At 37.3% G+C, this 144,179-nt stretch overlaps 8 protein-coding genes, 2 long non-coding RNA genes and 2 pseudogenes across 11 annotated transcripts; 7 read left to right on the top strand and 5 right to left on the bottom strand.

Moving 5' to 3' along the window:
* The first annotated feature begins 5,603 nt into the window (after nucleotides 1-5,603).
* Nucleotides 5,604-13,977, top strand: LOC123879852 (serine/threonine-protein kinase ULK3-like). Its single transcript, XM_045927743.1, has 9 exons — nucleotides 5,604-5,690; nucleotides 6,390-6,470; nucleotides 7,227-7,311; nucleotides 8,154-8,208; nucleotides 8,927-9,042; nucleotides 9,778-9,875; nucleotides 10,619-10,771; nucleotides 11,940-12,032; nucleotides 12,688-13,977. The coding sequence occupies exons 1-9, from the start codon at nucleotides 5,604-5,606 to the stop codon at nucleotides 12,979-12,981; spliced, it is 1,062 nt and encodes a 353-aa protein (XP_045783699.1). The 3' UTR covers nucleotides 12,982-13,977.
* A 4,820-nt stretch (nucleotides 13,978-18,797) lies between these two features.
* LOC123879987 lies at nucleotides 18,798-39,327 on the bottom strand (annotated as a pseudogene).
* A 738-nt stretch (nucleotides 39,328-40,065) lies between these two features.
* Nucleotides 40,066-41,412, top strand: LOC123879988. The gene is made up of 2 exons (XR_006799133.1): nucleotides 40,066-40,542; nucleotides 41,283-41,412. It is a non-coding gene; the product is annotated as an uncharacterized LOC123879988 (long non-coding RNA).
* Nucleotides 41,413-45,999: 4,587 nt separating this feature from the next.
* Nucleotides 46,000-65,128, bottom strand: LOC123879989. The gene is made up of 3 exons (XR_006799134.1): nucleotides 65,066-65,128; nucleotides 61,746-61,747; nucleotides 46,000-46,011 (listed from the first exon to the last, which is right to left on the bottom strand). It is a non-coding gene; the product is annotated as an uncharacterized LOC123879989 (long non-coding RNA).
* Nucleotides 47,094-51,090, bottom strand: LOC123879983. Its single transcript, XM_045927835.1, has one exon. It carries the CDS (start codon nucleotides 50,396-50,398, stop codon nucleotides 47,330-47,332), a length of 3,069 nt encoding a protein of 1,022 aa, XP_045783791.1. The 5' UTR covers nucleotides 50,399-51,090; the 3' UTR covers nucleotides 47,094-47,329.
* LOC123879986 lies at nucleotides 51,665-53,562 on the bottom strand. Its single transcript, XM_045927838.1, has 5 exons — nucleotides 53,336-53,562; nucleotides 52,934-52,981; nucleotides 52,617-52,686; nucleotides 52,174-52,289; nucleotides 51,665-51,939 (listed from the first exon to the last, which is right to left on the bottom strand). Coding segments are annotated over exons 1-5 (327 nt in total). The 5' UTR covers nucleotides 53,338-53,562; the 3' UTR covers nucleotides 51,665-51,848.
* On the top strand, nucleotides 53,964-58,162 carry LOC123879984 (piggyBac transposable element-derived protein 4-like). The gene is made up of 2 exons (XM_045927836.1): nucleotides 53,964-54,621; nucleotides 55,697-58,162. The coding sequence occupies exons 1-2, from the start codon at nucleotides 54,485-54,487 to the stop codon at nucleotides 57,240-57,242; spliced, it is 1,683 nt and encodes a 560-aa protein (XP_045783792.1). The 5' UTR covers nucleotides 53,964-54,484; the 3' UTR covers nucleotides 57,243-58,162.
* On the top strand, nucleotides 58,281-60,586 carry LOC123879985. Its single transcript, XM_045927837.1, has 2 exons — nucleotides 58,281-59,544; nucleotides 59,901-60,586. The coding sequence occupies exons 1-2, from the start codon at nucleotides 59,539-59,541 to the stop codon at nucleotides 60,354-60,356; spliced, it is 462 nt and encodes a 153-aa protein (XP_045783793.1). The 5' UTR covers nucleotides 58,281-59,538; the 3' UTR covers nucleotides 60,357-60,586.
* A 12,676-nt stretch (nucleotides 65,129-77,804) lies between the features above and the next one.
* Nucleotides 77,805-78,116, top strand: LOC123879851. The gene has a single exon (XM_045927742.1). It carries the CDS (start codon nucleotides 77,805-77,807, stop codon nucleotides 78,114-78,116), a length of 312 nt encoding a protein of 103 aa, XP_045783698.1.
* Nucleotides 78,117-81,604: 3,488 nt separating this feature from the next.
* Nucleotides 81,605-100,931, bottom strand: LOC123879850 (annotated as a pseudogene).
* LOC123879981 lies at nucleotides 87,126-93,251 on the top strand. Its single transcript, XM_045927831.1, has 2 exons — nucleotides 87,126-87,949; nucleotides 89,015-93,251. The coding sequence occupies exons 1-2, from the start codon at nucleotides 87,787-87,789 to the stop codon at nucleotides 93,016-93,018; spliced, it is 4,167 nt and encodes a 1,388-aa protein (XP_045783787.1). The 5' UTR covers nucleotides 87,126-87,786; the 3' UTR covers nucleotides 93,019-93,251.
* Nucleotides 100,932-102,982: 2,051 nt separating the features above from the next.
* Nucleotides 102,983-107,160, top strand: LOC123879982. Of its 2 annotated transcripts, XM_045927834.1 has the most exons (2): nucleotides 102,983-105,408; nucleotides 105,667-107,160. In XM_045927834.1, exons 1-2 carry the CDS (start codon nucleotides 103,437-103,439, stop codon nucleotides 107,130-107,132), a joined length of 3,438 nt encoding a protein of 1,145 aa, XP_045783790.1. In that variant the 5' UTR covers nucleotides 102,983-103,436; the 3' UTR covers nucleotides 107,133-107,160. The 2 variants fall into 2 exon arrangements, with proteins under 2 accessions (XP_045783790.1, XP_045783789.1); XM_045927833.1 differs by having other exon boundaries at nucleotides 102,983-107,160.
* The last annotated feature ends 37,019 nt before the right edge of the window (nucleotides 107,161-144,179 follow it).

Raw genomic sequence — 144,179 nt, 5'->3', positions numbered from 1 at the left:
ACTATTTTTCTCTGGAAGAACAGTTTTAATTCTAGCACAATTATGTTTGCATAATTTTTCTTCTGAATTGAAATAAATGAAGCACTCCTCACATAAAAAAATTTTAGACTTATTTTTAGTAAGTTGACTATGAACCAACCGTTCAAAGTTTCTTATCAAACAAAAATGTCTTTTATTGTTTTTAGTAATGTAAAGCAAATTAACATGAACAAGTTTACGCTTGCTGGTTTTGTACAGAGGTCCGTTAATATCACCATTTTTTTCTAAACTGTATATATTAACACTTATGTCAGAATTATTTTTTTCAAATAATGTGATATCCTCAAAAGATGGTGGAAACGACATACCATCTGTTTTTAAAACTTTTGAATAATGAGGATATGAAGATACTCTATTACAGTTTTTATCGGTGGGATACATATGTGCTAATATACTCCACAGAAAACACTTATCATCACTATTTTTAATATTTACACAAGATCTAGTTTTCAGAATTTTTATTGGTAGTGGAATATAGGAGCCTGTCCTTAAAGGATTATATTTATTAATGTTTACTTCTAAATTATTCAAAGAGTCAAAAGACCAGCCTGATTCTGAATGTTCAAACTCTGATAATTTGTTAAGCAGGCTTTTTACACACTCTAAATATATATTTTTTATGTTTGTGGATTGAAAAATTTGTACATATTTAGTATTAAACGACTTCAAAGATTTTTCATTATTTTTTGGCAAAGTAAAAGTCGCAAATAGTTCAAAATTTATTTTAAGAGCATTATGTTTCTCAAGACTTCTTTTTACTAAATTACATATCGTATTTACAACTTCAGATAAAAATTGCTCAGGTAACAAAATTTTTTTTGATGGACATACACGATAGCTTAGTATTCTGTTCTTAAAAGCAGTTCCAATTATTTGAACATTATCGAATTCTGTGCGAAGTAAACAATTAGACTTATGTATATAACTTTTCTTATGTGAAAAGTATTTTGGCACTGTTATATTACAAATATCACAAAAAGTCATTATGAGATTATACTAAGTAAGAGTACTTATTATTTGAAGTTAGTAAAATGCAGTTAAAATTTTCATGCTGGGTATAGTGTAGGTTTAACCCCTTTAAAATCTTCCTTAGCAGCAGCGACCAAGCGATTCGTTGCCTGCCAAATTTCTGAGTTGGTATCCATACATGACTTATAAGTAAAAAGGGCGTGACGCCATCGATTACCCGGGCTTATCTTTGATGCTTCAGCAGCGTTATAGATGCGGAGTTCTAAGTAATAATCGCCTTCCGTTATTAATTTCTCTGGTTTTCGCTGGGTAGAATACCCAGATGCTATTTTTTTGGTGATAAAATTTTTAAGTGGTTCAAGCTTTTGCACCACTTCTTCTTCGTACTGAAAAGACAAAAATAATATTTTTAGTTATTAAAAAATATTAACTCAGTTAATAAAATGTTTATTAATAAATAGGTTTCCATCAATAAATTCAACAACCCAGAGTTGAGTTGCGAAACCTCCCCTAAAGCTAACAATTTATTTGATCCAGCTCAAGAATCGAACTTGAGACCTTAGGCTCCATATTCAAACGTGCTAAGCTAATATTAACTAATAATTAAATAATTAAATATAATGATGTAAAAAAACCATTAATATCTTCTTAAAGGGTTTAGTTGATGCTTATATTCAGTCAGAATTCTAATATTTCTTGAAAACAATTGTAATAATATTATATTTACAGTAAAAATAAAGTGTAATAACTCACCTCAGACTCCCATGAAGGACGTGCAGCCTTGACAGGCTTTTTTTGAAGCGCTTTCTTACGCTTTACAGGTGGTTCCGGTTCAGATTCTGAATCTGACTGCCGCTTTTTTGATTTCTTCAATTTATTGAGTGATTTACTCTTTGAAGTTGAATTTGAAGTTATAGGTAATTCGTCATCCGAATTAAAAGGATTATTACTAAAGTTCGAAGCCCTGTTATAGAAAAAACATTTTTTTAATGTTGTTACATCATACTATTAACTAGTTCTGAAACAATTAAAGATTTTTTGGTGAAATGAAATTTAAACATGTATGTACTTAATGTAACTTTTTAAAATACTATTAGGTAAGAAGTTAATATTAAAAAAAATATTATTTCTCTGTAGATGCAACAACTCTTTCATTAAAATATGTAAAAAATAAAAAATAAAAAAATACATACATACTGAAGCTAAACAACTGCTTTTTGAAATTTAAAAAATGATTTTTTAAGTGAATTAAGTAAACGTTTGCTCGTTGAAGTGCTCACAAAAGAAATGCGTAGTGAAAACAGTGCTTACAGAATTTAGGTTCTTCTAATAGTCAATCAATAAAGTCAAAAGTTCATAGTATTTGCATAGAATAATGACTCTTAAACATAAAAGTAATTAGAATGACATTCAAAGATCTCATTATTACACACATACATAAGATGCCGCATGCATGTTTAGGATTCCCTATTAGGAAGCAAACTGCAAATATGCAATCCTGCAATACGAGTCATTAGACACCGAAAAAGAATCACTTTTAGTTAACACATGATGTATCCCGACTATACCTACTTTGATATTATTTTTTAACACTCATGGCGTCTGTTCTGTATTTCTACATTAGATAAGTATGCATATTATGCACTATGTAGGTAATGTTTACAGCAATTGAAATAGTGTAATGCCAAAATACAGTATAATATTTCATTAGTTACTTACCAAAAGCGGATCGATTAATAATAATTTTATAAAAATTATCGCCCATTTAGAGAATAAAAAGTACTTATACTTACTTAAATGAAATATGATTTTATCGGCAAAAATAGTTAGGTAGAAAAGTGTTAATGTAAGTATTTTATGGAATAGTAGGTCTATCAACCGAACTCGATCTACTCTATGAGTCATGATAGCATAGTGATTAAGACGTCCGCTGCCTCCGGTTATAAGTCGGGCAGGGGTTCGATCCCGGGCATGCACCTCTGACTCGGACACTTGCTTTAGTGGGATACCATAACACTAGAATGAATGAATGAATTGGATGAACCTTAATACTACAACACTTGAATTTTAACCTTCTATTATAAGAGTGTGGTTAGTAATTATTATTGATACTTATATACCGACATACTTACCTGTTCCGGCATAGCATGCTTTCCATCCTAAACTGACACACCACTTACCATGTTTTGAATACTTGAATAAATGAATGAATGAATGATTGAACGATCGTCTTTGAACCTTTATACCGCAACACTTGAATTTTCGATAAGGGAGTGTGGTTACTAATTATACTTATATTAATAAACTGACAAACGTACCTGTTCCGGTTTAGTATGCTTCCATCTTAAACTGACACACCACTTACCATGAGTTGAATACTTGAATAAATGAATGAATGAATGATTGAATGATTGATCGATTGTCTTTGAACCTTTATACCGCAACACTTGAATGTTCGGTAAGGGAGTGTGGTCACTAATTATACTTATATTAATAAACTGACAAACGTACCTGTTCTGGTTTAGTATGCTTCCATCTTAAACTGACACACCACTTACCATGAGTTGAATACTTGAATAAATGAATAAATGAATGATTGAATAATTGAACGATCGTGGTTGAACCTTTATACCGCAACACTTGAATTTTTACTTTACGATAAAGGAGTGTGGTTACTAATTACTTATATTAATAAACTGACATACCTGTTCCGCTTTAACTTGCTCCCATCATAAACTGAACCTCCGCTTAACATAAATTTGAGATGAGTGCTACATTAATTGCATTAGGTAGGTTCTTGAGGGTTCCAGTACAAAATATAAATTATTCTAAATCTAAATAATCTAATCGATGCTTAAGAATAGAATTTGTATAAAATATTCCAACTCAGTATCGTAAGTAGTTGCATCAGTTGAGAATGTGCTAAATCAACCATTGAATCATCTTTCTACATGAGTTAGTAACAATAACCTGATCATTCTCTTGTAACTGATATCTATTGTGAAAATATTGTGTGTTCTAGCTTAAGTCTTATAGATCCGGCGCGCGCTGGCGCGCCGCGTCATCTAGAGACTTGAGCTAGAACACACAATATTACCCTACTTCTAGTTACTTGGAGAATGTCGTAGGTTACTATTTGTTCTATTTGTTGGAAAATCAGGAAGGTTCCCACGGGATTTTTAAAAACCTAAATCAACCCGGACGAAATCATTGGCATCAGCCAATACTGCTACGAATTAAAATTACAGTCAACCCTATCTATAGCTCCTTGACCTCATCTGTGTATTTGTCTGTGGCATCGTAGCTCCTAAACTAATTAACCGATTTTAATTTTGGTTTTTTTTTTGTTTGGAAGGTGGCTTTATCGAGAGTGTTCTTAGCTATAATCCAAGAAAATCGGTTCAGCCGTTTGAAAGTTATCAGCTCTTTTTTTACTGTAACCTTCACATGTCGGGGGTGTTATAAATTTTTAATTTACAGGCACTTGTTATAGAATATGATGATTTTTGAATACAAGATTTTTTTTATAGTGACGTCTTTTACGATAAAGTTATTTAACCAAGCATAAAATGCATTTACATAACAATATGACAAAAGATAACTGATAAATATATTTTGCAAGTTTCATGATATTATGATATTATTATGCATCGAGTAAATAAGTAGCTCTGATAACTACATAGTTTGTTAGGAACATGCGAAGTTCGTGAACACAATAGTAGCGCTATGCATGACTTTATACACTTGTCCAACGAGTTTATAATAAGCTTGACATCTTAACTTTATAGTATTAGGTACTTATTATATGAAAAGTTAAAGTTCAGTCTTCGATAAAAAATAAAATATAAGGAGTGGTATATTTTTCTTTACTTATAAAAGCTCACGTTATCTGATTGTGGGTAAATACTAAATATAGTACTTTGAATGAAGCTGTATTTTCGGCACCAATTTTGATAATAGTGATACTTCGTTAGATTCGTCTTGATAGCGTGTCATTGTATAAAATTGTGCTGGGTAGTTACAAACTCTTAAAAAATCAAGATGGCGGATTTTAGGCAACAGCAGTTGGGTTTTTTGAAAACTTTTTAATTGACTTGTTATCCACGAGAAATTAGAAGTTTTTATTATTATACCTACTAGAGGATGCCCGCGTCTTCACCCGCATGGATTTCATTTTTTTTAAATCCCGTAGGAACTCTTCAATTTTCCGAGATAAACCGTAGCCTATGTCCTTCCCCGGGTTGTATCCTAAGTCGGTACCTTTCATTAAAATCGGTTCAGTAGTTGGGCCGTGAAAACGTAGCAGACAGACAGACACACTTTCGCATTTATAATATTAGTATGGATATCATAACTCAGACGTTACGGATGAAGTCCTTTATAGGACGAGCCAATTACTATTAGTTTTGCATTTAATTTTCTACCAAAATGTGTGATTTTGGCAACTAACTGGCAATACTTAATATCACAACAGCTGTCAGCTGTCATAACATAACAAACATTTGACGTTTCCACTTTCTTAATTACGTTGAAATTCGTGATTTTATCGCAAAAATAATAAATTCCTGCCAATGAAGCAACATTATATGTAAAATATGTCGTTTCCAAAGATCGAAGGATATGTAGTAACTGAGAAACTCGGTTCGGGCAGCTATTCAACAGTCTATAAAGCCTATACTAAGGTAAACAAGTGTAAATTAAAAAAGAACACCCCCGACAAGTGAAGGTTACAGTAACTAAAAAAGAGCTGATAACTTTCAAACAGCTGAACTGATTTTCTTGGATTTTAGCTAAGAACACTCTCGATCAAGCCACCTTTCAAAAAAAAAAAACTTAATTACAATCGGTTCATTAGTTTAGGAGCTACGATGCCACTTTGGGTCGGGGGTTAACAAAGACACACATTATTACACCTTTAACAAGCGATTTTAAGTGTATTTAAAAAAAAAAACTATAGTTAGTAGTTCAATTATGAACTACTAACTATATAGTATAAATTTAATTTCATTAATCGCATATTCAATCATAAATAAGGTCATAGGTGTATTTAAAGTCCTTGAAATAAATGTGAGGATAATTTCCTAATTTTAGCTATTAAAATAATGTTTTATTTACTAAAACAAACTAGAATAAGTATTTTATTTGATAGTGTAAAATATATTTATATTTATTTAGCAGAACTTAAGTTATAATTGTAAAAGCATTAAGTTAAACAATGTGAGACTCAGTAAATCAAACTATAATAGTGATTTTCATTGAAACATAGCCAAACATATTGTTGCTTATATGAGTGAGAGAGACAGAGGACAGCTTTGCTTCTCCTGTGCCCCACAATAGGTAATAGCTTTTTTTTAATGCTTATTCTTCTTTATTATCTTCAGGTGGGTGCCAGAACGACCGTAGCTGTAAAATGCATAGACAAGTCCTGCATCAAGCACTCTGGCACTGCCATAGACAACCTGGTGACAGAGATAAGATTGTTGAAGACTCTCACACACCCACACATAGTCCACATGAAGGAATTCACTTGGGATGACAGGTACTATTTATACTTATGTGTATCTGTGTTCTGTGTGATAGCCAAGCGGTTAAGATGTTGGTTTCCTATTTTGAGGTCCCGGGTAATCACCATGGAACCCCTTAAAAGGTCAAATAATCACCTGATGCCCAGTATAATGAAATTTAAATTCTTAAACCTCATCTTGACAACTTAGATCTTTACTGAAACTGTACCTAAATTGGGATGATGTGTAGGTCAAAAATGAATTGTTTCTTTGGAATTATTAACTAGAGGGTTTCCTAAAATTCGTAAAATCCACTTCCACTGTTAGTTTCAAGTTTGCTAAGCGTTTTAAATTATTGATTTAACTGAAAGAGTACAATGAGATGAAGAGATGGATGAGCCTTTAAGAATCTTGTGGGAACACTTTGATTTTCCAGGATAAAAAGTAGCCTATGTCCATTCCAGCCCGGCTAGCATGGGCAGTAGATAAAAATTATATCCCCGATTATATCCACTGATTTCTATGACATCAGTGGATATAATCGGCGGATATAATTTTTATCTACTGCCCATGTTAGCCGAGCTGGGATGTAAGCTAACTCTGTATACCATATTTTATCAAAATTGGTTAAATGGTTGGGCAGTGAAAAGGTGGCAGACAGACAGACAGACACACTTTCGCATTTATTATTATTTATGGATATGGATGTTGCAGAAACATCTATATAATAATGGAGTACTGCTGTGGAGGAGATTTGTCCAAGTACATACACAGATACGGGAGAGTGCCAGAGAAACAAGTAAGTGGCTTATACTTCTTCTTTCTGTTTCTCATTTGGCCTAAGTTTTGATAGAGAAAAATGATAATGAATAAAAAAATCTTAAATATTCCTTACTCTTATCCATTTAAAAGTTCTGTTCTCTATCTCCAAAGATATTCATTTAGATAGAGAACCTCCTTCTTTTTTTGAAGTCTGTTAAAAATAGTGAATGTTTTTGCAATTTTTCTCTATGAAATACTACTAATCCATACTAATATTATAAATGCGAAAGTGTTTCTGTCTGTCTGCTACCTTTTCACGGCCCAACAGTTCAACCGATTCTAACGAAATTTGTTACAGGGTTAGCTTATATCCTGAGGACGGACATAGGCTACTTTTTATCCCGGAAAATCAAAGAGTTCCCACGGGATTCCTAAAAACCCATCCGCTTAACCGATTTGTATGAAATTTGGTACCGAGGTAGCTTGCATCCCTGTATGTATGTTGACATAGGCGTTTTATCCCGGAAAATCAAACAGTTTCCACAGGATCTTTAAAAACCTAGATCCACGCGGACGAAGTCGCGGGCATCCTCTAGTATTATTACAATAAAAATTAGTCTAAAATGAATGCAATTTTATTGTTACAACTTGGCTGAGTCACATTTGTTAAAAGTGTACTGATTTTTTCACAATCATTGAAAATATTATAGTGTGAGAGAAGGTAATGGGTGACCACCGGACCTTAAAGTAATTTTCCATAATCATAATCATAATTTGTTTTGAAAACCAGTATCCTTTAGTGGTTTTCAAAATAAATTAAGATTATGATATATATATATTGAATATTCAAAAAAATTTTAACTAAGTTATTTCTTGCAGGTGCTGTATTTCCTTTAGCAATTGGCATCAGCATTAAAGTTTTTAAGAGAAAAAGGTAATCCCACCAAAAACATTTCATGTTTTGGATGCCAGGACTAACAAGTTCATAATGTTTTCACTGTTAAAAAGTCATGAGATCTCTAGTAGAGCCAAGCCCCTAGCTGAGCTTAGATTTGTGCTGCCCATGGGACCTATCCCAAGTCCAAAGTATATAGCTCTTAAGTGCCCTTCACTGTATCACATTTATAACAATAAATAACAAATAACTCTACTAACAAGCTCTGGTCTTACAAGCCCTAAATCTTAGTAAAAAAAAAATATGGCTTGGCCGTTTAATGTTTGTGAAACTATTACATAACATAACATATTTTAAGTTCAAAAGGATCCAATCCAATTCTCCCTTTGCTAACGTGGTAGATTAAAGCCGTTCTCATTCTGAGAGAAGACCCGTTCTCAGTAGTGAGCTGGTAACGGATTAGTGTATTGTGTATATTAGTGATTAATCCTTATGAAGTACGGAACCCTCAATGCGCGAATCCGACTCGCACTTGGTCATAATCACAGTCATTTATTTGGAAGACTTTATTGCACACACAAACATATATACAGAAAGCATTAGAAGAAACTATACTAAATGGTGCAAAGGCGGCCTTATTGCTATAGAGATCTCTTACAGGCAACCCTTGGTGACCAGAGTGTGGGATGGTTGCACAAAGTTAAATTGCATAGAAGTAATAAATTGGCAAAGTAATGCCTGCTTGTATGCAACACAGGTTCGCTCAGCACATGTCAGAGGAGTCGTCTCGTCACGTGCGCGGGTCGCCGCTGTACATGGCGCCGGAGATGTTACTGGGGGAACACGACGCCAGGGTCGACCTGTGGAGTGTAGGTGAGCTTCTATCCCACACCTTATCCACCCAAGGGTACCTTCCCTCACCTCCCCTCTCATCTACCTCACCCCTTCTCCCCTTATTTATTCACTAGAGGATACCCACGACTTCGTCAGCGTGGATTTAGGTTTTTGAAGATCCCGTGGGAACTGTTTGATTTTCTGAGATAAAAAGTTGCCTATTTCAATTACAGGGACGCAAGCTACTTCGGTACCAAATTTCATACAAATCGGTTAGATGGATGGGTCTTTGGGAATCCCGTGGGAACTCTTTAATTTTCCGGGATAAAAAGTAGCCTATGTCCGTCCCTGGGATATAAGCTAACCCTGTACCCGTCAGAATCCGTTACACTGTTGGGCCGTGAAAAGGTAGCAGACAGACAGACAGAAACGCTTTCGCATTTATAATATTAGTATAGATTAATTTTATTGAAAAAGGCACACAAAACAGGTTGTAACTCTAAAAAGTCTAAATATCAAAATAATAGATCGGGATCCAAGCAACGACCCCTAATAAGTGTACACAGCAATTCATAAATAAATATCCTCATCTCAACAGTGCGTCACGTTCGAATTTCAATTCGTACTTTGCAAGCTAGCGAGCAAAATAACCACTTTCCACGCAGATTTCAAAGGGTAAAAGGAATCTTTTCCGAGCGAGTGAATTGAAAGGGTTGTTTTATTTGCCACAGCTTTAAATGCGAGCCATTAATGTATACTTATGTTTGGTTGCAGGAGTCATCGTGTATGAGTGTCTGTTCGGGCGCGCGCCATACTCCTCCGCCACCTTCAACGAGCTCATCGACAAGATCCAGCGTCGCGCCCCCATACAGGTCATCATCACCAACCAGCCACCAAGCTAGCCACCAAGCAATTACCTATTATAGACCTAACAAAGTGCAACTTTAACTAAGTGTAACTTTGCAATAGAGCATTGTAATGTCTACATCTCCTGAGGATGCTCCGGTGTCGGAGCGAAACGTGTGTCGAGTGTGTTCTGGTGGATTTGTGTGGTGTTGCGTGGTGATGCTCGGGGCTTTCTTACTGGCTATCTTTTCCTGAATGTTTAGCAGTGGGCGGGCGGTGTATGTTGCTTGCTGCATGTTGTACCATACAAATTTGCCGTTTTCAGTGGATTATAGCAAATTAGGCTTGTGTTTCTTTGTATATCATGGACTTCCGTAAAGTAACGCCTGCTTCTATCCATACTATAATATTATATATGCTGTCTGTCTGTCTGTCTGTCTGCTACCTTTTCACGGCCCAACAGTTTAACCGATTCTGATGAAATTTGGTACAGTGCTAGCTTATATTATCCCGGGGACGGATATCGGTAGGTTTTATCCCGGAAAATCAAACAGTTCCCACGGGATCTTTATAAACCTAAATACACGCGGACGAAGTCGCGGGCATCCCCTAGTACAAAATATATTCTACTATCTGCCAAACCACACTTGACCAGCGTGGTAGACTATGGTCAAAATACTTCTCATTCTGATAGGAGACCCGTGCTCCGTAGTGAGCCGGCGATGGGTTGATCGTGATGATGATGATGGTTCTATTGTATTGTACGTAGATTCCAGCCAACGCGTCCATATCGCCCGGTTGTCGCGACCTGCTGACGAGGCTGCTCCGACACGACCCGGACCAGCGGATATCGTACGACGACTTCTTCAACCACGAATACCTAGATCTAGAGCACATGCCTTCCAAGGAGAACTACAATAAGGTACAGTTTACACCTACCATTTAAATGTCGTTTAGCTCCTGTTCAAAAGCCTCAATAGCTCAACCGGTAAAGGAGGTAACCGGAAAACCGAAAGGTCGACGGTTCAAACCCCGCCCGTTGCGCTATTGTCGCACCTACTCCTAGCACAAGCCTGACGCTTAGTTGGAGAGGAAAGGGGAATATTAGTCATTTAACATGGCTAATATTCTTTTTTGACGTGACAACGTCTTATAATTCGATAGAGCCGGCTGCACGCACGAAAAAACATGACTCATGCGGCGTTACCTCGCTCTGAGGCGTTCCATGTAAGGCTTGAAGTGCAAGCGAGAGCGCGGAACGAGCGACAAAGAAGCACAATCGGTCATTGTTGTCACGTTCAACTATCGTCAGTAAACCGACTTTACAGACAACCAATTTTTTATTTAAAAAAAAAAAAATATTTAAAGACTGATGATTTGGACGCGACCAAAAGACATGGCCAATTGTAGCAACTTTGAGACACTCTCCCATTTTTAACAGACTTCAAAAAGGAGGATTTTCTCAATTAGTCTATATGTTTTTATTGTATGTTTGTCACGTTACGTAAGCGGCAACCAGAAGGATTATGGAAGGAAACGAAGATAACTTTTGACTAAAGTAATTCTAGGATTCTTACATTTTACCCTAACCTGACGTCTGCATCAATGTTAGATGCAGACTTACATAATGACGACCTAAAGCTAATCTAACTTTTTTTATCGCTGGTGAATGCGTTTAACAGGGCTCTCTCCGTCACTCGTTTCATACAATCGTAGTTCCAATTTCATTTGAATATTAAGCAACCAAAGTCCATGAAATTTTGCAGACATATTCTAGAAACTAATATCTGTGTCTGTGGTGTTTTAGATTTTTCTAAAAATATGTAGTTTTAAAATTACAGGGGCTCAAAGATTTGTATGTAAATTTTTAAGACCGCGTAACTTTGAAACCGAATATTTTAACAGAAATCTGGAAAACCACAGACATAGATATTAGTTTCTAGTCTAGAATATATGTACAAAATTTCATGGACTTTGGTTGCTTAATATTCAAATGAAATTGGAACTACGATTGTATGAAACGAGTGGAAACGAGTGACGGAGAGAGCCCTCTTAAGTGCGATACAAGTTAACAGGTTAACCTGTTGCAGGCGAAGGCGCTGATGGCGCTGGCCATCGACCTGGAGTGCGCTGGAAGGTTGCCTGAAGCACTGGCCGCTTACAGCGACAGCTTGCGGTACTTGGTGAGAACACTGTACTTTACACTAGCGTCCCGCCCTGACTTTATCCGGGTTATAACTTTTTGAGTAAGCTCCTGAACAACGTGCCCCTACATCCCTAAGGTGCCCACGGATTAACTTTTGGCATCCCATACTGTTTTGTATGGCACCGAGCAAGACAAAACATGCTACTAACACATTTATAAGAAGAAGTTGCAACCAATTTTATCAGTTATTTTACATTTTAAATACTAAAACAATTTACTTATAAAGTTATATCCATTTTACTTTTAGTAATTAAGTCTTTAAACATAGAACATAAAGTATTTTGCTTTTCTTAACTTATATTATGTTAATAATATATCTTACTAAAATTAACAGACAACAAAAGCAGCGCCGCCGAATGATTACTAGTTTTTGTAAGGTTTAGTTTCAATTTTCTTTTCTTTATGAAAACGATTACTTAAGCTATAACCTTTAAAATAGATTGAAAAAAAATAGCTAATACTATCTATTTATTACTTTTTAGCAAATGTAAAAAGATAACAATGAAAAAATTACAATAAAGTCGATTATCTAGTAAAAAGTGTTTTTTTCTTATTTACTCTTTTTATAATATCAATAAACAATAATTATATAAACAAAAAGTCATTTTATTAAAAATTTTTTTCTTTTCCAGGATCCTGGGTATAGTCTTCCTCATATTCGGCTTCATCACCTCTTCATCATCGGCAGCCTCATCTACTGCGTGGTTCTCTGCCGGGAGAACCCCTACCCTCGACATCCCGAGGACTTCTACTGGTCCAAGACCATCGGCCCTTCGGAAATGCACTACAGTGCTAGTGGGAAACCGTATCGCCAAAATGGACATAATGGACATAGATACGACAAATACAATGGAAACGGAAAGTATTCCGATAGAGAAAGTGCTAAGGGTTACTCGGATAGAGAGAGTAAGTTAAGTAGGTACTGAATGTTTGATTAATAAAGCTGCAGACACATTGTTGTGGTACCTACGTCGGGTTACGGGATAGTACAAGGCGATCAGAATCGAACATTTTAAGTATACTTACCTATAATTATTCTTATAATTGAGGTGTAACCAGAATGCTAGCAAAAACTTAGCGTGTCCTATTTACGGACCGGTCATTGATCTCTAGCGACAGTTAGATGTTTTATTTGCAATATACTGTGAACTATTAAATAATACAGAATTTTCCAAAAAAAAAATCGTGGTTTTTTTATATCTTATCAGTAGGTAGGTTACTATTACCTGTCTTTTGCTAACGTTCTCGTTACAGTCTGTATGTAGAAGTGCACACTAGTCTTCGTGACGTTGATCATCACGCCCGATTACATTACAACAACAAAGTAATGTGTTGCGGCTTTTAGGGTGCGTTTCCACTGAAGCGTAGCGGAGCGATTCACTAATCTGATTGGTCGAAACCTCACATCATTATTACCTAGGACTAAGTTCTTCTTCTAGAAACCTCCGCCTTTTCTGGATACTAATTTACCAAATTACATTAGATCCTATTTATAACGATTTTTATGGGCCATTTATTCCCAGACTTCGAAAGAAATATTGATAAAATACTTATTTAAATTCGTTAAGTCTTTAAAAAACGTGTATCACCAGATGAGATTGCAGTCAAGGGCTAACTTGTATCTGAAAAAAAAAAGTAAAAATCTTTTCCTAACTCCATATTTCCACTTTATCGGATACTAGGTCTTTTACAAGTAGTTAGCTATTCTATATACATGATGAGTTTATATATTTTAACAGAATTACCAATGTATAATAATACAAATTTGTACATGTTTTATCTGATTTATAGTTAGGAAAATAAAATAAATGTTTACTAACTTTCAATTAATATTAAAACAATTGTATTGTTTAGTAAGTTTAATTTATAACATTTATTGTAAATAATTTATACATTGATGTTTCGAAAATTCCATATTAATTTACCTGTTATATTAAAATGTAAGTAATAAAGAAATGTCATAATTATAATAAAATGACGTAGTTGGATGAATTCCGGAAAAGTAAATTCAGAGTTTATTTTATTAACTTAAAAATAATAATATTAATAAATGTAATAAATAAAATAAATAAATGACAAAGTATTTTTAATATTTATGATTTTCATTTCATATTTACTTGTACCTACCTACTAACTAGGTCTACGCAGACGATGGCCTACTAAATTATAACGATTATTAGGACAAAAGTTCCTAAAAATAAAAAATAAATTTAATTTCTTGGTTGATGGTACGGAACCCTTCATGTGCGAGTTGGGCTCGCACTTGGCCCATTTTTTTATTTTTCCAGTGCGTGGTAAAACTTTTCATACACGAATTGTGATATTGTGTATCGACTGCGACCACATTATAACCATACTCGAGATGCCTAAAAATCAGTTAAGTGTGAGTCCGAATCACACAGAAAGGGTTCCGTACCATAATACAAGAAATAAAGCTTTTATATTTTTTCATGGCGGCCATTTTGAATTTTTTTATTATTTGTTGTTATAACGGCAATATTAATACATATTCTGTGAAAATTTCAACTCTCTACCTATTACGGTCCACGATATACAGCCCGCTGACAGACAGACGGACGGACGCATGACAGAGGAGGCTTAGTAATAAGGTTCCGTTGGCATCATTCGAGTTCGAAACTCAAAAAGAGTACCATTATGCAAATGAGATTAAAACTGCAAATCAGAATATTTACTTTTATCTTTAGAAGAGTTCAGAAGAGTGCTAGTTTTCTCTGGACGAAGTGATGGCTAAAAACCGCGGCACTCACACTACCACATGGTGGTGTGGAAATGAGTTATTTGGCCAAAACGAGTGTTAGAGTGGGCTTTGTGGCGCTCGTACGCTAAAACTATTGAGTGTAGAACAAAAAAGTTACTTCATAAATTGTTTCTAGTTTAATTCATCCCCAACCATTTTCATCGTAAAATGAGTCTTAAAGAAGTTATCGTCTAAAAACTGTTTTTGGACGCCATTTTTCCATCATTTTGCACGATAAATCAAAAACTATTTATACATAAAAATAAATAAAAATCTGTTTTAGGATGTACAGGTAAAGCCCTTTCATAATACCCCATATACCCCACTTGATATAGTTATCTTATTTTGAAAATTGAAACATTTTAATTTTTTTAAATGATGTAATCACAAATTCGCGGTTTTCAGATTTATTCCTGTACTTGTGCTATAAGACCTACCTAACTACCTTTCATGATTGTAGGTCAACGGGAAGTACCCTATAGGTTGACAGACAGACAGACAGACAGACGACAAAGTGATCCTATAAGGGTTCCGTTTTTCCTTTTGAGGCGTATCTCAAAAGCGTTGATGTGCTGCGTCTTTTTTTAGGGTCCCGCAGGACCCTAAAAAAAGACGCAGCACATCAGCTCCATTCCACTCAATCTAACGTCTTCTATCGCTAGCCTACTTTTAGGTATGGTAAGTATGTAGTAAAATAATAAATAAAACATTCACATTTACAAAAAAACTTATTTATTGGTTTATTTACAAATTACATTAAATATAAACAGATCTGGATTTGTATTTGCTATCATATTCAAATAGTACCTAGAAGGAGATATCTTGCTGATTTTATGTGCGACGTAAAAATGACAATTTTCGTATGAAGTTTTGAACATTGTCTTTATAAAATCCATTTCATTGTAGCATAGTTACAATTTCAATATCATAGGGAATCTAGACCCAGAACTGGAAAAGATGTCGTACAAAATAATAAATATGTTTTTACACGTAGGCGTAGTTCACTCACACAGGGTGAAATAACGCGGCAAGTCACAGAGTAAAAAACAGACAGAGAGAGACAGAAGGACAACGACGTGATCCCTTTTTTTCTTTTGAGGTACGGAACCATAAAAAATCTTTAATAAGTACTATTAAAAAATATAGATAGGGCAGTGACCAGGTACACGACAACGAAGTATAAAAATAAACTTCAGTTGCGCTATTTTGACCTGCATGTGAAAAAATGGCTTTTTAGTAAATATGAAAGTTGCATTACGCTTTTATATTGGTATTTTTGATTGATTTCAATAATTTTAATGACAAACGCCGCGTCACTTCCCTTCATATATGTACAATATGATGCACCTCATAATAATATTATATTGATCAATATAATATTATTATTATAATACATTATCACTATGATATCTCTATGGCGCACCGACACGAAGTTTACTACACACCTGTCTTTTCGACATTCTAGTAATTGACAACATAAATAATATATTATCGTTTTTGAATATTTTTACTAACATGGAATGAGATTTCTTACATTGAATTTATCATAAAAAGTAATATTTTATAAATACTGCCGTTGGTGGAATTCCCACGCAGTTGTAAGCGCAAAATTCTTCGACTATAGAAAAATAAGAGGAAATGAAGTGTATAACGCATACATTTTGAGAAAGGACTCGCTATATTTGCTCTGTTTTAACTGTCATGTCAAAAGTATGGTTTACCCTTAGATTAAGGTGATTACTCGAAAGATTCCTATTTAAACACTAAACTTGTGACAACTTTGTGCGTAAATAGATAAGATTAGACAGATTAGAACAATTTACCTTTAGACATTATTAACTACAAGTGTAAATTAAAAATTTATAACACCCCCGACAATTGCAGGTTACAGTAACTAGAAAAAGAGCTGATAACTTTCAAACGGCTGAACCGATTTTCTTGGATTATGGCTAAGAACACTCTCGATCAAGCCACCTTTCAAACAAAAAAAAAAAACTAAATTAAAATCGGTTCATTAGTTTAGGCGCTACGGTGCCACAGACAGATACACAGACACACAGATACACACGTCAAACTTATAACACCCCTCTTTTGGGTCGGGGGTTAAAAAGACATAATTAAAAATATTTCCTACAATCGACGTGTTTACGAGGCCCTAGAGCTCGCAGCATTTGACCGTTCGTGTCCGGTATCGCCTGGGCTGAAGGAAGGACACAAAGCAAACATGGAGAGTCTTTTCTCAAAAACTATGCACTTTTTGTACTTTGATCGTGCCAAAATTGAAACAAACATGGCGCTAACTCCGCCCATCGGACATTTACAAATAAAATCCTATCCACAAAACGACATTTCACAACAACAAGCGCAAGTGATGTTTTATGAGCTAGAGTAGACGCACTGGCAACCTCTTTAGGCTCTTAAGACTTAAATCCAATTGAATCGGTCATTTCCAAAAACCGCTTAAGTCACTAAATTATATTTTTAAGCACTCAATAAAAACTGTTTCATTCAAAAGTAAACGAATTTCGAAGGACTTTTAGGCTGAATACAGTATTCGGACTTCATAAGGAATGTACAGAATAACATTGCTTTTCCAGGTTTTACGTCTATCTTTGAGGAAACATTCAAAGCATAAAAAGCATGTTTGAGAAAAACTTGACTTATGCTGCTTTTGAAATGACCGATTCAATTCTTATATCACGTATCCTATATAAATAAAATTTTACTAGCTATCACCTGTGACTTCATCCGCATGAAAAGTATGTGTCTAATTTCATTGTACATTTTTTGTTTTAAATTTTCTAACAAGACAGATACTTTTTGGAAAAGTAGCCTATATGCATCCCCAGGATGTAAATAGTTTGCTCTGCGAAAAATTTCACGGTTTAGACTTTAGCTGATATAACAGACCAGATATCAAAGATGTCAATGTCTGTCTGTTCGTGCGAGAAATCTTCAAAACGGCTGAACCGGCTTTAACGCGACTTTTGCAAACAACTGCGCAAGGAATATACAGAGTATCTATTATTACGAGATACAGTAATTATTCTATTTTTTCAAAAAAATCTTTAGAAAAAACTAAGGTTCCTACAGGATATATACAAAACACTAAAACCTGCCCGATGAAGTCATGGAAAAACAAATAATAAACTTTACACATTTGCTAGGCAAAAAATGTTTGCCAAAAACCTAGCAGCCGCAAACATTTCTCTTAGTCCGGTGTTAGAACTTAAAAATCAGATACAAAACTATTATTACATTCTTAATTTATGCGTAATCTGAGTACGAGTTTTATAGTATTCACACAGCGAAAATATTGTAATGAACTATCAAAACTCACAAAAACCGTCCAAGTTTTCGTGTAAACTCATACTAGGAGTACAGGTTTTAAATTAATCAATCAATCGAGTCAATCGATTTTTTATTATTATATAACTAATTTTATTTACTTAGAACAAAACTATGTTTAAATTAGGTTTAGTCTTGTTATTATAAAATAAATACTAACTAGTAAACACAATTAAAACAAAGTGAATTAGATCAACAGAGAAAACAAAACAACTATAATATTACTGAATGAAAAAAAATTAATTAATTAATTAAGAGAACACAAAATATAATTATATAAATATATAAAAAAAGAGAAAAATCAATAACTTGCGGAATGAAAAAGAAATATATAATAATCAATAATGAAAATAATTGTAGAAAAATATTCGAAGTAACTATTTTTAAGTAAATATTTTTTTTAAACCGTAACTTACGCGGACGAAGTCGCGGGCATCATCTTTTTAATAATTAATTTAATTTAATTATAGTAAGTATCTTACTAAATTGTCCGTAAAGGATAAAAAATCACTCTTCATAATATGAGGATCCGGCAAACAAAATAGTGTAATCAAATGTTTCACAGGAGGAGTGAAATCACAGAAGTAATCAAATCACACAACACTATGTCACTTTCATATATTGACCTAGCTAGTGTACCGCCTGGAGGTGCTATCGGGCTGCTGTGGGTATTTTAGACCCTTGTATGACTTTACTAGGTTCACTTTCAGAACACTCACCCCGGCAGCTTCACTCGGAGTCAGAGCCGTCGCTGAAGTGGTATTTCTTCTGCGGCCGCGGTCGCGCGCCGGCGCCGGCTCGAGGCGCTACCGGGCTGGCGGGGATCTCTTCCACCTCACTGTCGCTGCTCACTTTTTTCACTTTCTTATTAGGGATAAGCGTTTTTTTGTCCTGTAAAAGTGACAGCTTACTAATATTACAACCACTATGGAGCTTAAAATCCACCATATTGCTCCTGAATGATAAATCCATACTAATTATAAATTCGAAAGCGTGCCTGTTTGTCTGTAAGTACCATTTAATGGCCCATTGTATTTAACCGATTTTGACGGTTGTTAGCGATACATTGCATTCCGAAAAACGGACTCCACAGATGACCTACTCAAACTGCCTCAAACGATTCTACGAGAGACGACGCTATACGAAGCCGAAGCTGTCGTTTATTTTTTTTTAAAGCCCACTGTGTAATATTTAGTGGAGAGTAATTATACACGTACCTTTTTACTATCAAATATGCTATCATCGTCATCGCTATCTTGACTAAGAACAGTCTTCACGGGCCTCTTCTTGGGCTTTTCTCTCTCTTTCTTCTCCTTGTCAACGTTTATAATGTAAGGTTATTTTTAAAAATTGATTTGAGTTGTCAAAAATAATATAAAATTATTAATTTATCTAATGCAGGTAGATTGATAAAATCGATATTTGGCTCATTCGATGTCATACAATCTGTTGCTAGGAGGCCAACAAGATTGAACTTGCATAAAATACGGGTGTTTCGAAGGTTTTAGTTCAGTCTCCTTCTGAGATTCGGAGCGATATCGCATATTTTCGGTTTTTGTATTGTGAACTGGATAATTAGATGTTGTGATAGCAATCACGCTCTAATTAAATTATTTATTTTGGCATTAGTTTTTTTAGATTCAAACTCTCGGATAACCTTTACACATTGAACCTGGTGTTTTTTGTGTTGGTTTTGAGAGGACATTCCAATTATTCGATAAAAATATTTAAATAATACCTGCTTTTCTGAGTGACGCTAGTAATAAGTTTCCTCTTGGGCGCGGATTTCTTCTTCGGCGAGGGCGGCGGCGACGGCGGAGGTTCTTCGTCGCACGATATAGTATTGTTGTGGGAGATTCGTTATTGAATTTTTCTTTTGGTTTGACTACCTCTTCTTTTTTTGTTTCTTCTATTAAGGAGTCGAAGAGACAATCTAGAAAGAAATATATTATAATTTTTATCCAAGTCTGATTGTTTTGCGTATGCGTGAAAATTCGCATGTGGTTGTACGTGTGTGTGGGAGTGTGTGCAGAGGTGCTTGCATAGGATCGTGCATACGTTGAACAAAGAACCTTAGACTGTGATCACCACATAAGACTATAATAGTCTGCGATTCACTCACCAGTCCATTTCAGCGGGCTTCTTGTGAGCGTTATTTTTGACGAAGTCAACGTCGTCGTCGCTCACGGATATTGCAGTGTGCGTACGTGCAGGCATGGTTGCGGATGTGCGGACGAGCGTGCGTGTGCGTGAATGTTTGCGTGTGTTTATTTATGCATGTGGAAGTGTGTACGGATGTGCTTACTAATTCGTGCATGGGTTGAATGCAGAACCCTAGACCATACATAGACTACTTCGTGATTCACTCACCAGAGTCCATCTCGGCGGGTTTCTTGTGCGCGTTCTTCTTGACGAAGTCATCGCTCGCGGACATGGCGCGGGGAGCCTCGCCTTCCGAATCTATTTTGTTGTCGTGTAACTCTACGTCTGAGTCCGAGGACGTATCGTCTGATCCGTCTTTATATTTCTGGACCTGGGGAGTGATTGTGACGTATATAGTTTTAGATCTGAGAAAAATCGGACTCGCACACGAAGGGTTCCGTACCATCGTATACGAAATAACACTTTTTTTTTTAATGGCGGCCATTTTCAAAATTTTCATCGGCAGTAGAATACACATTCTCTGAAAATTTTAACTCTCTTCCCTACAAATGGCCACAAACAAAACGCGTTGGGCAGTCTCCAAGTTTATAAAATACACATAGTACAAAGTTTACGCACCTTAGTGGCCGCTCGCCTGACGATGGCTCGCTCTCTGGGCGCGGGAGGCTCCACCATCTCCACGTCTGAGTTGGACAGCTCGCCCGAACTGCTGCCACTCACTGCCGTCTTCTTCTGCTAAACAAAATAATAAATAATGTAAATAACTTACACTTTATGTACCTGGGCAGAAATCTTATTTTTGAATGGCACGAAAATATTTCAGCCAATCATACCGCGCGTCGGTCTGCTATTGGTTGTTGCCTACGCGCCATGTTTTATGCGCGCGAATTATGAAGTGTCGCTTAAACAGATGGTCGTGAAAAGGAGACAGACAAACTTTCACATTTACAATATAAGTATGGATTAGTCCGTCGGATTTGTCCAGTTTGTCGGGTTTATCTGCTTTGTCCTTCTTCACACGCCCCTTGGGTTTCTTTTCCGCGCTAGAGGAACTAGTGCCTGTGGGATCATCCTGCATGAAACAAATCATTGGTTATTGATATGGTTTCCAATGGTTTGCCATTGCCTAAAAAACACTAATAACATTAAACACCATTTCATAAGTCACATTTTTATACACTATTAGAAATGGCACTATTTAATTTTTTTTTAAGTTTCATAGTGGTTATTTTTAAATTGTTTATTTTTTATTTAATTATTTTATTTAATTTAATTAGTTATTTGTTAATATAGCAGAAATAGAAATACTCATTCTGCGAAAATTTCAACTCTCTATCTATCAGGGGGCACGGTAGTGCCCCCGCCAAGACGAGCCAAACGGCGGCCGGGGCGCTACGTACCTTTTTCTCGAAGTGTTTCGCCGTATTTTCGACCCGTCATAACTTCGGTCTGGATGACGCTAGAAAGCTGAAATTTTCAGTATAAGGTGTCCTCAGCAAATTTACCAAATATACTAAGTATCAAATATCTAGCTTTTATGGTTACAGATTTATTGATACCTAAAATACGCCGTTTTCGTCCCTCACTGATGATCATCAAAACCTCTAAGGTACTTCCCGAAGTCCTAGAAGGCTGAAATTTGGTATGTAGACTAGAAATTGCATACAAACTACAGAAAAATTGAGAAATTGGATTTTCCCCCCCTCTACGCCTCTTATGAGAAAAGCAAATCTGTAAATTCTGTCGCTAGAATGCTGATATTTTCAGGATAAGATGTCCTTGGCAGATTTATTAAGCGCATTGAGTATCGATTGTCTAGCTTTTATAGTTTCAGATTTATTGACAGTCAAAACTTCTAGTCTGTAATTTTAGGGTACTTCCCGAAGTCCTAGAAGACTGAAATTTGGTATGTAGACTAGAAATTGCATATAAACTACAGAAAAATTGAGAAATTGGAATTTCCCCCCTCTACGCCTCTTATGAGAAAAGCAAATCTGTAAATTCTGTCGCTAGAATGCTGATATTTTCAGAATAAGATGTCCTTGGCAGATTTATTAAACGCATTGAATATCGATTGTCTAGCTTTTATAGTTTCAGATTTATTGACAGTCAAAACTTTTAGTCTGTAATTTTAGGGTACTTCCCGAAGTCCTAGAAGACTGAAATTTGGTATGTAGACTAGAAATTGCATACAAACTACAGGAAAATTAAGAAATTGGAAATTTCACCCCTCTACGCCTCTGTATGGGGGAAGCAAATCTGTAAATTCTATCGCTAGAATGCTGATATTTTCAGGATAAGATGTCCTTGGCAGATTCATTAAACGCACTGAGTATCAATTGTCTAGCTTTTATAGTTTCAGATTTATCGACATTCAAAACCTCTAGTCACAAATTCTAGGGTACTTTCTGAAGTCCTAGAAGACTGAAATTTGGCATTAAGTAGGAATTTCAAGAATTATGAACAACAGATAAATTAAGAAATCGGGTCCCTCTTCATCCTCTTGTATATGAGATGCATATCTGTAAAATAGCCAAGCCGTCCTTTTTTTACCAAGATATAGGGTTTGTAGAATCAGAGCTTGTAAGTAGAGTGATTTGTTATTTATTGTTATAAATGTGATACAGTCAAGAACATTTAAGAGCTATATTACTTTGGACTTCGGATAGGTTCCATGGCCAGCACAAATCTAAGCTCAGCTAGGGGCTTGGCTCTATTAGAGATCTCATAACTTTTTAACAGTGAAAACATTATGAACTTGTGAGTCTTGGCTATCTTTTTACATGAAATGTTTTTGGTGGGATCTATTATGATTCACATACAGCTAACTGAGAGAGAGAGAGATTTTTCTATACGCTGCGGAGACGTGGACTTTGCGAACAGTCGAGAAGAAGAAGATTGATGCTCTGGAGATGTGGTGCTGGAGGCGAATGCTAGGAGTCTCATGGACTGAATTTCGCACCAACGTCTCTATACTCCAAGAACTCGGCATTAAACAACGTCTTTCGGCGTTAGTACAGGGTCGCATACTAAAGTTCTTCGGACATGTCTCCCGGCGTGAGAGTGACTCCATTGAGCGTCTTGTGGTGCAGGGCAGGGTGGAGGGTACCAGAGGGCGAGGAAGGTCGCCTACGCGATGGACCGACCAAATTAAGTCCGCTGTGGGCGGTGCCGTGCACGAGTGTACCAGAATGTCGACCAGCAGGGAGAAGTGGCGAATGCTCGTGAGGCGTGTAACATCTGCCCCCCAAAACGTCACTTCATGATGACCACGACCGCTCTGCCAAGAGTGTAACGACAAAGAAGAAGAACTGAGAGATGGGTAGCAGAGGTTTAGTAATAGGGTCCAAAATCAAAATAATTTATTCAAAGTAGGTACTATTGTACGCCTTTTGATCGTCTGAATTGTTAGATCTGTAAAATAGCGGTGATAATTAATTACGGAAACTGAAAACTAAAGCTACAAGGGTTCCAAACGCACCCAGGTCTGAGAAGAGCGCACAACAAAATCGGGGTCCTATAGGCACCTTTCGGGTACAGAACCCTAATAAGTAGAGGGCCTCTTTTTTTTACTAAATATTCTATGTTTTTAAAATAATATTGATTTCACTATTTGATACTCACAGGATCATACTCCTTCTTGACTTCCTTCTTGATCTTGGCTTTCTCAGCGGCCTGTATCCTCTTGATGAGGTCATCTGAAATCTTGGGCTCGATGCGTCGCCCGTTCTCAGAGGGCATGATGTCCATCAATGACTTGCGACTCTTCTTGTTGGCCGCCTGAAAGTGATGACTTGGTAAATAAAAACTATACATTTTGAAAAATCTTTTTTCATCTATCTCATCTATTTTTTACCTTTATCCTCTCCATCTTATGAGAATGCAATGTAAACAGAAAAAAATGCATTATTGATTTATATATTAGGCTTGCTCTAGCAAAATCCACTAACATCTGCACGTGTAAGCTAAATTTACCTAAGATAGCGGCGTGTGTTCTGCCGTGTTATTAGGCCTCCTAATGTCGTCAGTAGCTTTTTCTTCTTCACCGTAAGACTCCTGGCAGAGCGGTCGTGGTAATCATGAAGTGACGTTTTGGGGGCAGATGTTAAACGCCTCACGAGCATTCGCCATTTCTCCCTGCTAGCTGATAGTCTGGTACACTCGTGCACGGCACCACCCACAGCGGATTTAATTTGGTCGGTCCATCGCGTAGGCAACCTTCCTCGCCCTTTGGTACCCTCCACCTTACTCTGCACTACAAGACGCTCAAGGGAGTAACTCTCTCCTGGAGCTCTTTTTACGTGACCCCAACTGTACACGCATACACCCATTCACCCCGTAGTGGGGTATAAAGCAAAATAATAACTCACCAACGCCTTGGATCCTTTCTTGTTAACGCTCGCCTCGTCCTGTCGCTCCTTCTCTTCCACCTCGTCCAGTTTCAGCATTAACGCGTCCAGGTCCTCGCGCCACAACATCGCGGGAGTTTTCGCTCTAAACAATAAAGAGTCACACTCAAAATCCATTTTCACTATTATAATATAAGTAGTACTAACACCTTTATAAGTCGTATTGGCAAAATTAGTTTGAAACCTTTGAACTTCTGAAACACTCAGCCATGAGGAATATGTGGAAAAGAGACTCACTTGAGAGCAGTGAGCTCAGACAGCTTCTGGTCTCTCTGCTTGAGCAACTCATCTTTCTTCTCCTTGGTGAGCATCCACATGGACATGCCCAGTAGATAGTTGTACTTCTTCACTTCTTTTAGCTGCTGGAACGCTTCTCTGTTAAGGGGAAACAATTAGTATTAGTTGTCTGTAATAATTTTGATAACCATATACTACTATAGGATATATATACGAGATATAGAGGTCAAGTATGGGCGCACCCTCACTCTCATAGTCCGATTTGAATGCAATCCAACATGGCTGGAGACATCAGACGGCTTTGTGTTCTGCGAGGCACTGCGACCTTTCCAGGCAAAAACCCAAAAACTTTTTGGCCCAACCCAAGGCTCCATGCCAAGCTGCCAAATAAGCTTACCACTTATAGGCAGTCATATGTACATACATGAATATTAATATTGTAACGTGGTGAAGCAGTCGATGGTTCGTCGGCTACTCCGCCACGTACATTGATTAGGATTTACCCTATCGAGGTTTCGGGGAACGGGGGTGTCGAGGAATAAAACCCGGATTACTATCTAACGTGCTTATTTATTTACAACCTTAACCTATCTTGATACAGGCTAGTTTTATCTACACTAGTTATCGAACACGCGGGTATATCGGCGCGGCGATCCGAAATGCTACAGTACGGAACCTACCACCCTTCTAGCGGTGCGGAACTCTAACGTGTCGCGGGACTCTAATCAACGGACGACCGAGGGTGGGTGTCGCGCGCGCGAGGGGAGAGACGGCGGAGCTGGTTACGGGGCAACGGGTTGCCGCGTACTCCAACACCTCCAGCGTCTATCCTGTGGTTGCGTCTGCCCGAGTTCCCGCGAGCCGACACAGTGTCCACAGAACGACTGACTGCAGTCGGCGGCCGCGGGCGTTATATACCCGCCCGCGGGTGTCGGTCGGCGGGAGGGCGGCGCGGTGGCGTCGACGGATCACGCATTCGCGGCGTGACTGGAATTTTCCATCATATCTCATCGGTGCGGGTACTTCGTGCTTGCTTCGCTACATCCTCCTCCCGGGAATGGAGACTTTTACCTGGAAAAGTCACAGCTATAAAAACAGAATTTGTGCCTGCAGCCCCTCAACCGTTAAACTAGTTTTACTGATATATTTATAGGTTAATTTTACTTTTCGCCTAGTTGAGGGTATTCTGAATTTAATTTGTACTATCTCTCTTCCCCTTGTACGCTTTGTATTGTTTGAATGTGACATATATTTTTTTCGGTACGGGTAGTTTCTGATTTACTTTTTGTGGCCAGTGATCCACTTTTCCACTGGACGGGTTGTTTCGGTTATGATCCCTGTTTTTTGTTCTTTTCGCGTTCACTATTCTTCATATTTTCGGTTTTTCGGTGTGTGGGTGTTTTCTACCCTTTTATAGTGGACGGATCTTAGCGTATATCACGGTGTTTTCCCCCTTTCTTATGATGTATTCGGTGTCCATTTTGATTATCGGTGTGGTAGTTCCATTGTACTGATTTATTTTGTTGCATATCATGCGTCGAACGGTTAATAAAGTTTTCATTCCCCGATATCTTGTTAAAATGCATTCTTTTAGGGCGTTGACTACCACGCTCATCGTTGCCGTCCTCAAGGCTTTTACTTCTGACCTTTTTGTGAATTTGTCGTGAAAAACGATGATCCATTGGTGTCCCTTTGAGGAACATGGTAGTGGGCCGATGAGGTTTGTTGTGACTACCTCCCACGGCTCTTCTGCGTTTTTTTATGTACCTTAGTCCCGGTGTTTTGTTTTGTGTACTTTTGTGTTTCTGACATGTTTCACAACGGTTTACGTATTTCTTTACGTCTCTAAAAATCCCGGGCCAATAATAGCGTTGTGCTATTTTCTTAAACGTCTTTGACGTTCCTAAGTGTTCGGTATTTCTTTCGTTATGGTTATATTTTAAAATGTTTTCTTTATCGGAATGTTTTATGCATAACTTCCATTCGGTTGATGGATCTAGGTACCCTCCGTATCGTGGGTTTCTTATTCTCCTATATAGCTTGCCGTTACGTATGCAGTAATCGGTTTGTGACTCGGGTGTCTTCGTAACCTTTGCTAGCTTTTTTGTGTACCAATCCTTCTCTTCTATTGTCGTTGTGCATACGTGATTTCTTGACACTTCGTCGGGTTTTGTGTTTTTTCTTTTTGACCTAGTTCTCTGTGCTTGTTCGCACGACGTCTTCCATCCTATTGTGAGTCCTAGCCTTTTCAGTAGGTCCATACCCATGATCATGACCGTCGTCGATGGCAAATATACAACCTGATGTGACAAGACTTTTCCGTTTACCTCTAAATCTAAGTTTATGGCTTTGTCTGTCGTTATTTGGGATCCGTCTGCCAACTTTATCGTTGTCTTCTTTTTGACTGTTCCCTGGCTGTATTCTTTAGTCTGGTCCATAATTTCCTTATTGATGTATGTATTTGTCGAACCTGTGTCCACGAGAGCTTTAAATAATTTTCCCTTTATCTTTACTTCGGTGAATATTCTGTTGTCTTTTTCTGTTTGCGTGTGTGTTGTATATGCTTGAGATTTTACTTTGCTGGATTTGTCGGTTTTTTCTTCGGAATTTGAGCTTGGCTGGTTATGTCTACGTTTCGGTAGGCACGTCGGTTTTTCATAATCTCCTCTGTCCCGGTTTGCGTTTATATTTTCATAATCCCCTGCCAGTTGTATGAGCTCTGTGATCGTCTTGAAATCCTTTCTTCTAATGTAATACTTGTAGTTAAACCTCATATTGTCATATATACGATCTAGTTTTTGCTCTGTGGTCAGTTTTCCATATCTCCTTATAAGAGTCTGTATATCGGTCAAGTACTGCACGAAACTTTCCTTGGCTTCTTGATGCCTATTAATGATTGTTTCCAGAAGGTTCTTTTCGTAGTTCCTTGGGTAGTAGTATAATTTGAAACATTCTATGAAATCCTGCCACGATTTCCAATCATGTTTATTGTTTCTATACCACAGTGATGCTTGGCCTTGTAGGCATCTTGGCATGACGTGCATTATCTTGTCTTTGTTTACTTTCAGAGTATCGGCTAATTCTTCTACCCTTTCTAGGAATTCTACCGGATCTTCTGTCGTATCGAACGTTATATCCCAGCGGGATATCGCCTTATCGAACTCTTTTGTTACGTTTTCGCTCGTCATTGTGCAGTCTTGGAATGCGTCTTAATATATTTACTTCTATTTATTTATTTATTTACACGGTATCGGATTATCTATTTATTTATTTTATACGGTACGGAGATTATTTATTATTTGTTTATGTTATCGGGTACGGACTTTATTTTCTTTTTATTTATTATACACGGTGTGGAACTTATTTTATATTTATTTATCTCAATTACACGGTACGGGGTTCTTTTATCTCCCGACTATTGTGTATCTGTGTTTTTGTGTCTGTCTCCCCTTTCTGCGTGTTATCCCTTCGGTAGGATGCTTGTTCTTGATTCTATCTGCCCGAATTGCCACGTGACCGACCGACCAAGAACTCGCATCCGATTCGCGCTAACTTTTGTTAAGATAGTGTCCTATGTTTTCCGGTCGGATATTCACCCTTGTCGTCTGCCCGAATTTCCGCGAGCCGACATTTGCAAGAGTTTGTATCCGTATTTCTTTTCAAATTCCCGGTTGCTATTAATTTCCCCGTGTTACTAATGTTACTGTTTCAATTTATTTAAAATTATATATATAATTTTATACGGAACCCGGACGGCTGATATTTTAAATTTTTAAATTTTTATACGGAACCTTGACGCGCGATACTTCGCGACGCGGAACCCGGACGGCCAGGTGGGTTATTTACGTGGGCGCCAAATGTAACGTGGTGAAGCAGTCGATGGTTCGTCGGCTACTCCGCCACGTACATTGATTAGGATTTACCTTATCGAGGTTTCGGGGAACGGGGGTGTCGAGGAATAAAACCCGGATTACTATCTAACGTGCTTATTTATTTACAACCTTAACCTATCTTGATACAGGCTAGTTTTATCTACACTAGTTATCGAACACGCGGGTATATCGGCGCGGCGATCCGAAATGCTACAGTACGGAACCTACCACCCTTCTAGCGGTGCGGAACTCTAACGTGTCGCGGGACTCTAATCAACGGACGACCGAGGGTGGGTGTCGCGCGCGCGAGGGGAGAGACGGCGGAGCTGGTTACGGGGCAACGGGTTGCCGCGTACTCCAACACCTCCAGCGTCTATCCTGTGGTTGCGTCTGCCCGAGTTCCCGCGAGCCGACACAGTGTCCACAGAACGACTGACTGCAGTCGGCGGCCGCGGGCGTTATATACCCGCCCGCGGGTGTCGGTCGGCGGGAGGGCGGCGCGGTGGCGTCGACGGATCACGCATTCGCGGCGTGACTGGAATTTTCCATCATATCTCATCGGTGCGGGTACTTCGTGCTTGCTTCGCTACAATATTATTAATGCAAAAATGTGCCTGTCCGTAACATTTTCATGGTCCAATCTTGACAAAATTTGGCAAAGAGATTACTTGCCTGAAAATGGATATTGGTCCCAGAAAATCGAACAGTTTCGAAGGAATTATTAAAATACATAGCAAACAATTCAGATTTACCTGGATCGAGAGGCTTGCCCTTGCTGTCCTGTTCAAGCTCAGGCTCCTCTTCGGACTCCGGCTCCTCGTCCAAAACGTCGAGTCCCTGCATTTTGCTCGCGCGCTTTTTCCAGTCAGCGATAGGGTCCGGAGCGTAGCCTGGAGAAAAACGCAAAAATCTATACTAATATTATAAATGCGAAATATATGTATAATATAAGCGTCTGTCTGCTTGCTTTTCACGGCCTGTTTAAGCGATTTTGGTAAAGATAGAAATTTGCATCCCTCGGATGGACAATAATAATAAAAAAAAAAATGTCCTTCCAACCGAATTTCGGCCACAGCGGCCAGTCTTCCCCATAAACGTAGATGTAGCCACGATCAACATACAACGGCATTCACAATGCCGTTTGGCGTTAGACTATCTTAGCCACAATTCAATTGGCATAAGTCGTAAACCGTTCAAGTGTGCCCACTCAGTTTAACGCGATGATTATCGCGATAATTATGGCGTTGTTGGGCATTGACGTTAACCTTAATGTAGCCGCAACATTACAAATATTTTGGCCTGGCCCTGGAATCGAACTTAAACGTCGAATAATATTGTCTTGGCCTACCTCTCTTTATGAGTTCCTCCACCATCACCTTCCTCTTCTTGTTCTCTACCACCAGCCCTTTGTCGCACTTCTCCACAGTGAAACGCGCCTGGTTAGTCAGTTTGTCCGCCTCGGCTTGCAACTGGCCCTCTAAGTAGTCCTTTCTTCTCATGTAGTACTTGAGCCGGACATCGTAGAATGTTCGGAGCAACTCTTCAACTTTGTCATATCTACAAAATAATGATAGTAATATAGTTTCTTTAAGCTAGCAGTCATGCTAAAGGTATGCAGTTTCACTAGGATGGCCTTGACCCTAGCAATAGTAGACATAAGTTGCAGAAACTTGTTTTTGAAGCCAAAATACTATTGCCATATAAAATAATTAAGTATATTAATTATTCTAGGGTCAAAAATTGATTCATCTCTATATTTATTTCGCACTCCGTTGCGTTTGGGATTGCATCAGCAATGAAGTTGTTGTAAAACTTTTTTCTACATTTCATAATAGGAATCAGAGACAAATTATGTGCAAACCTGGCCACTAGAGCGATGTCATTTTGTTTGTTATCTGTCATCTATGTAACCTAATTTCTATATCAATAGATTAATTTATTTATGGCATTTGTACTTGGAATAGATTGCTCACTTCTTAAGACAGTTCATGTGGTCGAAGGCATTCATGCAGGTCATAGAGATGGTGGTCTGCAGTTTGAACACTTTGTGGATGCCCTCCGCCTCCACTTCCGCCAGTTTCCCCGGCAGCAAGCTCACTATGAATCGCACTGTTGTTTCTGTATTGTATTCCTGAAATAAAATATCACAGTTTACGACAGCTAGGCGACATGTAACAAAAGTTGAGGCTTCGACGTTTTGCATCATTGGCAGGCATCATGTTACCTACATTTGAAGCTAGGTAGGCTATGAAACTATTTTTCTTTGATTTCACGTCACCAATAGTCTAATATTTGACAGACATTGATTCAGGGTCAAAACCGACTGCTTCATCACTCTAGTTCCCTCTGTAAAATAGAACCTATAATTGACCCAAATTGGATATGAAACGTTTACGAACGAAATTTGCCTAGCAATCTATGGCAGGTGTGCAGGTGTGCAGGTGTCTTGCAGGATGAAATGCAGTAAAAGCCATTTTGTTTTCGCTTAGGTTTTTGACTCTTTATCCTAAGTACAATAGTCGAAACTCATTTTCGACTCTATTGAATCACAGTGTCAAATAACAGTGTGTATGGGTTTTTACCATGTGAGTGAAGAATGGGCTTAAGATGCTATGTAATTAATAATTATATAAACATATATGTCATAACTTTAAAAACTTACTCTATACTCCGATATCACTGGCTTCACTTTCTCCGTCCCGAGCAAAGGTTCTAGAACATTCTCTTTGTAATTCTGCGTCCACGTGCCGACCGGAAGCTCGGTAATCTCGATCTTTTCATTGGGCAAGATGGCCGCCTCGCCGGAAATGACGTATTTATCGCCGAAGCCCTCGATTGTGCCACGGAAGTTCTTGTACCACGGGTGCATTGGTACTGGATCTTCGCCATCGAGCATGCGTCTAAAAAAAAAAGTTTGAAGTTAGAAGGGGTATGGCAGTTTTATTAAACCCATACCCCTTTGGTTTCTATACGACATCGTACCAGAACGCTAAAACGCTTAGCGGCACGGCTTTGCCAGTAGGATGGTAACCAGCCACGGCCGAAGCCTCCCACAAAACACAAGACACGTGTGTTCGTTACGACAGTAATCTTACTACCTGGATGGCCTAGTCACCTAGTGGTCAGCATGTTGGATTTTGCTGTTGAGAAATTCTCTGTACCTACCAGCCCAGAGTTTGGAAGTTGGTGTTTCACCCCAGTGTCTCGAAAAGCACGCAACGGTCCTGCAGCTGATCTCTCTCCGGCCGCGTCGGATTTCTGTCCCATCGGGCTACGAGAGTGAAGGAATAGCGAGTGTGTTTGCCCACACAATGGTGCTTTATAAATAATATCTCACGCGCCGATGGCCGATTCTCTGGAGATTTGATGCGTTACTGAAATTCGGTCGGGAGAACATTTTTTTTAAGCTTACCGCAAGTTGGCCACGATGTCACGTGGGTTGTAGTTGGGTATCTTGGTGGACCAGCCAGTGCCGATACCCTCTGCCCCATTCACCAGCACCATTGGAATGATGGGGATGTAGTGGACTGGCTCGATCTTCTGGCTGTCTTCAAACTCGTGCTAAACAGAATAAATAGTGTGGATGTTTGGATGTTTGTTACTCAATCACGCAAAATCTACAGCACAGATTTGGCTGAAATTTGGAATGCAGATAGATTATACCCTGGATTAACACATAGGCTACTTTTTATGCCGGAAAATCAAAGAGTTCCCGCGGGCATCAGCTAGTATAATAGAAATATTTATGTATAGTCTAATGTGCGATTTTTTTGAAAGGAACAGAACAGTGCAATTTTTTCCCAAGATTAACATCTTGGTATTCTATAATACTAGACAACATTGGGTCTTGTAACTTATTACTTACCACAAGCAGCGGGTCATCGTGCGGGTGGAAGATGAGCCTGGTGAGAGGCGACATGAGCGTGAAGATGTAACGCGGGCTGGCCGAGTCCTTGCCGCCGCAGAGGCGTGTGCCGAATTGACCGCGCGGCTCCAGCAGGTTAATGTTGTTGGAGCCTACGTAGTTTTGTGCGAGGTTCACAATCGTCAGCATTAAGGACTGTTCACCTGTGGAGGGTAGGAGCAGAATTCATATTAAAGTTCTATTTAGTGCCTTTGCACTAAGCCAGCCCTTGCTAATCGAAGATTATGTAAATGATAAAATAGATCGATAGATGAAATCTTTATTGCACACAATAACATGAAAAGGAACACAACACAAAAGGAAAAAAAAAGAAAAAAACAATTGTGTGCAAAGGCGGCCTTATTACTTAGAGCACTCTATCAGGCAACCTTAAAAAGTGCAGGATTGCAGTTACCTACTTGTATTCATAGGATAATATTGTAAATCGAATCTATAAAATAGAGTAATCGCCGAGTTTCATGCCTTCTCAGCAAGAAAGGCATTCCAAACCAGTGGTAGATGCGTTTGACGATTCAAAAGTACTTGTACAAGTTTATTTGAGTATGAATATTTATATTCTATTCTATTCTATACTGATATTGCAAACGAGATATCCCAACTCTGTTAGAACACTCGTTTGAATTAACGACTTAAAAACTAGATGTTAAGGTTGATTTTGGTCCGTTTGGGGCCAGAACAAAACATGACTTTAAAACAAGGTCAAAGGATTGATTTTAGTGCATTTTACAGTAGACAATTGGTACAGTATCATAGCTAGAACACTTACCGTGATGGTATGCAGAGTGTTCTGCAACGGAACCAGCTAACTGGGCGACCTTGACCTCTCGCTTGTCATTACGCTTTATGCACGTGAAGATCACTTTACGCTGGCCGGGCTTCAGACCATCAATCATTGATGGTATGGACCTAAAAACATTGAAGTAAATCTTCTGTAGGCACAACTTGAGAGTAACTCGGATACTTTATATGACGTATTTAAAATAGCTGCCAAATAGAACAACTGTTTTGAGCCTGCAATCTTTTATCAAGGTGTTTTAAAGTAAGTATAGTTCCAAGGATTAGGCAGAAGCTGTATTTTTTATTTACTTAGAATGTCCTATTTTAAAAACTACACACACTAATGTTTTTACTTTGCAATGCAATCAATGTTACATTTGCAATATTTCTTTTTGACTCAGATTGTTAAGGTTCAGCAAACTAAAGACTCATTTACGGAAATATAAAATCAGTAGCTAATAGGTTATTTTATAATGTAATTCTCACCTAACATTATCACCATTGGAAAACAAAACCAGTTCCAAGTTCACGAAATCCGAATATGTGACCTGTTTAGTTTCTTTTGTATACAAATATCTCTCTGACAGACCAATCTCCTTCCTCCGTTTCACCTCTTCCATGTGACTGGTCAACCATTCCTTACGCTGATCTGCACCTTTCTTCGAAAAGGCTAATTCTATGTGATGATCATCTGTAGGGCCACTTTAACGGAATCGTATTCTATGCCTGTCCATATTCTGGAAATATTCTTTAGCCTCCTTAGATGTCGAGGTACCCAAACCTTTGTAGTATTTGATGTTATATGTATGGTAATTTTCCGTATCTTTCTTCCATTCTTCAAATTCAGGTAATGAGAAAAATGATAACTCCTTATCTTTCTTTGTCGCTTTAACAATAGGTGTAATAAATTCTTCTAAAAATGGCAGTTTTAAAAGTTCTGGCCAGTTGTGATGTATGAAATTTATGATCAGTCCTTTTATATGAGATCCATCTTGATCCTGATCGGCCATGATCATAACTTTTCCATATCTCAACGACTTTAGGTCATCAACAGTGTTGTATTTCTTTTTGTATTGCAGACCCATTATTTTGATCAAGTTATTTATTTCGACGTTTTCTAAAACCTGTTTATGTGACGCGTCCCTAGCGTTTAGAGGTTTACCCTTTAGTGGGAATACGCCATAATAATCCCTGCCAACTACACTCAATCCAGACACAACTAATGTCTTGGCTGAGTCTCCCTCAGTAAGGATTAGTGTGCAAAGATGCGCATTTTTTGTCCCCGCGTCGTTTGCATCTTCTAGTTTGGGTACGCCTTTAAGCTTGCTCTGTTTTTTGCCAGATGCCTTTACAAGTTCCGTTTGAGCTTTAAACTTCGCCCATGTCAGTACCATTTCAACTAACCCAGACTTTGTGACTGCAGTAATAAATTTTTCAGACAAAGCACATTTCGAACCAAAGCTTTTAGCTTGAAGTGTCATGTTTTCTTTAGTTTGTGAATCAAAGGTTGGGTTGACAATGAGACAGTTAATAAACACCCACATATGATTTTTGACTTGGAATGGTCTGATGTTTAGACCACCCTTATTCTTCTTCTTTAATACTTCTAGAACATTCTTAACAATATTATCTGTAACAGAGTCCACATGTTTGCCTCCTTTTGTTGTAGCGATCGAGTTTACAAATGAAACTTGTTGGAAACCTTTATCAGAGAGAGTCAAAGCAACTTCCCAACGATCATTTACTTTTTCGTAAACAACCTTCAAAGGCTGTCCGTTCTCATCTTCTTTGCCTTTTATGTATAAATCAACATAGTCCTTGAACTTGTTTATCTTTATTCTCTCTCCGTTGAGATAGACTTTTACGCCTTGAGACGACGCGGCCACGTCGTAAGCTCGCCGCGACATTAGTGCCACAATGTCATCTTCTAGTTTATCCATTTTAAACTTAGCCAAATCTGGGCTAAATGTCACTTTAGTAAAATCATCATCTTTGCCCGCTTCCTTAACTTTGGGTTCGGAAGCCTTTGTCATGTTGGCGCCCCAAGTTTGTTTAAAATGTTTCTTGTACTGCTTAGACGCGGTTTCCACTGTGAATTTTGTAGAGAAAATGTTACACAACTTTGCACCATAACCATTTCTCCCACCTGTCACTTTTTCCTCTTCATCATTATAATTTGATGATGTCAAAAGATGTCCAAAAATCATGGTTGGGACATACATTTTCTCATCCTTGTGCATTACTACGGGAATACCGCAACCATTGTTGTATACAGATATTGTATTTGTTTCTTGGTTTATATCAATTTTGATAACATCCATTTTGGCATCTCTTTGCTTGTTGTCAGCTGCGTTAACTAATATTTCATCATATATTTTGTACAGACCTGCAAAATTTCATAACAATAATTATGTTTTAACAATTAGTCACCCACTAAAGAATAATGAAATTTAGATTAAATGGTTTTAATTTGAAATTCTTTAAGAAATGGAAACCAAAGCATACGTTTTGAGAGCCAATTTGAGAATATTTAATTTAATTATAAACTAACCAAGCTGAGACATTAGTTGGCAGATATTTTCAGAGTTGGTAAAAAAATAAAATTAACTTAAAATAATTTGATTATTCGTTTTCAAAGAAAAATAATATTAAATAAAAATTTACCAGGTACATATGTAAGTTCTCGCTGCACCATACACTCCTTGGCCTTGTCAAACACCCACATAGTTTCAGTGGCACGTTCAACCGACCCAATGTATGTGTCAGGACGGAGAAGAATGTGCTCAAGTTGAGACTTCTTCTGATACATCTTCTCTATGGTACCTTTCTGCGCCTTGGTGGGCGCCTTGGCAGGTGCAGCCTCTGCTGTACCATTCTGAGTTCCATTACTCATTTTCCAAAACATAGACTGGAAATTAGAATGTATTTAGAATATTGCATGTAAGTATTGAGGGCCTTGCTGCCTAGTTGTGACAGTGTATATGAAACAATCACGCTGGTAAATCAATGTTAACTCAGGTCAGTAACTGGATGTGTGACCAACTTTGCATGTTGTGATTTAACTTTTTTGTTTTTTCTGTGCCTCAAAGACCATGTTAAGCCATCAGTCTCAGTTGTTATCATTAAAATCTGATAAATGTTAAATCTTAGGATCAAAATCTCATTCTCGTTGAGTTGTATATGGAAGGATTTAGGAACTAAATGCATCAATATCCTAATGTGCCATGCACTATGTAATACACAATATATTATAAACATTGACAGATCTAAACCTAGTGCTATCCTTTTCGACAGGGAGCATTACGAAAAGGATAGCAATCAATCAATTTAGACCTGTAATTTTAGTTTAATTTAGAGATTAAGCAAGGGTGGCAACACTGAAGCTGACATGTCTGAAAATCAGCTATTTAATTTTAATTACAATTTTAAGTAAATTTACATTTAAATAAGACTACAATTATTGTAAAACAACTGTAATCAAAGTGTATTTTGTGATAAATCATAATTTCAATACCGATCTACTGCCAACCAGCACCAGTAAGAACAACAGAAACTGAAAAATGCTTTACGCGAAATAAAATCACTGAAACAATTAAATACCCAATTACTGAAGGAACAAGATGAAAGTGAAGCTGAGATGAGAATCATTATTGCTAGGAACTCACAGTTAAAGTCTGAACTTGCAAACCTGCACAACGCTCATACTTTGTTATCAGAGGAGCGCGACCAACTTCAGTTGGCAGTAGGGTCGTTCAATCAGTGCATACAAACTTATGAAGAGGCTCTGGGAAAGATATCTATGTTAGAGGATGAATTAAGCCAATCTCAACAGTTAATTTGTGACCTTCAGTCACAAATAGCAAGTTATGAAACACAAAAAACAAATAACTTGTATGATGAGCTGCTTGCTTCATCCTCAACAGCACCAGTGTTGACAATTGACCTGACCTGTGACACCTTGTGCTGCTAATAATAAGCCACATTCAGAAACTATCCATTTAAATAGTCACAAAAAAGTTAAAAAATACATCAAAATTGGTAAATTAATTAAAAAAACGAAAAAATTAATAAAATTTCAGAAATTATGTAATAAAAACATTAGGCTTAGAAAAGAACGTTCAGATTTATTAAATAAGCTCAATACATATTGTTCCTCACTGCAAGAGATGAGAGTTCAATATGAAACTGACGTTCGGAGTCTTAATGAGGAGATTCTAAAACTGGAAAACTCCTTGAAAACAGTTACTTCCCAGTACGAGCTGTCACAGAAACAGGTCGGTGAGCATATACTGGCCGCTGATGAGCTGTTAGCCTTAAGTAATTATAATATAGATCGTCTTGACTCTCTGATTAATAGATGTGAGTGCTCAAATAAGGTTCCGGACGAAATGCCAGTGGACAGTCAGTGTATAGGACAACAAAAAGGCTGTGAAAACAATGGTTCCTCGTTACATTGCCCTCAGCGGAAAACATTTGTTGTTTCAGATGGATTGGGAAAAGACTTTGGTCATTTAATAAGTAATAAATTACATCAAACAGTGATCAACATAATTATGTAACCCAGGGGCACCATATGAATATATAATTGAAAATGTAAAAGGCTGCTGTTTAGATAAATATAGTACAGTTGTCTTGTTGATAGGTGACAGCATGCAAATAACAAAAAAACAAATTTTAAGAAGTTTTGCATACCTATTGGACCTACAAGAAAATACGGGTTGTAAATTCATATTGTGCACTTTTCCTTACTCTTGCACTTTAACCCCAGCACAAAATAGGTATGTCTATAAACTCAACATGCTTATTAATAATTTAAGTTTTGGCCATAGGGATTATATTCACATAATAGACACGAATAATTTTATAAAAAAATTTTCACTGACAAAGGATACAATGTACTTGCCCCTTAGTTATAAGAAACAAATAGCTACCTTGGTAGCTTGTAATATACAAGACTTTTGACGAATACGAAGATTTTTGGTGTTTAATAGTTAGGAAGGTATTACATGAAACTCTTCAATTTGAGGTATACGTTTTTGATGTAGTAAATGTTTTTTCCACCAGTTATATTTGAAACTAGCTGATGCCCGCAGCTTCGCCCGCGTGGATTGGTCAGATCCCCTGCAGCATCAGGATTGAGGAGTTGGACTCCAAATTTTTTATGAAACAATGTCGCAAAGTTCCTCTATCGATTAAAAAAGAAATGACGCAAATCGGTTCAGAAATCTCGGAGATTTCGGTGTACATAGGTAGAAAAACACAACTCCCTTTTTGAAAGTCGGTTAAAAAAGTAGCCTATTTTACGCCCTGGTCAATCCTCTACTTGCCTGTGAAAGTCCCGTCAAAATCGGTTCAGCCGTTCCAAAGATTAGCCTTTTCAAACAGACAGACAGACAGACAAAAATTTTAAAAACGTGTGATTCAGTTATGGTATCGTTCAAATAACCATATGAGCTTAATATGAGGTAGTTATTTCGAAATTACAGACAGACACTCCAATTTTATTTATTAGTATAGATATTAGGTATAGAAATCAAAATGATCAAAAAATACATTTTTCGCGGCATCTTTTTAACACCCAATAAGGTTGAATTACTCATTCCGAAAAAGTTGAAATGCTACTCCCATTATTTCACCAAGCAGCCAAACCTTTGTTTTCAATAATAAAATAGTTGAATTTGATATAGAACACAACATATGGACAAAACAAACAATCTTATTTTTGACCGTTACCTATCAATACAAATGCCGCCAAGATGAGCCCTTACCATTATATCAGCCATCTTTGAGTGCTTATTAGACGTACGCGATCAACGCTACTTAGAATTTGTCTTGAAAACAAGACGGCTAGTAGTTTACTGCTATTAGCTTTTGCAAAACAACATTTTTCTTGATGTAATTTACTATAATTACGATTTGCAAAGAAATAACGAACTTGCCAAACAAAAGCAGGGCCGGCTATCCTACGGTATTTCAAATATGCTTAGGTACATTGCAAGTACATGTCTTCTATCTCACATAATTAGTATGGGTAGACATTAAGCTTCTCGCTTCACTACCACAGCTATATTTACGCATACGTTTGAAATTTTTTATTACTATATGTATTATAGTTATATGGAATGGTCGCACGAGGAGTGTGACCAGCTAAGGGTTTTACCCTAAAGGTGGAAGAAAAACGAGCTTAGATTTTTATAGAAAAAAGTATAATATTTTATTGGATTTAACTTTAAATTTCATGTTGCCAAAATTAAAGGTTTTTAAGAATCATATAGCAAATTTAAGTAAAATAATATATTTAGGTTTGAAATTACAGTTATATAACATGATAACCATTTTTTGAATAAAGTAATATAAAACAGAGTAGCAGTAACATACAAAATATAAAAATGTTCAATGTCGTTCATTGGATTTCTCATTTCAATAGGTACGATTAAAAATCTGAATTTGGGGGAAATAAAATCAAATGTCGACAACACTGTTGATAAAACAAAAATGAAAAATGGCGTAACGTAGAAATCAATAAAAAATACGAAAACTTTTTAGCCAATTTAAATCACTGTTTCATATGTTTTTCTTAGAAATTTATCGTCTTTTTTTCTTAAATTGAGTATACTTGTTTTGTATACGAGTGTAAAGAATCAGTGAGCGCTAATAACCATAACCGCGATTGAGAAATGTATTCCTTGGTTTGGACTTGCATTTTGCGTTTTCACGAAGATCAAAGGAAAGGTGGCCCACATCTAGCGAATGCCGAAGATGCACCAAACATCTTCTGGGGGTTCTGGGGACTTCTGGGGGTGTTCTTACTGTGAAGGCGATAAGGGCATGTAAAACAACCTCCAAGTGCAAGCTGCTGGAAAAACTACCTCAGGAGAGTGGCTGGACGAGAACGACTGGATGGAAAAGGCTAAAGGGACTCTCATACATGCATGCAGTATGATAACTATATAAGACTGCAATTACGGAGGTGGAAAGCATAGTTTTGTCATCACAGAGTAAGTATTACTAGATGATGCCCGCGACTTTGTTCGCGTGACTTAGATTTTTTAAATCCCATGGGAACTCTTTCATTTTCTGGGATGAAAATTAGTATCCTATGTCTCCTCCAGGATGCAAGCTATTTCAGTGCCAAATAGATGATGCCTGTGACTTCATCCACGTGGAATTAGATTTTTAAGAACTCTTTCATTTCATGGAACAAGAAATAGCCTGCATCCATCTCCGAGATGCAAGCTATCACCACAAAATATCGTCAAAATTGGTTAAATGGATAGGCTGTGAAAAGTTACAGTTACACTTTCACGTTCATAATATTGGTATGGATTAATTTCAGATGAATTTCTTCATTAAACATGCCAAATCCAAATATATCCATTATACCAAATAAACAGGGATATTCTCACTGATGAGTGGCTAAAAATGTTCATTATGTTGTTCATTGTGAAGTGTGAACTCTTTAATACACTTCAAAGCTTCCTATAAAATAAACACTTTGATACTCAGTACTTTGTTTCGGTTTTTCAAAATTCCTATCTATGAGATGGATACTCTTTAATTTTCTAGGATGAAAAGCATGGCTCTTAAAATGCCTATCTGTGTCTCCAGATGCAACCTGTTTCTCTGTGGGATTTCTCCAAATCTGGTTCTTTTGTTGAGCTAAAAAAGAAAATTTACTCTATTAATGAATGATAATATAATTTACCATTTACTTTATGTTTCTGCCTTAACTTTCCAGAATAAGGAGTTGGTCATCTGAATTGGTGTTTACACAGGGAAATCCTGCACCTGAGGTGCTGTGTGAGAAGCTACAAAACTGAAAAAGAAACATGTTGGAACTATACCTGCATTCCTATGAACAAATTGAGGCAAGTAAAACAGTGGTTTATTAAATATCATACCATATATCTATACATATAAAAATCACTGACTGACTGACTTACCAATGCACAGCTCAAACTACTTGACGGATGGGGCTGAAATTTGGTATGCAAATAGTCATTATGGTAGACGTAGCTAAGAAGGGATTTTTGAAAATTCAACCCATAAGGGGGTAAAATAGGGGTTTGAAATTTGTATAGTCCACACGGAAGGTGGAGAACCGTGTTTGGTGGCCCACTCTTGGAAAGGCCTATGTCCAGCAGTGAACGCATACAGGCTGATGGAATTGAATGTCATAGACTAAGGATTAAATACGCAAACTTGGCTGATTTCTGTTTTTATACAATGTGCAGACTATTGTCATACACCTCATATTAAGAATCTGTACTACTTATTTTACATTCACTATACAAGCTTACACCCATCATTTTGTCTGTAGTAAAACAATAATGGCTTTATTTAGACTTTATTTAATTTTCCAGTATATATAGTATGGTATCCATCTTCAGGATGCAAGCTATCTTTCTGATAAACATCTAAATTGGTTTTATTGTTAAGCTATGAAAAAGTGACATGCACAGGTAGCTAATTACAATTTTAGTAAAGATCTCTAACTTTTTGAAAATAAAATACAGCCTATGTCACTCATGAATTGCTCAGCTTTCTACTGGTCTAAGAATTTTAAAAATCGGTTCAGCAGTTTCAGATGTCAGATGCACATGAAGATCTTTTTTATTTATTTGTTTTTTATAGCAATTCCATAAATACTTTCCTTAAATCTAACACCCATACTAATATTATAATTGCGAAAGTGTGTCTGTCTGCCGTCTATCTGTCTGTCTGTCTGTCTGTCTGCTACTTTTTCACGGCCCAACAGTTTAACCGATTCTGACGAAATTTGGTATAGGGTTAGCTTATATCCCGGGGACGGACACAGGCTACTTTTTATCCCGGAAAATCAAAGGGTTCCCACGGGATTCTTAAAAACCTATCCGCTTTACGATTTGTGTGAAAGGTACAAAGGTAGCTTGCGTCCCTGTAATTGACATAGGCAACTTTTTATCCCGGAAAATCAACCAGTTCCCACGGGATCTTTAAAAACCTAAATCCACGCGGACGAAGTCGCGGGCATCCTCTAGTTTGGAACAAAATACTATGATTGTACATGGTAGTATTATAGATACCCAGTTTTGGGTGTTGCAATTTGGTCTGTGCAGCGGGCCCTATCAGGGAGACCCATATTTTTATTTATATTATATTTAAGTCGTTAAGAAGATCATTTATGCCATAATAGCACTTTTTCTAAAAAAAAGTTTACCAATCTCCTTCGCAGTGGCAAAGATGGGTTGAATGTTTATTATTATATTATGAATGGCAAAAACGACACGCCACTACACCGAAGACATACCAGAAATTGACATTGGCGAGATGCGAATAGCCCTCAAACAACTCAACAACAACAAGGCGCCGGGTGATGACGGCATCACATCAGAACTCCTACGTGCAGGAGGTACCCCTGTACTCACAGAGCTTAAGGAGTTATTTAATGACGTCATCATGAATGGAATAACGCCGAAAGCATGGAGCAAGAGTGTAGTAATCCTCTTCTTTAAAAAAGGAGACAAGGAGCTGTTGAAGAACTACCGGCCGATTTCTCTCTTGAGCCATGTTTATAAGTTGTTTTCGAGGGTTCTTACAAATCGCCTCGCCCGAAGACTTGACGAGTTCCAACCTCCAGAACAGGCTGGGTTTCGAAAAGGCTATAGTACCGTAGACCACATACACACCTTAAGGCAGATTATACAGAAGACAGAGGAATATAATCTCCCACTCTGTCTTGCCTTTGTGGACTATGAGAAAGCCTTCGACTCTATCGAAACTTGGGCTGTTTTGGAATCATTGCAAAGATGCCAGGTCGATTGGCGGTATATCGAGGTGCTGCGATGTATTTACGATTCTGCGTCAATGACCGTCCAAATACAGTCTCAGCAGACAAAACCTATCAGCTTGCGAAGGGGTGTTAGACAGGGGGACGTAATATCTCCAAAACTGTTTAACAGTGCACTGGAAGACCTCTTCAAAACGCTGGACTGGAAAGGACGAGGACTTAACATAAATGGCGAGTACATCTCACACCTACGGTTCGCTGACGACGTGGTTATCTTAGCAGAATCTCCGCAAGATCTCGAGGAGATGCTGTGTAGCCTAAGCCGCTCTTCCAGACGTGTCGGTCTCGAGATAAACATGGATAAAACAAAGATAATGCTCAATCAGCACGTTGTCCCGACACCGGTTCGCGTCGAAAATGTTGGCATCGAAATTGTTTCACAATACAACTACCTTGGCCAAATAATTCAACTAGGCAGAAGCAATTTCGATGAGGAAGCCAACAGAAGAATTCGGCTAGGCTGGGCAGCTTTTGGAAAATTAAGTCAAGTCTTCTCATCGTCAATTCCTCAATGCCTGAAAACAAAAGTCTTCAACCAGTGTGTCCTTCCCGTCCTCACCTATGGTGCTGAAACGTGGACAATGACAAATGGCCTTGTTCACAAATTCAAAGTTGCTCAGCGAGCTATGGAGAGGGCTATGTTAGGAGTTTCCCTGAGGGATAAGATCCGAAATGAGGAGATCCGCAGGAGAACCAAGGTCACTGACATAGCCCAAACTATTAGCAAGCTGAAGTGGCAGTGGGCAGGCCATGCCTGTCGTAGAGGCGATGGCCGTTGGAGCCGGAAAGTCCTTGAGTGGAGACCGCGTTTAAGCAAACGTAGTGTGGGACGCCCTCCAGCACGATGGACCGACGATATAAAGCGGCTGGCGGGAAGTGGCTGGATGAGGAAGGCTGAGGACCGGGTGTGGTGGCGCTCTATAGGGAAGGCCTATGTCCAACAGTGGACGTCCACAGGCTGATGATGATGAATGGCAAAAAAGTATATCATAATATTATGTGTGATGTTCCACATCTACTAAAATGTCATTTAAACAATTTCAGAAAAAGGACCTAATCATCGGTAATCGCCGTGCTATTTGGGTGTCAGATCATTGAAAAAATATATGCGGTAGGTGGGATTAGTGGCACTGTAAGGAATACTCGACTAACAGATAGACATTGGAAACCAAATTCTGTCGATAATATGAAGGCAAGTAAAGACATCTTACCATACCAAACTGAAGTTTTACAAACATTTTATGAAGAAACAGGTGTGAGCACCCAAAAGTATTTAGCATTGCTACGACTCGTATCAATTTTTAGGGTTACGTGAAGGGTGCCAATGAGACTCTATTACTAAGGCTCCGCTGTCCGTCCGCTTACACGTCCACCTGTCCGTCCGTCTGTCTGTATGTCTGTTTTTCAGCGTGCTAAATAGTGTTATATCTTGTGCGATGGTACGGAACCTTTTGTGTGCGAGTCCAACTCACACTCGACCGATTTTTATTTTGGCTTATTACACATTGCCCCTCCAAGTAGGACAAAGTAGAATGTATAACATTTTAAAGTTCAATTTGTCCCACTAATTATTGGTTTGACCAATTGGTGCATAAAATAGCGGCACCAGTGGCACTATTTTTAAGGCCCAGCCCAAAAATTTCTTGAATTATGTATTAGCATTTATTTTAATTCATTTAGGTCTTCTATTTTTAGGGTTCCGTATCTCCAAAGAAAAAAGGAATCCTTATACTTCGTTTTCTGTCTGTCTATCTGTGTCTCTATCAAGACAAGGGAATCAAAGCTCTTGAGATACTTCCCGTATATAATCCATGACATTTGGTAGCTAGCAATGTCCTAATAGCACAATAATTAATAAAGGGAAAAATCCGAAACCATGAATTTGTGGTTACATCACATATATAATCAAAGTCAAAGATTATCATGAAACGTTGTGATTCATGTCTCATAATATTATAACTAACAATTTGCTCGAATTTGTGTAATTCATTGATAATTCATTTTACATTTCAGGTCAAGCTTGCTGTAAGTCTTTAGCAGAGAGGTGGCCCTCACTGCGTCAGTGCGGATGAAGACATACACGGACATTTTAACAATTGACCATTATTGTACGATACCTGTAAACATCGATGATGGCATTTTCATTACAGAGATAATTTTATTTATAAATAATTTATTCGATAGCTTAAACAGTTGTGGTCATTTTAAAAGTGGTTTTAAGAACGCATTGTCCGGAAAATTGCAACCATTTAGCGTTTTGGAATGATGACGAATTTAGTTAGTCAGGCTTTAGGTATAAAAAATCCGGTCAAGTGCGAGTCGGACTCACCCACGAAGGTTTCCATATCATTATACAAGATATTTTAACCAGTGTGCATTGTGGCACAGTTGCCACAATGCAAGTTAATGACAACAGCGCCATCTATATCTGATTTAGTAAACTTAATTTTTTTGTGAATTTGTAAACTGATCATGATTTTCTAAATCCACATAAATTTATTTTGGAAATTTTTGTTTCATACATTTTACTAGAATATATTTTGGTTAATGGAGTTTAATGGAAAAGATTTACATTTGTCGAGGGTTTCATACCTCAAAAGGAAAACGGGACCCTATAAAGGATCACTTCGTTGTCTGTCTGTCTGCCCGCCGTGTCTGCCATTTTGGGGGAATCAAAATAGGAATCATGACATTTGGCTGGTGGCAATGTCTTATAGCACAATTGAACGAAAAAATTTGAAAACCGTGAACTTATGGTTACATCACAAAAAAATTAAAGATTTGTGTTCCCAATCAAATAATTAGTTTAACTAAATCACATTCGTCATTAATTTGCACATTTTTATTACACTGGTTTGAGATTTCTTGTACGATCGTGCGGAACCCTTCTGTGCGAATCCGACTCTCACTTGAATGGTATTTTTAGAATCAAGTACAATTATTATTGTTGAAAACATGACTATATCTATACTATCTATACTAATAAATAAAATTAGAGTGTCTGTCTGTAATTTCGAAATAACTACCACATATTAAGGTCATATGGTTATTTGAACGATACCATAACTGAATCACACGTTTTTAAAATTTTTGTCTGTCTGTCTGTCTGTTTGAAAAGGCTAATCTTCGGAACGGCTGAACCGATTTTAACGGGATTTTCACATACAAGTAGAGAATTGACCAGGGTGTAACATAGGCTACTTTTTTAACCGACTTTCAAGAAGAGAGTTGTGTTTTTTACCTATGTACACCAAAATCTCCGAGATTTCTGAACCGATTTGCGTCATTTCTTTTTTAATCGATAGAGGAACTTTGCAACATTATTTCATAAAAAATTTGGATTCCAACTCCTCAATCCTGATGCTGCAAGGGATCTGACCAATCCACGCGGGCGAAGCTGCGGGCATCAGCTAGTAACTGAATAATAATGACATACTTTTGTGTCTTATGACACAAAAGTATGTCATAAGTATGAGATAAGTCATGTTGTTATGCAAAATTCTTGTTGCATTATCTGGTTTTGTATTGTATTTCCTGACAATGTAAATTTTATTACTTAAATCGGTTGATACTTGACCTCAGTAACTTTAAATGAATAATATCTTTATGAAGACTACGACAATTTGGCATTTGCGTCTTGTATAATTCGTCCAAGACGTTCGATTGTCGTTGTTTGATTGTTGTTGGTATTTGGTCTTTTCGACTTTAGTAGTAAAACTGTTTTGCGAATACGTATAATAACGTTTATTTTAACAATAATTGCTACATTGATGCAAAATTAACAATTCCTTTTTCGAATATATAAAAATCAAAGTGACAAACGTCAGACGTGACATTTGTCATTCGCCACAGACTATTTCAGTTTTTGTAAGGCCATAAGCACAATAAGTTTTTAACGTCTGGTACACACGAACACTCCCCCGGCCTTGAAAGGCATCACTTTCAAAGGTTCTCAATCACTTGGTACCGGTTGGACTGGTTGGAGCAGTTGAATTCGGACCACACGTCACTGGTAAGGGGCAGATCTTCGAGAACGCTCGCCGTACCACGTTGCCATTAGCCATGCGTATGGATGCTACCCTAGAGACTCCGTCCTTTCCGGGGAAGATGGCGACGATGCGGCCCATACTCCACTTCAGAGGGGGATTGTTGTCTTCCTTTATGAGCACAAGTGTGTCTTCTTTTAAACTGTCACCGGCCTTGTTCCATTTGGTTCTCACTTGGAGCTCGGAGACATACTCTTTGGACCACCGGCTCCAGAAGTGCTGTCGGGCTTGCTCGACTCGCTGATAGCGCGTGAGTCGATGCGCTGGTACTTGCTCGTAGTCTTCACAGGCAGGCGACGTCAGCGGACGGCCAACCAAGAAGTGTGCGGGTGTGAGAGGGGTGAAATCGTTCGGATCAGTCGACATAGGAGATAGGGGACGGGAGTTAAGGACGGCTTCTACCTGTGCCAACACCGTGCTAAACTCCTCAAATGTAAAATTTGCATTGCCTACAACCCGTCTAATATGGTGCTTGCATGACTTTACCCCTGCTTCCCACAGCCCTCCAAAATGCGGGGAATATGGAGGGATAAACTTAAACTTAATGTTATTGTTTATAGCGAATTCTTTAATCTCATCTGCGCAATTAGCTAAAAATTTTGAAAATTCTGTCATTAGACCAGTAAAATTCCTTCCATTATCAGAGAAGATCTCGGCTGGCTTGCCACGCCGCGAGACGAAACGCTTTAGCGCCAGCAGATACGCATCAGTCGATAAATCTCCGACTAACTCGAGATGAATAGCTCGTGTTGCAAAGCAAACGAACAGGCTAACGTACGCCTTTATTAATTTAGCGCCTCTTCCTTTGCGATTCAGTACGAATACTGGCCCAAAATAGTCAACTCCACTAACTGCAAATGGAAAACTTGGAGCTAGACGCTCGGCTGGGAGGTTGCCCATTATTGGCGTTAGAGTTTTACCGCTTAACCGTGTGCAAATTATACACTCGTGCACAACCTTTTTTGCGAGGTTCCTACCACCGATAGGCCACCACGACTCTCGAATGGTAAATAGCAGCAACTGTGGAGCTGCATGTAGTTGCCGTAAATGTTCATATCGGAATAACAAATAGGTGAAAGGATGCTTTGCTGATAAAAGAATGGGGTGTTTCTTATTATAATTGAATTCGGAAGCATTGTATAAACGACCGCCCACTCTAATTAAATCATTTTCATCAATGAATACGCTTAACTTCATTAACTGGCTCCGTTTTGCTAATGGTTTATTATTGCGCAAAGTATTATATTCCGGAAATGATTCCTGTTGCGATAACCGAGCAAGAGTATTTACCGCTTCTCTCAGCTCATCCACATTCAGCGCACCGGACAGTTTGTTGCTCGGTGATTGCGCATTGTGTATGAAACGCTTAACATACGCCATAGCGCGCTGAATGCGACTGAACTGGGAGAATCTGGAAAACGCGATAACAGGATCAATGCAATGACCTTCCTGAGGATTAACATTTTGGGTGTGTAAAACTTTAACCTCGGGTAGGTCAGCAACCTTACTAGTCGTAGGAGTCTCAATCGCGCGCGGCTTGAAATTAGGATCACGAAAAAACTGTGGGCCTTCCCACCACAGGTTTGATTTTTCGAGTGATTTGAGATCAACACCCCTCGATACTAAATCTGCTGGGTTATCCTGAGTCGCTACATGATACCACGCATAATTACGCGTCATCTCTTGCACTTCAACTACTCTATTTTGTACGTAAGTTTTAAGTTGATAGGGCGCCATACGTAGCCACCCTAGTACAATGGTCGAATCGGTCCACAGAGTGACGTCATCAAACTCACAACGCAATGATTCTATTATTTTAACGCAAAGTTTAGCACCTGTTACGGCACCACACAATTCCAACCTCGGAACGGTTAAAGGTTTCAAAGGAGCTACCTTCCCTTTTGCGCATAATAACCTTACCGATACGCTGCCGTTTTGTGTTAATGTGCGTATATATGCACATGCCCCATATGCCTTTTGCGAGGCGTCGGTAAATATGTGCAATTCCGCGCGTATGTGGTGCTTAGTAAACGTATGACGCGGTATTCTTAAACAGCTAAGCACGTCTAAATTACTAAGAAACCTTTTAAATTCGTCAGCTACCTCTTCTGGCAATTGCGTATCCCAGTCAGTTTTAAGTAGCCACAGTTTTTGTAACAGAATTTTGACGGTCATGATAGTAGGGCTTAATAGACCTAAAGGGTCAAAAATCTGTGAAATCGTAGACAAAATCACGCGTTTAGTAATTTTAGTTGAAGGTAATCGAACTTTAGATTGATAGTTAAGTTGGTCGGATTGGCTTATCCAGCTCAATCCCAGCGTCTTTGATTGAGGAGGATAAGTCAATCCGATTCCTGGTTCTCCTAAAGACAAATCTTTTAACGTATGAGACGACGGTAAAGAATCGTTTTTGAAATTAAAGACCCACTTTCGAAGTGGAAAACATCCTGTAGATAAAACATTCGCTGTCTTTTCGCATAACTTTAACAATTCATCTTTATCGTCCGACCCTGTTATCATGTCATCAACATAGAAATCATGTGTAATAATTCGCTTTACATCCACATCATTGCATTCCATAGCCAACTGCCGTAAGCATCGAACGCTAAGAAAAGGTGCCGATGCCGTCCCGTACGTCACCGTGTTCAGCCTATAAATTTCCAATGGAGCCGCAGGATTAGAACGCCATAGGATAAGTTGAAGGTCACGCTGACTGACATCTATTAAGACCTGCCTGTACATTTTTTCTATATCGGCGCAAGCTATGTAGGCATTTTCACGAAACCGCAGTAAAATTGCAAATAAGTCACCTTGAATAGGTGGGCCAACCATTTGTAAGTCATTTAGGGATTTATCACTGGTGGATTTGGCGCTTGCATCGAAAACGACGCGTAATTTGGTTGTGGTACTATTTTCGTTAAACACACAGAAGTGTGGCATGAAGTAATGTGGAGTTGGAAAATCGTGTATACGATCCATGTGCCCCAGGCTAATATATTCGTCAATAAAAGCCTTGTATAGCTGCGCGCAATTCGTTGAACGAGAAAGTCGTTTTTCCAGAGCGACTAAACGCCTGTATGCTTGTGTATACGAGTCACCTAGTAAGGTGGGAGACTCGCTGAATGGTATTTTAACAATAAATCGTCCCTGAGGATCGCGCCTAGTATTTAGGACAAAGTCTTCTTCGCAAGCGCGCTCCACCTCAGACTGCACATGAAAGCCAGGGGAAACTTCTTCAAGCTCCCAGAATTTGCGTAACTGGGAGTCGATTGAATGTAATTGTGTGTAGTTACAAAGGATAGTATTAGAAATAACCGGTAAGTTATTTATCGGTCCTGAAATGACCCAACCTAGTTTTGTATTTTGTAAGAAGGGGCCACTCGCAAGGGGAATTTTCCCTTCGCTTAACAGGTCCCAAAAGTGATCAGCACCTATTAAGATGTCTATGTCAAAACCGTCCAGGTATGAGGGATCAGCTAGCGTTATGTGATGCGGAATTTTAATTTGATTGAAATTAATAGGTATAGATGGCGCTGGTGGTGTTATTTGCGGTAACACCAAACATTGTACATGGGTAGAATAATCGTCATTTAATGATCGAATGTTAATTTTGCACGATTGAAAACATTGTGTGACGGAATTTCCTATTCCTTGTATTTTTCGTGTGGACTGTATTAACACATTGCCTGCCACTGACACTTATATGTGATTTCAATTTATCTCCCAGTGCCCCTAATCGCGCATATGTGCCAATACATTTTTAAGCTCAGTGCCTGCGTCGCAAATATGTGTCTTTTGTTTAATTTGCCGCAGACCGTTTTTATTGCACCCATTGTTTACTGTTAAACAAAAGAACCCACAATACTGCAGCGGTTCCCAACCTTTTCCAGTTACAAATGCATAGGACTTGTTTTTTATTATTGGAAAAATAAAACAATTATTAATTCAATATTTTTTATCTTTATTATAATACTAATAATCATCAGTAGAAAAAAACCAGCCCAGTGCTAGTCAAACTCGCGCACCCAGGGTTCCGTACTCAGGTATTTTTTGAAAATTGAAACACATTTTAGTTTTTTTTTGTGTGATGTAACCAGAAATTCACGGCTCTCGGATTTTTTCCTTTACTTATGCTATAAGACCTTCCTACCTGCCAAATTTCATTATTCTAGGTAAACGGGAAGTTCCCTACAGGTTTTCTTGACAGACAGACAGACCGACAGCAATGTGATCCTATAAAGGTTCCTTTTGAGGTACGGAACCCTAAAAAAGTATAGCGCTGGTGAACATTGGCGGGATCCTCGCCTTCCATCCAATGCATGATTTCCACCTTGCAGAACGCACATCGTACTTCGTCTTCGAGGCTGATATAATAAAATCTGATTCAATTCAATAAATTCATTGGTGATTTCTCTCGTGGAGGGATTCATCAGGAGGCTTTCAGGGCGGCGTGGCACTCCACGTGCACTTCCACCTCCACATGAAGAGGAGATGACGGAGCAGCTGGTGGCCTCCCCCGGCTGCAACAAAAAAATTGTATTATTATCCAATATAAATATCAAGGTATCTCGAAACTAAAACCTATCTCAACTACGTTCTCCAGTGCTGTGTCGATCCATGCTATGTCATAGTAAATTTCATCAAAAAAAGCTTGTATTCTAAAACTGTGGTGTGCATAGGATGGGCACTAATAGATTACACCGGGGTGGATGTGGCCTTGATAAGTCTTCTTTGTAAGTAGTCAATGTGCTTACCTCATAACCACATACCCATAATTGGGTGGTACGAATTTTGGCTCTCTGAGCCGGGGGTATGGCGGATCAGCCATCTCTTTCAAGGCCGTCTCAACGGCCGCCAGCTGCTCCGACATCTGGTAAAAAAAAATATTTATAAGCACCATGATATTTAGAACTTTTATCTAAACTTTATTACATACATTTCAATTGCTACAATTTAAGAAAAATTAAATGGACTTCAGTATACTTACTGAAATAAAAACAACAGGGATACTGTCCATACCAGGAAAATTCAACAGATTTTGATGAAACTAGTACTGTTCCCTAACATGAAGTAGGCAAATAATAGGCCGATAGAAAAGAATGTTCACAATAAATTATTTTTGAAAAATTGTGTGGACACTCATACAAATAATAAGCACAATAAGCATAATTTTTCAAGAATTACAACAAGTACCTACCGTCTTCATGGTCCTCACCAACTCTGCCACGACCGCCTGGAGAGGGGGCTCTTTTATTTTTTCATACTTACTGTAACAAAAAATTACGATAATAAGTTATAACCGATTTGTATAATCAGGCAGCGATATAAATGTCAAAGTCAAATATTTTATTCAAATTAAGTACAATTGTACACTTTTTGAATGTTATAAATCAATTTTTTTTAATTAAATTAATTAGTTTTACAATTTTAAGATAGGTAAAAATAATAATTAAATTATTAAATAATAATTCATAAATTTCAATATATGAATAATAAATGCAGTAATATACTTACTTTTTTGTTGCCCAGCAACTTTTCCACCAGCGGTTTTTTTTGTTACCCCTGAAACATTTAAATATATTGATTTTTGACTATAGATTAGCGTGTTTAGTAAGGAGACCAAATTACCAGAAACAATGCAATCCATGAATAATGAATGGCACAGGTAATCGAATAACGAAAGCCAGGTGCATATATAAGTCAATGGCCGGGTGGCTGTTATTAATAATCTTCACAAGGAGGAGGTTCTTAATTTGACTGTATCCTGTATGAATCTGGGATGGAGCCATCAAAAATTGTGAATTTAAAAAAAAACTGACTTCACTAACCACAAAAATGAAGAAAGTATACATCAGCTCCAAAAAATTTGTTATTATCTTATGAAAGTAAAATAAAATGTATTTAATAAATACTTACATATTGCTTTTTACGTTTCGTAAAGTAGTTTCGCCGGCACTCACTTGGATATCATAACAAAACTTAGACAACCCACAGAGTACAGACCAACACCATATCCACAGACCAATAATAACATAAACATATAGGGTAGCTTTTTTGAGTTCATGTTTTCATATCGATAATAATGTCACCACAGATCAATAGGTGTGCTAATCGATATTATTATTATTATCTATATAATTAACTCTCACGCCCGGTTACAAAATAGATATATATAAAAGCCAAAGAGAATATAATATACTTACATACATAAAAATATTATTATTATTATTATTAATTTATGAGGACTAAATCAGTATGTACGGTCGATAATAAATCCATTAGTCCTGTTGAACTTGAATCGGTAATAAGTTCTTTTTGTTATTTAATTTAAATGCATAGAATTATTTTATTCAAAATGGGTTACAACTTGGCCAGGCAAAATGTGTTACAACTTGGCCAAGCAAAATGTGTTACAACTTGACCAAAAAGTCCTACCGTATACATACAGCGACAAAGCTAAGTAATAAAATTAGGTTTGCACCCGTCCATTGTCGCTTACACTGGCGGGTGCAAACCTAATTTTATTATAACTCTACCTCATAGATGTTGTATGTTTTTACGGTAACTAGGCCCTAAAATAAAGGAAGAAAAGAATATTTATTGCCCTTGTATACAGCCGCACAGTGCGCATATTATAGCAGCTAACACAGCCGGTTTAGGTCTACAAACTTAACAATGACATGGATATTTAAAAACAAAAACTGTTCTAATTCTTAGATTTCATTACCTAAATGTATTCAAACAAAAGCATATTACTACCGACAGTTGCTGACCACCTGGGACGCAAACAAAAGATAAGAAAGCCTGGGATTTTTTTTTGGAACCTTTAGTTCGTCGGTGTTTATCTCGGATTATTTAGTCAAAAGATTATCAGTGTCATAAAATACTTATTTTGCAACTTGCCTTTGATCGCATTGTTCTAAATTCAGCATGAGAAAATATAGTTACTGAGCCGAAATAGGTGTAGTAGGGGTGGTGGTGTTGGAGCCAAAATAAATAATTCTCACTTACGCTCCTACCTTCGTCCAGAGCAGACATTTATTGTATATTTGTTCAAACGTTAAAATGTCATCGCGACGCAGTTCAGCTGAAATCGAAAGGGACATCAGACAAATATTTGGTGACGACTTCTATGATGAGGCCTTACCATCAACCGCTGCAGTACGCGACGAGAGTGATGCCACCTCAGCCACTTCAGCTAGGTAAGTACTTTCGAGTTTATTTATATCTTAAATGTTTTTGTTGTTATATGTAAATACTAGATAATACCCGTGACTTCGCCCTCGTTGAGGTTTTTTGGTTCTCGCAGGAACATTTTAATTTTCCGGGATAAAATGTAGCTAGCTTATTTTTTTTTCATTATTTGTAATCAACAGCGTTATAGCTAATATAATTTTACATTTTAGACTTCATACAAAAATAAGGCCAAACGGGATTACAATACAGGATTACAGTTTACTTATAAGTAATTATTAATTATAACAGTAGCTTTTCAGTAAAGTAGTAGCAGTAGGTGATTCATAACATGAGTGCGTGTAGGTATGTGTGTGTAGCCGGTATAAGGTATAGTTTATCGAGTGTGTTTTTTTAACTGGACAGTATGGGGAAATCCAAAACCATATGAGGTACAGGGAAACTGTCTGAGGAAACTTCAGCTCTTTTTTTGTGAAAACAATTTTGGCATAGTCACTTTTTGGTCAAGCGTGAGTTGTGCATAAAAATCATTGAAATTGACTAAAAAAAAAATCGATATTAAAAACCGGCCAAGTGCGAGTCAGACTCGCGCACAGAGGGTTCCGTACTCGGGTATTTTTCCAACATTTTGCACGATAAATCAAAAACTAGTATCCATAAAAATAAATGAAAATCTGTTTTAGAATGTACAGGTAAAGCCCTTTCAAATGATACCCCATTTGGTATAGTTATCTTACTTTGAAAATTAAAACACATTTTATTTTATTTTTAAATTATATAACCACCAATTCGGGGCTTTTAGATTTATTCCTGTACTTGTGCAAGACAGATGGACAGAAGTGATCCTATAAGGGTTCCGTTTTTCCTTTTGAGGTACGGAACCCTAAAAATTATGTACTTAGCTTAATTTATTATAACTTTGTAACTACAATTTTGGTACATGAAAAATTTTGGTACATAAATAAATTGGTAAAATATTAAAAAATAAAAAAATATAATTAAAAATATAAAATTAAAAATTAGTCGATTTTATTGATTTTTATTGTATTTATTGTATACAGAACATTATTATTTCTTTTTCAGTTCACTCGAAACAGAGGTCAGGAGTCCTACTCCGAATACCAGCCTTACTTCAGAAGACTCGGACGAGTGGACCGAAGACGAGTGGACTGCTGAAGAGGTAGAAAGGGAACAGTTTCCAGCGCCACCGGAGCCTAGACTGAACATCGAAAATCCAGAAAATAAGGCACCTTTGGATTATTTCAAGGTATTATTCAATATTATTTTTTTAAAAAAATTGGCAGGTTGGATCAATGGGCATGCAAGTGTAGTCCAGAGTAGACCTCATAAGCCTCAAAGTAGGATAAAAAAGTGGAAAGATACAAATGAAACGGAGCTATTAACATTTTTGGGTATTCTTTTTTATATGGGAACAGTACGATTGAATAGAATTAATCATTACTGGAGAAAAACTCATTTAGCAACATTTTCTTTAGGTAACTATATGAGCAGGAATAGGTTTCTTCTTATTTTGAGAATGCTATATTTTACATCTGAAGATGTTTCTCGAGATATTTATTTGGCGGTCGAACCATTGATAGATTATTTTAATCAGTTAATGAGTGAAATAATCTATCCTAGCAAAGAACTTGTAATTGATGAATCTATGGTTTTGTTTAGAGGACGATTGGCAATACGGCAATACATAAAAAATAAGAGACATAAATTTGGCATCAAATTATACGTCTTAGCCGATCCACATGGTCTCGTGCACAGGTTACACATGTATAAAGGTTCTGCTGATACTGAAGTTGGGGGCAAAGGGCATGTAGATAAAGTTGTTTTAAAATTATTAGAGCCATATTTATACACTGGTCACTCTGTATATATGGACAATTTTTACACAAGTGTAGGCCTTGCAGAAAATTTACTTTTGAAAAAAACATTTTGTACAGGCACTCTCCAATGTAATAGGAGAAAAAACCCAGCTGTGGTGACCAAAAAAAAATTATCCAAAGGTGGATTTATTTATCGTTATAATCGGAAAGGTGTTTGTGTTATGAAATGGAAAGATAAAAGAGACGTTTTGTCGATCTCTACTGAGCACTCACATAGAATGACAGAGGTAGTAAGACAGCCGAGATCACGTCGCCGCGAAGCTGGCCGGTCGGTTGTGACATCAAAGCCCATCATGGTGGTTCTTTATAACCAATTTATGAAGGGCGTTGATCGTCACGACCAAATGCTGTCTTACTACACTTGTGAGCACAAATCAATGAGATGGTTTGCGAAAATAGGCATTTATATTCTACAAACTATGTTTGTGAACGCGTATTTTTTGTATAGGCAAGGTACAAATAGGGCGATTTCTTTGGAAGACTTCAGAGAAAAAGTCATATTTGGACTGTTGCCTCCAAAAAATATAAGCAATCCACGACCAACGTTTCCGACGCACATGCCATCTCCTTTGGATCGCAATGATAGCGGGTGCATCAAACGCAGAAACTGCGCGAGATGTACAAGCCGAAAAAAAAGGAGATTAAGTGGCATGTACTGCCCGGACTGCAACGTTGGGCTGTGCATTGATTGTTACAAACCGTATCACGAAGAAAATGGATTATTGGGTTAGTCCATTTTGCTCGTGATACTAGTCTTCCGGGCATATTTTGTTGATTATTTTTGCCTATTTTAGTAAACCATGTTTTTGCATTTTGTTCAGCGTGTTATCTTTTTATTTCAATCATAAACATTTTTATTCCGACAGCGATAATAATCTATTTTGGATAGTTTTTTTTTCTGTTTTTTTTCTGTTATTACTTGGGTTGCATCTGTTTATGTTTCTTTCAAATATAAATTTTATGTAATTGGCTAACTTGTCTGTGCACTTTATCTAACTTGCAACCTTTGCCTCCCATATTCAATATCAGGTCAACTGCATACTGTGTCAATACCTGTGCTACTTGAAGCTTAGGACTGTTAAATGTGTAACTTGATCCTCATTCATGACTTATTTTTTTTATTACGTATTATCAATCATTCTTTTATAATAGAACCTGGATCCTTTCATTTCGTAGTTATTTGCTGGTGGTTCAATTTTCAAATAGATGTCTTGATTAACATTTTTGTTCTAATTTATGCCATCCTCAAAATTCGTAAGATTCTTTTGTTCATATACTTATGTTTTGATAAATTTGGCTAAAAGATTTTTCTTCAAGTATTTAATCATTTCAATAGCACTGTACTCATTGAATGAGAATATTCAAAATTTTGGCTTCCGTTTCATTTATCTCCTACTGTTTATACTACTTTGAAGTTTCGGGTACCTGAACTATCTTTGCACGAATCTTTGATAAAACTTGCTACTTTATTTATAAAATAATATTGTTTAAAACATTGATATCTAAAGGGCATTATTTTTTGAATTTTCAATGTTTAGTAGCTCGTCTTAGCCTTAGGCTGAGATTTTTAGAGTGTACTCTGACTCTACTCGGACTTGACAGTTTATATAAGACAGATTTATGTCAAGGACATATTTATGTCCCGTTTTTAGGGTTCCGTTCCTCAAAAGGAAAAACGGAACCCTTATAGGATCACTTTTATTCATATCATTTTATTTATATCATTTTTATTTATTTTTATGATTATAGTTTTTGATTTATCGTGCAAAATGTCGGAAAAAATACCCGAGTACGGAACCCTCAGTGCGCGAGTCTGACTTACACTTGTTTATCTCTGCATCAAGTCTGAGTAGAGTCAGAACGCTGTATAGATCTCACCAGCCAATTATCTCTCGTTATTGGAGTATAACGTGCCTGAATGTAATGAAATTAATTATTAGAATTACATTTCTGACAATAAATGATTGTGTGACATGGTGATATGCTTTAAGATTACTAATTGTATTATTGAAGCAAGTTAGATTAAAATAATTGATATTTGTTGTTGCATTGTATTGCCGTCTAGAAATAATTAGTATACCTAATAATAAATTGTATGTGTGTTTTATTATATTAAAATCAGTTTCCTGCCATAATACTTTGTTTTTTTTATTCTCAAATCTACCTTAGCGATTCGTTTTTTTATCGTAAATAGACAAATAACCTAATGTGCTTATTTCATTATCTGAATTAGTCTTTCTTAAATATTTAGCTATCATAGAACCATACAATGCAACATTGCCCACCTACCGTAACCTACCTTATAGGTGGCAATGTTGTATGGTTTTACGGTAACCAAAGCCTACCCACATTTTAAAATCGAATAAAAAAGTACGGCTATATCATGTAATTTATTTATTGATATAAATAAATAAAATATCATACTTATTTACAAAAAAAATTTTTTTTTAGCATTCATTTTAGCAGCTTTTCTAATTCTGAGAGGAGACCCGTGCTCTGTAGTGAGCCGGCGATGGGTTGATCAAGATGATGTATATACCGAATTTTAATAATCATTGTTTATTATTGATGAAAAAGATTTATATCATACCCATATTATTATTATAAAATGTACCTATTATGGCAAAGGCAAATAAATTGTTATATCGAAATAATTGTATTTTACGATCGATACTCTCGAAACTCGCATCGGTAGCTTGATTAGAGAACATCACTAAAGCATATTCTGACTCGCAATGTCATGCACCGCCCTCCACCCGGGCTGCCGCTGTTTGTCGGCATCGTCGGCATTATCAAAGGTTTGCCGCCAAACGATACAAACAGTGCGCCGCTAGTGTCGCTAGCGCGCCGCACACCAGCTGATCAACCAATCGTGTTGCAAACCGCCATTCGCCAGCCAATCGCAGCTCAAGTTGTTTGCCGGGTATGACATAATATTTTGTTTATGAAGTTCACTTTTGCAGAAGTTGTGGAGAGAGTAGGCACAAAATAATTAAGTAATAAAAGTTTTACCAGCAGTGGGGCAAAATGGAAGTAAGTACCGACTTACTCTAATAATGACTGATTTTAATTTCTGCTCAGTTTTGATAGACAGTAGGTACATACAAACATCATATTAGGTACATTACCTATCCACTCACCTACATATACTAGGTATTGTAACAAGTTGTATGTTATGAAGTTCAGGTTACAAATGGATTTTTGAGAGCTTATGTAGGAACGTGGGTACCTAAGTCCCTGTATTTCTGTAACAGGACACAGTGACATTGTGATGTTTTGGTTTTGCTTATGACAATGTTGACATTATGTATATTTTATGCTGTTGACTAAAGGAGGTAAGTACCTTCCTACCTAAGTACGTACGTTTATTTTGTTGTGTTAATAATCAGGACGACGACAACACAACGCCCAGCGAATGGACCCCAGAAGTGGGTTCTTGCACCGCGGGCACCAGCGCGGGCGGGGGCGGCAGCGCGACAGCGGGAGAGACGAGCTTATCGGCTCTCCTGCGCGCTGCGATCGCTGCCGCTGACCATAAAGACGCTGGGCAGAGCGTCCAACAGGCACAAGCTCCGCCATCGGGGACGGCGGCGCATGCGCCCACCTGCGCCAGTAACCAACCCAACTCAAACTCTAAAAAAGCCCTGTCAGCTGAGGAGCGAGCTGCCAGGGACTTGAGGGAGGCTGGACCGTCCTGGGCTTACACGCCTTTCGAACGGTCCAGCATCCAAGGGGCCTACTGCGAGCGGCGGGTCCTGTCTAGGGCACTATCCTCAGATGACTCTGAGGACAGTGACACTGGACATGGATCTGGGCCGTTGAAGCGAAGATGTATTCGGAAGTGAATATGAGATATCGTGTTCACTTCCGAATAGGTATCTTCGCTTCGTGTAGGGTTCCGTATGCAAAAGGTAAAAACGGAGCCCTAATAATGTCACTCAGCTGTCTGTCCGTCTGTCCGTCCGTCCGTCTGTCTGTCTGTCTGTCCGTCCGGATCCTGTCACAGGTCTCTAGCTGGTTCAGGGGGGCTCCCGTACATAAAAAAAGGAGCCGGATTTTTTTTTCTTAGCGTGTGGGGTATCATTGTTTTAGAGCTCATTGAGTAGAGTACAAATACATTTTTTATTTTAACTTAACTGTCAATTTTGATGGTTTTACATTTTTTATTTTATCTTAAATTAAGTAAATGACTTAATTTAAAGATAAAATAAAAAATGTAGAACCATCAAAATTGACAGTTTTAGACCACTTTTGTGTTGGGGGCTATTTCAAAAACTAAATTAGGTAGTTAGGAATATAAAATTTCGGTATATTATGTACCGTATACTGTATTTGAATAACAAATACTGAAAACAACGATTTATAAAATAGTTTGGAAGTTGTGATTAAAACGAATATTTTTTGGGTTTTTCTTTCACGGTTTATTGCGATGTTCTAGCTCGGAAAAAAATATTCCAAGTATGATTATAAGTATGATATTATAAGTATAATCCACCCAAAATATGATCATCTTAATTATGTACAGACCCTAAAAGAGCCAGGCCCTACTCGCACTTACCCGTTTTTACTGTTGCTGGCAGTTGCATTGAGCGAGAATCGTGATAATAATAGTACAAAGTTTAGTTATTTAGGTAAATTACCTACTAACGTAGAATTTGTAACTTATATTAAGTTAACTATATAATATATTCAATTTTTTTATTATTTTTTGTAGTTTCCTTATCTAATGTATTATACCTACCTATAAATATTTAATACTTTCTTACTGTAAGTAACGCTTTTATAACTTGTTACAGACGAAACCTACCTAGGTACCTACCTATCCAATTTGCATAATAGAAAATAGGTAGGTACTTAGGTAATATCACAAATAGGTAATAGGTGAATAAAAATTCCTAAGTTGGTTCATTTGAGGATCACTCCACACTTTGAGGATCAATTACTTTTATGACCTGTCACAATACCCCTAGACTGGGCCTTATTGTTTTTTTCAACGACGCGTATGCGTGTCGACGGCACAGGATCACCACGTCACACATAAGTGTCGATGGCACTCGGCGAAAAATATGGGCAGGCAATGTGTTAATGGCGTATTAATTTGGTCGCAGATTGCCTTTCGTATAAAGCAACACTGACTCCCGCTATCAAGCATGACGCGGCATATAATAGTTTTTCCCGAATCATCTGTTACTCTGACTAGCGCGGTCGATAACAATACAGGTTGTGTGAGTGACGCCTGCGCGCATTTGACGTCTGTCCCACTAATAACCTGTGACGAGTAGGTCTGAACCGATGTGCATTGAGGGGAGTCACTGATGCATTCATTCTGCGCTGGTGCTAGTGGTAGTGCCACTTGACCTTCAGTTGCGCTGCGTTCGCGATGGATAATTGTGTTATGTTTTAGGTTGCACTTCCGGCAAGGCCCGAACCTGCAAACGTCCGGTCCGTGCCCGGCACGGAGGCAATTCACGCATAATTTATTTTTCTTAATAAAATTAATTTTATTGTCTATGGTGGAGTCCAAAAAGGTCTGGCATGAATATAGGTTGTGAATGTCTTTACAGTATGGGCATGATCTCTTAAACTGTTTGTCCAAATTAGAAGTGGACACATTGCAGCGTACCTTGTTACCCGAAGTATCCCTATTGCCTGGACTATTATTTGAATTTTTTGTAAATTTATTAAAATCTTGATTATTTTTACTATGTGACACATGTAGTGTTTCCAACATGTCAGCCCTTGCCTTTAAAAACTCCAACAAATGAGTCACCTGTACTACCACTTTGCCGTCCTTCTGTTGTTCGCCTAATCCTAACTCACTCCTATGTTTCTCCCACGCTCGCTCCGTTGAGTCATCTAGTTTTGACACAACCATGTAAATTATAAGTGTGTCCCAATGTTCTGTGGGCTCGCCTAGTAACTTCAGGGATCTTAGGTTCTTTAACACAACATCAATTAGTTTGCGCAACAATACAGGCGACTCCTTCGATATTTGTTGAATAGTGAACAACGCTTTAACATGATTATGTATCAGAAGCCTACTATTATTATATCTATTCATAAGTAATTCCCAGGCAACAAAATAATTATCTGGAGTAAATTCAATTGAATTAATAACTAGTGCGGCAGGGCCCTTAAGTGCAGACTTAAGATAGTGAAATTTTTGAATAATACTTATAGTATTTGACACATGAACGAGAGACACATAAGTATTCTTAAACTCGAGCCACTGTTCGTACGAACCATCAAAGGAAGGTAAGTTGATAGTCGGCAGCTTTACCGCCTGATACGCATCATGATTGTCCCTACACTCATTTCTCACAGTAGATGGCACGGACTCAGTGCCCAAGATGCACTCGGCTTGAGCTATGATAGCATAATATTTGTTTTCAAAGCATTCCCTCTCTTCGAGCTGCTCATCATCCTCTGAGTCTGGAAGGAGTCCATCTAACTTCATTTGAACTTGATTGAATTCAGACAACAAGTTAGATGCACCTTGTATTCTTAAATTTAATTCTGCCCGCTTACTACGGTCTAAAACCTGATTTTCAAAGGAACTTACATATGCAGATAATTTAGTTAATCTGCCCTTTAAAACCCCCCTTTGTTTGATTAACTCTTTTATTAATTGCGCAGATGGGTCTAACAATGGAGATTTAGGCAAAGTAAGATCAGTTTTAGACATTTTGTAGTTTGTAAAAGAGAAGTAAAGTCACAGCAAAGTACTTACATGTAAATGTTGTAGCGCGTAGATAAATAGCGTTAGATTGTTGAACACTGTGTTAACACAGGAATTAGGAATATAGGATAAGGATTTAGATGGGATGTCTTGGCTGGCACGTCTCACCGAGTCGCTTTGCAGTGATGCGAAGTCGCGCCACAAGTCTTGTCCCCGCTGGTTATTTGGTTCGAAGCTGACCAATAATTTGTTTGATTGTTGTTGGTATTTGGTCTTTTCGACTTTAGTAGTAAAACTGTTTTGCGAATACGTATAATAACGTTTATTTTAACAATAATTGCTACATTGATGCAAAATTAACAATTCCTTTTTCGAATATATAAAAATCAAAGTGACAAACGTCAGACGTGACATTTGTCATTCGCCACAGACTATTTCAGTTTTTGTAAGGCCATAAGCACAATAAGTTTTTAACGTCTGGTACACACGAACAGTCGTTATTGTATTGATCGATAAAACGCTGGTCAGAAAACTACAATTATTACACTTATAGCAATTCATTTTATGATATTTAATTGTTATACAGTTTATAATAATCTCTCAAAACAACGTTTTGGAGATGTATCTTGAAATCTAAAGTTTTTATTTTCTAAAAGATAATGATGAATAAATTGCTCTGACTAGTTTTAAGTGTGATTGTGAGATGGTAATAACAAAAAAATACCCAGCTGAGTTTGTTGTGGTGCATTGGAACCCTACGAAGGTTTAGTTTAGGTACTTTAAGGGCCGGCGCACATATGGCGGAGCGCAGCGCAGAGCATTTTTCACAGTCAAAGTATTATCGACTTTGTCCTCATTGAAATAATATCTAAATTTAATTGTGCATCCGTGCGGATACTTGCGCAGTCCCGCGCGTGCTCGCGCATTCTATGGTAGAAATTCGCGTAATGTGTCACGCGAATAGAATACTTCGCGGGCATGCTCTGCGCTGAACTCCGCCGCACTCCGCCATGTGTGCGCCGGCCCTTAGGGCATGAGACGGGTATGCCCGCGAAATTCAAATTTAATTTGATTTTTCGCAATTTGTAAACTAATACAACAACCTAGGCTTATGGCATTTTAATTGCTCCAATGGCAGTAGCATCCTCACAGGTTAATATAAAAACCTTTACTTGAAAGGGTTCAGTTTAAGAAATTAGCTCTAGTATCGTCGACTAATTTGTGAGTTATAGTGGATACTAGAGCTAATTTCTTAAACTGGACCCTTTCAAGTGAAGATTTTTAAATAAATAGGTGGGGATGATACTGTTATTGTCGCAAATAGAATGCCATAAGCCTACGTTGTCGTATTAGTTTACAAATTGCGAAAAACCAAATTAAATTTGAATTTCGCGGGCAGACCCGTCGCATCCACTTTAATTTTTAAGCGTGCTAATATTTATCACCATCACGTCATTGAACCAAAAATAGTTAATAAGATTTTTAAATCGTTAATAAATTATTTAAATGATTTTATTTCGTTTTATTTTTGTTGGCCAAAAAAAGTTGAATAAATCGGTTATTTGCCGAAAATCGGTAAATGAAAACCGAAAAACCGATATTTTTACGATAAAGTGCGACACTATATTTAATTTACGATTCATTACGATTTTCGAGGCTCATCCCTAAAATTACTAGGCTGTCATGACGTCATCGTGACGTTTTGCCGCAACCGTTTACATCTATATTATATTGTGGGAAAGAGACGTGTAATGTATAGTGTTAAATTGCCATAAGAGGGTGAAATAGAAAGACCATGATACAAAGAAAGTTTATTATAGATAGATATTGATTTTTTCTGTATATATAATCCGATATTATCGGTATGTATAGTACTCGCTACTAATCATAAACAGATCTATGGAACTTCGTCGTCTATCTCCGGATTCGTGGTCTGTGAACAAAAGACGCCGTGAACGATCATAGACCACAAAATTTCCACCTTTTTGACTTAATTATTTAGTAGTCTATGATTATTAGACCCCAATCTACACTATCAACCAGAGACATGCTACCTAAACAAGATTGTGCACTGAGACACCAAAAACGAGCCTATTGAGATAGCGCTAAATTGGAGTGTGTCCCTTTCTATTAGGGTGACAACACGATTTGATAATGTAAGACATTTGACGGATTATATGAGAATAGGAGAGGATGAATCATCATGATAACCCATCGCCGCCCACTACTGAGCACGGGTCTCTTCTCAGAATGATAAAGGTTTAGGCCATAGTCTGCCGCGCTGTAGTTATAAAAGTAGAGCAATTCAATTTTTTTTTGTTCTGCGAAAAAGTACCAGTCATGTTAAGTATGGGTACCTATAATATAGGTAAGTAAAATTATTTTGTATAATCTGGTGCATGTGTTTAGGTCCTAAACAGTTTTAGGAAGTTCGTAAACAAGGCATACTTTTGGGAAAATTGATGGTACAGCGTTTCTTTTAAAAAAAAATCAGTGCACACGAAGCCGTAGCAAAATCTTCCGCTTTAAAATGCATTCCGCAAACTGCCGAATATTTGGTGATATTTCCTGGAACGACAGCGATCCATTTTTGCCTTAAGTCTTCATTTTTGAGAAATCTATCGATAAACTGAAAAAAACACTTCCATTAAACAATCAAATTATGGTTACCTTACTACTTCTGTATAGTATAGTACAGAATGTTCGCCATATTGTTTTGCTTGACACCCAGTGTTGTCATCCTATTGATTTAAAAAAATATTTATAATACTTTTTAAACTAAATGATATTTTAATGACATTATAAAATAAAGATAACAGTATGAAAATTACTGCGAAAACCAAAGAAAGTAATCTTGTTGTTTGAAATTAAATAAACAATGAATAAGAACTTTGTGAGCTACATCATAATTCGTACCATAGAAAATATTTTTTTATGCTTACAATCCATTAGACAGTGACACACTCCAATTTATAGACCTCTCGCTCGGCTCGTTTTTCCGCTTAGCATAATTGTATTAGAAATTGGACTTTATGCTAATGCAACAGAATTTATTTTTGCAGGGAATTAAAGCTGAAGTGCACAATCATGTTTAGGTAGCACGTCTCTGCTATCAACTGACATTTTACTCTTCGAGTCTTCAGTTCAGTTCAGTTCTTGTTTCCTCCTATGTCAGTGGCACCAACCGATTTATATCTATGGCTATGAAAGCTTGACAGTTGACAGATTGGAAAAATATTTTCTCTGAGGACTTCGTCTGTGGTGGCGTTTGCTGGCGCGCGTGTTGTGACTTTTTGGAGTGTTTTTTTTTGTTAAAACTGACTGGAAAGCGCTCTAAGGGGGTGCCGTGCGTATGTCGGTGAGCGCCGGCACAGACGGGGTCCATACTTGTATAGTTTAACTAACTTGTTACAAATAACTACAAACTTGACATTGGCTAATCATTAGTAAAAGCCAGACGAGAGAAAAAAAAAAAAAAATTCTCTGAATGTTAGTCCTGTGTCAATCGTTCATTTTCTGCGATTCGGTCGTTCAAGTACTGATTACAGCAACGACTGAGATCTTTTCGGTCGTTCATCAGTCATCAGTCATTTTTTCGGTACTTCGGTACTTCGGTCCAATCAGTCATGATTGCTCTTCGTTCCTCACGAATGTATCGGTATTCGGTACTCAGTCTCAGTCGTCAGTCGTCAGTCGTGAATGGGACGATGAGACTCCAAGACGTCTCGATTGCGCACGCTCGTTTCGTATAGTTTCGTGTTTCGTTATAGGTCGTCGGACGACGCGGGTTCAAAATCGCTGCATTATTGTAATATTTTTCCCGATTGTATGCACTGTTATGATGTAATTACCTATCTTTTTAATTGAGCTTTTATTTTTAAACATGTTTAATCATTATGTTAAGATTTATAGATACTAAAACCTTATGCATCTCATATACCTACACGTGTTGCCTAAATGAAGTAGGTAGATACCTACGATTTTACAATGAACATAACAACAAGGGTAAATATTGGGAAAATATACCTACCTAGTCCATATCTATATATTACTAGCTGATGCCCGCAGCTTCGCCCGCGTGGATTGGTCAGATCCCCTGCAGCATCAGGATTGAGGAGTTGGACTCCAAATTTTTTATGAAACAAAGTCGCAAAGTTCCTCTATCGATTAAAAAAGAAATGACGCAAATCGGTTCAGAAATCTCGGAGATTTCGGTGTACATAGGTAGAAAAACACAACTCCCTTTTTGAAAGTCGGTTAAAAAAGTAGCCTATGTTACTCCCTGGTCAATTCTCTACTTGTCTGTGAAAATCCCGTCAAAATCGGTTCAGCCGTTCCCAAGATTAGCCTTTTCAAACAGACAGACAGACAGACAGACAGACAAAAATTTTAAAAACGTGTGATTCAGTTATAGTATCGTTCAAATAACCATATGACCTTAATATACGGTAGTTATTTCGAAATTACAGACAGACACTCCAATTTTATTTATTAGTATAGATTACTTACTATTACTATTTTACTATGATCTGTAGACCAATCATTTCTTTCAATATTTTTTACACTAGCGGCACGCTATGATGGCCGGTTTGACACATTACAATAGTGATGTGGAATGTCAATTTATTCTCGAACAAAAAACAATTAAGTTTTGTTTTTGTACCTGATTAAATAGGTTTAATAAAACAAAAATGTATATGTTTATTTAATTTATTTGAACGAACTGAATATTTGAACGAAAATGAATATACATACTTTATATGCACACAAGAAACATATGAATACAAAAGATACCAAAAAAGGTGCCACAAAAGGCCATAATTAATCAGATTCGTCCATACTACTATTTTCACTGTCGTCACTGCTATCATCACATACATTAATAATTATATGTTCGTTTTCTATAATATTATCTATTTTCACATCTCTTTCATAATCTTCCCTTATTAATTTAACAGTTCTATTCACAACCTTTTCCCAGTCTCCTTTAGTCACATGTTCACAAGCTTCTTCTAATAATTTTAGCATTTTTTTTTTGTGGTAAATGGGGGTTCTGTATTGTGTCTTGCAGCATATCCCTTAATTTGAGCCCACACCAACTCAATCGCATTATACTCACAATGGTAAGGCGGTAACCGTATAACTCTGTGCCCATGTTCTAATGCTATTTCGTCAATGACGTATCGGATCTTGGTTGGTTTGTTTTCTTTTAAAAGACGTACTAATTCCGCTTTTAACATATTCATGTTTGCATCTACGCCATTTTTACGAAGCCATGCGACGATATCAGCTTTCTTTTGGGATTGGGCAGGTGGCTTGTCAATTTGCATCGAGTGGTATGGGGCGTTGTCCATAATTATAATAGATGGTTCAGGGAGGCTACACAACATTGAGGTAAACCATTCAGTAAACTTTTCTCCATTCATGTCTTCATGATAGTCTCCAGTGGTTTTTGACGCAAAAGCCATGAGAGAACCTTCGACAAACCCGTTGATGGTTCCGGCGTGACAAATTATAAGTCGCGATCCTTTTCCTACAGGAACTTTGGAAGTAGATGCTGCTGTGTCATCGTTCCAAGAACGGCCTACAGTATGGTTAGCATTAAGCCATGTTTCATCCAAGAACACAACATTTTGCCAATTTTTGATTTCTTTCACTTGCCGTAAAAAAGTATACCTTGCCATCGCTATATCAAATCTTTCCATCAATATTTTGCGTTTGTTACATTTTTTGTATCGAAATCCAATGGTCTTCAAAATCTTCGTTAAAGAACTTTCCCCACCGAAGAATAATCCAGCTTCCTTCAGTGAATGCACCAACTTTTTTCTTGTTGGATACTCCTTCTGTAAATAGTAGCCGTAAACATGTCTTCGGATAGCATCGGCATCAAAGTTATCGATGCCTACGACTGGTTTTGCTCGTTTTCTCTTTTTTGGTGTGTGAAGTTTATTTTCTTCTGTGCCAGTCTCGCCATATTTTTTTTTAGTTATCCGTCTAACAGTTCGTTGTCCAATATTAAGCGCATCAGCTACGCGTTCAACCACTGACGTTATAGGTAAAATTGGCCCTCCATTTTGAGCTTCACGATCGAAATAGTTACGAAGGCGTATTACGAACTCACGTGTCTGACTATTTAGAACAGTTCTCTGCGTACGTTCGGTCATATCGACGAAATCCACAACAAAGGGCTTGAACAGAGTCCAAATTAACGAGCAAGGGTCAACAGTAATGCAGTATCAATATTTGAAATCCAAAGCCAGGTCAAAACTATATCACAATCGCATTGCACTGACAGTTTATACTTTTCGAAGCAACGTCAATTCGAAACTGCTTTGTTTTGCATTGAGCATTGACGCGAGTTTGCCGGAGGTAGTAGTTGTGCTAGCCAGCGATCCTATGTGACGATCGTATTAGATTCCATTTTTAAAAATTTATTGATATTTTTTTGCGATTTCAGAGGTTTGTCCACATAGTGAAAATTGTTCATATTCACAAGTACATTCACCCCTTAAATGGTGCAAACTGATTTTTCTACACTTGTATACATTTAAGAAATCAATTTAATAAATAAATTTTGAGTCCTAAACCTAAAACTACATTCGATAAAATTTATGAATCTCTGCACATCACTATCGTCAATAAAGTAATACAATTATTTCCTTCAAAGTCGTTATCAATTAATACGGAACTTCATGAGCGGACAAACGTCAAACCGGCCATCATAGCGTGCCGCTAGTTTAGTTTCATTCTTCGTTCTCGGTGGTTCTCGGTTCGTGGCGACTGGTTGAACCGGATCGGTCAAAAACGACTGATTCGTTCATCAGTACTTTTGCGCGACCTCAGTCAAATGACCGAATCGGTCGTGACTGACACAGGACTACTGAATGTTTGGAACATTTTCAGGTTATGTTGTGGTTATGATAGCGAAACAAAAAGAAAAATAATTAGAACATTTAATAATGTCCTTTTTATCCTACGCGTCAATAGGTAGCTCTAAAAAAGGCCGCTACATTACAATATTCATTGAAGAGGAACTGTGTTAAAATTAATAATAGCGCAACTTTTAGTTCGGCTGTAACGAAAACAATTCACGATGTCAACACGAACGTTACAAAAGATGTAATACTATTTGTTAACAACTACCTCAAGATGCTGCCTTATATCATGAGTCATAGACATCTAGACCTATATCAGATTAATTATTATTATTTATAAATAATTGGCGGGAATGGATTATAAATCACATTTAGTTATTAACTATTTAGATCAATACATATTGTGTCGTATTTTACATTTAGCTGATATAATTGTTACGTTAATTGTCTATTACATCACCATGTTTTACCTCTGTGGTAATTTGTCAAATAGCTTCCCGAAAACTAGTACCTACCGACCTTAAAAAGTTATCTGTCAAACTGATAAAAATAGCGAAGGAATCGAAAAAGACGGGTATTAAGAAATAATAATTGTAAGCGAAAACTATTCTCAAAAATACAGTGAAGTGAAATTGGAAAGTGCCTATTATTCAAACCTATCCCTATACTTCTGCAACAGTCAGAAGTGGGATCACAAGAAGAGAAGAGAGCAGAACATTGAAGAACGTGAAAAGAAAATTATTTTTTTTCTTCTCTTCTGAAGACACCACGCCTCTCTTAGAAAATAACATCATGGGCCTATATCGACGCAAACTCATCTTCAAGATGCGACCCGAGGACTGTCCTGTGTATTATAATATCAGCGGACTTGAAGTTGAAATACCGACGAGCAAAATTACGGTCTACCAATACCAGAAGCTCTACTTACTTTATTGAGGGTACCTACTTATCATCATCGAAAAATTGTAGAAGAATCTACTACTTCGGCGCAGGCTTCAAGATGAAGAAAAGGGGAATAAAACTTTACTACGTCTTCGGCACGCGGGGACAAGAAGCGCAGCTGTAATCTACTGACGGGCTAGCCACCACTCGCCGTACCGTGCTAGCCGCCACTCGCCTCGCCGTGCCAGCTGCCACTCGCCGCGCCGTGCCAGCTGCTACTCGTCGCACCGTGCCAGCCACCACTTGCCGCACCGTGCCAGCCGCCACTCGTCCTCCTGTGTCGCCATAGCAACAAAGTCGAGCATACCCGCACCCGGTGAGTCGTTTTAGGTATATTCACTCTAACCATCAATTTTCTGAGCAATATGCAAATGCCTCTCAAAATATTAACATTAGTGCAGATAGAATATTTGCCTGCCCACATTGATACTGGAAGTTAATTTTTCAAATGATTTGATAATACCATAAGTATCTAAAGTTTTCATCATAGCAACTTCATACAATCATATAATCACTTAGCAACAGATCGTATGGCAATGAGTGAAATATCGATTTTGTCAAACTACCTTCGTTAGATACATTAATAATTTTAGGTATGTCATCAAATCATTTTTTTTGTGAGATTATTATTTACAAATTGAATAACCTGTATACGCGTTATTAAGAAGGTACTTCAAACACCGCTAATCCTGTGGAATGAATTGAATCACAAAAATTCTGACAATCGCCTCTACCGCCATAGCTCAGTGTGCTGATTAATAAAGTATATACAAATACAAAATACAAAAATATTTATTTCGTTAAAATAATTTTACAGAGAACACATAGAAATTAGGACCATCCAGTAAGCGCCTAGATTTGATACTAGTACTTGTAGCAGACGGTCCCCCCTCTTCCATAACATCTTTTACAATTGAAATAAATGAGTAGTTTCTAATAGTAAGTAATATTCTAACTTGTGACAAAATAATTTAAGCTATTTCATTTCTGGAGGTGTTAACCGCATTGAAATATGTAGGTATACAACTTATGAACATAGGTGATGTAGCAGACTCTACTAATCCAAAAATTAAAGGCTCATGTCTAAATGTAAATGTGTTAGGATAAACCGCAACTAGCAATGGCTATCAGTTCACCATGGTACTTTAAAATGTGAGGATAATATGTTATTAATTTAATCTTTAAGCTAACTTTAGTGACTGTGTGACCTATTCATGCTAACGGGTGAATGACTCCCCAAATATCTATATAAATAAGTCTGTGTGAATTATGCAAATTAAAGACTGTATGACAAACCCAATGAAACTAAGAAAAACAGCAATACTTCCAGCCAAATAATCTTAAGGAACATAATTGAATTTATAAAATTAATTATAATAGAGATTACTAGATGATACCTAACCAGAAAGACCAGAAAATAGAGCCAGATTAACCCATATCGGAAACTTAATTTTTGATAGTGCCAGCATGTACTGAACTTTTTTTTAGATAAATGTATACTTACCTACTATTTTCATAGTTAAAAACAAATCATTTATACAATTGGGAACACTTTGATCGTCAATTGAATTTATAAGATAATGATGTAATGGTGACAATTAATTGCATAAATTCAAAATTAAGCGAGGATTCCAAACGCGCCTAGGCTAGGTCTGAGTAGAGCCTACAACAAACTGAGCTACTAGTTTTATTTTATTTGTTTTTAACAAATCATATATACTAAAATGGGTACTTATACAAAAGAGACTATTGTACCAAACTACGTTAACTATTGGCTGGTATAGTACATGGAGTTCAGTAATAGGATTATGTAAAGGTCAAAAGTTTATAAGTAACAGTATGATAGGTTTATTTTATTTTATTTTACGAATTATAGGAAGACAATTTGTTCGATTGCTGAATGACTGTATCGATCATTATTACAATCTCAATCGCTGTGATTGGTATTCTTATCTCAACAATGCATTGAAATTGAAATGAGTGAGCGTCGACCAATTAGAGGTGATTGCGATTGTGACATTATGACCTTATTTTGCCGTAAACGAGCTAGGACGTCGTAACGTCCAAGCATAAAATTTAACTTATTGATTTACTTAATAAGAAACACTTAAAATATACATATTCTACATTTATTACATACTTACGCACTATAACATACACTGATATGAATATCAATGATAAGTGTACACAACGTTTGCCATTTATTGTGCCAAGTAAACTTAATATTATGATGGGTAGTTAGCAAGAAAAACGATAAAACTAAATAAATACAAGTATTAATTATTATTTCACAGTTACATATTAAAATTAACAAATACGAAATTACTAAACTGACGACAATTAATGCAATTGATGAAAGTCTGATGCGAAAAAATTAAGCTGGCAGCGCTTAGTTTAAGATTCTTTATGAGATTTCTTTGTCTTGATCATTGCAGAAATCGATCATTGCAGATCATTGATATGCAGAAACATTTTTTTAAGTGCTATTAATAGATTAAATAAAATACATAATACTATAAATACACAGATTATATAATATAATATAACCTAGATAATATCGTATATCCATAACCTACTAAAAACAACAGTTATTAATTTTGAATCGAAAGAAAATCTTATGATATTACTAAAACAGTAAATGCTGACTAACATCAAGATAATGTCTGATTGTCTTCGCTAAAGATATTTTCGAGTATCTTCACTTAAAGAAATAAGTGACTTCCCTAACAGAACGTCTGTGTGACTTCAGTAACGAAACATCTGAGTGACTTCCCTATCTGAATGTTTGAGTGAAATTCATAACGGAACGCCTGTATGACTTCCGTAACGAAACGTCTGAGTGAATTCCCTGACAGGACGTCTAAATAACCTCTGTAGCAAAACATCTGAGCGACTTACGTAACGAAAAGTCTGAGTGACTTCCGTAACGAAATGTCTTGGTAACTTTCGAAACAAAGTGACTTCCTCTTAAAAAAAAATATGTCAACATCGAGAGTGAAGATTGATAAAATACAACAATAGATAATGTAGTAAAAGAGGTTAGTAGACTCAAGAGTCAAGACTACTTTACTTTATTTTCACTACCGTTGATAAGCAAATAACTTCCTCTTCTTGTTAGCCCTTATTTATCCATTGTTAGACATAAGTAGGTCTCCTCACGTACACGCCATTCTTCTGAATGCTGGGTCAGCTTCCTTTAAGTTTTCCCCGCAAGCTTGGTGATGTCGTCGGACCAACAGTATGGTTATCTTCAGTAAATATAGTATGTTTCAAAAATACAAAAGTCATGAATAAAATAAAATATTTTTTTAAACTTATGTCTAAAGCTCTATATGCCCTAATTAATTACTAATTAACTTTTGACATGGATGGCCCATTAATGGAGTAATAGTGTTTTATAAAATAAGAAATTCCTTTTGTTTGCATTCTGGTATCTAATATAATGAACTGAGACATGATGATATTTGCCAACTATCTCGAACCTCGGTAACTTTATAAATTCTCAAATAGTGCGGATAAGTGCTAAAAGACATTCTTTCATTTTCGAAATTGCTCTCCTAGATGCCTTGTTTTGTATCAATCCTGTTTCTTGTTTCTTGTGGAAATAAGATTTGTTCTCTTGTACTTATGCTTTATTCTGTTCCTTATTCCTCATAGAAATTCACCTTCTGAGTAAAAAAATGTATTATAAGTACAATGTCTGTACCTACTTTGTGGCATATCCCTAGAATATGTCTGTGAGATCTTCCTATGAATAGTCCGTATGAAATCACAAAGAAGACTGCATGACCTATGAAACGAATCTGAATGAGCTACTTATTCGACGCACTCTGTCACCTACGCAAATAATCTGGGATACCTGCACAAATGATCTATCTATAAGACCTACATAATGAGCCTGTGTGACTCAAGCAACGAGTCTGTGTGACCCAAGCAACGAGTCTGTGTGACCTGTCTAACGAGTCTGAGTGACCCAAGCAACGAGTCTGTGTGACCTGTGCAATGAGTCTGAGTGACCTACGCAACGAGTCTGTGTGACCTACGCAAATGGTCTGAGTGACCTACGCCACGAGTCTATTTACTTATCTAGTCTATTTACTACTTATATATACCTAATATAATATCTGTGTGACCTTTTAATGATAAAAATTTATGCCGCATGATTTATTCATAATGGGAAAAATATAGGTATATACTACGTATGTACAACATGATTTTAAAGTACCAAAAATAAACTCTGCTAAAACAAAACCCTCTGCCGACCTGCTAATATCTGGGTATAAATTTACCATTATAAAAATATCAAGTAATTGAAAATTACATATACATTAGAGAAAAATGAGTATGAAATTCAATAAACGTTTAGTACGGATTAAAAGAAAAAGGGCTAGAAATGAAATTTCGTATAAATATGGAAACTGTTTTGCTTTCCAGGTTTATAGGTGTCATCCCCGTGGCAAATTCATCTTTATAATAGGAAAAGCTAAAGCATTGAAAGTCAGTTACTTACCTAGTTACTAACATGATAATAATATTATGTTAGCGACCTCGAAAGATACCACCGAAACTTGCGAGATGTTACAATTTGATACCTAACTTTTCCCGTGCACCACAATAAGCAACTAATAAGTGCTGAGCCAATCATAATTCTAAATCAATTTTAACTTCTTAATAAATTGTCTCATGAGTCATGACGTCAGCTGTATAGAACTTATCTTGATAGTCATTTAAGTACCTACAATTTGGGATAGTAGGAAGCTACAACGAAATCTGTTACTTATATATTTCGTCAATGTTAATCACATTCCCACTGGTAATCAAAAGTTATTTTTATTTAATACCTAAATCTTGTAGCAAATCATTAAAAAAAAGAAGAAAATCAATAACAATTTTAATATGAACTAAAATGAATCTATTGAATATTATATCATATGTACATATTTCTAATTTAAATTATGAATGTCTACATGACCATGGTTGACTAAGTGCGACACTATTATTATTTAGGCTTTTAATGTTGATCATATGGTGGCGAAACAGATTGACCAAGCGTTTTTTTAGGTAACCTCTTAAGTGCATATTACTGTTCGGTGTTTTTCTTTTGCCAGGTGGCCGATGATGCGAAAGCCGGGATGTTATCTGCGGGCCGTGGGGCACGGCCTTTCCAGGATGGCCGAGTGTTAACAACTACCTCAAGATGCTGCCTTATATCATGAGTCATAGACATCTAGACCTATATCAGATTAATTATTATTATTTATAAATAATTGGCGGGAATGGATTATAAATCACATTTAGTTATTAACTATTTAGATCAATACATATTGTGTCGTATTTTACATTTAGCTGATATAATTGTTACGTTAATTGTCTATTACATCACCATGTTTTACCTCTGTGGTAATTTGTCAAATAGCTTCCCGAAAACTAGTACCTACCGACCTTAAAAAGTTATCTGTCAAACTGATAAAAATAGCGAAGGAATCGAAAAAGACGGGTATTAAGAAATAATAATTGTAAGCGAAAACTATTCTCAAAAATACAGTGAAGTGAAATTGGAAAGTGCCTATTATTCAAACCTATCCCTATACTTCTGCAACATATTTAAATACGAGAATCCTAAATTCTATATGGACATGAATATATTTGCCGTCGTCCAGTATATGTTTTGGACGTATTTAGGAATGTTCGCCTTACAAAATCTAAAAGACGCCCCTGTGGATAAATCTGCGATTTCTGAATATACTCCTTGGTATAGAAAAATAAATTTGGGTGAAAATAAGTACAGGAATACTCCAGGAGCTGTAGCAGTTGTTATTGGTAATAAATTTTATTTGACTTACAGCTAGGCTAATAATAATTAAGTAAGAAGATTGAGTTTTACCTTACTTAAAGCCTCATAACTCAACAATATGTCTACTATTAAGCATGAGTCTCTCCTCAAAATGAGAAGAGTTTAGGCCCTACCACACCGGCCAAACGCAGATTGACAGATTTTTGAGAACATTCCAGAGAATAATTAATGCCCTCCCTGCATTGTCTTCTGTTTGATCTGATTGCAGTCAAGACTATATAATTTGAAAAAAGAACTCTCAGGCATGCAGGTTTCCTCACAATGTTTTGATAACAATATAACAGGTTTCCTTATTAAATATATCAAATATCACCACTAATGCTAAAGCTAGATTAGTTAATGGTATAAAATGCAAGAGAGCGGAGGGCACTGCAGTGCGTGCGAACGTACAGGGTCCGTATTTAAATTGAGTTATTAAAATGAAAACCGCAAATTTACAGTTGCTTTTGTGAAAAAAGTGTAAAACTATATACAAACCGCAAGTGAAACCGTTATCAAGACGTATAAACTTAAGAAAACTGTGAAAAAGGCTTATGAATATACTTTCTATCAAGCGTTAAAGTGTTGTAAACAAACGTGCTAAAATACAAAGGCAAAAACAATTAAATCTGGCTAAAGTAATTAAAAAACTATTTTGCTATTGATATTATTGCAAATAAATAGTGTAGTAAGTATACAAAGTGATTTACATAAATCATATTTTAACCAAAATAATAAAAACCAAATAGTGAACTATTGAGGGTTGATTGAAAAATAGTTAGACAAGCATACATCGCGGGTCCGCAGATAACGCTCACGTATTTCAACGCTGGAATGGAACGATAGGTTGGCTCGGTGCAAACATCGTTGGTCTAAGCTGCGTCTTTACCGAGATCGATCCATGGTGCCTAAGATTTAACTTTTCACTTTTTTTGATTTTTAAAATATTATTTTTAAAACAAAGATGGAAGATATTGTACAACTATTAAAAAAGATACAAGAAGACATTAAAGAAACAAAAGATAGTGTCAAAAACAGTGAAATAAATTTACTTAACAAAATCAACGAAAAAGTTGACGATATCCAAAGTAAAATGCAAAATCTAGAAGTAACAGTTAGGTCACAAGAACAACGACTAGACCTTCTCGAAAAGCAAGCCAGGGAGAGAAATATCGTTATTTTTGGTGTTGAGGAAAAGGAACAGAATAACGAGGATTTACAGAATAATTTCCTGAAGATATTCAGTGATATTATGAAGATAATATCACTGAAGTAGTAGATGTAGTTTTGAAATACAAGGTATAAAAAGAATTGGTAAAAAATGCGATAAACCTAGACCCGTTATTGTTACACTTTCTACATTTAGGAGAAAAATTGAAATTTTACGCAACAAAAAATCACTTGAACTGTTAAATTACTATATAAAAGAAGATTACCCACCAAAAATTTTACAAAAAAGAAAAGAACTTCAAGAAATTGCGAAGGAAGAGCGGGAAAAAGGCAAAAAAGTAATAATCAAATATGATAAGTTAATTGTCATTCCACAAAAAGAGACAAGTGAAAACACAAAACGAGGAAATAAACGCAATCTTTCTGGAACTCCTCCCGACAAGCATGGTAAATTTACAAGGAAACCCAAAAAGACTACCCAAACCCTAAAAAGTAACACCCTAGCATCTTACTGGACCGACAAAGGCACTCAAATCGAAAAACACTTGAATCCAGAGTCTGCAGCAACACCTTAATAAACGGGGATATCTACTTAGTTATTATAATATTTACAACATAAGGTGCCTCCCTCCTCCTCCTCCAAGACGGCCGGTCACCATGGAGGAGTATGACCACAACCCCCCCGGTTTGAACATACATATTTAACTACTAAAAATACAATATATACACATATTAATATATTTTTTAATTTTTTTTTTTTTAATTGGATAAAAACAGGATTATTTACATAATTGAACAAAATGGAATGTACTTACCTATGAGGCTAAGATAATTACATAAACATAAAAGGAAAATTCTGGGATACTAATTAATAACGTGAGGAATCTAAAAAAGAAGTATATGAAAAGAATTTATATAAATATTATGGATTTTTCAAGAGCTTGCATTAATGAAAAATACAACAAAATAAAGACAAAACCGGGGGGAGGCCTTATACCCAAATATGGGATCCTTATCTAGATTTAATAGTGATTACCTACGCAAACAAATAATTAATTACACAATAATGATATATGTATATAGCAATAGATATAAATGTAGGTATATACTAAGTAGTTTTAAAAACATTTGTAAACTAACGATTTAATTAACCAACACTACAAAACATAACATATGAACACACACACATACAAAACACAATTTTACTTACTAACAAAACTAACATAAAAAATAAAGGTAAAAATTGTAGAATAAATAGCTAGATAGTTGTAAGAAAACCTATTGTACTTAAAGATAAGGAGTAAATAAAGGCTTAATAAATAATAATAAATAAACGATTAACGACTAAATAATGCAGATATTAAATGAAAGGTCCTATCTAACTGTTCTTGTGACTTAACGTCCATTAAAATTATGACCATATTATGAGATTAACTCAAATTTCGGTATTAGTAAGACAATGCACGTAACTTTGTCAGTATAATGGAGACCACGGGGAGTCGCCGCCGCCGTCGTCGTCGCCTAGAAGTAAGTTAAGTAGGAAGGTACGTACCTTAAAATAAAAAGCCCGGTCAAGTGCGAGTCGGACTCGCACACGAAGGGTTCCGTGCCATTGTACAAGGTATACCTCTAACACTTTTAAGTAGAACATGCAAGTTAATAATGGATTGCGCCATCTATAGGTAGGTATGTGATTTGTTAAATTATATTTTCGTGAACACATTTTTTTTGTGATATAACTACAAATTCACGGTTTTCAGATTTTTTCTTTATTTGTGCAATATAATACCTACCTACCTACCTGCCTTTCATGATTCTAGGTGAACGGGAAGTACCCTGTAGTTTTTCTCGACAGACACGACAAATGGACAGACAGACAGACAGACAGACAACAAAGTGATCCAATAAGGGTTTTTTTTTTCTTTTTGAGGTACGGAACCCTAAAAACATAACAGAGAACGGCATGCAGGCCGCAGGGGCCTCATTTAATGATGCCGCCCCGGGCCTCCGATAGGCTTAGTCCGCTGCTGATCCTATTATAGACGGAGGTAGGTGCTCCGTGTATCCTATAACATTTCTTTGAAATGTAGGCGTTGGGAGCGCTATTCAATTACGAACTACCAACAGAATTATTTGGCGAGGTCGAAACGGTCGTGATCGTATAAATTGCTGGTGTATCGAGTTTGTATCCTGGTAACAAATGTCAAAGCCATCTTCGTCATCAATGCACACGGGAGTTCCACGATTTTTATTTGTCTTTAACATTTTATTTTTCAGTTTGGTACTTTTTATCGATGCGAGGTCACTTGGCTTTATAATATCTATGGGACATAGAGATTGAAATCAAATATGTAAAGGCTCCAATGCAAAAGTGTCTAAGCCCATTGTTATCATTTTTAAATTGGCAATGCAAGCGAAAAGCACCTTTCCCAAACATTTTTATACATAAACATGATAGATATGCCTATAGCCTATGATAGACCTATCCAATGCAAAAAGTCCATATACCTACCTATCTAATTAATAGTTATTTATACAAAAATAAATAACAGAACTAGAAATGGGCATGGTTTCTAATAAATACCTCCATACTAATTATATTAGGTATAAATGCGAAAGTGTGTCTGTCTGTCTGTCTGCTACGTTTTCATGGCCCAACCGCTGAACCGATTTTAATGAAATTTGTTACAGACTTGGGGTACATACTGGGGAAGGACATAGGCTACTTTTTATCCCGGAAAATCGAAGAGTTCCTACAGGATTAAAAAAATCCGAAATCCACGCGGGCAAAGCCGCGGGCATCTTCTAGTTTTGAATATTTTTTTCATCTGGTAAACTTAGGCTGAGATCTATAGAGTGCACTTTGACTTTGCTCAGACTTAAGACACTGTAAGCGGTATAACGAGAAAGCGTTATACCGCTTGCATAAGTCTGTCTCGAGATTTTGCTACGTGATTTTTCACAGGCACAAATCTATAATAGAAATCTGTCGGGTGTAGTGTTTAATTCCAACATACGAGTATACCCAGGTGTTAGCTAAAAAGTAAATAAAATAGATGATCTAATATGTAATCAACTGTATTTATTTGACCAAAATAAATCAACAGACAATTTGACAAATAAAATATTTTGCCCTGTAACAACTCAAACTTATCATTAATTATTATTATTATTTAAGCTTGCAGTTCAAAATACAAAGTGTAAGTAAGTAGAACGTTAGCAGAAACGAAGTCATGTAGTAGTATTGATGATCACTGACAAGAAAAAAACTGCAAAAAAAAAATCCTGTATTTTCTAAAAATTCGCAATGTATTGCAAATAAAACATCTGACTGATACTAGAGGTTAACGAATGCTGTGTAGATAATGTTGTGGGGTAAATTCCGCGTCGTAGGCATTAACCCCAAGTTTTGCGCGCTATACATCGCGGGTTCGAAAAACACTGAATCATTAAAACTACAAGTATGTATAAGGCAAATGGTTAGTTACTGGATTGTGTTTAGGTAGTATAATAATAGTTGTAAGTCTTTGCTGGCGTTCTAATTACACCCTGTATTTCTATTAGTCACAAAATTATAAAAGCATAGAATCATAGAATTATTCGTTTACATTTAAAAAATTATAATACATACAGTAACCCTAATCAAAATGTAGGTATACTATATTACAACAGAGGTAGGTGTTAAAATCATGTTTTAATTGGTTCACTTTTTAAATCTCCTCGGTGCACTGGGTTAACTTTACAAGTTATCTTATAAGATTCCACTATCTTTACTGAATCTCGGACTAATATAGTGGATCGAATCGTGAAGGAGTGCGCGAAACAGACAGCAGCGTCACACAACGAGGTCTGAAAGCTCAGGTACAAGCGAAAATGTGTTTTATCAGTCCTATTTCTGAGTCTCATTTCCACTCGTCCGGGTAATTCAGTTCCTTTACGGGAACAACCAACGAATTCGAATTCGTCCGTTGTTACGTCGACATTATTTTCGTCGCGAACGCACACGTGCCAGTTCTGCGGCGCTCCCGGCGTAAACTTGAAGTTCTTGGTTTCAGCATCCAAGTTTACGTTAAAATAAATTATAAGGTTTCTACACTTTCTATTGACGAATAAAATATCGTTTTTGTACAGAATTAAGTTTTCGGGCTCGACAAATGTGGGGTCTGGAAGACGAACTTTGAACTCTTGGCACACGTTTTTGGTCAGGTTGAGTATTTTTATGCAGTGGTTGTTTGTGTCAGCTATGTAGAGGGATTTCCCGTCGGAACTGATGGACAGGCCTGAAGGCTCGTTGAAATTCGCCGGGTCCGTGGTTTCGATCATAGTTGGGTACAATGTGGTCACTTTTTGTGGGCCGATGTCAACTTTTTTGATTTTATGATTGTAGCTGTCAGCGATGTATAATGTTTTGGTCGATTCGCAGTAAGCTACAGCAAGGGGGTGCTGCAGCTTTGCGTCCACGCCGACATCTCCATAGGCGAACAGATTCTGCAACCAAACAACAAAGTTTAATTTTTACTCTTCCTTAAAGATATCCATCCAGTAATACCGCTAGTAACATACTTACCAATGGGTTGCGGTCGCCGCCGCAAAGTGTCGACACTTGTCCGGTGGAAAGTGCTATTCTTCTTATGGAAGAACTCTCCGAATCCGCAATAAATATTTCTGGATTGGTACCTAAACAATAAGCTTGCTTTCATTTTCCTGTTTGTCACGAAAAGACTTTAAAAAAATTGGAATCGATCTCGGGACTTCCCAAAAATAAGCACTGTGTTTGTATACTGCCACTGACCTTGTCTGAGTGCGAGTCCGGAGGGCTGCGCGAAGGCCGCCGTGTTGGGGTAGGCGCTGTTGCGCGCCGCCTCCGCGCCCGACCCCGCGATACAAGCGCACGTGCCTGTGCCAAACAAACATAATATGTCCCATATGTTTTTTAATTAAACCCATACTCCTTTGATTTCTACACGGCGTCGTACCGGAACGCTAAATCGCTTGGCCGCACAGCTTTGCCGGTAGGGTGGTAACTAGCCACGGCCGAAGCTTATGTTGTATGTTTATGGCTAGAAAAGCTGATGGCACACCAAAAGCGCTGCAAACGCGATACATTTGTACGGGAGCAGGTAATGTACGCTCAACCGTAACAACAGAACGATGATCGTTTTGATATTATACTTTGTATTAAAGTTGAGCGATTAGTGCTAAGTCAATGTTCCTAATATTATAAATGCGAAATAGTGTCTGTCTCTGCGCTAGCTTTTCACGGCCTAACAGTTTAATGAATTTTGATAAAATTTGGTACAGAGTTAGTTTACATTCCGGGAACGGACGTAGGCTACTTTTTATCCCGGAGAAGCAGAGTTCCTGCGGAATTTCAAAATTCTTAATCCACGCGGACGAAGTCGCCGGTATCATCAGTCATCATAGTATTCAGTATAATTTATTACACTCACCTTCAGAATATGACTTATACTTCCACCATAATGTATTATCAAGGAACAGTGCCCAGATCTGATGCGATCCAGCGCAGGCTATTACAAGAACACGGCGTTTCTCATCTTTCTTCTCTTTTTCTAAAACAAATATCATTCATTCTAGTTTCATTAAAATAATTCTTATGTTTGACTATCACATTTTGACGATCGCAATCGTTGGCATAGGCTGAATCTACTGTAGTACTAAATTTTACTGCAGGTACTTGATACAACAGTTTACTTCAGCCAGCCCTCCCAATATAAATTTAATCCTTACTAATATTATAAACTAGCTATTACCCGCGGCTTCGCTCGCGTGATTCAAGGTTTTAATAATAATTGAGGTTTGTCACAATATTTTATGCAATGCCTAAGTTATTTTATCATGTGTTTTAGCATGCTATCCTGCGGAAACTATTTGTTCTTTTGAAAGGAAAAGTAGTCAATAATACTTTTTCCTCGACAATGTCTATGCAAAACAACCGGCCAAGTGCGAGTCACACTCGCGCACTAAGAGTTCCGTACTCGGCTATTTTTTCCAACATTTTGCACGATGAATCAAAAACTATTATGCATAAAAATAAATAAAAACCTGTTTTAGAATGTACAGGTAAAGCCCTTTCATATGATACCCCACTTGGTATAGTTACCTTAGTTTGAAAATTGAAACATTTTTTTTTTAAATTCGCAGTTTTCAGATTTATTCCTGTACTTGTGCTGTAAGACCTACCTACCTGCCGAATTTCATGATTCTAGGTCAACGGGAAGTACCCTATAGGTTTCTTGATAGACACGACGGAAAGACAGACAGACAGACAGACAACAAAGTGATCCTATAAGGGTTTCGTTTTTGCTTGAATCCTAAAAAAATGACGTTGTAGTGATTCGAAAAAAATCGAATCACGGAATTGTAATAAACAATTACGAACGACATCTACCGGTCGCATAATACATTACTAGGACAAAGAATTTCTGACATTGACAGACTTCAACGTCAACACTGATTAACATTCAGTGCCATCTGTCGGAGAATAGTTTACATAGACTAATCAAACAATGACAGTTTTTCTAGAACATTCTTTAAAATAAAACTACTCATACAAATTAGCGACCTCTAACGACAGATAGCTTTCCATTTAAAAATAATCTGTCAAGACTATTTAATTAATCATATACGCTAGCGACATCTGTCGATCAATAGTCTTTCATTCTGGAAACTTTCCCGACAAACTAATAACATTTCCTGTAGCCAGAACACTCGAGACTACACCTTATTTCCGCTAAATTTAATATAAATAAGCAATCCTCCTAGTTCAGGGACATTCCTGATTTCTATTACCTGCAATCACTACGCAGGAGTGAAGTGAAAGTAATAAATAAGTGTAGTGAATTCTGTGTAACCCTGGATTAAGGTTGGTAACTGTGATGTTATTAAATTATAAGTTTAGGCTAATTGTTTTGTACTCGTTTAACCTAACCCTTGCGATAGGATATTTACTAACAGAATCTGTAAACTCGTTCCATCACTTTTATATTATACGACCTGCACTTGGCTCAGACGACCCAAGGCTCATCTAAAGTTATGGAACGAGAGTTTGAGCAAATCATTTAAGATTGCCTCTCTCGATTCCAGGGTTCCTTCTACCAGGAAGCTCTAACAGTTACACTGAAGCCCTGCTATTAACCTGACTGCTACCCCACCGGCGAAGTGTCTACCAACTTCGTACCGTCTACCCAAGCCACGCTGCACACTGCTGTCGAGTAGCCTACGCACAAGCACTGAGCCGCCGCACCGCAGCGCCGCCCGAGCATCGTCGATTGTCCGACGCGTCTGCGAGCCCTCTGCGAGCCCGTGTCTGCCCCCGGCGTCTGACCAAGGCCAGTTGTCTTCCTTCGGACAGTCAGCGTGTCTTCATGCGTATGCGATTCTCAATTAACTACCCTGTGATTGTAGCGCGTTACCTACGGCCGCTCCCGACTGAGTTATCTATTAAGTTTATTTAAGTTCCACAATAATGGAGCTATCTAACCTAATTGTATTAACTACCCTGTAATAGTGCTACGTTACCATGAGCTACCTAATAGTTCATTTAGTTTCTCCAAATATGGAGCTATCTAAAAGTTTATTCAGTTTCCCCAAACGTCTAATAGTCTATTTATCTTCCACATTAGGACCCCTGTCCAAAGCACGACAGTGGCGCCCACTCTAATTTTTGTGTCTCTTATTGTGGAATAAAAAAGGTGCCTAATCACAGTTCACCCACAGGTTCGAGATCGCATAGCATTAACATACGCTGACCGTAACAAAGTGTATGGTTACGAGTATATTTTGAAATTTTGTGTAAAATTTCAGGATACACTACGTGTGTATATTTTGTACTAACTTCTATATTTTATATTTTGTGTAACACAGTTACCAACTTTTATAAGTGTTCCACTAATCACTCTTAACTTCCATTTTACTTTACACACATTCACAATGTCCTACCCAACAAAATACCTATCTCTCCTAAAGAATGCACTTGAAAATAAAGTCATAGCAGACCTAGACGGTAATAATTTAGGCACCTGGCATGTCAAAGACATAAAACTAACCAATTACAACACTCAAACTTAAGATTATGCATCATTTTCTATATAACATTACAAACCACCTACTAGGCATAATTTTAAGAAATTAGACTACATCTATCCACTAAACTCATAAACTAATTAATCGATTCATTAGCTAATCACCCTAATCTCAAATACCTATGAACGTAAATAAAGCCGCGGAAAGTGCTATCAAACAAACATGATCATTCCATGCATCTAGATTCAAAAAAAAGAAACAACAACCGATAAACAGTGTCCACGTAATGTACAGCAGTCAACTCAAGTTTAACATCACGCGATATGCATGAACTTTAAGGTTGGTTGTACACCGCGTCGCGCAATCTTACGTTCATCTAAACAAAGTAGTTAGAACCGGTACACTATACAGATACCTACACCAGTATCTAACATATACTCACCTATTACATTTAACTAGACATAACTACAAACTCAGTAAGTTATGTACATCTACCCTCAACCTAAACAACTAATGTACCAACCGCTACATAAAAATCACTACTTATTCCACAGACATACCTTGCGAAGTCCAAAAATAATATTACTATAATGCTAGATACACACTAACGTGCTGATGACCTAAAAGTCAGTACAAAATTGGCCTTCACTGACCTAAAAGGTGAATGCTACGCCTACACTAAGGCACTACTAGTACACAACTAATTGTATTTTGCTTACCTAAAAAGGTGAAATACGTCCATATCTTAATGACCTAAAAGTTAAGATATCCTTCTATAACAAGTTGTTAATCCACTATACTAAACAGTGAAAAGACAACTACACCGATTATTTTTGGACTTTGCAACAATCATAACACCTGCTAAACATGAGAGCGAGTCATGGCGAACAAACGCGATAACTCTGTACACTAGGACGCGATGAACCACTAGTATGGCCACCGCTTTATGAATGACTGAAGAATGTTCGGATTGTTCAAGATAGCGCCTGACAAAAGTGCGGAGCAAATGAACAACTTTTTATTTTAACTATGTTTTGTTTTTTTTTCTTGTTGTCATAAGAAACTGAGCTGTCAGTACTGTAATTCTTTTCTGTGCTTTAAAAAATAATTAAATTCAGTCCTGTGAATTCGAAACCAAGTTGTTTTAATATTTTGAGCCACGAAGTGTAATCATTGGTCAGCTTCGAGCCCAGATTTGCGCCAGAAATCAATAATCAAGAAGATTCGCTACAGGCGTGGCTAGTGGCGGTGGAGGTCATTTGGACAAAGAACTTTGGAAAGAATTTCAGGAGTGAATCTCGGACAAAGTCGGTATAATTTGTGCCTTAGCCCTTTTGTGTTAATAGGATGTTTGTAAATTTGTTATTTCAAAGAAAATTTTGTTCAGTTAGGTTATGTTGTACATGTTACATTGTGATAAATTGTAGTGAAAGTTGAACTTAAAACTGTTAAATTGTGACAATATTTCTGCTTAGATTAAATATATTTTAACATTCAACATTAAGTAGCATGTTTACAGCCAAATAGATATAGACTACACATTGTAATATTGCTTAAATTTACAAACTAGGTACCTACTTAACTTTAAAGATTTTTACAAACTTTTGACATTGAATTATTTTATGAATTATTTTTGTTGTTTAGGTGTCTAAGTGTAAAATAAGAACTTGTTTATATAGTTATTTAAGCGAATTCTGTATCAAATTCCAGGATTTTACAACCATCTCCCAAATATGGCAGAAAAGGCTGAAATTGTGAGAGAAATTGCTGAGTTAACTAAGAAACGAAGCAGTTATAAAGGTCGGATCACAATTTTTTCTGGCTATTTGAAATCACTGGACAGTAGCACAGCTTCACCAACTACTAAGGACATTAGTGAGTTGGAATTACGCATAGGTAAGTTGGATATGTTGTACGCTCAATACGATGAAACTCAAACACGGTTAGAGTGCATCTCAGATAACATTGACCAACAGTTGGCTGAACGTGAGGAGTTCGAATGTAGGTACTACAAGGCACTAAGCCAGGGACAAGAGATGCTGGCAAATTACAAACGGTCTCAAGTGCCGCTCCCTACTGATTATGGTTCACACTCTGGCAAACTAAACCCGGTCAAGTTACCTACCATCCAGCTTCCCAAATTTAGTGGGGCATATAATAACTGGCTGGAGTTCAGAGACACCTTTACCAGTCTCATTCACAACAATGACGACTTAGATGATGTTAATAAATTCCACTATTTAAGAACATCATTAGAGGGGTCTGCCGCTGTGGTAATTTCATCCATTGAGTTCTCATCTAGTAATTATAATGTAGCATGGAAACTTATGTGTGATCGATTCGATAATAAGCGTTTGTTGATACAAAACCATGTTGCTGCTTTATTTAATATCGAACCGGTCACACGGGAATCCGCTACTAATTTAAAGCACATTTTAGATCAATTAAATAAAAACCTCCGTGCTTTAGAATCATTAGGCGAGCCTGTTAAGCAGTGGGATACGCTTCTCATTTACATTATTACACATAAGTTGGACAGTAAAACTTATCGTGAATGGGAAGAGTACAAAGGCCGCTTGGACAGCAACAAACGTATAGAGCTACAAGACTTCCTAGATTTCGTAAGAATGCGTACGAATATACTTGATACAATTGAATTTTCGCGTCAGACGCCTCAACATAACTCAAATTATAAACTGTCAAAAGTAAAGGCTATGGTGACAACACAAACGAATGATAATAAGTCAAGTTCAAAAGACTTTTGTCCCAAATGCAGTGCCATGCATAAATTGAGTACTTGCCCTCAATTTTTAGCGTTAAGTAATGAAGAGCGCCTGCAATTATTACCTACTTTTAAGGTTTGTTTCAACTGTTTTTCGAAATCTCATTTTTCAAATAATTGTAAGAAAAATGGATGTAAAATTTGTAAAAGAAAGCACTCAGTTTTAATACATGTTACAGACAAGCAGAAGCCGGCTGTGCGTAGCGAGAGCACTGAAAGTGTCAGCGCGACTCCCTCCACCACCAATCCAAGTAATAACTTAACCTTATCAGCGAGCGTGTCGTCCGCGAGTCTTAATGTAAATAGTCGTCGCGGGGACGTTCTATTATCGACTGCGTTAGTTAAGTTATATGATTCAAATAATCGCGAACATATCGGACGCGCTGTTTTGGATTCTGGTAGCACTTCCAGCCTACTGTCAGAAAAGATGTTTCGTCAGTTAAATCTGCCTTATAATCATATCGATCAATCTGTACTGGGTATTAATAATGCATCCACGCATATTAATAAAATGTGTCGTTTACGGTTGAAGTCGTTAAATGACACATTTATGACTAATTTACATTGTTTTGTTTTGCCTTCGTTAACAGATAATGTACCGTGTCGTTCGCTCGACATTTCAAAACTCAATCTACCTACTGACGTTTGCTTAGCGGATCCTCATTTCTACGCACCGGCGTCAGTGGATTTAATATTAGGTGCTGATATTTTCTGGGACATTATAGGATCGCAAAGAATTAATTTAGGCGATGATAAACCTACTCTTTGCGAGACTAGGTTAGGGTGGATAATTTCTGGCCCGATGAATAATAGATTTTTTACATCATATCTACCTAACCCTATTCAATGTAATTACGTCAACACTAATTCAACCACTGATATACAAAATCAAGATATACAGAATCAACTTGCGCGTTTTTGGAATTTAGAAGAAGTAAATATTTCAAATTTATCTACTTATTCACCGGAACAGAAATTATGTGAGGAGCATTTTATAAAAAACACTACTCGCTTAGAAGACGGTCGTTTTTGTGTGAGAATCCCATTAAAAGAAAATCCTAGTGTTTTAGGTGATTCTTTACAACGAGCCAAGCAGTGTTTTTTGTCTTTAGAACGCAGGCTTCTTAAACAACCAAAACTTTATGAAATGTACCGCGAGTTCATGTCAGAATATCAGTCGTTGGGTCACATGTCAGAATGTGAACTTAGTTTGGATAGTAATGCACATTTTATCCCACATCATGGTGTGTTGCGTGAGAGCAGTGCAACCACAAAATTAAGGGCCGTATTTAACGCTAGTTCTTCTACCACCAGCACTAATATTAGTCTAAACAGTATTCAGATGGTAGGTCCAACGGTACAGGACGATCTTCTGTCCATTCTTCTGAGATTTAGGCAACACAAGTTCGTCATTTTAGCTGACGTGGAGAAAATGTATCGGCAGATACTTGTGCATCCTGACGATAGGTACTTACAGCGTATAATATGGCGTGACAACCCTAACCAACCACTTAAGGCATTTGAATTAAATACTGTAACGTATGGTACAGCAAGTGCGCCTTTTCTTGCTACCAGATGCCTTAAGCAGCTAGGACTTGAATGTAAGGACAATCAGATCGCTGAAATCATCCTTCATGATTTTTACGTCGATGATCTGTTGAGTGGCGGGGATGATTTGAACGTAGTGCGGAACATTCGTAGTGAAGTAACGGCTACCCTCGCCTCTGCTCGCTTGCCACTGAGAAAGTGGAAGTCTAATGAGCCTCAGTTAGTTTCAGAGTCCACTGAGTCCACGCATGATTTAAATGTAGGCGGTAATGAGCCAAGCAAAACATTAGGTTTAGGATGGCAACCTGAATCTGATGAGTTGCATTTTCCGATCGGTACTTCGATCGCAGTGAAGGGAAACTCAAAACGTGATATCCTTTCTGTAATTTCCCAGATATTCGATCCATTAGGGCTGGTCTCTCCGGTTGTTATTAAATTAAAAATAATACTGCAAAGCTTGTGGTTACAAAATTTATCGTGGGATGATCCATTGACGCCGGAGATTCAAGAAGCTTGGTGCGAAGCAATTAAAAACCTGCATGTTTTGAATAATCTACGTGTACCACGCCGCGTGTTAATAGATTCGTTCATGCGAGTAGAATTTCACGTATTTTCCGACGCTTCGGAAAGAGCTTACGGTGCGTGTCTTTACGTCCGTAGCATTGATAGTAGTGGCAGAATCTTAGTACGATTATTACTTGCTAAGAGTAGGGTGGCACCCATTAAAGCCACAACTATCCCTAGGCTTGAGCTTTGCGGGGCTCAGGTTGCAGCTAAGCTGTATGAAAAGGTTATCAGCTCGCTAAGAGTCAAAGCAGCGTGTACCGTTTTTTGGACCGACTCCACTATTGTATTAGGTTGGCTTAAGATGTTGCCAAGTAAGTTACACACATTTGTTCGTAATCGCGTCGGAGATATTTTAGAAAAGACCGGTGATTGCGTATGGCGACACGTTCCTACTGAGGAAAACCCAGCGGATTATGTGTCACGTGGAGTTAGTGTTGACACTATTCAGTCTCTCGATATGTGGTGGTCAGGGCCAACTTTTTTGAAGGAGCCTAATAGCTATTGGCCTTCTACGTCAGTACGTTCCGATTCGTTACCCGAAACGCGTACTGAATTGTCATGTTTAGTTAAGACGGAAAATCCATCCGAATTTATTGAATTTGATCGTTTTTCTAATTTCAATAGGCTTAGACGTGCAGTAGCGTATATGCTACGTTTTGTTGAAGCATGTAGAGGACGACGCGCTACAACCAATTTTCTCACTGAAACTGAATTAAATAATTCATTAAACGTCATTATTCGCACATCTCAGAAGGAATCCTTTACCGAGTATGATCTTTTATTGAATAAGAAAAACTTGCTTGCGAAGAGTGCTTTATTAAAATTCAACGTGTTTTTAGATGAGAATAATTTAATGCGAGTTGGCGGTCGTATCAGAAACTCAGATTTTTCGTATGATAAAAAACATCCTTTAATTTTACAGTCCACTCATCGATTTACTCAGTTATTATTTAAATACGAACATACGAAGCTCATGCACGCTGGACCACAATTATTATTGGCATCGATCAGAGAGGTTTACTGGCCAATCGGTGGCCGTAATTTAGCAAAATCTACTTATCGTCGTTGCATTAGATGCACGCGAATGAAAGGAAGTGTTGTAGCTCCTATTATGGGTGATTTACCGCGACGGCGTCTTACTCCCGGTGGTTACCCCTTTGAAACCGTTGGCGTTGACTATGCGGGCCCTATATCTTCCGCAAGTCGTCAAGGACGTGGTTGTCGTGTTGTGAAGGTGTACATCGCCATTTTTATATGTTTCACTACAAAGGCCATTCATTTGGAATTGGTGGGAGACTTGACAAGTAATAGCTACATTCTAACTCTCCGCCGATTAGTGGCTCGTCGAGGAAAACCACGCCATCTGTATTCTGATAACGGAAGTTCATTTGTTGGAGCGTACAACAGTCTAACTAAGTTTTTGCAACAAAATTCTGACTCACTGTCCAGTGAGCTTTCAAATGAAGGAATAAATTTCCACTTTATTCCGGGGTATTCTCCACATTTTGGCGGTATTTGGGAGGCGGGGGTAAAATCCACAAAATTTCATTTATTGCGAGTGCTAGGCAATTGTCATTTAACTTTCGAAGAATTGTATACGACTTTAACACAAATTGAGGCAATTTTAAATTCGCGACCACTCACTCCTTTGTCTTCGCATCCAGAAGATTTGACCCCACTGACCCCCGGCCATTTTTTAATTGGACGTCCACTCACAGCGATTCCGACTGAAGATTACCAAGACGGCAAAGCGGACACACATCTTACGAGATACCAACGGATTGAGCAACTCCGGCAGCATTTCTGGGCACGATGGAGCAAGGAGTACGTTTCGGAACTGCAGAAACGTACAAAATGGCAGACACCATACCACTCATTGGAACTCAATTCGTTGGTCCTTCTGAAGGAGGAGAACCTGCCTCCGTTAAGGTGGAAACTGGGTCGAATTGTGGCACTTTTTCCCGGCCCAGATCAAGTCGCACGAGTGGCTGACGTGAAAACCGCCAGTGGGATCGTAAGAAGATCGTTTACTCGGATTTGTCCGTTACCAATTAGTGATGTAAATTAAAGTGGTTGACGGCGCAGCCCTCAACGCCCGGGGGCATGTTCAAGATAGCGCCTGACAAAAGTGCGGAGCAAATGAACAACTTTTTATTTTAACTATTTTTTGTTTTTCTTCTTGTTGTCATAAAGTTAAGCTGTCAGTACTCAGTACAATAATTCTTTTCTGTGCTTTAAAAAATAATTAAATCAGTCCAGTGAATTCGAAACCAAGTTGTTTTAATATTTTGAGCCACGAAGTACAATCACGGATAGTACGAAAGATGAAGCATGACAAGGTTAACTCGAACTTTAGCGATATTTAGAGGTAGTGTAGAAGGATTTTATTAGATAAAATCCTAACCTAAAAAGGGGAATATGTAGTGATTCGAAAAAAATCGAATCACGGAATTGTAATAAACAATTACGAACGACATCTACCGGTCGCATAATACATTACTAGGACAAAGAATTTCTGACATTGACAGACTTCAACGTCAACACTGATTAACATTCAGTGCCATCTGTCGGAGAATAGTTTACATAGACTAATCAAACAATGACAGTTTTTCTAGAACATTCTTTAAAATAAAACTACTCATACAAATTAGCGACCTCTAACGACAGATAGCTTTCCATTTAAAAATAATCTGTCAAGACTATTTAATTAATCATATACGCTAGCGACATCTGTCGATCAATAGTCTTTCATTCTGGAAACTTTCCCGACAAACTAATAACATTTCCTGTAGCCAGAACACTCGAGACTACACCTTATTTCCGCTAAATTTAATATAAATAAGCAATCCTCCTAGTTCAGGGACATTCCTGATTTCTATTACCTGCAATCACTACGCAGGAGTGAAGTGAAAGTAATAAATAAGTGTAGTGAATTCTGTGTAACCCTGGATTAAGGTTGGTAACTGTGATGTTATTAAATTATAAGTTTAGGCTAATTGTTTTGTACTCGTTTAACCTAACCCTTGCGATAGGATATTTACTAACAGAATCTGTAAACTCGTTCCATCACTTTTATATTATACGACCTGCACTTGGCTCAGACGACCCAAGGCTCATCTAAAGTTATGGAACGAGAGTTTGAGCAAATCATTTAAGATTGCCTCTCTCGATTCCAGGGTTCCTTCTACCAGGAAGCTCTAACAGTTACACTGAAGCCCTGCTATTAACCTGACTGCTACCCCACCGGCGAAGTGTCTACCAACTTCGTACCGTCTACCCAAGCCACGCTGCACACTGCTGTCGAGTAGCCTACGCACAAGCACTGAGCCGCCGCACCGCAGCGCCGCCCGAGCATCGTCGATTGTCCGACGCGTCTGCGAGCCCTCTGCGAGCCCGTGTCTGCCCCCGGCGTCTGACCAAGGCCAGTTGTCTTCCTTCGGACAGTCAGCGTGTCTTCATGCGTATGCGATTCTCAATTAACTACCCTGTGATTGTAGCGCGTTACCTACGGCCGCTCCCGACTGAGTTATCTATTAAGTTTATTTAGTTCCACAATAAGACACAACCTATTTGTAAGATTGTTTGACTATAATTATAAGTATCAATCCGTCTTCGCGTTTTACTAAATTCCTACCTGTCGCACGAAGCGCGACAACGTCAATTCATTGCTCTGTTGTGGCGTTATTGTACGACAAATGCGTGAAAAATAGTATGCTATTCCGCGGGAAGTGTCCATATTTTTCGGGAGAAAAAGTCTCATTTATTAGGTACTTATTAGGTTCTCAGCTAGGTATGTGTCTTTGCAAAAAAAAAGCGTCAATCCGTAGCTCTGTTGCGGCGTTATTGTACGACAAATGCGTGAAAAATAGTATGCTATCCCGCGGGAAGTGTTTGTTTATTAACCGACTTCCAAAAAAGGAGGAGGTTTTCAATTCGTCGGTTTTTTTTTTTTTTTTTTTTTTTTTTTTTTTTATGTATGTTCCCCGATTACTCAAAGACCCCTGGACCGATTTGGAATTTTTTTTTTTTTGTTTGAAAGGGTATACTGTGCAGGTGGTCCCATATAAATTTGGTGAAGATCTGATGAATATCTTCGGAGATCTTCGGAGATGGAGAACAGAACTCCTCAATAGATAGGAGCAAATTGCTCGCGATCAGTGTAATAGCTTAGTAAACAGTAGGGTATTAACTGGGCATAGCATATTATAGTACAGTGGGCCACTAAAAATTGTGAAATAAAAAAATTTCAAAAGAAAAATAAAACCGACTTCAAAAACCACAAACACTAAAAAGTAAAAAATAACTTTTATTAAGCTACACGTGTAATGTACCTAGGTATGAAGTCGGGCGAGCTTCACTCTTGGATTTCTAATTTTGTTTTAATATGCTCGCTCGACTTCATACCTAGGTACATTACACGTGTAGCTAAATAAAAGTTATTTTTTACTTTTTAGTGTTTGTGGTTTTTGAAGTCGGTTTTATTTTTCTTTTGTTTTGGAAAAAAAGTAGTCTGTATCACTTGTTATGTCTTCAATTATGTCTGTGCAAAAAATGCCGTCAAACCGTAGCTCTGTTGCGGCGTTATTGAACGACAAATGCGTGAAACATAGCGTGCTATCCCGGGGGAACTGTTTGTTTTTCCGGGATAAAAAGTAGCCTATGTCCTTTCCCGGAAAATATCCTAAGTTGGAACCAAATTTCATTAAAATCGGTTCAGCGGTTGAGCCGTGAAAGCGTAGCAGACAGACAGACAGACAGACAGACAGACAGACAGACACACTTTCGCATTTATAATATTAGTATGGATGAGAAAGTGTGTCTGTCTGTCTGTCTGTCTGCTACGTTTTCACGGCCCAACCACTGAACCGATTTTAAGGAAATTTGGTGCAGACTTGGGACACATCCCGAGGAAGGACATAGGCTACTTTTTATCCCGGAAAATTCAAGAGTTCCTACGGGATTTAAAAAAAAAACAAAAACCACGCGGGCGAAGCTGCGGGCATCCTCTAGTAATAAATAAAATGTAGTGTTTTAGAAGGCTGCCAACGGGACCCTGTCCGTCCATCTGTCCAACTGCCTGTCAGCGGTCTGTATCTCGTAAACCATAATAGGTATAGAGCTGAAATCTTCACAGAATGTGTATTTCTACTATCACTATAACAAGTAATACATATTTCAAAATGGCCGCCATAAAAATTAAAAAATAAATTTAAGTGTTATTTCTAGTACAATGGTACGGAACCCTTTGTGTGCGAGTCTGGCTCGCATTTGACTGATTTTTTACCTTTCTCATCGAGTTTGACGTTGTCCTCTTTGTCCGGCGCGGCTTGTCCGTGTGGCGGCGGCGGCGGCGGCGGCGAGAGCGGTCGAACGGACATATCCAGGTCGGGAGTCGTGTATTATAGCAGTATGTCCCACGGCGACGATAAGGCTTGCAGACCTAGACACTTGCCGCCTAAAAATGATTTTTGCTTGTTCACATGGGTGCATACCTTATGTATGAATGCCTTGATTCATTTATAAACCTTACACGAATCGCGGCCGTGAAATTTGCCTCATTTTTTTTTTCGTCTGGCTTTACTCAGATTAGCCAATGTCAAGTTTGTATTTATTTTCAAGTTAGTGAAACTATACAAGTATGGACTCCGTCTGCGCCGGCACCCGCCGACATACGCGTGGCGCCCCTTTAGAGCGCTTCCCACTCAGTTCCACCACCAAAAAACACCAACTAACACAAAATCCAACCACTCTTAACAAAAACAACACTCTAAAAAGGCACAACACGCGCGCCAGCAAACGCCAACACAGACGAAGTCCGCCTCATTATTTAAGCTGAACTAAATAGACATGCCTAAATCCTATCTATCCTTTTCTGCATTTCTGCTGGGAGTATTATGAATTGTGGTGGTATAAGAAAAAGTTATTGATAAAATGATCATTTTGACTACTTTTAGTTGCACCCTGTATCCTGTGCTTTTTCTAATAGAAATAAAATGGAATGCGTAATTTTCTTTAACAACAATTTTATAAGAAGTTACCATGATCGCCCACCGCAGCCTGTTCCCCCGTGCCAACTAAAACTTCAACGCTTCCTTCGTCGAGATGTATGGCTCTCAAGGCATGGTTGTTGGTGTCACACACCACTAGCACTGTACTTGTCAACCAGCAGATACCTTGCGGCGAATTGAATTGCGCCTCGTTTACTTCTGCAATAGAAATAGCCTTTTATCTGGTGTCATATTATAATTGGCATTCATTCAAAAAAGCCGTGAGGTGTCGTGGGGGCACTCGACAGAAGCGTAAGAGTACTGTTCTCTGTCTCGCTCACTCATATGGGCAACAATACACGCTGCCCAACCAATGAGATGCGTTTCATCGCCGCATTCGTTACCTTGTTACGCTTTTTTCCATTACAAGCGTCCGTTAAGATTCAAGCAACAAGCTTAGAGCAACCGCCGAGATTTTTGCTGGTTCATCTCGGTAGGAAAGGCATTTGGAACCAGTGGTAGATGCTTCTGACGATTCAAAAGAACTTCTTAGCAAACACTTAACTACTAACGGTGATAAAATGCACTTTGTTGGCTGGGCTATGCGTATTGCTGCCCTTACTTAGTACGCAAGTACAAGATTGTATATACAGCGTGTAAGAAGCTTCACTTCTGTTGGAAGGGTAAACTTACTGCCATCTTTAAATCCAGGTTCGGTGCCGCCGATGATACGCAGAACGATCCCAGAGCAATCCGTCAGCAGCACGCGATGGTGGCCCGTGTCCGATATAGCCAGAAACGGCTCCTCGCCGCGACCTCGGTAGAATGGGTTCAATGCCAACTACAAATTTAAATATTTTAAATTTTTTATGTTAGTGTTTTACCCACACTCAAGGAAACTAGCTGATACCCGCGACTTCGTTCGCGTGGATGTAGGTTTTTTAAAATTCCCGTGGGAACACTTTGATTTTCCGGGATAAAAAGTAGCCTATGTGCTAATCCAGGGTATAATCTATCTCCATTCTTTTCAGCCCAATCCGTCCAGTAGTTTTTGCGTGAAGGAGTAACAAACATACACACACACACACACACACACATACAAACTTTCTCCTTTATAATATTAGTGCGATGAAAAATTGCGGCAACGGCAGGATTCAAACCTGCATCTTCTGGAAATCGTGCCCGATGCCTGGACCATTCGGCCACAGTCCGCTTCGCTACCGGAAAAATTGTTCACAAAAATGTTTGGATTAAAATCTATAGACCGCACGTCTTATACTTTGCTTAGACTTAGGTAAGTTTCAGTTAAGGGGCATGAGACCGGCTTACCCGCGAAATTCAAATTTAATTTGGTTTTTCGAAATTTGTAAACTAATACGACAACGTAGGCTTATGGCATTCTGATTCCGACAGTGGCAGTATCATCCTCACAGGTTTATATAAAAATCTTTACTTGAAAAGGTCCAGTTTAAGAAATTAATTAAAGTATCGACTATTCTCACAAATTAGTGTTTATGCCAGCGGTATAACAATGTCTCGTTTTAACAGAGTCTTAGGTCTGAGCAAGGTTAAAGTGCGCTCTATAAGCTCTCAGCCTTAATGTCACTAAATACGTTTTGTTTGTTTTGAGCTGATATAAATAATTATTAAATACATATAAAAAAAAGCGGAACCAGCAGAAACAGGCAATATCCTTAAAGTGTACGTAAAACACTAACATAAAAAAATTATAAATAGTCATTTTCATTACAAAAATTTAAGCAATAGTATAATGGATAGAATTTAATATGATGTTCTTAAAGATTCACTTAAGATTCTTCTTAAGTGTTGATTCTTTAAGATTTACTTTTAATAATACTAGTGATGTCCACGATTTCGTCTGCATGGATTTAGCTTTTAAAAAATCCTGTGGAGATTATGATTTTTCTGGGTAAAAAGTATTCTACGTCCATCTCCAATTTATAAACTATTCCTAACTAAACTTATTACAATTTAAATAATCTTTCAAAACAGTACGTATGAAACCAATTGAAAAGTATGCTGACTTAAATGGCAACTCTAATTCCAAATTAAAACAACACAAACCTTACTAGGGAAATAAAGTAGGTCTTTATCTTTAGCTTTCACATGTGTGTTGAGTGAGATGGGCAGCGGTGTAAGAGAGATGCGCGACACAAAGTAACGCATCGTCGCTCCAACGTACAAGATTAACTCGTCTTTATGCCCCTCGCCAGTTATTACGAACAGTGGCTTGTTTCCTGGACCTGAAAGTTATAGAAGACTAGATACATATTAGTCTGCGTGTTGGCGCCTAAGTTAAACAAATTCTGATACATTCTGTACATATTATGTGACTACTTACATACATATTTTCTTTAATTACTAAAATATTGCGATTTTAATCATCTTTATCTTAGTTTAAAATATTTGGTAATTGTCATTTGGCGTAAACAATTGATCGGTTGGCGATCCGGATAATTGCGAATCCAAATGACTGAGGTCCAGATAATCGAGTCTCTATGCTGTATGTGGATTGTCATCATCATGATTGACCCATTGTCAGCTCTGAGCACAGGTGTCAGTAGGGGTTGGCCTTATCTGCCAATCTATTTATTGGCAGACTGAAACCTGGATTGTACTGGACTAGACCTCGATTGTAATTGGTGGAAAAGATATTGTACCTAATATGAGTAGAGTAGGCCAACATCTAATTCTTAGTGCCTCCCACATAGCACTGTCAGCATCATTGACCACGGGGTGGTGTATACCATACCTCTGCACAGCAGACAGTATATTACCAGAATTTTTTTCATTGTTGTATTTGGCACAGTGGACACCAATCTACAACAAAATAAGTTTTAGATATTTGGATTTGAAGAATCGTTTGACTACAAAAATAATGTATAAGTAATGTGGAGAATATTTCTTTGTGCCATTAACTTGTTTTACAGAAGTTGTATTAAAAAAAACAAGCACACCCTAAGTACATGTAATAATAATTATTTTAATATATTATCACTGTTTTTTAAAGTAAATATGAAAGGGTATCTGTTGGTAGCTTAGGCCTGACTGCACCAGAGGTATAATATTTTTCACTGCAAAACTGTATAAATTTCGCAAGCTCAATGACAGCTTTCTCTGGTGCTACAAATGTGACCTGCTTGCTCACTTGCTTTTTGCTTGCTATTTGTACATAAAAAAAGCTTGCATCCTAATGGCATTAAACTCAAGATTGCTGTTCTGTTTTTCTGTTCCTTTCGCTTAAAGATAAAGTGAAATAACATACCACAACCAGTCCACCATCAGATTTATGTATCTTCTCTAAATGAGCCAAGTCCGAAAGAATATGATAACAGTTAATACAGCAGTATGTCCAAAAGTCCAACACCACAACTTTTTCAAAGCACTGCTGAACCAAAAAATAGGCTCAGAGACATTCACCCATTCCAAATCTATAAAAAGAAAATGTTATACTTTTAACAGACTTCAAAATTAGGAGGAGGTTCTTTTTTTCTGGTTTCTTGCTGGTTATTCTTGGTAGGAATGACATTCTGAACCAGTAGATGCATTTGATGAGTAAAAAGTAGTTTGTAAAAGTTTAATTGAAAAATCTGTCTAACCGTATGGCCCAGGAACGGAAATTTGGAACTCTGAAACTAGTCAATCATACTCTGATGGGGATTTGGCTGGCTTATACAAAATTTTTATACTTCAAGAGTAACTTATCAATAGTTTTATAAAAGATGAAAATATAGAAGAAAACTTGCATTTCTCAGGAGATATATGCTTTTACATGTTTAGTCCCAATAATGGGACTGGGTGTCAGTAGTGTCCCAATACTGACCCTTGCCCAGTATTGGGACACTAATAGAATGTTGTATTGTACTTATATCTAATTGTATTGAAGTGTTAGGAAAATAGTACTTTTTTTAAAGTCTTCTACTGGCGGAACCACTGCCCAAACTGTCTTTATATGATTTGTGTTCGCGTCAAATTAAAGGAACGACAGTGGCAACACCGTGTACTGCGTAGACACAGAAAAGTGACAATTGTGATTTATATTATAACCTTTAAAAATCTAAAACCCAAAAGTAAAAGTAGCTATGTATTGTAAAAAAGGAATAAATTTTATTGTATTGATCAATTGGCTTCCAAGGAGTTTTAATTAACATTTTGGCGACCTATGACACGGACCTCTTAAAGCAAAAGGAAGTATAACACTGATTTGGGCCAACACGCCGGTCGAACTTATTGCGTCGCAGATTGATGACATCGCAGTATCGGGCCCAAGAAGCTTCTATACAACAATACAATACAACAGACACGAGGATTAAGAAGAAAGGTTACGAGTTCACCGTCTCCGGGCAAGCAGCAGCATCGTGGACGAGCAATCTACAGAATCTTAGCGACGAGTTCTCGCCGGTCAGCAAACAGCGCCGCAGCGTTCGAGTCCAATCAATCAGCTAAGTGTCCCTGCCTTTCCCGCTAGATCTCTTTCTTAACGTGTCCTATTTATTCCAGCAAAACCTAGACTACTTTTACTCTGTGTTGGCACGGGGGACAGCTCTAAATAGGTCAAAGTGGAGTACCTACATATGTAGGTAATAGCCAAAATCAAATCATTCATTCAAAATAGGCATTATTCAGCATTATTTATGAACTTATAAAGTATTATTGTACACTTTTGATTATACAGGCCCACAGTATATACAGAACTTTTATGTAAAGCTTCTTACTGCTAGTATTTACACAAAATTATATCAATTTCAGGTGTTGTAAGGCTGACTTGATACTTACTGTTCGATACCACTGCTCAACGGGCTCAGGCAGCATTAGCTGAGGCGATAAACAGACCAGGTTTTATACAAGGACTGGCGTAAGCAATACTTATTGTTCTATTTGTGATAAATTAGAGTCGATATTCCTATAGTTGAGATTTAATTAATTTAGTTTGTTACATTATAAGTTGCATTGCCGTTGATCAACTTATAATTATAGAATCATGGCCGATGCCAAATTAAGAGAACTTATAGTGAAACGCAGTTCGGTAAAGGGACGTTTAACTAAATTTAAGAATTTTCTAACTCACCATGAGTCTTTAAAGTCAGTAGACGAGGTAGAACAAACCAGATTGAATATTCAACTAGGAAAAATTGAAAGTCTATCCAACATATTTGAAGAAATACAAAGTCAGATAGAAGTTTTGAACGCCACAGAATTAAGTCAGGAGCTCGAAGAGCGCGACTTCATTGAGCTTGAATTTGCTGGCTTGATTGCCACAGCTCAGCTATTCCAGAGTAAGCACAATCAAGCTAGCAATTCAAACGTGGAAGTCAACAGTTCCTCTCATTGTTGCCACGAGCAGCCGGGTATAGGCTTCAAGCCCCCTACCTTACAGATAGCAAAGTTTGATGGGAATTACAGTAAGTGGCTTGAGTTCCGTGACCTATATTGCTCTCTTGTCCACGACAACAAGCGCATACCTACTCCCATCAAGTTTTGCTATCTTAACTCCTATTTGGAAGGTGAGGCCTCACGTGTAATAAGTAATCTTGAAGTCACAGAGGCCAATTATGATAAGGCATGGGACTTGCTGCGCGACCGCTATGATAACAAGCGTTTATTAATCAAAAGTCACTTAAACTCTTTGTTAAGCTTTGATATGAAGTCGACAGACACAGACAAGGCACTCAGGTCCATAGTGGACAACGTTAACAAGAACTTGCGTGCACTGTCAAGCTTAGGCGAGCCCACTTCACACTGGGACACTTTGATAATACATATAGTCTCTTCAAAGCTTGCGAGTCAAACCAGTATGAAGTGGGAAGAGTATAGAAATTCTATTGAGGGCACTCCTACTCTCGAACAGTTTAACAAGTTTCTTAAGGACCGGGCCGATATATTAGAAACCTATAACCACCCAAGGTCAGCCAGCAATTCTAACACTCAATCGGACAATTGTCAATCTAGGAAGAAGCGGCCTCAAGCCAATGTTTTTGCAGCACGAATATCGGAGCAACCCGAGGCTGTTAAGACTCACACCCCAACTTGCAATGTCTGTGGAGGTGTACACCGAATATATGACTGTGAGAGTTTTAAAAATAAAACAATTGAGCAACGGCGGGCTCTAGTCGATAGCTTAAAGCTTTGCCGGAACTGTCTCCGTGGGGGACACCAGGCATATACCTGTCACGCAGGACCATGTCGCAAGTGCAGGAAGCGCCATAATACCCTGATTTGCAGTAATGGCCAGCAGTTAGCTTCTCAGAACAGTGCTTCCACTGCAACAAGACCCGCGTCTACACCTGCAGCAGAGCTTACAGTTAACTTAGCTAGAGATAATGTTAAAAAGTTTACTCTTCTGTCCACAGCCTTGGTCGAGGCGGTCAACCCAGTCAACAAAAAGGCTGAAGTTGTTCGCATCTTACTCGACTGCGGTGCTGAGTCCAGTCTCATTTCCAAAAGACTACAAGATAGGTTAGAGTTGCAATCGTCCCCCATGGAACCCATCAATTCGATAGGGATAGGCAACTTAACTTCTCACTGTACAAACGAACTTTGCTCGTTTCAATTGAGATCTCTGCACAGTGACTATGTAGCGGAGTTGACTTGCCCAGTACTACCTGAACTCACAGGTGATATCCCGAGGTTATTAATTAACACAAACAATCTCAAATTTCCTACGGATGTTCAGCTAGCCGATCCTAATTTTTACAAGCCGTCACCAATTGACGTGCTGGTTGGCGCTGACCTATTTTGGCACATAGTAGGATGCGAACGTCAAACATTAGGTGCCAACAAACCTTATTTAATAAATTCAGAGTTCGGCTGGATTTTATCTGGTCCTATCAATTCAGGAACTCACCCTTCTAATATAAGATGCAATTTTCAAGTTTCAAGTCCCCAATCAGAAAATCTCGACAAGTTGCTGAATCGATTTTGGGAGCTGGAAGAATTCTCACCCAAGAAACTATTAAGCGAGGACGAGAAGTCATGTGAGGAACACTTCCAGGCTCATACAACTCGAGATTCCTCAGGTAGATTTTGTGTGAGGTTACCCCTCAAGGATACCCCTGACTGCTTAGGAAATTCATACATTACTGCCAGGAAAAGATTTTTCAATTTAGAGAAGCGTTTTAAGGCACAGCCTGAACTTAAAGCTCAATACACGGAATTCATTAACGAATATATCAAGTTAGGCCATTGCTCTATTTTAAATGTGACGAGACTAGAACCGTCCTATTTTTTATGTCACCACGCCGTATTTAAGCAACAAAGTGAATCTACTAAGTTAAGGGTTGTTTTTGACGCGTCGTGCCCTACGTCGTCAGGTTTTTCTGTCAACGACTTGCAGTACGTGGGCCCTACAATACAAGACACGCTTTTCTCCATTTTATTACGTTTTCGTCAACACCGCTACGTGCTAACGGGTGACATCGAAAAGATGTTTCGTCAAGTCACTGTGCACGAGAATGACCGTAACTTGCAACTCATTCTATGGAGAGACAATGAACACAGTCCTCTGCAAACTTTGCGACTTAATACGATAACTTACGGTTTTGCGAGCGCTAGCTATTTGAGCACTAAATGTTTATGGCGTTTGGGCGAGGAGTGTGAAGATGACTTAATAAAGACAATCATTCAGCGTGACTTCTATATGGACGATCTGCTAACCGGAGCCGATACGATATCGGATCTGCACCATATCTTGGCCACAGTTGTGTCGGTTTTACGGTCTGGTTGTTTTCCGCTGCGGAAGTTTAAATCTAACGTGCCTTCAATTCTCGAAAGTTCTGCGATAGACCCATTAGAAAATTTAACGCTAAGCGAGTCCACTAGCACTTTAGGATTGCAATGGAAACCATCCACTGACACCTTAAATGTCATAGTAAGCATTCCAGAATACACCGACGATTATATAACAAAGCGATCGATATTGTCGCATTCATTCAAAATTTTCGATCCTCTCGGCCTGATAAGCCCTTGTACGATTAGATCCAAGATACTTATGCAGGAATTATGGCGCCGTAACATTGATTGGGATGAACCAGTCCCTTGTGATTTGCAAGAAACTTGGGATGATTTAAAACAGGACCTTAGCAAGTTAGAATTTATTGAAATTCCCAGATTAGCTCTTTGCTACTTACCTGTTACCCTGGAGCTTCACTCCTTTTGCGATGCGTCAGCTTCAGCGCACGGTTGTTGTCTTTATTTAAGATCCGTCGACCATGATGGGCAAGTGGTAGTTAGGTTGCTCTGCGCCAAATCAAGAGTCAATCCTAGCAAGCCGACTACGATTCCTCGGTTGGAATTGCTGGGTGCCCTACTAGCTGCTCGGTTGTGCAAGGCCGCTCTCGAGTCACTACGCTGCACGATCTCACGGTGCGTGCATTGGAGTGACTCCAGTGTCGTGTTGGGCTGGCTGCGCACCAGCCCTAGCAAATTAAAAACGTTCGTTGCTAATCGAGTCGTGGAAATCTGTGAGACTACTACACCAGCAAACTGGCGTCACGTGCCAACGAATTATAACCCTGCGGATTTGATCTCTCGAGGCACCAAGGCTGGCTGTCTACTAGACTCACAATTATGGTGGTCAGGTCCAAATTTTTTATCTGAATCGGAGTCGGAGTGGCCGGTTTTAGGAGAACAAATTGAAGATGAGCTACCTGAAATAAAAATTCATTCGATTCAAGTCTCTGAAAATCTCATCTCTTTTGAAAGGTTTTCCAATTTAATGAGATTGAAACGGGCATTTGCGTATACTTTGCGGTTCATACATAACATTAAAAATCCTAAAGATAAACGAACTGGACCTTTAACGGTCGAAGAATTAAGCCAGTCGTTTATTTTTATTTGTAAATTTGCTCAACTTCAATCATTTCCAAACGAATACCAGGCTTTGATTAATAAACGCAACATTTCAGCTCGAAGTAACCTTATATCGCTCAGTCCTTTTTTAGATGAACAAGGCGTCATGCGCGTAGGTGGTAGGCTAGAACATTCAAACTACGATTTCGACAAGAAGCATCCTATCTTATTGCATTCAAAGCACCAGTTGTCTTGTTTGATTTTTCGATACGAGCATGTTCGACAAATGCATGCAGGCCCTCAGCTATTGTTATACACAGTTCGAAACTATGTCTGGCCATTAGGTGGAAGACAACTAGCACGTCGCACGGTACGCAATTGTGTACAGTGCAGACGTTTTCAAGGGAAAACGATTACACCCCTAATGGGTCATCTTCCGGCGCAGCGCACTACACCAGCATTTCCTTTCGAAACCACAGGCGTTGATTTCGCGGGCCCATTTACTATCTTAAATCGGAAAGGTCGCGGTTCAAAGACTTTCAAATGCTACTTGTGTCTCTTTATTTGCTTTAGATATAAGTGCGTCCACCTGGAAGCGGTCACCGAACTTTCTAAAGAGGCCTATATCCTAACGCTACGTAGATTTATAGGGCGCCGCGGAAGGCCGCTGGAAATTTACAGTGACAATGGGAGAAACTTTGTTGCCACTGCCACAGAGCTAAGTAATTTCTTGAGAGATGCGCCAAATCTTGTATCTGACTTTTCTGCAACCGAGCAAATCAAGTTTCATTTCATCCCAGCTTACGCGCCTAATTTTGGAGGTTATTGGGAGGCAGGTATCAAGTCAGCCAAGCACCATTTAAAGCGCGTTATAGGTAGCTCCAATTTGACATATGAGGAGTTGTCCACTTTGCTTGCACAGGTGGAAGCTATTCTAAACAGCCGTCCTCTATGTCCTATCTCATCCTCTCCGCACGACCTTCAATCCCTCACCCCAGGGCACTTTCTGATTGGGCGGCCCCTGACATCGCTGCCTGATCCGACCCTCGAAACAGAGAAAACATCAAATTTGCAACGCTATGAACGGGTGGAACAAGCACGCCAGCATTTCTGGAGACGCTGGCAGAACGAGTACATCTGTGAGCTCCAGCAACGGTTGAAGTGGCGCACCAGCAAGGGAGGCATCCTTCAAGTGGGTGACTTGGTCCTCCTCCAGGACGAAACCTGTCCACCACTGCAATGGCGTTTGGGGCGCGTTAAGCGGCTGTTTCCAGGCGTCGATGGGGTCGCCAGAGTGGCTGAAATCGCGACCCAACGAGGCGACGTCCGGAGAGCGCTCACCAAACTTTGCCCTTTATTGCCTGAGGCTGATGCTGATGTTCAGTAATACCCGGGGTATTCCAGGGGGGGGGAACTATGTTCGCGTCAAATTAAAGGAACGACAGTGGCAACACCGTGTACTGCGTAGACACAGAAAAGTGACAATTGTGATTTATATTATAACCTTTAAAAATCTAAAACCCAAAAGTAAAAGTAGCTATGTATTGTAAAAAGGAATAAATTTTATTGTATTGATCAATTGGCTTCCAAGGAGTTTTAATTAACATTTTTTATTAGAGTATCTAGTAATTTGTTATTAGAGTATCTCGTTCAACTTCATTGCTTACAGCTGCCATGGCTTCGGTTAAATCCATACAGGCCTTGGTCACATAATCTAAATAACTCGAATCCATTTTTGTAATCAATGTTATTCGCTGTGCTACAGACACTTTAATTCAAGTGTATGCATTACTCTCAAAATGAGACAGCTTCAATATTTGCTTTTAAAATTTAAAAAAAAAAAGCAATGAAAACTGAAAACAGTGAATGACAGTGAATACATAGAGACACAGATCACTCATAGAGATAGTATCTTTTTTTTTTTCTTTAAATCTGGCTTTACTCTGATTAGCCAATGTCAAGTTTGTGATATTTTCAAGTTATTGAATTTATACAAGTATGGACTCCGTCTGCGCCGGCGCCCGCCGACATACGCACGGCGCCCCTTTGGAGCGCTTCCCAGTCAGTTCCACCACCAAAAAACACCAACTAACACAAAAACCAGCCACTCTTAACAAAAAAATAACACTCCAAACAAGCACAGCACGCGCGCCAGCAAACGCCATCACAGACATAAATAAAATATAGTTGTTGTTGTTGTTGTTTATTTTAGTGGCTTTTTGTTGTGCCACACAGCACAATTCACTTCGCCAAAGACGCGTTGTTTGGAGAAAACACAAAGGAGGTTGAACGGTTTATTTACATCCAAGTCTTTTCTGGACAATCCCAGTCCGATTTGTGGTAACTGGACTAGATGGGTTATGATGTTAGTAAATAACCTACAACAACACAAAAAAAATATTATGTACATGTACTTACATAAATAATAATATATACAAAATATTTTAAACTTAATAGATTAACAAATTTACAATTTTATTTTGTTAGACTTAATATATTTACACAAAAATTTTACATAGGGACTAAACACAAACATTAAGAGACATTCAACACTTAGGGGACGAGGGATCTTAGGAGGGAGAACATCATAAAGTTTATATACAAGTCTTGGACAGGAGAAGAGGATATGGGAGGGTGACCCTTCATCCAAACCGCATTCGCACAAAGAGTGATCTCTAATTCTCAGTTTGGCCAAATGGACTGGAGTGCAAGAGTGCCCAATACGTAACCGGGTGATAGTTGAAGCAACCCAACGAACCATATTTTGATGAAAGAAGAACCACGGTCTTCGAGGAATTTCAGATTGCAAAGAAGCATAATATTTACCTTTAACCGATTTTGATTCAATCCACAATGTGTTCCAAGAATTAATAAGGTCAGTTTTTGCAAGAGCACGCAGATCCTGGGAGTGATTCTTAAAATATGTTAGAGAACCTGATTCAGTGGCGAGCTTTGCATAGGAGTCTGCACTCTCATTACCTTTTATACCAGAGTGACCTGGGATCCATGCCAATGTAACAGAGAGACCTTTTTGATGACAGGAGTATAGAGTTTCTTTGATTTTAAAGATGATGGAGATCAGAGCTTTACTACGGAAGGGATTTCCTTTAAGTGCTTGCAGGCAACTTAAAGAGTCGGTCAGTATAATTGACTGTTGTACGTTATGGGACTCTATAAAAGGGTAGCTTCTAATATAGCAATAGACTCTCCTGTAAATACCGATGTTTCAGGGGGGCATTTGTATTGAAGGACTATCTTGTATTTTGAAATCCAGCAGGCAGCACCAACACAACCATTGTTGGATAACTTGGAGGCATCTGTATATATTGCTAAGGAATCGGACCAGTTGTTTTGAAGTATTTCATTAAATTTTGCATTTGCCTCACTTGTGTCTTTATGAAGACCTAGACTGGCAATCGGTGGGTTATATGTTAACCCTGCAAATGAGGAGGAGAACAAGGGGAGTTTGGGAGAAGAGTAGAGTGGATGTGGCAGTTGAGTATATTTGACAAAACTTTTTAAAAGGCATGGACGGGTATGATTTGGCCTTAAGACGGAGGAAAGCTTATGAAGCTTGTCCAATAAAGGATGGGAAGAGAGTTGTAATACTTTACAGATAAAGCGATCACTGAGATATTGAGCCCGTAGAAGTCTAGGAGGGTCAACACATTCAACTTGCAATACATTGGTGGGAGAAGATTTCATGGCCCCAAGAATGAGCCTTAGGCATTTATATTGAATTTTATTTAATTTTTCTGAAGCCGACTTATTTATAGGGTCTAAAATAAATAATCCATAGTCCATATGACTACGGATTATGGCGTTATATAATAACTTTTGGGTGTAAGGGTGGGCACCCCACCATACCCCTGACAAGGCTCGCAGGATATTAATATTGCTTTCACATTTACGGGTAACATAGTCAGAGTGAGCTACACCGTTCAGCCTGGAGTCTAGAACCACGCCAAGAAATTTGGTTTTGCATGCAAGAGAAATGTGTTGATCCTCAAAGATAACATTGGGTATTGGAATTTGTCTTCTTCTTGTGAAGATGACTGCCTTGCACTTATCGATTGACAGTGTAAGCCCATGATCTGACAACCACTGGCCTAGATAATACAAAGCAGAGTTCAAACAGGTAGAAATTTCGTCCATGGAGTTGGAGCTGGCGTACAGAGCTATGTCATCTGCATATTGCAGGATGTTACAAAAACTTTCAACAGACATTTCAAGATCATAGGTGTAAATATTGTAGAGCAGTGGGCTCAGAACAGAACCTTGAGGGAGACCTTTCCAGACCATTCTGGGGGGAAGATTTAGGGATTTAGTTCTCACCAGAATGGTTCTAGATGAGAGAAGATTGCATATTATTTGAGTTAATCTCGGTGGGATGCTCAGCTGTTGCAGTTTCTGCCTGAGTACCGGGAGAAGAACGTTATCATATGCTGCTGCAATATCCAGGAATACACCCACAAGGTACTCTCCTTTAGCTAGGGCTATTCGAATGTCTGTTGAAAGAACTCCAAGGCTGTCCATTGTACCAAGGCCCTTTCTAAAACCAAATTGAGACTTGGCAATTAAGCCTCTGCTTTCTCTTATCCATTCCAAGCGGTTTTTAATCAAGTGCTCCATAATTTTGGCCAAAGTTGAAGATAGGGCAATCGGGCGGTAAGCGTTTGGGTCAGAAGGATCTTTACCAGGTTTCCTAATGGGGATTATTACTTGCGTTTTCCAAGGTCCCGGGATGATTCCTGATTCTAGAAACCTGTTTATCATGTTAAGAAAGCAGTGTTTCGCTTTATTGTTAAGTTTTACAATAAAGGAATATGGGATACCATCTTCCCCTGGAGTTGAGTCTTTAAGGTCCGAGAGAACACACTGCAACTCCAAGAAACTGAATGGGGCATCCATAATGTCTGAGGAAGTAAGTGGAGTTAGATGAGGACAGGAATGTTCGCATGGAACAAATGGTGGAGCAAGTTTGTCAGCAAAAGCATCTAACCAAACAGATGCGTTATTGGAAGTTGGGTCACTAGAGGAGACAGATTACCGGTATCTTTTCATTCTATCCCATACCAAGGTAGATGGGGATCGGGGATCCAGAGACTCGCAGAAAGTAATCCAACCTCGCTTTTTCTTTTTTGATACCAATCTCTTAACTTTGGCATCAGTGCGCTGGTATTCCAAAAAGTTTTCACGGGACATTAACATCGTGTAGGAAATTTCTGCATCTTTACGTTTTTTTATTAGGTTGGTGCATTCCTCATCCCACCAGGGAGGAGATGCCATAAAATCACGTTTAGTAGTTTTGAGTGGTATATGGAGGTCGGCTGAATCTTTCAAAATTTTGACAAAGTTATCGTAGTAAAGGACTGTACTGTCTTCATCTGATAAGTTATCAATAAGAAGGTCAACTGATTCCGCAAAAGCAGACCAGTTGGCCTTGTTAAGTTTGTGTTTAAGAAGGGGATTAGGATTAAATTGTGGAATGGATTTTTGTGCTATGTTGAGTAAAATAGGGAAGTGGTCACTACCGTGGGTACTTGGGAGGGTTTTCCAGGAGGTAAGAGAAGCCAAAGAGGGAGAGCAAAGAGATAGATCGACAGCAGTTTTAGGATTTTGATAAGGATACACTCTTCTTGTTGGAGAGCCATCGTTAAGAATGCAAATATTTAATTCATCAAAAACATCCAGCAAGAGAGTGGAAAATCCGTCACAGGAATGGGAACCCCAGGACGTGTGATGGGAGTTAAAATCACCCATCACTAGTACCGGGGGGGGAAGAGAGGAGAGAATAGATTTTAATTCAGGGATAAGAGAGGAATGAGGATGTGGAATATAGAGTGAAAGAAAGGAGACATCAAGGGCTCTCACAGCAACAGCATTGAGCTGATGAGAGTGAGGCGGGAGGGAAATAGAAGTGTATGCAAGGGAGCGCCTAACAAGAATAGCACTACCTGCATATCCGTCATCCCTGTCATCCCTCAGGCAGGCAAAGCCTGACACCCTGAAACGAGAGTCCGGCAGGAGCCATGTCTCAGAGATGGCAGCGACAGCGGGCTTATGTTTATTAAGAAGATGAATGAGTTCATGTTTTTTTCGTCGTATACTTTGGCTATTCCATTGGAGTATCTCCAGGGAGGCCATTATTTAAGACAGAAGCGATTTTGATGATAATTTCAGCGACGTTGGACGGTGGGGGGTTTTGGTTTATCTTTTCAAGAATATTGGTGAGGGATTTGGTGAGGAGAGATATATTATTATCATTGGGCGGTTGAGCATAAGAGTGATCACGTTCTGCATTCAGAGCGCAACCATTAGGTGTGGAAGAAGGAAAGTTGTGGATGATGTCCTGATGGGCTTGCCTATCGTACCCCTTTGCAGGTTGGGGTCTGGGGCGAGGGGAGCGGATGACAGTTTGTTTGTAAGATTTGGACGGGGCTTGTGTAGGACGAGGTCTGACAGGATTAAAAATGGGAGAGTATGCAGGAGCGGTAAACATTTCTTTAGCCATATCGGCATATGAGCGGCGAACGGGAGGGAAGCGGGAGGAAGCATCTTGATAGGATAAATTTTCATCGGACATGACAAGTTTTATAGATTGCTGCCGAGAGTGTTCAGGGCAGCTCTTATTTGTAGCCATGTGTTTACCACCGCAGAGTAAGCAAGTTGCATTCTCAATAAGTACTTCACAAGTTTCACCTGAATGAGGCTGGGAGCATTTAAAGCAACGAGGTTTTGATCTGCATTGAGTTTTTATGTGACCAAACCGGCAGCAATTTATACATTGGATGGTGGGGAGACGGTAGGTTTCCACGGGAAGAGATGTATGATAGGAGAAAATTCTAGGAGGGAGAGTTTGTCCTCTAAATGTTAAAACAACGGATTGGGTTGGAACCCAGGTCATAACATTGTCTAATATGTTCTTGCGATTTAAGCGTCGGGCTTTAAGGATCTCCCCGCAGCCTACAGGGAGCTCCACAGATTCAATAAACTCGTCCAGATGCCAGTCTACAGGTACACCTCGGACTAATCCCATGCGAGTGATGTTAAATGTGGGTATATATGCAATGTGCTTGGATATGGTAAGTATAGGGTTTTCTAAGAATTCATTAGCCGCTTGACCATTTGCAAATTCAACTGAAACTTTGTTTCTACCAACATTGTTCACGCCGTCGTTAAGAACTGACCTTATTTTGTTCTTGTGAAGGAACTGGCCGAATTTGATCGCTCTCATAGAAGCGCCGGCTGAAGGGTCGGACACTTCACGGGATACGTACACTACGAAAGGACCTTTATCATCTTTTGTATATTTTTTTGGGGAGTCTGAGAGTGAAGGATGGAGGTAAACGGATTGCATTGAAGGGGCTGTCGAGCTTGGCTCTATTACAGTTTTTTTAGTGGACGATGGAACTTGATCGTTATCAATTATCGGGATTGGTCGTTTAGTACCACGATGGGTTGATTCTGAGTCCATAGATATGGACTGCGGGCTCTCAATGGGGTCTGACATGACGGTTACATTTTCACCCGGATCAGGAGGTTTAGGCGGAGGATCGACCTCCATACTCGGTTTTCTCCCTTCACCAACACTTAATCTAAATACTCACGTCCAGACACCAACTAATAAATTGACACAACAGTTAAAAATAAGCAAAACCTCACTAACACGTGTTTTCAACAACACAAACGCGAGCAAAGTCCTAAAATATAGTTTCCCTAACTTGTAAATAACTACAAACTTGACATTGGCTATTATGTGTAAAGCGAGACGTGAGAGAATAAAAAAAAAAAAAACTATGAAGTCTGTGGTCGTAGTCGTGGTCTTCTTTGTTGACAACTTGACATGTTTACAAAACAATTTTAAATTTGTTACGCACAGGGCCGGCTATCCTATGGTATTTCAAATATGCTTAGGTACATTGCAAGTACATGTCTTCTATCTCACATAATTAGTATGGTTAGACATTAAGCTTCTCGCTTCACTACCACAGCTATATTTTACGCACACGATTGAAATTTTTTATTACTATATGTATTATAGTTATATGGAATGGTCGCACGAGGAGTGTGACCAGCTAAGGGTTTTACCCTAAAGTTGGAAGAAAAACGAGCTTAGATTTTTATAGAGAAAAGTATATTTTATTGGAGTTGGAGTCAGTCAGTGCCTAGTTTTCATTCGAACCGACCGTGTTTTACCGCAATAACAGCGAAAACTGCTGACGCCGCGATCCGACCGCGCCCGCGCCGCCCGCGCCGGTCGTACGTGAGGCACAATGACCTAGTTCCGCGTTTCGTCGCGTCAGGTTTATTGTAATAGCAAATAATATAATCAACGCTATACTACTCGGTTCCTCCAACTATGGCCGATACAAAAATAGAATTAAGAACGGAAACTGAGCATTTGCTTTTTAAAGCATTTTCAGAAAAAAAAGCAGAAAATGAGAAACTTCAAATTACAATTAAAAAAATGGAGCAGCAAATTTTGGAGCTTCAAAAACAAATAAAGCTTTTATCTAATAAGAATAACGACCCGATGGATACTACCGAAAACAAGGAAAGTTCTGATCCATCCGTTCAATATCATACGGACGAAGAAGAACTTGCGCAAGAAACAGAATGGATAAGAGTAAAGAGTAGGAAAAAGAGGAAACTAAGCACGTCACCCATTCTGTCGCAGAGTAGAGAATTCGAAACATCAAATACAGAAACGCGTAAAAATGAAAAGAAGAAAACTAAGAAAGTACCACTACCCCCACCTATAATGGTGTCCGGCGTGGAAAACTATCAAACCTTTTTTGATTTACTCTCTGGAAATCTTCCCGAAGCCTCATCAGATTTTACATTAAAAATGATGAACGCAAAGAATGTCAAAATAAACGCTAAAAATGAGGATGCCTACCGAAACTTAACAAAAGTTTTATCTCAAAATCAGTTTTCGTGGCATTCCTATGAGAATAAACAAGAAAGACCTATTCGTGTCATGGCTAAAAAATTGCCTGCCTCATGCCAACCCAAAAGAATAATTGAAGACCTCCAAAGCAAAGGGTACAAAATAGAAAATGCAGTTAACAAACTAAGATGGCAGAATAAAGAGCCGCTTAATATGTTTACTCTAACATTTAATAATGTAGAAGATATAAATAAAATTTACGACATCAAATACATCCTAGGGTGTAAAGTTGAAATTCATCCTATAAAAACATCAAAACTGGTACCACAGTGCAAAAAATGTCAAGCCTATGGCCACACGCAGAAATACTGCGCCAGGGAGGCTAGGTGTGTAAAATGTACAGGAAAACATCTGACACGAGACTGCTCCAAGCCAGCAGAAGAAAAACCAAAATGCTTACACTGCGGTGAAGCGCACCCCGCTAACTATCGAGGTTGTATGGTTGCCAAAGAAATGCAGATTCTAAAAAATAAGAATCTTAAAAAATCATCTACATCTTATCCTCAGCGTTCATCGAAACCTGAGAAATCTACTGATACTCATGTAAATAAGACTAAGGAAGACACGAACAAAAGTGAACACCAAACTTATGCCCAAAAAGTTTCTAAAAATTTGCCAAGCAATCAACTGCCCCAAATAAAAGTTGAAAGCAAACTGGATGAAATTCTTAAATACATGTCCTCATTCGACGAGCGATTGAAAAAACTTGAGTGTGGTGCTAATAAGGCTACCAATAAGCTGAAAAAATGAATAATATGCTTAAAATATTTGCATGGAACTCAAACGGACTACTACAACATCAACAAGAGCTACAAGTAGTCCTAGATACACAAAAGATTGATATCTGTCTAATATCTGAGACACATTTTAGCAAGCAATCATTTATTAAATTTAACGGTTATAAAGTGTACCACGCCATACACCCAAATAACACAGCAAGAGGCGGCAGTGCCGTCATAATTAAAGAAAATTTGTTTCATTATCAAGAATACAAATTTGAGGAGCAAGAAATTCAGGCAGTAACTGTAAAGGTCAAAACTGCAAGATACGAATTTTCTGTAGTAGCCATATATAGCCCTCCAAGGCATTCAATATCAAAAGAATATTATGTCAGCTTCCTCGAGAAAATTGGAAATAGATTTATTATTGGAGGCGACTTTAATGCGAAAAATACTTATTGGGGTTCTAGATTGACTACTACAAAAGGTAGAGAACTCTTAAGTGCTATTAAAGATCAAAAATGCGACGTAATAAGTACAGGTAAGCCTACTTACTGGCCAACAGATGCGATGAAAATTCCAGACCTAATTGATTTCTTTATTTATAAAAACATATCATCAAAATACCTAGACATTGATGAAATGTTCGACATGAATTCAGACCATTCTCCTATCCTCTTAACGCTAAGTGATATAATCATATATAAAGAACCATATCCTGTACTTGTAAACAAAAATACAGACTGGGACAGCTTCAAAATAGATCTGACTAATAATATTAACTTAAATGTGCCGCTTAAAAACTCGGAACAACTAAACGAAGAAGTAAGAAAGTTTGTGTTAGATATTCAGCTGGCTGCTTGGAATAATACACCAAAGCTTAGAAAAAAGCCCCAAGGACTGGTTGCTTATCCCAAAAATATCCTTGAACTCATCATTGAAAAGAGAAAACAGAGAAAAAAGTGGCACCATTCGAGATCTCCCCTTGATAAAAGGGTGTTGAATAACTTGACTAAGGCTCTAAAGAAACAAATAGTAGCGTTTTACCTGAAAATAAAACGCATATTAAAATACTTACCTCACTGGAAGCTTTATATTGAGAGTAGCATTTCCGTTTCCGTCGATTTCACGCCAGTTTTCGTACTTTTATTGATGTCATATCCGGTTTTGTGGCGCCACCTGGCGGGGTCGCGCTCAAAGTTTTCGTAAATTGCTCAGCGCGGCCATGGCTTCATTGGCTCAATATCACCAGGCAGGAATTACTGAAAGCTTCCAGTGAGGTAAGTATTTTAATATGCGTTTTATTTTCAGGTAAAACGCTACTATTAAATAACTTGACCGTAACTGGAAGCTTTATATTGAGACCCTGTTTGTTTTCGCCTGGTGACGCCACATAAAAGATATTAGAATTCTACGCCAATGTGATAACATTTGTACCATAATGAGTACTTATATGATATTATGTTCTTTTTCATAAACAAAATTTTGTTTATTTGAATACAAAATCAATAAAGAAAAGAATTTTAACTATCAGTCATAGAACTGAAGAATAGTTAGTTGAGCGATACCACCTGGACTAAGTACATTGCCTTCAATCACTTTACATTTAGAAAAATTTTGAATTGTATTAGCTGATTGCTAATTTTCATGGGCCATCTCATCATAAGAATGATTTTCCCTGAGTTGAGTGTATGCTACTAAAAGTAGCAGATATGCTTGCTTCTTTCAAAAAGGTTTTTACCCAGTCTGCTATACCTACTGTACGAGAGGCACGTTTAATCCGTTAACCATTATAAAATATAGAGCATTATATTTTGTAGCATATCATACTCTGTCGTTCAATAATTAATTACCAATTACACATATAAATCCAAAAAGAGGGTAAAGATACCCGTTATGACTATTCCTATTACAAGCAATTTCTGATTGGTTGTCTATTTCAGATTTTGAGCCGAATTTAGGGCAAATGTCAGATTTTAATTTTATAATCATCAATTTTTATTAAATACACATCATTCGTTCTAAGGCACGATTTTGATGCAATATGAAGTTATCTGAATAGTAAGCAGTAATAAAAACGCAGATATTACAAATGATTAGTTAAGTAATAAGTTATTATTAGCACCCCAAACGGGTGGATTTCAAATCTCTCTGAAGAAATCGATTTTAAAACATGCTTGGACATGAATACATAATTGAGTAAATTTGATTTTATCTATACTAATAAGTAAAATTGGAGTGTCTGTCTGTAATTTCGAAATAACTACCTCATATTAAGCTCATATGGTTATTTGAACGATACCATAACTGAATCACACGTTTTTAAAATTTTTGTCTGTCTGTCTGTCTGTCTGTTTGAAAAGGCTAATCTTTGGAACGGCTGAACCAATTTTGACGGGACTTTCACAGGAAAGTAGAGGATTGACCAGGGCGTAAAATAGGCTATTTTTTTAACCGACTTTCAAAAAGGGAGTTGTGTTTTTCTACCTATGTACACCGAAATCTCCGAGATTTCTGAACCGATTTGCGTCATTTCTTTTTTAATCGATAGAGGAACTTTGCGACATTGTTTCATAAAAAATTTGGAGTCCAACTCCTCAATCCTGATGCTGCAGGGGATCTGACCAATCCACGCGGGCGAAGCTGCGGGCATCAGCTAGTTCATTAATATAGCACATATAAAACGCGCATTAACAAACATTACTTGACTTTTATTTCATACATCCAATAACAGATCCAATTACAGATTCGTGTAAGAGGAATGAAAATTCTAAATTTTGTCATTTATATTATGTGCCAAAACTGGTGCTAATTGTGATACTTTAGGTTCGTATCAATATTTTTCTTTAAAGACCATGATGATCAACGTTTTCAAGCTTATTCAATAGTATCAAGATAGATTTCCGCTTGAAATTAAGCAGTGATTTACTGCTTAGGTTTTATGTGTCTAATGTATAGGACCACTCATTATTTCTAGACTTCTTAAGACAATGACAGACCCATTGCGAGTCAATGAGGCTGTGTTTTATATAAACGGTCGAGGCCCGCCAAACACTTTCGATCGGAGTAAATTATATAACTAAATCAACTATTCAAAAATATTCCTTTTGACCAATTGAGATGGGTCAAGAGTCAAGACGAAGGATTGAAAATAATGGCGTAAACCAACTATGCCAATGGAAACTTTCATGAGATACAGCATCGTGAAACAGGACTTGATGGTCCATCAAATCTAAGAGTGCATAGTTGTGTACTTCGAATGCTTTCTCCGAGGTGAATAGATCGACCTCCAGGATTACCCACTTTGCAAATATTATTTCCACACAAGCTCGTATTGCCACTCTGGGAGGTTGGCTATGACATTAGATACAAATTATTTACATGATTACTATACATACCGGATATAATATTGTATGCTATGGTGTATTTGTCAAGCCATAATTCCAGTATCTGGAATGTTTTATTCAATAAGGATAACAACATCCTTAAACCTTGTAAATATGCTTTATTAACAAATGAATGAATGAAAGAATGAACATCATTCCTCTTTTTCTTAGTAAATGAGAGAGTAACGTCTCGTCGTTACTTTGAATGAGACTTGAACTAAGGCGTAAGAAGTGAGCTCATGAAGCTTCTGAAGGGTAAATTAGACTATCGTTTTGATAAGAGTAAAGCATTTGTTCCTTTCCTGTCAAAGAGCATGATAGATGAAGATTGTTTTTTAATGCTCCCAAGCCTGATCCAAAGCATCCGTTACTAGAACATGAACTAGTGGAGGTAGCTAATATTTCTCCTTTAGCCCTTATAATTTATTTATCGCATCTGCCAGCTTGGAGTGCAGCGTGGAGATCGCCACTTGATGGATAGACGACATTTAACGAGTCGCAGGGATCCGCTGGATTCATGCAGTGTAATCACGTGGCATGTGGTAGTCTCTTTATGAGACCTATGTCCAGCTGTGGACGTCTAACGAATGATAATAGTGATCTACCAGTATTGGATAGATCTTGGATTATCCAGCGGTCATTGGTTTGTTAACTAGCGTTTCTCTAACTGTTCTTACATCCAACAGCCCTCTTTGGAGGCATTTTCTAGGGTCTTCAATAGTTAGACTCACTCTTTCGTGGTCAAAGAACCAATTCTCAAATTTTATATACCAAAAACAGTAAGTTCGACTGTAGTAGATATTAACTTAATGCATGTAAAAAATGTACATGTATTAAGTCTCTTGTACATTTAGCATGTACTTGCCTTAACTTGCTATGACAAGTCGATTAAGTAAAATAGGACTCATATTTCCCATTCTCTTAATATCACCCATAGACACCGTGGTTAGTCCGAACGGCAGGTAGTTTATCATCTAGTCTATCTAACTTTCCCGTATGGCCTCAATAAGAAGCACTGACACAAGACTGTTTCACTACATGAAAACAGACTTTGCATGTTTATCAAAATGAAATGTTCTGCCATAACATACATAGTTGTTTCGTACTCTAAGACGTGATCTTGGTCGGGATGACACTTCGGAGTTCGGTACCAGAAACAAGGTGAAAAGGAAGCTTGGCGTGCGGTGCAAGCTTCATGATTCATTTTACGCACTATTGCATACAGTTCCTTGGGAAAAGCAATAGGTGGCTTTTTAAATGTTGGTATGCGATACCATTGAAATAACCTTTGTATAACCTCTGGTGCCTCTATTTTCTTTCATTGCGAAAGACAGTGCACTAAATAACCTGCTTGGAACGAGGTCGGTTTAGTTTCTCTGATTTGTCTTGGAGAATTCGGGTGCAAATAATCATGCTGTGGCTTACTTACCTTTTTGGACCTCCAGTCCTGATTGAGGAACGATAAGAACTTTTTAGATGACCTTTGTAGATATTACCAGTATGTTCGTTTCCACCCCGCGAGGGTGTATGATATAGATCATGTTGGCATCCACCCCGCGAGGGTGGATGATATTGATCATACTGGTATTCACACCGTGAGGGTGTATGAGATTGCTCAAACTAGCATCCACCCCGCGAGGGTGGATGATATTGAGCATACTGGTATCCACCCCGCGAGGGTGTTATAATATTGCTCATGTTAGGATCAACCCTGCGAAGGTTAAATGATATTGATCATACTGGTATCCAACCCACGAGAGTGGATAATATTGATCATTGAATAGGCTCAATGCACGGCAAAGGTAGTCATGGCAGCTCTATGTATTGAAATGGTAACATTTGAAATGCATTGCCCCTACGAGGGGCGGGTGACCATTTTTCAGAAAAGCAATGTGCATGTCGAGTAGTTCCACGCGATGGAACGGCAACAATTATAATTTTCTGTGCTTGTGAAGCGGCGAACGCGTTCAATGTGTTTTCTATTTATTGCTGGGTCAAATAAATTTATCTTATCTTTATTCAAATACACTTTTGAAATTGCTTTTGAATCATCAAAATAATTTACCTTAGTGTATGCAAAATAGTTCCACGCGATGGAACGGTAACATTTTCAATGCCTTGCCCCCGCGAGAGGCAGCGGACTAATAATAATTGCTTAGCTTTTGACTGAATAAATGTGTTCTTTTCGACCCAAAAAATATTAACAAACTCCACTCGTTTTTTCCCATATGGATGTAACCAAAAGACCCACCTGGCTCGTGATAATTTCGCAGCGCATCGCAATACCTTCTATGCTGTAGCTACCCACTAATTGTGGAAAGACCCGACGAAGTCTGATTATTGATTTTAGTCAATATTTTAGTTAATTTAATATTATTATTTAAGTTTCAGTTAAATAGTAAAAATTCTTTTCAGTTAATTTATATACGAATAAAAATAAAGTCAAGAAAGCACAATTTTTAGGAAAACCTAGGCTTATTTTTGTTTATGCAGTATGTGATAGCTGCCATAAGCTTTATCTGCTAGAAATTGCAAGGTATCATACTTTTTTACCTCTTTGTTTGTTACTAGGTCTATGAACCTTGAGTTTTATCAAAGACTTTTTAATGTACTGTGTAGGTACACGTAAAAACCAAGCTGCGCTAGCTAAACTTGAAAAACCTGGAAACTGGTTAATTAATGGTTAGAACCTGTTGAAAGTAAAATCTAAACACGAACTTTGTTATTTGATTTCATCCTGATGATCGTCAGGTGTGATATTTTTATTTTTATAAAGGTTACCTGTAATTTCACTACTATTCGATGTAACAATTTGAATTAACAATAACAATAACTAGAAAAGACATATCATAATCTTAAAAGAATTTCTCGTATAAATCCGAGAGGATTCATTTCAAAATGCAATCGGGGTCATAACTATCGTCATGTACCCTCTCAATAAAATGAGCATATTGTAACAGACTTAAAAGGTAAATTTAAGCTAATAATATTAATTTCAAATATTTGAAATTCATTTCTAATAATCGGTTTCTAATTGTTACATCGTCTCAAGTACGAAAAGTTTTTAATAACTACCTTCTGGCAAATAAATATAAAGTACTGTGATCCGAACGGACAAACCGTTAAAAATATTGATCACGTACATATTACTATATTTTACATTTTACATAATGTAATATAAATTAAAAATAAGTACTTACTGCGAATTATTCACCAAATTCACTTTATAAAGTACCACACAATAAAATAAAATAAAATATCTTGCAACGTTTCGTGTTGACTGATTGCAAGTTGCTTCGACGGCAAACAAAACGCCAATGAAGCCATGGCCGCGCTGAGCAATTTACGAAAACTTTGAGCGCGACCCCGCCAGGTGGCGCCACAAAACCGGATATGACATCAATAAAAGTACGAAAACTGGCATGAAATCGACGGAAACGGAAATGCTACTCTCAATATAAAGCTTCCAGTTACGGTCAAGTTATTTAATAAAAAACTTTAACAATTCGTCAACCTACAGTTATCTTCAAAGCCTTACAAGCGAACGGAGCACCGACTATTCACTTTGGAAAGCCACTAGGAATTTAAAAAGACCATGTTTGCATATTCCTCCAATCAAGGAAGAAAATGGAATGTGGGCAAGAAATAGTGAGCAAAAAGCTAAAAGATTTGCAGAATATCTAGAAAAAATATTTCAACCAAACGAAGGAGAACACACTGACTTTACTACAATCGAAACAAGTCAAGAAAACACTCCCATTAAACTAGTCACACCTAAAGAAATACTTAATATAATTAATAAACTGAACCTGAAAAAAGCTCCAGGATATGATCTAATTACTACAGAAATCTTGCGAAACCTTCCAAAAAAAGGAATCGTTAAATTAACGACGCTGATTAATGCAGCGTTTAGAATGAAGCACGTCCCTGACTTGTGGAAAGTTGCAGAAGTAATTATGATCGCCAAACCAGGAAAACCACCAAATGAGGTTACATCATACAGACCAATTTCTCTGCTACCAATTATCTCTAAACTTTTTGAAAAGCTACTACTCAGCAGATTAAAACCTATATTAGATGAAAAAAATCTGATTCCCGACCACCAGTTCGGATTCAGGGAAAAGCACTCGACAATCGATCAAGTTCACAAAACAACGAATATAATTGAAAGAACACTAGAAGAAAAGAAAGTTTGTTCATCCGTATTTCTCGATGTAGCACAAGCCTTTGATAAAGTCTGGCATGAAGGTCTTGTTCACAAACTTAAAGTATTACTCCCTCAACCATTCGCAAACATACTTGAATCTTATATATCTGATAGAGTATTTAGAGTGAGGCAAGAGGAAGCCTACTCCAAACTCAAGGAGATCAAAGCTGGAGTACCCCAAGGAAGCGTTCTAGGACCTGTCCTGTATCTCCTGTATACCTGTGATCTTCCACAACCTGATCATAATACCATCGCTACTTTTGCCGATGACACTGCCATCATAGCTGTGGGTAATACTCACCAGGAGGCGGCGGGAAAAGTACAATCAGCATTAAATGAACTCCACAAATGGACGAAAAAATGGCGAATAAAATTGAACGATTCCAAGTCTACCCATATCGATTTTACAAATAAAAAATCGAACTATCACCCTATCTATATTGACCAACAAAAGATACCTTATGCTAATACGGCAAAATATCTTGGAATGACTCTTGACAGCAAGCTACGCTGGAAAGCTCATGTCAAGAAGAAAAAAGAAAACCTAGAGATAAGGTACAAAAAATTGTACTGGCTCATAGGTAGAAACTCTTCACTATCAACACAAAATAAGAAACTCTTGTATAAACAGGTCCTAATGCCAGTGTGGACTTATGGTATCCAGTTGTGGGGCTGTACCAGAAAAAGCAACATTCAAATAATACAGCGATTCCAAAATAAAGTACTCAGGGGTATCATCAATGCACCCTGGTACGTCAGAAATGAAGACATTCATCGCGATCTTCAAATGGACTTCGTGGACTCGGTTATTAGCAAACATGCTAAATCCCACGAACGCAGGCTCCATCAACATGTGAACGTCGAGGCTATCCAGCTCCTCGACAACACAGACCTAAAGCGTAGACTTAAAAGGACTAAGCCTTTTGAGCTAGTGCAGTTACAGTGTTAGTGCAGTTTAAAGAACACAAGAAAGAACAAAGTGAAAATTTAGTGCTAGTGCAATATAATGAACACAAGAACAAAGTGTCATAAAATAATAACTAACGATAAACTAAGAAATATGTCAATGGACTGACTCTTAGATATAAGTACTTTTATAAGCTTAGGTTAACATAATATTACTTATTAGCTTTACTCGTAGGCTAGATTGTAATTCTAATAAAGTACTGCTGTCAGTACTTTATGGTTATATAAAAAAAAAAAAAAATTGGAGTTAACTTTAAATTTCATGTTGCCAAAATTAAAGGATTTTAAGAATCATAGAGCAAATTTAAGTAAAATAATATATTTAGGTTTGAAATTACAGTGATATAACATGATAACCATTTTTTGAATAAAGTAATATAAAACAGAGTAGCAGTAACATACAAAATATAAAAATGTTCAATGTCGTTCATTGGATTTCTCATTTCAATAGGTACGATTAAAAATCAGAATTTGGGGGAAATAAAATCAAATGTCGACAACACTGTTAATAAAACAAAAATGGCGTAACGTAGAAATAAAATACGAAAACTTTTTGGCCAATTTAAATCACTGTTTCATATGTTTTTCTTAGAAATTTATCGTCTTTTTTTCTTAAATTGAGTATACTTGTTTTGTATACTAGTGTAAAGAATCAGTGAGCGCTAATAACCATAACCGCGATTGAGAAATGTATTCCTTGGTTTGGACTTGCATTTTGCGTTTTCACGAAGATCAAAGGAAAGGTGGCCCACATCTAGCGAATGCCGAAGATGCACCAAACATCTTCTGGGGGTTCTGGGGACTTCTGGGGGTGTTCTTACTGTGAAGGCGATAAGAGCATGTAAAACAACCTCCAAGTGCAAGCTGCTGGAAAAACTACCTCAGGAGAGTGGCTGGACGAGAACGACTGGATGGAAAAGGCTAAAGGGACTCTCATACATGCATGCAGTATCATAACTATATAAGACTGCAATTACGGAGGTGGAAAGCATAGTTTTGTCATCACAGAGTAAGTATTACACTAAACAATGGAAAAAGTTCTTATAATTATTATTACTAGATGATGCCCGCGACTTTGTTCGCGTGACTTAGATTTTTTAAATCCCATGGGAACTCTTTCATTTTCTGGGATAAAATTAGTATCCTATGTCTCCTCCAGGATGCAAGCTATTTCAGTGCCAAATAGATGATGCCTGTGATTTCATCCACGTGGAATTAGATTTTTAAGAACTCTTTCATTTCATGGAACAAGAAATAGCCTGCATCCATCTCCAAGATGCAAGCTATCACCACAAAATTTCGTCAAAATTGGTTAAATGGATAGGCTGTGAAAAGTTACAGTTACACTTTCACGTTCATAATATTGGTATGGATTAATTTCAGATGAATTTCTTCATTAAACATGCCAAATCCAAATATATCCACTATACCAAATAAACAGGGATATTCTCACTGATGAGTGGCTAAAAATGTTCATTATGTTGTGCATTGTGAAGTGTGAACTCTTTAATACATTTCAAAGCTTCCTATAAAATAAACACTTTGATACTCATGACTTTGTTTCGGTTTTTCAAAATTCCTATCTATGAGATGGATACTCTTTAATTTTCTAGGATAAAAAGCATGGCTCTTAAAATGCCTATCTGTGTCTCCAGATGCAAGCTGTTTCTCTGTGGGATTTCTCCAAAACTGGTTCTTTTGTTGAGCTAAAAAAAGAAAATTTACTCTATTAATGAATGATAATATAATTTACCATTTACTTTATGTTTCTGCCTTAACTTTCCAGAATAAGGAGTTGATCATCTGAATTGGTGTTTACACTGGGAACACAGTGAAATCCTGCACCTGAGGTGCTGTGTGAGAAGCAACAAAACTGATAAAGAAACATGTTGGAACTATACCACGCATTCCTATGAACAAATTGAGGCAAGTAAAACAGTGGTTTATTAAATATCATACCATATATCTATACATATAAAAATCACTGACTGACTGATTTACCAATGCACAGCTCAAACTACTTGACGGATGGGGCTGAAATTTGGTATGCAAATAGTCATTATGGTAGACGTAGCTAAGAAGGGATTTTTGAAAATTCAACCCATAAGGGGGTAAAATAGGGGTTTGAAATTTGTATAGTCCACACGGAAGGTGGAGAACCGTGTTTGGTGGCCCACTCTTGGAAAGGCCTATGTCCAGCAGTGAACGCATACAGGCTGATGGAATTGAATGTCATAGACTAAGGATTAAATACACAAACTTGACTGATTTCTGTTTTTATACAATGTGCAGACTATTATAATAATAATAATAATAATAATCCTTTATTTGCATAATGTGTGTTACAAGATGTTGGTAATTATTACATAGTTCAAACACATTAGCCGTATCGGCGTACAAATATTTTGAATGTTAATTATAAATGAAGTGATAAAATCATTATTTCATAAATGTAGATTTGCATGCAGTTTATATGACATGCATTAATTTATTATTATTAGATACACTTGGATACAAATTGAACTAGATTTTAACAAAAAAAATAAAACAAATCAGATCAGATATTAAAGTTAAAACAGATAAGTAAACACATAATGAAGATAGTGTCAAATAATTAAAATGCCCGATTAAAAAATGAAAAAGCCAGTCATGAACATGGATCAATGTCATGAACTCATTAATAAATAAAATGTCGTAAAGATGTCAATCAAATCAAAATTGTTTTTTATCATGTTGGAAATATTCTTCTAAAGAATAGAAATTTTTTCCTTGCAGCCATTTTTTCAACTTTTGCGTAAATTGTTTTATTGGAAGTGATTTTATGTTTGATGGCAATTTATTAAAGATTTTAACTGCCATGTCGTAGCAGTTTTTGTTAAATAATATTGTCTTTGGTGCTCTTGTAAGAATTAGTTTATTAGGATATCTTAAAGATCGAGTTTGAGTTGTTTCGCACATGGTCTTGAAAATATGTTTGTTCAATTTGACAAATTTTGAAATTTCTAAAATGTACAAGCATGGCAGTGGCAATACTTTGAGCTTTAAAAATACCGGTTTGCATGAATCGTAGGGTGCCATGCTTAGAATTGCTCTAAGGCATTTTTTTTGGACAATGAATACCTTATTAACGTTTGGTGAATTTCCCCAAATAATAAGTCCATAGAAACATAACCATAAACAAAACATAAACACAACCAACAAAACAACAAACAAACAAAGAAAGAAACATATCCATGGTACGCTGTAAGAGCTGTTTGAATACTAGCTGTAAGACTTAATCTGCGTAGTACATACACGAATCTGTTTAATCTATTACATATGTTACTGACATGGCTTTTCCAAGAGCAATGTTGGTCAATTTGTATACCTAGAAATTTGCATTCTTCTACTTCATTGATCTTTTCCCCTTTGTAGTTAATATTAAGATTAGCACGTTTTTTATTATAATTCCTAAATTGAATGAAGTTTGTTTTATTAATATTGATATGTAAATTATTGCTTTCTAACCATTCTATTATTAATTTTATAGTATTGTTAATGTCAGATTCAAATGTACAAATGTCATTATTATTGCATGTCAAAATTATAGATATATCGTCAGCGAAAAGTGTCATATTATGATTGGTAATGTCAGGTAAATCGTTAATATAAAACAGGAAGAGTAAAGGCCCTAGTACCGTACCTTGTGGTATTCCGTATTTATTAGTTTCGAAAGTCGATTTAATATTAACTAAGTCATTATTTTCATTTATATTTTCAATTGCAACACATTGTTTCCTGTCTGTTAAGAATGATTCAATCCATTTTAATGCTGGCCCTCTGATTCCAAAATTATCAAGTTTGTGTAATAGGATTTTGTGTGAGACGAAATCGAAAGCCTTAGTCATATCAATAAAAATGGCAACCGTAAGTTTCTTTGCGTCTATATTTTTAATTATTTGGTCAACTAAGTTAAAGCATGCTTGAGTTGTCGATTTTTTAGATTGAAAGCCGTATTGTTCTGTTCTAAAAATTTCTAATTTATTTGCAAACTCTGTTACGCGTTTGTACATGGCTTTTTCAAATATTTTAGACATAACTGACACCAGTGTTATGGGGCGATAGTTGCATATTTGGTCTCTATCACCTTTTTTATACAGTGGTTTAACAATAGATAGTTTTAACAAATTTGGAAAAGACCCTTGATAAAATGATTGATTTATTAGGTGTGTAAGTATTGGTGCTAGTTCCTGTTTGCAATATTTCAGTATTTTTGTTTTTATATCATCTGGCCCTACGGCATTAGTATTGTTTAGTGACGCTATGATTTGTTCAACTTCTTTCACCGCATAAGGCTTTAGAAATATGGTGCTGAGTATAGTTTTTTTGTTAGTATTGTTACATTTCGGATTTTCCTTGTTCGTAAGGTTTATATAGTAAGTATTGAAAATTTGAGCCATGTCGCGTGGATTAGTTATATTTTGCCCGTTAATAGTTATCTCTTTAATGTGATCTTTGGTTATATTTTTATTGGCACACTCTGCAATGATGTCCCATGATGCTTTACACTTGTTTTTAGCATTTGTTATATGTTTATAGTTATTATTTTTTTCAGCCAATCTAAAACATCGTCTTAACATTTGTGAGTAATGTGAGTAACCGTCCCTAGTAGTCTTGGTTTTATTTTTGTAATATTTGTTCTGTAATATCCTTTTTGTTTTGCAGCTAATTTCAAGTCCTTTGGTTATCCATTTTGGACCAGATGATTCATTTGATATTTTTATTCGCATCACTGGGAAACATAAATAATATAGTAATGTAAACATACTATAGAAGTCATCAAAACCCGCGTTAAAGTTATCGTTGCTATATACTTCTGAAAAGGATATGCTTTGCAAATATTTGCGGAATTTTTCAATGTTATCCTTACTGTAATCCCTATTATATAAAAAGTAATGTTTTATAGAGTTTTCTTTATTATTTACTGGTACAGTAAGCATCTGTGCAGTGTCGTGATCAGATAGCCCTAAATGTAATAGTTCACCAAAGGCATTAGGTAAATTGCTTATTATGTTATCGATGCATGTATTTTTTCGCGTAGGTTTGTCAATGTGGACTGTTAGATTATAATTTTTTGTTATGTCAAGTAAGCGACTCGTATCCTTATTATTATTTAAGATATTTATGTTCAGGTCACCTGTAAGATTTATTTTCTTGTTCTTAATTTTTGTTACTAAAGTATGCAAGGCATTATCTAGAATATCTAAGAATGAGAAGACATTAGAGTTAGGTGTTCTGTACAAACAAATAATAGTCACGTTATAGCTAGGGAGATCGATACCGCAACATTCAAAAATTCCATCCGAAATATAATCTTTCAATATGTTTAATGGCTTAAAATGTATGCCTTTTTTTTGTCAAAATGCAGACACCGCCACGTTTTTGTTTTTTTGCTCTACAATATATAGACGCTAGGTTGTATTCACTTATACTTATGTTTAATTCGCTTCCTACCTCAACAAAAGTTTCGCTCAAACAAATTATATCAGGTTGTTTACTATCTTCCCGTAATTGAGTAATCGCAACTTCTAGAGCATTTTTTTTGCTACAAATACTTGCAATATTTTGATGAAAAACTCTAAAGTATTTGTTTTTTTAGTCTCGAAAAAATTTTTTACCATTACCTGCATTGAGCTTTGAACTTGAAGGAGTGGAAGAAATATGTTTGTGTTGAATTTTAGGTTTATTTGTTTTGGCATCATTGCTCACAGTATTTTTTTTAACTATGGGGAAGTAATATGGTATTGTGCCAATTTTAGGGCCTAACTCCCGTTTTGACTGCGCTTCATAATTATTATTGCCATTAATTTTTTTTTGTCTAATCGTATGTGGGGATTGTTTCATGAAACTTAAGTATTTTGAGTCATAGTAGATCTGATCAAGAACAGAACTGACTTTTTTACATAATTGGTATACATTATTCTGAAACTGTTCATTGTAATCCACAAAATAACTCGTTTAAATAAATATTACTATATACACTTAGAATTATAATAGGACACTTAAATTGAGCAGATTTGAGAAAAGCAGACAACTCCGTCATTATTTTTATAGGGTTAGAATCATGTTGCCCGACACATAAGATTATTTTATCCTCCTGTGTAACTGGAAAAAGATTCAATGTTTTTATGATTTCTTCAGTGCTCGCACCTGGCTTAATAAATGAATTGATTTGAATTTGTTCATAGGTGTTATTTACTCTAATTTTCCTGAGTGCCTCCGACATACCTATGCATTGACTGCCACCCACAATATATGCAGTTTTTTTGGAGGGTACATTATAGTTCTCCTGATGAATAGTTGGCTCAATTTTGTCAATATTTGGGGTTTCTAACGGGTTTTGCAACTGTATATTCTCACATGCATTAGATTGGTAACTTTCTGCTTGTGCTTCCCTCTCCATAAAGCTAGATTTTTTATTTGATGAGTGCTGAGTACAAGATTTCACCTTCTTATGCTTCTTACCGCTAAGAGGAGTTTTTAGTTGCGGGGAAATTGGACTCTTACATAATGATTTTAGGCAGTTTACTTGTAGACATAAGTCAGAAATTTGTTTTTTTAAGTCCCCGTTTTCCAAAATTACATTTTCTAGTTCAGTTTGCGTACTTTCTAGCAATGATGATAAGTTAATAACTTTTTCCGTCATTTCTTGAATTTTGTTTGATTCCATAGTCGATAGATCCAGACTTTTATGTCCATAATCAGACAGGAGTGAACAGTAAGATATATTAGTAGTTTCGCTGTCTAAAGATTCACATGATCGTGACTTAAAAAGTTTTTTTGGTCTCATAGTAACGTTATTTATCTCATCCATGGTTGAACAGAATAAAATTACAAAATATATTCAAAACAAACAAAAACGAAAAGTCATTCAGATCAGGTACGGCATTGCCATCTCTTGCAGAATTCCTGAACTACTTCGTGTAGTATATGTATCAGGGATAATAATATAATATTATGTATTTTATATTAAAAATTACTGGCGATATTTCAATATTCAATGCAGGTCACTTCTTTTAAGAGAAAATTTCGATCTGAGTACGATTTATTTACTTCAGTACTGACGAAACTATTATGATCAATAGTACAATAGCGCCATCTCTTGTAGATGTATAGCTTTATTGACATCCAACGGTCACTTTATAATATGTTATTTTATTTCCACATTAAATAACTTTAACAGGTAATATGTCGTATATCATTTACATAAATTATCACAAGCGATATGATTTTAATGTTTTTAAATCACTTCCGTCAAGAAATTATGTATTATGTATTCGTTTTTCACCGTCAAAATTTACGTCACTTTTTTAGTGATATCTCAATAATCACTTATTAGTTTATTTTAATAACACTCACACTGTTGATTTATAGTAATATGAATAGTTTCCGCGTATTTTTTTATATAAATTATAATGTTTTACTTTTTTTTGAAAAATCCGCTCTCGATCAATGTATACTTCGGTGCGCCATCTAGCGCGATCCATTGTCATACACCTCATATTAAGAATCTGTACTACTTATTTTACATTCACTATACAAGCTTACACCCATCATTTTGTCTGTAGTAAAACAATAATGGCTTTATTTAGACTTTATTTAATTTTCCAGTATATATAGTATGGTATCCATCTTCAGGATGCAAGCTATCTTTCTGATAAACATCTAAATTGGTTTTATTGTTAAGCTATGAAAAAGTGACATGCACAGGTAGCTAATTAAATAACTTGACCGTAACTGGAAGCTTTATATTGAGAGTAGCATTTCCGTTTCCGTCGATTTCATGCCAGTTTTCGTACTTTTATTGATGTCATATCCGGTTTTGTGGCGCAACCTGGCGGGGTCGCGCTTAAAGTTTTCGTAAATTGCTCAGCGCGGCCATGGCTTCATTGGCGTTTTGTTTGCCGTCGAAGCAACTTGCAATCAGTCAACGCGAAACGTTGCAAGATATTTTATTTTATTTTATTGTGTGGTACTTTATAAAGTGAATTTGGTGAATAATTCGCAGTAAGTACTTATTTTTAATTTATATTACATTATGTAAAATGTAAAATATAATAATATGTACGTGATCAATATTTTTAACGGTTTGTCCGTTCGGATCACAGTACTTTATATTTATTTGCCAGAAGGTAGTTATTAAAAACTTTTCGTACTTGAGACGATGTAACAATTAGAAACCGATTATTAGGAATGAATTTCAAATATTTGAAATTAATATTATAGTTAAAATTTACCTTTTAAGTCTGTTACAATATGCTCATTTTATTGAGAGGGTACATGACGATAGTTATGACCCCGATTGCATTTTGAAATGAATCCTCTCGGATTTATACGAGAAATTCTTTTAAGATTATGATATGTCTTTTCTAGTTATTGTTATTGTTAATTCAAATTGTTACATCGAATAGTAATGAAATTACAGGTAACCTTTATAAAAATAAAAATATCACACCTGACGATCATCAGGATGAAATCGAATAACAAAGTTCGTGTTTAGATTTTACTTTCAACAGGTTCTAACCATTAATTAACCAGGTTCCAGGTTTTTCAGGTTTAGCTAGCGCATCTTGGTTTTTACGTGTACCTACACAGTGCATTAAAAAGTCTTTGATAAAACTCAAGGTTCATAGACCTAGAAACAAACAAAGAGGTAAAAAAGTATGATACCTTGCAATTTCTAGCAGATAAAGCTTATGCAGCTATCACATACTGCGTAAACAAAAATAAGCCTAGGTTTTCCTAAAAATTGTGCTTTCTTGACTTTATTTTTATTCGTATATAAATTAACTGAAAATCAATATTAACTTAAATAATAATATTAAATTAACTAAAATATTGACTGAAATCAATAATCAGACTTCGTCGGGTCTTTCCACAATTAGTGGGTAGCTACAGCATAGAAGGTATTGCGATGCGCTGCGAAATTATCACGAGCCAGGTGGGTCTTTTGGTTACATCCATATGGGAAAAAACAAGTGGAGTTTGTTAATATTTTTTGGGTCGAAAAGAACACATTTATTCAGTCAAAAGCTAAGCAATTATTATTAGTCCGCTGCCTCTCGCGGGGGCAAGGCATTGAAAATGTTACCGTTCCATCGCGTGGAACTATTTTGCATACACTATGGTAAATTATTTTGACGATTCAAAAGCAATTGCAAAAGTGTATTTGAATAAAGATAAGATAAATTTATTTGACCCAGCAATAAATAGAAAACACATTGAACGCGTTCGCCGCTTCACAAGCACAGAAAATTATAATTGTTGCCGTTCCATCGCGTGGAACTACTCGACATGCACATTGCTTTTCTGAAAAATGGTCACCCGCCCCTCGTAGGGGCCATGCATTTCAAATGTTACCATTTCAATACATAGAGCTGCCATGACTACCTTTGCCGTGCATTGAGCCTATTCAATGATCAATATTATCCACTCTCGTGGGTTGGATACCAGTATGATCAATATCATTCAACCTTCGCAGGGTTGATCCTAACATGAGCAATATTATAACACCCTCGCGGGGTGGATACCAGTATGCTCAATATCATCCACCCTCGCGGGGTGGATGCTAGTTTGAGCAATCTCATACACCCTCACGGTGTGAATACCAGTATGATCAATATCATCCACCCTCGCGGGGTGGATGCGAACATGATCTATATCATACACCCTCGCGGGGTGGAAACGAACATACCGGTAATATCTACAAAGGTCATCCAAAAAGTTCTTATCGTTCCTCAATCAGGACTGTAGGTCCAATAAGGTAAGTAAGCCACAGCATGATTATTTGCACCCGAATTCTCCAAGACAAATCAGAGAAACTAAACCGACCTCGTTCCAAGCAGGTTATTTAGTGCACTGTCTTTCGCAATGAAAGAAAATAGAGGCACCAGAGGTTATACAAAGGTTATTTCAATGGTATCGCATACCAATATTTAAAAAGCCACCTATTGTTTTTCCCAAGGAACTGTATGCAATAGTGCGTAAAATGAATCATGAAGCTTGCACCGCACGCCAAGCTTCCTTTTCACCTTGTTTCTGGTACCGAACTCCGAAGTGTCATCCCGACCAAGATCACGTCTTAGAGTACGAAACAACTATGTATGTTATGGCAGAACATTTCATTTTGATAAACATGCAAAGTCTGTTTTCATGTAGTGAAACAGTCTTGTGTCAGTGCTTCTTATTGAGGCCATACGGGAAAGTTAGATAGATTAGATGATAACCTACCTGCCGTTCGGACTAACCACGGTGTCTATGGGTGATATTAAGAGAATGGTGAAACCCACCAAAAACATTTCATGTAAAATGTTGCCAAGACTCACAAGTTCATAATGCTTTCACTGTTAAAAAGTTATGAGATCTCTAGTAGAGCCAAGCCCCTAGCTGAGCTTAGAATTGTGCTGGCCATGGGACCTATCCCAAGTCCAAAGTATACAGCTCTTAAATGCTCTTGAGTATATCTCATTTATAACAATAAAGAACAAATAACTCTACTTACAAGCTCTGATTTTACAAACCCTAAATCTTGGTTAAAAAAGGACGGCTTGGCCGTTTAATGTTCGTGGTACTTTTATCTGATATGACATTTAAGCCCGGAATAGCTTGTGCGACAATCATGAAGTATAATAAAAATTAGTAATTGTCGAACAAACTATTCCTTATGACCTTAATATAATATGTTATGTCATGTAATAGTTTCACGAACATTAAACGGCCAAGCCGTACTTTTTTAACCAAGATTTAGGGTATGTAAAATCAGAACTTGTAAGTAGAGTTATTTGTTCTTTATTGTTATAAATGAGATATACTCAAGAGCATTTAAGAGCTATATACTTTGGACTTGGGATAGGTCCCATGGCCAGCACAATTCTAAGCTCAGCTAGGGGCTTGGCTCTACTAGAGATCTCATAACTTTTTAACAGTGAAAGCATTATGAACTTGTGAGTCTTGGCAACATTTTACATGAAATGTTTTTGGTGGGATTTCATTTCTTTTTGGCAGGTGCCCTAGATTTTTTTTTTGGATCTATTTTTTGTAGGTACCTACATCATTTTCATGGCCCCCTCTCTATTGTTACCTCTTTTTTTAAAAGCTTTTATTCCACTTGCAATGTATGTAACTATGTTTTTTTGGGTGGAATCTTGCAACTCAATTTTAAAGCAGATACATATATCAGATTTCAGTCTTTTAGGACTTCAGGAAACACATTTTTTAAATGTACAGACTGGGAAAAGTTTATTTTCCTGTTGTTTGAATGAAATCCCTAGCCTACATACCAAATTTCAGTCTTCTAGGACTTAGGGAAGTACTTTAGAACTTTTGACTAGAGGGGTTTTGAATGGCAATAAATCTGAAACCATAACAGGTAGACAATTGATACTTGGTACGTTTGATAAGTCTGTCAAGGACATATTATTCTGAAAATATCAGCATTCTAGCGATAGACTTTACAAATAATTTGCTTCCCCCATACGTGGGAGTGGAGGGGGAAAATTTCGAATTTCTTAATTTTTCTGTAGTTTGTATGCAATTTCTAGTGTACACACCAAATTTCAGTCTTTTAGGACTTCGGGAAGTACCCTAGAATTACAGACTAGAAGTTTTGACTGTCAATAAATCTGAAACTATAAAGGCTAGACAATTGATACTCAATGCGTTTAATAAATCTGCCCAGGACATCTTATCCTGAAAATATCAGCATTCTAGCGACAGAATTTACTGATTTGCTTCACCCATAAGAGGCGTAGAGGGGGGGCATTTCCAATTTCTTAATTTTCCTGTAGTTTGTAGTCAATTTCTAGTCTACATACCAAATTTCAGTCTTCTAGGACTTCGGGAAGTACCTTAGAGGTTTTGAGTAGAGGTTTTGATGATCATCAGTGAGGGACGAAATCGGCGTATTTTAGGTATCAATAAATCTGTAACCATAAAAGCTAGATATTTGATACTTGGTATATTTGGTAAATTTGCTGAGGACACCTTATACTGAAAATTTCAGCTTTCTAGCGTCTTCCAGACCGAAGTTATGACGGGTCGAAAATACGGCGAAACACTTCGAGAAAAAGGTACGTAGCGCCCCGGCCGCCGTTTGGCTCGTCTTGGCGGGGGCACTGCCGTGCCCCCTGATATGAGTCCTATTTTACTTAATCAACTTGTCATAGCAAGTTAAGGCAAGTACATGCTAAATGTACAAGAGACTTAATACATGTACATTTTTTACATGCATTAAGTTAATATCTACTACAGTCGAACTTACTGTTTTTGGTATATAAAATTTGAGAATTGGTTCTTTGACCACGAAAGAGTGAGTCTAACTATTTAGAAATACTATGGAGACCCTAAAAAATGCCTCCAAAGAGGGCTGTTGGATGTAAGAACAGTTAGAAACGCTAGTTAACAAACCAATGACCGCTGGATAATCCAAGATCTATCCAATACTGGTAGATCACTATTATCATTCGTTAGACGTCCACAGTTGGACATAGGTCTCATAAAGAGACTACCACATGCCACGTAATTACACTGCATGAATCCAGCGGATCCCTACGACTCGTTAAATGTCGTCTATCCATCAAGTGGCGATCTCCACGCTGCACTCCAAGCTGGCAGATGCGATAAATAAATTATAAGGGCTAAAGGAGAAATATTAGCTACCTCCACTAGTTCATGTTCTAGTAACGGATGCTTTGGATTAGGCTTGGGAGCATTAATAAACAATCTTCATCTATCATGCTCTTTGACAGGAAAGGAACAAATGCTTTACTCTTATCAAAATGATAGTCTAATTTACCCTTCAGAAGCTTCAAGAAGGCTCACTTCTTACGCCTTAGTTCAAGTCTCATTCAAAGTAACGACGAGACGTTACTCTCTCATTTACTAAGAAAAAGAGGAATGATGTTCATTCTTTCATTCATTCATTTGTTAATAAAGCATATTTGCAAGGTTTAAGGATGTTGTTATCCTTATTGAATAAAACATTCCAGATACTGGAATTATGGCTTGACAAATACACCATAGCATACAATATTATATCCGGTATGTATAGTAATCATGTAAATAATTTGTATCTAATGTCATAGCCAACCTCCCAGAGTGGCAATACGAGCTTGTGTGGAAATAATATTTGCAAAGTGGGTAATCCTGGAGGTCGATCTATTCACCTCGGAGAAAGCATTCGAAGTACACAACTATGCACTCTTAGATTTGATGGACCATCAAGTCCTGTTTCACGATGCTGTATCTCATGAAAGTTTCCATTGGCATAGTTGGTTTACGCCATTATTTTCAATCCTTCGTCTTGACTCTTGACCCATCTCAATTGGTCAAAAGGAATATTTTTGAATAGTTGATTTAGTTATATAATTTACTCCGATCGAAAGTGTTTGGCGGGCCTCGACCGTTTATATAAAACACAGCCTCATTGACTCGCAATGGGTCTGTCATTGTCTTAAGAAGTCTAGAAATAATGAGTGGTCCTATACATTAGACACATAAAACCTAAGCAGTAAATCACTGCTTAATTTCAAGCGGAAATCTATCTTGATACTATTGAATAAGCTTGAAAACGTTGATCATCATGGTCTTTAAAGAAAAATATTGATACGAACCTAAAGTATCACAATTAGCACCAGTTTTGGCACATAATATAAATGACAAAATTTAGAATTTTCATTCCTCTTACACGAATCTGTAATTGGATCTGTTATTGGATGTATGAAATAAAAGTCAAGTAATGTTTGTTAATGCGCGTTTTATATGTGCTATATTAATGAATAAAATCAAATTCACTCAATTATGTATTCATGTCCAAGCATGTTTTAAAATCGATTTCTTCAGAGATTTGAAATCCACCCGTTTGGGGTGCTAATAATAACTTATTACTTAACTAATCATTTGTAATATCTGCGTTTTTATTACTGCTTACTATTCAGATAACTTCATATTGCATCAAAATCGTACCTTAGAGCGAATGATGTGTATTTAATAAAATTTGATGATTATAAAATTAAAATCTGACATTTGCCCTAAATTCGGCTCAAAATCTGAAATAGACAACCAATCAGAAATTGCTTGTAATAGGAATAGTCATAACGGGTATCTTTACCCTCTTTTTGGATTTATATGTGTAATTGGTAATTAATTATTGAACGACAGAGTATGATATGCTACAAAATATAATGCTCTATATTTTATAATGGTTAACGCATTAAACGTGCCTCTCGTACAGTAGGTATAGCAGACTGGGTAAAAACCTTTTTGAAAGAAGCAAGCATATCTGCTACTTCTAGTAGCATACACTCAACTCAGGGAAAATCATTCTTATGATGAGATGGCCCATGAAAATTAGCAATCAGCTAATACAATTCAAAATTTTTCTAAATGTAAAGTGATTGAAGGCAATGTACTTAGTCCAGGTGGTATCGCTCAACTAACTATTCTTCAGTTCTATGACTGATAGTTAAAATTCTTTTCTTTATTGATTTTGTATTCAAATAAACAAAATTTTGTTTATGAAAAAGAACATAATATCATATAAGTACTCATTATGGTACAAATGTTATCACATTGGCGTAGAATTCTAATATCTTTTATATGGCATCACCAGGCGAAAACAAACAGGGTCTCAATATAAAGCTTCCAGTTACGGTCAAGTTATTTAATAGTAGCGTTTTACCTGAAAATAAAACGCATATTAAAATACTTACCTCACTGGAAGCTTTCAGTAATTCCTGCCTGGTGATATTGAGCCAATGAAGCCATGGCCGCGCTGAGCAATTTACGAAAACTTTGAGCACGACCCCGCCAGGTGGCGCCACAAAACCGGATATGACATCAATAAAAGTACGAAAACTGGCATGAAATCGACGGAAACGGAAATGCTACTCTCAATATAAAGCTTCCAGTGAGGTAAGTATTTTAATATGCGTTTTATTTTCAGGTAAAACGCTACTAATAAAATGCCTCGAAAAGGAGCACCATGTATTTTTTTTATTTAAAAAAGAAATCATTCATTAATTGAATTCATTCAAATTGAACTACATTCACTTAAATAAAATATAAATACTTAAAGTATTTTAAACTAAACTGTCCATATTTTATGGACAGTAAAGAAACATAACTCACTTTACGGTTTTAGACTATGCTCTGACTTCATAATTTCTTATTTATTAGTCAGGACGCGGCCTACAAAAGCAACCAAGCGGAAATTTTGGAAGCAAATTTTTATACTACTAATAAATAAGTAATAATATAATTAATTTGCTAATGCTTAATAATAGCGAAAAGAAAGTTTAGATTCTTTCTTTTCTATTTCATTACTCATAACAATAACTGTCAATATACTATCATATTCAAATTCAAATTCAATGATTTATTCAATAAAATGTAGGTACAATATGTTGCAATAAAATCTGATGAGCCTTATACATTTTACCATACCACTATAACTGGTGTTTGAATATTACCTTAAATTATATTAAATTAAATACAAAATGTATACGATTCCACGTATTTTGCAATCTTTTGACAGTTTTTTTCAACAATATTGCATGATGTGGTTCTTGTATTATTTTGTGCATATTATATTGTGGCCTATGTAGTAAAAAATCTATACTAATAAATAACATTGAAGTGTCGTGTCTGTTTGAACGGGCTAATGGAACGGGCTCCGGAAAGGCTAAACTTATTTTGACGGGATTTTCACAGACAAGTAGAAGATTAACCAAAGAGTAACATAGGTTACTTTTTTAACCGATTTTGGTTAAAATGGAGTTTTGTTTTTCTACCTATGTACACTGATATCTCCGAGATTTCTGAACCGATTTGCGTATATTTTTATTCGCTAAGGGAACTTTGCGACATTGTTCCATAAAAAAATTGGATTCCAACTCCTCAATCCTGATGCTGCAGGGGATCTGACCAATCCACGCGGGCGAGGCTGCGGGCATCATCTAGTTAGCAATATGTTTGAATGCGTTCGTGTTTCCTGCCAAGCATAAAATAAATACCTACCCACAAAGCAAGAGCGATTAATCATGTTCTACGCAAACGCGCTATAACCAAGCCCTCATCATTGCTTTTTATCAAGCATATTATTAAGTCGTCAAGCGTAAATAAAATAGTGAAATAATAAATCTTCAAATATTTCCGCTTAGAAGCTGATGAACAAGACGAAATAAAAATAAATTCTAAAACACAGCAATCATTAAAAATCTTTCACTTCGATGTTCACATTTATTCCACAAATGTTTTCTCATTAAAAATCTACGACATAGCATTAACAGAGGACTCTCCGTCACTCGCTTCATACCAACGTAGTTTAATTCTCATTTGAATAGTAAGCAACAAAAATCAATAAAAGTAGACACGTTTTAGAAAATAATATCCGTCTGCCTGTGGTTTACCGATTTTCGTAAAAATGTCTTGTTTTATATTTACACGGGTTTAAAAATTTATATGTACTTAAATCCTTGGGCCCGTATAACTTTAAAACATAATATATTCTGGAAATCTGGAAAATCACAGACACAGATTGTAGTTCCAAGAAAGAATCTACAAAATTTAATTGAGTTTCATAATCATAATTTATTCATTGCAAATGCACGTTTTACAATAGATACAGTTATACTTGTAATAGGTACAGTTAATTTTTAATACAGTTTTCAAGTCACAGTATAATGGTGTGCAATTTTATAGGTAGGTAGCATTTACAATTACCAGTTTGATTGGTTAATATTAAAATAAGGGCCAAACTACGTTTGTTTGGAGCTCAATACGAATGAACCTCTCGATGGTAACTCAATTATCACGATAGAAAAATAAAAAATGATTTTATTTTACTTAATTCGAGTCGCCCACGCACTCTTAAGTTACTTTGACAACCTATTATTTTATTGCCTTTAATACGTATACAATTAATATTTACTCAAATCTAGTTTAAATGAATACATTTAGATCTAATTTTTGTGTAGCATTTTTTACATTACAATGTGTAATCTTTTCTGTAAAAAAGATTCCGACGAATTGAGAACCTTCTCCTTTTTTGGAAGTCGGTTAAAAATGAATAGGTACACTCAGTCAGGATTTTACTATAATTTGATTCCAATAAGAAAAATAAATGAATTCGAAATATATACGAAATAGTTATGAATAATATCATGAGCCGCACTTGGAGCCGCATTGTTTTAAAAATATTTCATTCATAATATTATAAGTACAGAATTTTGTATTCATGCATTATTCAATTAAAAATATAAATTCAATATTACGTATGCTTAATAAGAAAGTTCTTACAGTTCGTTAAACTGTATATAACTAGATATCATAATATCTATAAAAATCTGTATATTTTTTTCTAAAAATATTTTTTTTTAACCTATATTCAGGTTCAGGTATTATTAGGTCTATAGTTCCTGTATGAATGGATACATTTATTAAATACATTTTTGTATTCTCCTACAGAATTTTACGATTTAAGTTTTAACGTTTTTGCATAAAGTATTTTAGTTATTAAAGGCAATGTTGTTTGTATAATCTATAAGATTGAAACTGGAACTACCCGTGAAATGTACTTTGTGATGTCAAAATTGACACTGACATAACAAAATACCCTCATACATGTACTGTCAAATTTGACGTCACAAGCAAAACTAAGAATAGGAATATCAATGTCCGGACTTTGTCTGTGTTGATGTTAGCCGCCAGGGCGCGTTTTGCTTTTTTGGAGTGTTTTTTGTTAAAACTGACTGGAAAGCGCTCTAAGGGGGTGCCGTGCGTATGTCGGCGAGCGCCGGCACAGACGGGGTCCATATTTGTATAATTTCCCTAACTTGTTACCAAATAACTACAAACTTGACATTGACTAATCTTTGTAAAGCCAGACGAGAGACCAAAAAAAAAAATACCAATGTCCTCTACCTGTCAACTGTGATTTGAAAATTGCAATTTGCACGGAAAATACTTTGCATACATATAAGAATGCTTTTCTACATTATTTAACAATGTCTAAGTCCTACAAAATGTATTAAAAATATATTGAATCTAACAATATCTAGCTAATACTTCACAACATGGCGGAAATTCATTCCTATTCTTAGTTTGAACGCATTGTACAGTAACAATTTGAATGTCATAGCGAATAAAACTGATCGCACATTACAGCATGTCAACACCTTAGGGTTACTCGGAGGGTGCCAATGGGACCTTATTACTAAGCTACCCGTCCGTCTGTCTGTCTGTCAGCGGGCTGTATCTCATGAACCGTTATAGGTTGGAGTTAAGATTTTCAAAGTATGTATTTCTATTGCCGCTGTAACAACAAATAATAAAAAATTAAGTTTGCAAATTTCAAAATGGCCGACATGAAAATTAAGTACACATTAGATATAAATATATTTTACGATGGTATGGAAGGAACCCTTCGTTTGCGAGTCCTACTCGCACTTGACCGGTTTTATTTGTGCTGTTCATCATCATAATGTGCGTTCAGTAGGTTTAGTATAACATTTTAAATCTCACAGACGTTGATAGAATTCGAGCGTCGAAAGGCGTCAGTGTTTAAGTAAAATGTACCTTCATTCCCTTGTTTTAAAGTTTAATTTCGTCCATACATCTACAGACAGCGCTAAAAACGGGCACCTTACGAAATTAAAATCAGTTGTACTGAATTTAGGACTTTAAACAAAGAAACTTTAAGTCTATTTTACTCTAACCTGAGGCTGTCAATTTTTTTAAAGCTAGAGTTTGTCAATACTCAATACATCTATAATCTAGCGTTGCAAGTGGACACTCTTATGGTACTAGATTTTTAATTTTAAGTCAATGACATTTGGGTTCAATTTACTCTGACGTTTATTTCTCGAATTCTATCATAGTAACATGTAAAATCTCGTACAGTACCCGGCGGGAAATATTGTACATCGATCTTTAAAAAGAGATAGCGGTTTCGTAGAGCGTTGAGATCGATAAAACGTCACATAGGTATGAGTGACAGAGACAACGCTCTACAATGCCTACATCTCTTTCTAAAGGTCGATGTACGGTCGACATCAGAATTCGAGTAGCAATTCTGCGAAACTATTGCATCAATAACCTATCGCACTTATAACCTTTTTCTATAAACAAGCCACATACATAACGCAGGTAGGAAGGTACCTGCCCTGTGACACAGGGGCACGACCTTGCCACGCGAATAGAATGAGACATGATGAGAATAAACAACAAAATGAGAATATACATACATTAAATTTGAAAATGTATAATCTGACAAAATATTATAGCGAAGCTATTTCTTACTTTGATATTAATAGTTTTACTAATAAGTTTAGATTGACCGGTGACAGTATGCATCTTCCAAAGAGATGCAAGATGCATATTGCTTCACTATTAGCATATAATTTAAATGATTCAGTTACAAGTGTTGTAACAAAGTCTCTTGACTCTTATACAAACCGTACGTCTAGTACTAATATTTTCTGTATTGACTCGAGTACTTCCAGTACTAATATTTCAATTATTGACTCAAGCAATGGTTTATGTACTATTAGGAACCCTATTGCTTGTTTAAACTAGATAGTAAGACAACGGAGGAGCTCTGTAAAATGAATACTGTACATCAAAACATACAGAGCCTCACCGGCAAGGATGGTAAATTTTTTAAATTAAGTAGTAACACAACAGACAAGCAATGTATGATTAATCTTGTACACCAAAATATACAGGGCTTGTCTGGCAAAGAATATGAAATTGAACTTTTTATTAAAAAATTAGATATTGATATTCTATGCCTTACTGAGCATTGGCTCAATAGTTATCAATTAATTGTCAATCTTGGGAATTATTCATTGTCAAGTGCGTTCACAAGAAAGAAGGCTATTCGCGGAGGATCTATGATAATAACCCGCAACAACATTAATTACAAGGAACGAAAAGACATTCTTAATCTTTCGGTTGAACGCACTATTGAGCTGTCCTGTGTTGAGCTGGAGCGATATATTATAGTTTGCGCATACCGACCTCCTTCAGGTGACTTTTCTCTGTTTGAGGACGTCATGGAGGAGGCACTGAGGCGGATATGTAGGTCATCAAAAAAAATATTGATTTGTGGAGACTTTAATATTGATATTTTACTTCACACCTCCTTTACAGACAGATTACTTAACTT

The sequence above is a fragment of the Maniola jurtina genome, chromosome W, assembly GCF_905333055.1.
Source record: "Maniola jurtina chromosome W, ilManJurt1.1, whole genome shotgun sequence".
In the NCBI taxonomy this organism is placed as follows: Eukaryota; Metazoa; Arthropoda; class Insecta; order Lepidoptera; family Nymphalidae; genus Maniola; species Maniola jurtina.
The sequence above is the reverse complement of the archived record's forward strand: the minus strand, read 5'-3'. Positions and strand labels throughout refer to the sequence as shown.

Bases quoted from the DNA above. Each gene is read 5' to 3' on its own strand.
- LOC123879852 (XM_045927743.1), top strand. From the start codon at position 5,604: ATGTCGTTTCCAAAGATCGAAGGATATGTAGTAACTGAGAAACTCGGT. The intron at 9,876-10,618 runs GTCATCATCACC...TATTGTACGTAG, and splicing joins AGCGTCGCGCCCCCATACAG to ATTCCAGCCAACGCGTCCAT. The intron at 12,033-12,687 runs GTGAGAACACTG...TTTCTTTTCCAG, and splicing joins GCGACAGCTTGCGGTACTTG to GATCCTGGGTATAGTCTTCC.
- LOC123879851 (XM_045927742.1), top strand. From the start codon at position 77,805: ATGGAAGATATTGTACAACTATTAAAAAAGATACAAGAAGACATTAAA.
- LOC123879982 (XM_045927833.1), top strand. From the start codon at position 103,437: ATGGAACCCATCAATTCGATAGGGATAGGCAACTTAACTTCTCACTGT.
- LOC123879984 (XM_045927836.1), top strand. From the start codon at position 54,485: ATGTCATCGCGACGCAGTTCAGCTGAAATCGAAAGGGACATCAGACAA. The intron at 54,622-55,696 runs GTAAGTACTTTC...TTTCTTTTTCAG, and splicing joins ACCTCAGCCACTTCAGCTAG to TTCACTCGAAACAGAGGTCA.
- LOC123879981 (XM_045927831.1), top strand. From the start codon at position 87,787: ATGGCAGAAAAGGCTGAAATTGTGAGAGAAATTGCTGAGTTAACTAAG. The intron at 87,950-89,014 runs GTAAGTTGGATA...TACATGTTACAG, and splicing joins TGAGTTGGAATTACGCATAG to ACAAGCAGAAGCCGGCTGTG.
- LOC123879986 (XM_045927838.1), bottom strand. The intron at 52,290-52,616 runs GTAGGTACTTGT...TTTTTTTACCAG, and splicing joins TGGTGAGGACCATGAAGACG to ATGTCGGAGCAGCTGGCGGC. The intron at 51,940-52,173 runs GTAAGCACATTG...TTTTTGTTGCAG, and splicing joins TATGGGTATGTGGTTATGAG to CCGGGGGAGGCCACCAGCTG.
- LOC123879983 (XM_045927835.1), bottom strand. From the start codon at position 50,398: ATGGATCGTATACACGATTTTCCAACTCCACATTACTTCATGCCACAC.